Source organism: Lactuca serriola, chromosome 4 (genome assembly GCF_051521515.1).
Source record: "Lactuca serriola cultivar US96UC23 chromosome 4, Lser_US96UC23_V15, whole genome shotgun sequence".
NCBI lineage: Eukaryota > Viridiplantae > Streptophyta > Magnoliopsida > Asterales > Asteraceae > Lactuca > Lactuca serriola.
In genome coordinates this window covers 164,659,604-164,803,782 of record NC_136411.1, presented here as the reverse complement: position 1 = coordinate 164,803,782, position 144,179 = coordinate 164,659,604, and positions in this window count along the sequence as shown.

Here is a 144,179-nt window from a genome sequence, read left to right as displayed (position 1 = left end):
AGGAACAGTAAGAGAGATGTCAACTAGATATGTTCGTTTTATGAGTGTTGTTTCATCTTTCTTTTTAATGGTAAAAACTTTTATTTTATTAGGATTGGGTGCGTTCGGTTTGGACTCTGGTTTCGATTCATTGACCTTCTGTTTGCCCTTTTGTTCAGCTGACGAATGAGATTTTTGAGAACGAACAGAATTAGCTTTAGAGCAAGATGGAGATGAATTGGTGGAAGTAGAAGAATTAGAAGAACTAGAAGAAGTGGGTTTAGATTGAGAGGACTTCTTGGCTGGAGACTCTAGGTGACCCTTTTGCTTTTGATCATTGGAGAGACTGACCTTAGAGTTTTGATTTCTTTTGACTTCAGATGCGAACCTTGGCTTTCGGTTGTTGTGGCCCTCAGGCTTTCCGACAGGATTGTTTTCATACTTCAGATTCTTGTCTTGATGTGAGAAGTATGCATTCTGGGATTGCCAGAATTGCCTCCTTTCAGAGAGATTCTTCCTGTATCTTTGGTTCCTTTCACGTTTCTTGTTCCTCATCTGCTTTGGTTGATGATGAATATTTGCCTTCATTTTCGGTTTTTCCTTGGCTGGTTCCTTTTGAACTGAAGGAGTTTCACTTTGAGCTAAGGGAGTAGAGGGAACGTCTTCTTTTGCCGAACTTTCATCCTCCTTAGGAATGTCTTTCGTACCACTGGTGCTTGGCTCATCGAAATTATCTAGCTTATTCAAGGGTTCAGGAATGTATCTTCCTTTACTCATCCAGGAGGTTCTTTCAGATAAGCCAACCGTTTCGTTTGCATTATCTATTGGAGCTGACCAGAAGTACTCATCACAGCCATCAGCATTGTCTTCGTTTACAATAGTTGTGAGTTCAGCCGTCTGATGTTCGGTTACTCCAGTGACCTTGTATACTTTATTTGGAGTGGTCCTGACCTTTTGATACACAACTGCTTTCTCTGCTAAGATCGGGGACTTTTGTTGGGACAATCGAGCGAACTCCACTGAATTTTCAGAAATTAGATTCTTGTGGTTTTCAGGTTCGCTTTTTACAAATTCTGAGCAGTCAACCGTGTCCTCTACAGAAATTTCACTCATGTTGTCGTCCTCGTTAAGCTCATTTTCAACATCAATTTTGTTTTCTGAGCTTACGTTGGCGTTTAAAGAGTCAAATTTTTTTATGGTTTCGGTTCTCAGTTTAAGTCTATCATTTTCATCCAAAAGGTTTTTAAGCATGTCCTTGTGGTCCTTGGATTTAATGAAGGACTCAATTTTGTCCAGTCCATACATGTAGGTCGGATTGACATCATCAGACGATATCACACTTTCACAATTATAGGCTTCAGCATCGATTTCATCCTCCTTAAACTCAAGGAAGGGCAAAATCATGCGATGGATCTTTTGGCCTATTTCACAGTCCAAGTGAAGCTGAGTAATATTAGAATATAGATGTTTTGCAATTAAACAAAAAACATTCCGCTGTTTTAACAACTTTAAATTGTCTCTTTGTAAATAAATGTTTTCGTCTTTTATTTTAACTAATTCAGACTCCTTCAACTCGATCCACATCCGCCGCTCCTCAATCTTCAAAGACACCCTGCTTAATTGATCAGTTAGGTTAGAATTGGTGACTCGAGTTTGAGTTAAGCTACTATCTAGATGAGAAATTCTTGTATTAACATTTTTTAGTTCTTTCTCATATGAGGATTGTGGTACTTTAAATGAAATGAAAACCGATTGTACCTTCTTTATCAGTTCATCAAGTTCATTGAACTGCTGGCTGAGTGGTTTGGCCGTAAAGCACATGTCCTCCTGCCCCTTCGGTTCATCGCTTCCACCATCAGTGTTGTATCCTCTCATCTGAGATACATCAGACACCATGAAGCATCTTCCTCCACTGCTCTCCTCCTTTACCACATAAGCCTTTCCATGAGTAGGCTTCCTCACTTCATCGTCTTCTGAGTCGGTAGACCAAACTTCCGTGCTACCGAACTCGTCATCAGCAACCGAACCCTGCACAATAAGAGCATTAATAGAAGGGTTAGCGGTAGACTTCTTCTTTCTCAACTCTTCCAGCCTTTTCTGCAACACAGCTTCCTCATCCTTTTCATCACCCTTTTCAGCCATCTTCTTAAGGACACAATCTTTAGCATAGTGGTTTTTCCCACCACAGTAGTAACAGCTTACTCCGGAATCGCCATCCACCTTCGGTTCCTTCGTGGGCTCTTCAACCTTCGGTTCATTGTTAACTTTTTCTGAACTGTAACTCCCCTGCCAGTTTCGGTTTTTATTGCTGGGGAACCTCTTCTTTATGAACCTCTTGGGGTTAGACACCATCATAGCATAATCCTCAGACGTGAGGTCATACTCCTCCAAGTTAAGGTCTTCATCCTCCATCACAGCTTTACTCTTTGACAGGAGGGCCAACGAACCAAGGCTTGAAACAACGTTCTTCTCCTACAGTACAATCTTCTCCTGGGACTTGAGAATACCCACCAGTTTTGCCAAAGAATATGATTTAAACTGCTCATGGGCTTTGACTGTAGACACCACTGCTCTCCATTCAGACCTCAGACCATTTAAGAAAGTAACCTTCTGCTCGATAAGCTTCCTTTCAATGTCATGTTTGATCATCTTGCTGAGAAGATGATTGAAGCGATCGAACGTCTGGGTCACCGTTTCTTCGGCTCCTTGCCTGAATTCTCCAAACTCAGATAAGAGCAAGGTTTGGATAGAATGTTCAAGATCCTCGTCTGTAGAATACAGTTCGCAAAGTCTATCCCAAACTTCCTTTGCCGTCGTGCATGAGCTGACCAACCTAAAGGTGTCGGACTGAAGAGCGAATCTGATCAATCTTAATGCCTTGATATTGCACTGGAATTTGTCCTTTTCATCTTGTGCAATATCCTTAACATCCTTCAGCAGATCATTGTACTCCTTTTGTGTCTTAATAATCCTGGACGTTGCAGAATGAGAAAACGGTCCATTAATGATGGCTTCCCATATGAGGTACCCATTATCCTCAGATCCTATCACGTAGTCTTCGAAGTGATGCGCCCATACTTCATAGTCATGGGTGTATAGGATTGGAATCTTCGTGGTTGAACCGATGCTGTTGGAAATATTGATAGTATTTGATTGCGACTCGTCCATTATGATCGAAAAAAACCTGTTCAAAGATCAGACTTGTAATAAAGCAGATTAGGGCAAAATAATAAATATCAAGATACGTCAATAATGAGATGACGGCTCAATAAATATCGGTAGTTGCGGAAAAACCCTAATTGAAACCTTTTCACAGAAAAGATGTGTATCGATTACACAGCCTCCTGCTCTGATACCAATTGATGAGATTAAAACGTTAATCTTTGAAGATCGATTAGATCTTAAACAGGTAAATAATTATAAAAACAGCAAGAACACGAAAACAAGAACAAGGCAAAAGTGAATCAAACGTGTCGAATGATTAAAACAAAATCCTCAGAAGAGCTCGATTAAGAACATCAACTATAGAGGATTGGTAGGTTACAAGAACGATCAAAGAAATCTGTAAAACTATCGTTACACTCTAGATTAATCGTTAACCTAATATGCATGCAAGCATATACTAATATACTAAACATAATGGGCTCTCGGTTGGACAGGCCCAAACCGGAATATAAATAAAGTAAATAAATAACCGAGCCCAAAGACGCAACACTTAACCAAAACTTCAACCCAACAGGGTTGGAAGCTAGGACATGCCCTTGAATCTGGGGTGACAACCCCCAAATGTACCTTTCGACCTTCTTCGATTCTGGGTTGACCATGGTAGGGCACAAAGCAGCGAGATCGTTGAACCTAGCTGTGTAGGCGACTAGATCAGACTCAGCCATTTTCAAATTCCAGAGCTCCTGCTCAAGCTTTTGCACTTCACCCCTCGGGCAGTATTCTTCTAGTAGTAGTACCTTCAGTTCTTCCCAACTCATGGCGTTAGCGACAGTGAGCGTCACTGAGTTCACATGACTTTTCCACCAAGTGAGGGCTCGGTCTATGAAGGTGCAAGCAGCGAACTTAACCTTGCTTGTTTCTTGGCACGAGCAGATCTCGAAGACCGTTTCGGTCTTTTCGAACCATTGCATTAGTGCAATGACTCCTCCACTGCCATTAAAAGTCTTTGACTTCGAGTTGGAGAACTCCTTGTAAGTACACTCCCTTACATGGCCCTGGCCGGTGCCACGATTGGGATGATTCGTGCTGCTTCCTGTACCTCCATTTGCATTGGAGTTTATTTGAGAGAGGGCTGCTGCTACTGCTGCTGTGATAGCAGCTTGGAACATTGTCAGATCATAAGTTAGTGGTGGAGGTGGTGGTGGGGTTGCGTTGGTACGTGCTGATCTACGAGGAGGCATTGCGCTGCCAAAAGAAAAATGAGATATTATAAGTTTCGGTGGTTGCGAGTTGAATGATATTGAGTTAACTACCTTAAATAGATTAAGAATTTGGTTTGACCAAAACTGGGTTTTGAGCTTGATTCATTAATAACGTTTGAATGGATGCACTTATGAATTGAACGGACTACACATAATTAAAACAAGAAAGAGATATGCCCTATATATATTAGACATATAGTTGTGTTACATCCGAGTTTAGAAAAAACTTTTTGACCTTTCTAAAGGTCTCCGATTACAGAAAGTTTTAAAGAAAAGAGTATTCTTATCCGAAGTCCTAATTTATAACAAAATTTGAAATCCTGGCAGGCACTATTTACGACGTAAGTTGCGCTTGGAGCTTGACTCCGCATCTGATTGCTTCGATTCCATTAGGCGCCGATCAAAAGCGGCTTGTTGCTCCCTTAATTCGGCTAGGGCTGCAATCATCTATGCCTGAAATGCCTCAGACTGGAGTTGAGCATTAACTTGTATCTTGTCCAGCCTACGGATGTCAGAAGTGTGAACCTGCACTTCCACGTTGACATCCCGGAGTCGGCTTGCTTGAACTCCGGACTGATAGGACTGATTGGTTAACTTACCCACCATTACCGGGAGTGCTCAATCAGCCGAACCTCCACCACGGACATCATAGAAGTCCCGACACATGCCGTAGGGAGAGCGTATGCCTTGTTGTTGGCTCCAATGATGGAGGTGACTTCCCCAGACGGGAGTGGGTCCTTGGAAGTTCCTCACATGGACAGGAGGTTGAATGGGTGGTGGATCGATCACTTCCGGCTCTGAGTCAGTACCGGAGTCATCACCCAATTCTATGGGTTCCTCATCCTCTTCGGGATCATCTTCGATCCATCCTCCGTTGCCTTGGTTGGGAAAGTAGGGGTCATTGGGGTGGTGAAATCTAGCCATTTGACTGTACGAGAAATAGGGTTATAAGAATTGAATAAAGTCGAAACATGCAAAACATGTAAGTTAAATTAATTTAGATAGCAAATACTCCTATAGTATTTAAATTCTTGTGTTTGATTCTAGTAACGGTTTGGTAAGTTTTAAAATTTGTTGTCCACTGCAGACACCCCTCGGCACACGCTAGTCGGCTCTCGGACAAATATAGTTGATCAGGCTATATCCTTCCCAGTTCCGATTACGTGTCCCAAGGCGTACCTGTACTGCACAACTTATTTATAATACTTCTAAAATGGTACGATGTGAAACTGTTATTAGTACGAAATGAATGCATGCTTACTTCACAAAAACTAAATAAATTTAATTTCAAAAGTATGACTATTCTCAGAGTGTTTTTTCCCAGATGAGTTTATAATTGTATACCAAAAATGGTTTTGATATACTTAATTCACTATAAACGGTGCTCTGATACCAATCTGTCACACCCCAAACCAGAACGGCGGAAACGTTCGGGGGCGGAGGACGTCATATTCAATATCATAACAGTTTATAGAAAGGAAAGTACACACCACCATATATAAAGGTTTTAAAAATGTTTACATCGTTGTATTCATTACACGTTCAAAAGATAAATGCATAAACATCTTTCAAAAGAAGTAAATAATGCCAGCGCGGTATTCACCAAAAGTTGATTTCCAAACCTGCTTAACGATTCCCTGAGAATACAAGTTATTTCAAAGAAAAAGTGTCAACAATTAAGTTGGTGAGTTCATAAGTGATTTAGAAACATTGAATGCCATTCCAAAAGCGAGTGTATATTTTCCAAGAAAATCCCATATTTCCTTATAAAAGTGTGAAATGCATGAGAATATTGGTATTGAAAAACGTAGATAGTTGAAACAAGAAAATCCCTTATTTTCCTAATAGTTGTTTGTTTAATGTTCAAGGCTAACATTTTGAAGAAATCCACATGCTTTAGAAAAGTTTTAAACATAGATTTATATAATAAACCTATTAGAAGTTTTCAGCTTGTTAGATAATGAATAACCGTAGTAACTACTTATTCATTATTCAAAAGTACTATAGTAGTTGTATATCCAATGAGTTTTATAACCATACTGAACATAATATGCCTGTAGCGACGTTCTTCAGGCGTCGTAGCGTTATGACAAACTGTCACCCCCAGAAGACGGACTGTAGCTAACAGCCAGGGTGCGGGATCATGACTTCCCGTATAGATCTATACACATTTGACACGTTCTCCGAACGGGAGACTCTGGTTATACACAGGACTTGTAGCGATACCTTTTATCTAAAAGGCAGTGTTTGAAGATATACACGTCTCATGGATTCTCAACTAAATCTGTATTAAAGTGATAGTTTTGTATGCAAAGTTTATCCTTTTTCACAATGTTTGACCAACATAAATCACAAGTTTTTAGAATATATGAAGCGGTTTAACAACGAAAGATATTTTGGTATTACTAAATACTTTGTATAAATCTATTGCATGCAAAGTATAACAAGAGTTTTCGCATAATAGAACTAAATCACAAGTGATTCATTTGATAGAAACGAGTAAATGAGATTTTTACGAAATACACGATAATAACGGTATGTTTACTTGTATTCCTCCCCTAAAAGAGTATAAAAGTATTTAAAATGTATTTAAAGAGTGTTCGAAGGGGATATGAACTCACTTGATAGTTTGAAGATAGCGAGATGGAAAACCGGACAGAGTTTCGTCTCGGAAAACGGATTTTCCTCGGAATTCTCGGGAATCTTGGGAGTAAAATTGACCCTCGGGACTTGAGCAAAAAGACCAGAGCTTCGGGTTTGAATGGGCACGGAAAACGAGGCAAGATTGTGAGAGAGAGGAGAGAAATGAGCATTTTTCTCGGAAGCCCTCGCATTCTATTTATAGGAAGGCTGAACCGCCTCGGTACGCGGGGCGTACGCTCGTACGCAGCGCGTACGCGTACGTCATGCATGACCGAAGCCTCGACTGCCTCGGCTTCGGATGGGACGGGTCGGTGGGGAGGCGAGTCGGATGGGACGGCGGGTTGGATGGGACGGCGGGTCGGACGGGCGGGTCGGACGGGTCGGAAGCCTTGGATAGGGCGACGTGGATGTTCCGAGGCCAAGTCTCTCAGGTACGCAGGGCGTACAGGGGTACGCAGCGTGTACCTCGGATGAGGACGCTGACTCCTCTTCGGATAAGGTCCGAATTTTGATTTAAATAAATATATAACTTATTTAATAAACTTCAAAAATTCATATCTTCTTCATACGAACTCCGTTTTCGATGGTCTTTATATCCACGCGTAGGTGAGACTACGCTCTACAACTTTCGTTTAGACTCCGTCGGCAAATTCAAAAATTATTTTTTTATTATTTATACTAAACTCATCGTGTTTAAGGAATTTCTTTGAAAATTCATAACTTCTTTATTTGATGTCGGTTTTTGCCAGACTTTTTACCGCTGAAATACCATTGTCGAGACCTTCGATTCTCGTTTAGGTCATTCCGGCCAAAAGTCGCTCGATCTCCGATTCGAGTTTTTAGCTGTCTACTGCTACATTCGGATCTTGTAAAAATCATAACTTCCTCATACGAAGTCAGATTTGGACGTTCTTTTTGTGTACGCTCACGGTTTAATGTTATCTATAACTTTCATTTAGATACCTAAGGCTAAATGCTATCGTATTGAAACTTTGCGTTTTATGTTTAACCGGTGTTGTCGGTTTTGTCGGAAATCTTAGAATGGTCATAACTTCTTCGTCATAACTCGGATTTTAGTGTTCTTTATATATTTGGAAACCTTAAGACGATATCTACTACATAGTGTACTCCAATCAGAGCTTTTGAATAATTCATTTATCGATGATATTCCTATTACATTCCAAAGAGGTTACAAGACTTGATTTTTAATGCCCGGAAATAACGGGTTGTTACATAAAATTTGTCCACATAAATCATATGTGATTAAATAAATAAAATCACATGTGATTAAATATATTAGAACAATCATTGAATCGACATAAGAATAAATATTTTCCATACGAATCATATGTGATTAAATATATATAATCACATGTGATTAAATACACAAGAACAACTATTAAATCAACACGTGAAAAAAAAATACTGTCCATGTAAATCATGTGTGATTAAATACATATAATCAGATATGATTTAATACACGATGCCAATTATTAAATCGAAAACACGAAAATAAATACGGCCCACGTAAATAATATTTTATTAAATACATATAATCACATGTAGTTATATGTATCTAATCACATATGATTTACGTGGACAATATTCATTTTTGCTTTCTCGATTCACTAGTTTTTCACGTGTATTTAATCATATGTGATTATATGTATTTAATAACATATAAATCATATATGATTCAATACATATAACATCATGTGACTCGATACATATAATCATATGTGATTATATACAAGAGAAAACCTAATGAATCAAAAACACAATAACAAATCTTTGTAGGTGGGGGTGGGGGTGGTGGCAACGGGTGGTGGAGGCAAGGTGGTGGCGGTGTGTAGTGATGGGTGGTGGATGGGTGGGTGGTTGCATGTAGTGGTGATAGTGACGGGTGATGGTTTTGGTGGGTGGTGGGTGTGGGTGGTGGATGGTGGTGGCGAGTGGTGCTGGTTGGGTGGTGATGGTGGTGGCGGGTGGTGGTTGGTGATGATGATGGTTGTGGTGCGTGGGTGGTGGTGGTGGTGACGGGTGGTAGTGAGTGGTGGATAATGATGGGTGGTGGATGGTGGTTGGTGGTGGTGGGCAGTGATAGGTGGTGGTGTCAGTTGGTGGTAGTGGTGGTGGTTATGGTAGGGGGTGACGGGTAGTAGTGAGTGGTGGGTAGTGATGGGTGGTGGTGGTTAGGTGGTGATGGTGGTGGTAGTGGGTAGAAATGGGTGGTAGGTGGTAGTTGGTGATGGTGGTGGGTAGTGGTGGTGATGGGTGGTAGGTAGTGGTTGTGGGTAGTGGTGGCACGCGGAGGTGATGGGTGGTGGAGGTGGGTGGTGGTGGCAGGTGGTGGTGGTTGGGTGGTGATGGTGCTGGCAAGTCGTGGTTGGTGGTGGTGGTGGTGGGTGGTGGGTAGTGATGGGTGATGGTGGCGGGTGGTGGTGGGTGGTGGGTAGTGATGGGTGGTGGGTGGTGGTGGGTGGTGGTGGCGGGTGGTGATGGTGGTGGTTGTGGTTGGTGGGTGGTGGTGGTGGGTGGTGGGTAGTGATGGGTGGTGGGTAGTGTTTGGTGGTGGTGGGTAGTGGTGGATGGTCGGTAGTGGTGGTGTGTGGTGTTGATGGGTGATAGGTAGTTGTTGTTGGTGGTGGTGGTGGGCGGTAGTGATGGGTGGTGAGCGTAGGTGGTGGTGGTGGGTAGGTAGTGATAAGTGGTAAGCGGTGGTGGTTAGTGATGAGTGGTGGTGGCGTGTGGTGGTGGTGGGTGGTGGTGGCAGGTGGTGGTGATGGGTGGTAGGTAGTGGTGGTGACGGGCGGTGGTGATGGGTGGTGGAGGTCGGTGGTGGTGGTTGGGTGGTGATAGTGGTGACGGGTGGTGGCTGGTCGTGGTGGTGGTGGTAGTGGTGGGTGGTGGGTGGTGATGAGTGGTAGTTGGTGGTGGTGGCGCATAGTGGTGGTGGGTGGTGTTGGTTGAGTGGTGTTAGTGGTGATAGTGGGTTTTTTAATTGTTTGTAATTATTTTTTGATTTATATGAATATTATTTTATAATTTTAATTAAAAAAATTATGTTTTTAAAATTTGTTCGCAAATGTTCTCGTGATAGGAAATATCCTCGATTGAACGCTCATATATATATATATATATATATATATATATATATATATATATATATATATATATATATATATATATATATATATATATATATATATATATATATATATATATATATATATATATATATATATATTGGATTTTCCAAGAATTAAACGAAAATATGTTTGGTTTTTTAAAATTTGGTATTGTAATATTTTTTTATCTTTTATTTTTCCTCTAATGATGGTTGTTTTTTTATTCTTTCTATCTGCGATGGTTATTTTGTTGGATATTATACAAAATAACTTTTATTTCTTATATCTTACCACATAAATTACATATTATTTTTTCATTATCAGTTTTGATATAACTTTACACAAAATAAATAACATATCTTACAAGATATATTACGATGCCAAATTTTAGAAAACGAAGCATATTTTGGTTTAATTCTTGGAAAATCCAATATATTATTTTTGGTGAATTAAATATTTTTGATTTTTCTAAAAGTCTAATTTAAGGTTTTTCGACCCTAAAAAACTTGATATATTTTCATCTTATAATTGAAAGCTCACAATATTAACTTTTTAGTACGAAAGTCTTATATTTTATGAAATTTTTTAATTTTAGGGATTGTAACCAAGTAATCCTTAAGAGTGGCTATCTAGGGTTTATGTGTCAACCTTAAATTATACAATTTAAATAATATAATGATTTCAACTTACTATAAAAATAATATAATAATTTTTTTATGAATTAGATCAAAATATGTTCAATTTTTTTTTTTAAAGATTTGAGCTATTATCATCTTCTATTTTTAAACTGCCTTGTGTGAAAGCTTTGGGTCCATCACTAAACCATCACACACTGGATAAGTCTATGTGTGATACGGCTTTTTGTGGTAGTGATGTAGGTGATTAGACATATTTGTAACCAAAATAGATTTGATGGGTTACTGTTAAAAAAAAGGTAGCTGATAGTTCGATGGAATAAAATATTGTTATAATTTAAATTTGATTGTACCCTTGTATGCTAATAAAGAAATAACTCTTAATAGGTACTCAAATATCATGAAACCCAACAACCCTTGTTATTCATCTGATGTATCGTGTAATTTACAACTTTTGTTTTTGAATACATGCCATTCAAACACTGAAGTCTGTAGGATCAAAGACAAATTTACTTATTAGGGAAGTACGTCATTAATTTTTAAAATAATTTAAATAGAATTTTTTTTATAACTTACCTATTGCTATGTCGGAAATAGAATATATCAAAATTTTGAAACCCTAAATTTTATATCTTATAAAAATAACCCAACTTAAAATATAATCTGATAGGTCATGGGCCAATCCAACTTAAAATTTAAACAAATAATTAAGAAAAATGAGAAAAAGAAACCACACAAAAACTTCCTTGGGTGGTCGTTGAATCTCCAACAGCTACATGACCTCCGACAACCGGTTCCACACACGCTTCCTTGCCTTGCGTTGTATCTTAAATCGACCTCTTGTCTTTTGTGTTCCACGGTTCATTCATTTGTGATTTGTTTCATAAATCAGAATCATTGTTTGATTGCTTAATTGTTGATTTGTCATTTGTTTCAAACATCATAATCAAAATCATTGTTGATTTGTTATAGAATTTAGACTGTTATGTCGATATATTTCTTCTTGAGTATTCTTTGTCAATTGTTTGATATTTTGATTGTTGATTTGTCAATTGGCATTTGTTACAAACAACCGGTTAACAAAGAAAATTTCTCCAACTTCCCTAATTTATCAGGTAAAACGAATGTTGATCTCCTAGAATGCACAAAAAAATATGTTAAGAACCATATAAGATCAAATGTAATATTTTGTTGGGCAACAATGACATTCACCATATGTTTAAATATTTTAAAGTATATTATTCCACGAGATACAATTATTGTTGATTCTGTTACTTTTATCAGGTTCACTTAATTTTTCTTAATAAATGAAAGTTTTTTTTTTGTCACATGTCAATTTATTATGAGTTTTGATCCTTGTCATTTCATGATATTTTTGAAATAAATATTATCTACTCGTCAACTTTTGGTTTATTTCAATTTTTGGCATATATGAAATTCTTCCTATACTTATATACGTAAAGTATTAAGTATCATATATATATATATATATATATATATATATATATATATATATATATATATATATATATATATATATATATATATATATATATATATATATATATATATATGATATTAAATTGCAATAAATACATTTTTTCTTTTTTATTTTAAAGTTGTACATTAAAAATATTTTCTGTTTACACTTTAATGTTTAATATTTTTTTAAATCAACTTATGTGATGCACCTAGTTAGGGAATATATGGTTTTCTATTCTAGGTTCGTTCATTTGTAGAATAATTGTAGTTTAGAACTTGATATGGGTAACACATAAAAAGTAATTAAAAACCATATAATAGGAGCTCCATGAATCAAAATAGTACTTCCATATGTATGAACATAGTTCATTGTGTTTCATAACTAATTGATTGCGTAACGATTGTCAAACTATACATATGCATTGGCTACAACTCGTGAACACAAAGGACTCTTTGAAAATATTTTTTTGTAGGTAATTACTAATTTAAAAAGGCTTCTTTTCGTTCAAGTATTTTTGCTTAAGGAATCTTACATTACTTAAATGGCAGTGAAAAAGTCATGCCATATTGATACCACACAATTCTGCTTTAAGATTAATGTGCCATATTTGGCTAACTTTTTATAGGGTATTTTCTTGAATGAAAGCTAATAGGGCGTCTTTAAGTATAAGTCATGATCTGCTGACTAGATAATTACTTAGCCTTTTTTGCAAAAGTTTCAATTTTCTCTTTGTACATGTGAAAGAAAAGTATCTTTCACCCACTCATGACTCAGTTTTGGCAATATTCCAAAGATTCTGTTGAATTTTACGAGCTCTTTTGATATAGAAAAATAAAAAGGTGATGATTTGTACAAATATTTTTTAGTTATACATACACTACTAGAAAATAGAAAACATATACAGAAGGTCGTATTGTATTAAGGATGTATTAGATTATATATAATATAAAGTACGGTTAAATAACCGCACTCTATCTCACACATCTATTACTCTATCTAACACATCTAATATGGTTTGATCATGGTTTAATGGTTTAACCGTACTATATTCCTAGACATCCCCACAACAATTTGTACTCATAACCATTTATAATCTCATATGATTCAGTTTTATATTAAAATTAATAGTATTTTATCCCCAACAATACTCTATAAGAACATATTAACACCAACCATCAAATTTATCACAAAATGAAATACATAATTATACAAAAAGGAAAACAAACATTATACACCAAATAAAAGATAAGTACTTGTTCTAGTAAAAGAGGACTATTCTCTTAATCCTTCAACAAGACGATATTGGTATTCTCCCACTTGAGTTGCAACACTCCTTTGAGCATTAAGGGAAAACAAACTAGCTTGAAATAATTACATAACATCATGAAATATAATAATGATGATGATGATAGATAATAACATTACTTTTTCTAATTACCTTTGTTGACAAAATTGAAATTAAAAGGCTAGTCTTCGTTGTTAAAACATATCTTGCATGCCATCTCCCCTCAACTTTTAAACTATATCTGAATGAAACAAACAAAAAATTATTTCAAATGAGAACTACAAAGAAAAAATAGTTCCAAAATGACTCATTAGAAAAACAATAATCAAAACTCATATGATATAGATACAGTCAACATATGGGGGTAGCAGTGAATTTCCTCTAGAGTGAAATTTATTTAGTGAATTTCCTCTAGAATGGAATTTATCTTGTGTTGAGTTACTAGATAAGAAGAATAAAGAAAAGAAAATGATATTGTCATAAACATAGGTTCTTAATTACAAATACATAAATGAAGCAACATTGCACTATTTGCTGCACATTAACATGTTATTTCTTAGCCTTTTTATGTCCGCATTTGGCTTGAGAGTTTTTCAAATCTACCATTGTCAATGCATACGAAAACCCATGAAGAATTTCATTAAATAATGTGACCAAATCAGTCTAACCTTGAAAGATTTTCATTTTTTTCTTCTTCGGAAAATCCATAAGGTACAAGGGTGAGCTAGGATTAGCTAACAAGAACAAACATTAGGAAAATAGAGAAGAAAGTGATGCTCAAAAAGTTACCCTGGATGTCAAGAATTATTTAAATATAATATTTATTGAAACATGCCCTATTCATGCCCAAGCTTGATTCTTATATTTTAACCATCTACCCAAAAGGAAATTGAAAACTATGAAACTCCATTAAGGACAAGATCTTTAATTGGTTTATGTACAGAATGTTAATGTTAAGAACTTCGAAATACATTGTCAAACAAGTGGTCTTTAATTAATATTTGATGATAAATTAACTTTTTATGCAACACATCACTCATCATTTAATAATATTTGGTGAGACAGAAAAGTAGTATCTCAAATAAGTTCAACCCAATTCATCAAAAGATTCTTTCATCCCAATATTGTATTATAACATTGTAATAAAATGAATTATCAGAATGTACAAGGTTAGCATGATAGAGGTACTTGTTCATTATATTTAGAAAAATCAATAAATTAAATAAAAAAACTTATTTACGAAGTAAACTAATCAATAAACATCTCGTTGGAGAATTTCATCGAACACTTGATACTCATCTAAAAGAAAAGATAGTAGTGAGTGCACAACCTTTTAATCAAACAACCAAAGAAACCATAATTTCATCACTCATCTAAAAGAAAAGATAGTAGTGAGTGCACAACCTTTTAATCAAACAACCAAAGAAACCATAATTTCATCACAAAATCAATTAACAAACCTAGTTTACTTCAAGTACTTGACATCTCAATTCATTAAAAAATAGATAGATTAAAGAAAAATTGCAAATGATAATTTTTAGATTGATGAGATTGTAAAATGGAGAGCAAAAGACGTACAAATGTTGAAGGTTCAAGAAATAGATGAAATATTGTACACCTTGTGGAATATGGTGATGTTTATTTAAGCCAACAGTAAAATACGGTTCTTAATTTTATTTCACTATACTCTACTTCTTCATTTAACTGTATTATAATTTTTTCCTTTTCAAATACGGAGGATGATGGTAACCGTATTCTATCTGTTGTATCCTATTTATGTTTTTCAAGTAGTGTTATAACAATTTATGTTTTATACAGTTATATAGTACAATCACTAAAAACATAAATTTTTATGTACGGTTAAAAAATATTGTATACAAATCACTCATATCAAATGCATTCGTCTGAATTTACGTTGTCAATTGTTATTTTAAGTATCATATTATTTGTAATATGTTTTAATTATCACCATCCGGACGGGCCTCCGACGACGGTGAGCTCTCAATCCACGTCGAGGAATTAATTACAGACAATTGAACCCCCCAAAGCAACACGACATTTGACATACCTAAAACCTTGGAGACCTCGAAAGACACCACACCAATCTCGAATAACACATCAGATTTGGTCCCGGGTCGAACACAAATTTATCCCATGTCTAACCCAACCCAATCTCCTATCGATATCTAACTTACATATTTGCATCTATTAATAATAGTCTCCCTCCCGGGTGCTTTGGACAATTTGCGAACTCGCTACATACTCCAACCCAACCGGTCCACCCATCAAAATATACCGACTTCAACACAGGTGGTACAAGGAACAAGAGAAGGAAAGGGAACATATTTGGGAACCATATCTAATCTCCACCGGCCATGGTCGATTTGACACCTACCATAGTCTCCCCTTCCCCCATCGTTGTCGATACCCTCACCCATGTCATTGACCTTAATGATAATGCTAAAAGCATTGTATCTAATGGTGATGGTTCTGTTAATGAGACTGTGCCACTGTAGTGAACTATTGCAAACAGTTGAAATTGGGGATGAGGTTGGCTTCCAAATCGATGGGAACATCAACATATTTGCACAAGTCTTGGGTGATAATGGTGATACTAACTATGTTCCATGAATTTCTTATCTCTAGATGTTACAGGAATTGGTGAAGACGTTAAAGTGTAGTGGGTTCGACGATTGCTGGTGAAACATAAAACTAACTTAATTAACTAACTACACATGTGTTGATGTCAATGGTTGTTGGGTGTTTCTTGATAGGGATTTCGATGGGATTAACTCTTTTGGAAGATATGGGGGTCTTATTTCAATTTGGAACACGCAAGGGTTTCAGAAAACTGAAGTCATCAAATCCAACTCATTTCTTATTGTTATCGGTAACTGGAAGGATATTACGGGAAACACTATCTTTGCCAACATTTACGGGCCACAATCACTAGTAGAACAAACAAGAACTATGGAGATAACTATTATCAATAAAACAGGCAAAGCAAGGTAGATGGGTCTTCTTTGGGGACTTTAATGTACTTAGACATGTGGAGGAAATATTCAATTCAACTTTTTGCCCATCTAATGCCTTAGCGTTCAATAGATTCGTCCAAGATGTTGGCCTTTATGAGTACTCTATGGGAGGAGAGAAGTATACTTTCATGACGTTGGTCAGTGCCAAGGTCATAGGTTGGATAGAGTCTAAGCTTGCCCTAATTTTCGATTATCTTTCTCATCGGGTATTGTGACTGCACATCTAATAGAGTTATCAGATCATTGTCCCATCACCCTCATATCCACCACAATTAACTTTGGACCCCCCCTCCATTTCAAAATTTTCAACTCATGGCTGCTGAATGATGGGCTCGATCAGAATGCTAGTGATGCTTGGAGTTCTTTTATGGGTTATGGTAGGCCGGATGCCTACCTCGCCGCAAAACTTATCCACCTCAAATAGGAAATAAAAAATGGTGTAAGGATGAAACTATTATAAAAAACTAGGAAAGAAATTAAATAAAGGAAACATTTGCAAAACTTAAAAAGATGGCGGAAACACGGTCTCTCACTGAGTCTTAATTAAGCACTAGGAGTAACGGTATCCAAAAGAATCATGAATTAGAAAGACTAGCGGCCATGGATCTGAAACAGAAAATCAGAATTCATTAGACTATAGATGGCGATGAGAACACCAAGTTCTTTTACGGATTCATCAAGTGCAAGAACATGAGAAATAGGGTGAAAGGTCTATCTATTAACGATAGATAGACATCTAATGTCAAGGAGATCAAAGTTGATGTAACATCCCAAAATTTAAGACTAAAAATTTTGTTTTCATAATAATAAAACCATCAACCAAAATATGTTCACAAAACCATAAGAAAAATCAGAGAATGTCAATCAAATATCTCAAATACATCATAGTAAATTAAGGTGGAAATCATGGTGTGTGTGCCATGTGATCATCCCGAGCTCTTCCCTTTTGATCTAGAAGTACCTGAAACATAAACTAAAAAGCGTAAGCACAAAGCTTAGTGAGTTCGCCAAAATACCGCATACCATACATATCTGCCAGCTCAAGGTTTTGATGGGTCTATTTCACCCACAAGTTTATTTTAACTCATGAGTCGACCCAAGGTCGTACCAGGTCTATTTCATCACTGAGTCAATTTCAACTCATATGTCAGTACAAAACTGTACAGGGTCTATTTCACTCCACTTACATATATCAAACAGGCACACAATAATATAACACATATAGCATGAGTCACAAATACTACAAGCACATAACATAACCTAGTGTCCTATAGTATAGTGTCCAAACTCACCTTAGTCTACTTACCGTCAAATAAATGATTGAGTTGCTGAACCGGAAAATCCTTGTGCTAATCAATCAAATAAAGATCCTAATTAATAATTAGGCCATAAACCATAACTAGGAATCTAGTTCACTAGTCCAACACTCAGGGTAAAAGACAATTTTACCATTTCCTCACTTGGCCCAATAACCAAGGCTCAACCCAATGGCTCTAAAAGCCTACTATGGCCCAAATTCCTAACTGAAACCTAAAGCCCATTATGGGCCCAAATCCAAGAAGGCCTAAAGCCTAAAAATAGCCCAAAGTCAAAAAGAGTAGTGGCCCAACAACGCCAAAAACCTTAATAATCTAAATACGGCTCAAATCGCAAAAGTCAACAACCGCTGAGTACGCCCAACATACTCAGACTTACGCCCTGCGTACGCCATATTTAGCCAGTATGCGCTATGTACGAGTTGGGTACAACCAACGTACTCTACAGCAAAACCAACTTTCCATTAAGTGCTTAATTAGTTAAACTACTATGTCCAATTCTAACATCTGATCCTAAATGATGGCTTAACATGTAAAATTGGCAACTTTACACTCTTGCATGACTTAGTGGGACCCAATACTCAGTAAAACCCTTAATAAAAACCCTAACTCATGCATGGTCCAATATAAATTATTAAGATTGCATTTTTATGAACAAGAGACCACGAAAATGCTAAGATCTACAGTCCCTAACTTCCAGAGTAGCTCATACTCTCAAGCATGACTTAATGGACCATAAAAGCATAAAACAAGCCCTAACTAGATCTATCAAAAGGACCATCAAGTTATAAGCTTTATACCTCCAAAAGCTTTCCAAGTTGATGATGATTCTAGATCCACAAGCTCTAGCCAAACCAATGCAACTTCGAAGAGTTCCTCTTCCTTCAAAATCACCTAAAACACCTTTAAATTTCACTTCTAAGCTCAAAAAACTCAAATTGAAATTAAGGTTTCGTTCTTAGGGTTTTGAAAGGTGGAGGCTGGTCATAAGAAAGTTCATAGGTGTCTTAAGGTGTTTAAATAGGGCACAAACCCTAGGAATTAGGGTTTTCCCTGAATATTGTATGCCCTACATACCTCCACATATGCCCAACATACGTGCGTTACCTCCGCGATCAAGTTTTCTCCTAGTAAGCCCAACGTACTCCTAGCATACGTCCAAAGTACTCAGCTAGGGAACAAAATGCAAATATTTTCAAGTTAAGTGCAAGAAGGGAAAATACCTGAAATGCAAATGTTACAATTCTCCCCACTTGAATCAAAATCATCCTCAAAGTCCATCGTCGCGAACAATTCCGGATAATTCTCCCTCATCTCAACTTCGAGATCATATGTCCATTATGAACCCTTGCAGTGCTGCCATTGCACCTTTACAAGATCCACCGACTTATTCCACAAAGCCTTTGTCTTCCCGTCAAGGATGGCAATCCGTCTCTCGAGATAATTCAAGCGATCATCCACCTAAATATCCTCCAATAGGACCACCGCAGAATCATCAACCAAACATTTTTGTAGCTGAGAGACGTAAAACATGCTATGGATCTGAGTAAGCTCCCGGGTAGATCCAATCGATAAGCAACCCTGCCTACCCTGGCTAAAACCCTGAAAGGACTGATATACTTGGGGCCCAAGTTGCCCTTCTTCCTGAATCAGATGACACCTTTCCAAGGTGACACCTTCAAAAGAACTATATCTCCAACTTGGAATTCTGAATTTGATATTCTCTTGTCGGCATACCTCTTCTGCCGACTCTGAGTTGTCTAAAGTCTACCTTGAACCTGTTTAATTAACTCGTTAGTCTTGAGTACCACCTCAATACTCCCCATGACTCGCTAATCGACCTCACCCCAACATATCGGGGTCCTAAACTTCCTCCCATAGAGCATTTCAAAAGGAGGCTGATCAATGTTGACGTGATAAATGTTGTTATATGAAAACTCCATCAAACGGAGATATGTATCCCAAATCCCAACAAAATCCAACACACATGCCCAAAGCATATCCTCCAAGTTTTGGGTAGTCCGCTCACTCTGTCCATCAGTGTGTGGGTGGAAAGTCGTGCTGAAATGCAAATGACTACCCAACTCCTCTATAACGATCAAGGTTCAGGAAATTACTCTTTTTTCCCTGGAATGATTTTTTCTTTGCAAAAAAGGTCCCTATGTATGCTAGGCATACATAGGTGTACGCTTAGCGTACTAGGAGAAAGTTGGTCGTGGGGCGTATGTGGCTATGGACTAAAACCCTAACTTTTTGGCCATTTTTAGCGGGTTTTCAAAAAGGAGAAGGTGGTGATCAAGCCTTGGATGTTATTAAGCTTCTAGATCCTGCATCTAATCCATCTTAATGAAATTTTAGAGGTAAAAAGTGTAGACCTTTCCATCTCTTTTGCTAGTTTGAGTTACGCTTTGTTATGAAGTCCATTTTTGGTTCATGGGCCCCCCTCTTGCGAGTTTGAGCATCTCTATAGGCTAGAAATGTTGGATCTAAGCTCCTTAGGCATGTTTAATACATAAAAATGCCATCTTGAAGGTTGTATTGAGACCATGCATGAGTTTAAGGTCTTAAAAGTGGTCTTAATGGGAAAATGGAGTATTGGGATCCCATGTGGCATGCAAGGGCATAAAGTTGCCAACTTTATGCCCTAGGACTTCTTAATAGACTCAAATATGGATTTAGATGTCAAGATCTCAATTATTAAGCACTTAATGGACTTTTTGTCATGAACAGTTTGTACGTTGGACATAGTATGTTGTACGTTGCATGTACAACCCTTAGCCCAGTACGCTAAGCGTACAGAACAGGTACGCTGGGCTTAGACTCTCAGGAAGCTTTAGGCCTTGGCGGACTTTGGACCTTTGGGACCTAATGGTTTTGGGCTTGGACTTGTTGGTGTTTGGGCCTAAACTTATCTTTGGGCCAATTAGTCCTTGTAGCCCAATATAGAATTGGACTTTGATGCTATGCCCATTGGTTAAGCAATGACCTTTAGGCCATTATGGAGGGTCTTGGACTTAAAATTATGGGCTCTTTGATTAAGTTAAGTTATAATCCTAATTAGGGTATTTATATATTTGTTCCGTGTGAGACTTTGGTTGGTAGCTAAGCAGTGATTGTTTTTAGCAGACTGAGGTGAGTTTTCTCACTATACCAATGGGTCGAAGGTACCAATGTCGACCCATTACTTGCTATGAGATTTTAATTATTGAATATGCAATGGTTTTGTGATTTGATATATATTGACCTATGTGAAGACCATGGGGAGATCCCATGGCACTTGGTAAGACCATGAGGGAGAGCCCATGACCCTTGGATGTAAGACCATGGGGGTAGCCCATGGCATTCCAGATAAAGACCATAGAGGGAGTCCATGGAAAATGTATGTATATATGTTCATGACATTATATGGTTATGTGTTTTGTGTATTTTGGGAAACTCACTAAGCGTGTGCTTACAATTTTGTTGGGTGTTTCAGGTACTTCTAGTTCTAAGGGCAAGAGTCCGACTTGATGGCGCAACGTGCACTCTCAAGTATTTCCGCACTGGTTGTTTTGGATACTCTGATCTTTTGAGCAATATGTTTATGTAATGGAATTTTGGAAAAATAAGTAGGAATGAGAGTTCTAATTATTAAATGAAAAAATTTATCTAAATTTTTGGGTTTTACAAGTTGGTAAACCTTTTTCAAAAGAAACCAAAAGTTAAATTTTTTTTTCAAAATGGTTTTCATAAGTAAAATGAGGAGAGTGCAATGCGCGTAATCGGCCTAGCTCAAGTAATTGTTCCCAATGTATTAGCCATGCTATAGTTATATTTGGAAATTAATGTTGAATTGATTATTTGCTATGTCTATGCTTTCAAAGTTGTATATGTCTAGGATTGCATAGACCTAGAATTATGGATTATGCCTTATACATGTTCCTTGTTTGGTTATGGTTTAGGGTAGAAATTTATTTGACAGTCTATGTGATTCTATATGTGTATAACTTGCATGCATGGGGCAACCTGCTATGATTGACCTAAGTTTTTGGTTTGATGAGGATTGAGAAATCCTAGAATAATATAGGATATGAGTTTGTGATGTGTTTTGTGAGTTATGTTTTTGTGGTTGGGTGAATTAGAGGTATCAGTTATGGCCTTGGGGAAGGTACAGGTAGGTGTGGAAGGTAGTATTGGTCCCGTACTACTGAAAGCACATGACATGTACCCAAAACAATGTAAGAGCTGGAAGCTCTAAGGATTCCAGTGAGGAGGAACTCCTTCGATCTTCCTTATGAATTTATATTTATGTGGTATTTTTCAGTTGAGGATGGTGATGATTACACGAGGTTCGGGTTCAGGATCAGGATCAAGATTAGGTTCAGGCTCTGGTGCAAAGCTCACTGATGACAAGTTGTGGGATCTCATCGCAGCTGAGGTTACTCATGGCATCCTTGATGTTACCCTGATGTTCTTTGCACCTGTCAGGGAGGGGATCATGGAGATTATGGAGGAGCGACTCAGGTCCTTTTGAGCTGAGATTGTTATGGGTCAGATTTGGACTCAAACTCCCTCATTTCGGGAGATTAAGGTGTGCGGTGCGCCTGAGTTCTTTGGTGTTAGGGACCCCATCACTAGTCGACGTTGTGTGACAAACATGGAGAATGCACAATGCACGAGCTTTTGCCCCGAGGCAGAAAAGTTGGGGTTCGCGTCTTGTATGACGAGGGATCGGGCGTAAGATTAGTGGGAGGAGGTTACCTGCAAGGTGAGATCAGCAGGTGTGGCTGAGATGACTTGGGAGGAGTTTGTGCGGAGGTTTGATCAGGAGTTTGCACCAGCAATTGAGGTGCAACGAATGGTGAGGGAGTTTCAGGATTTTTACTAGACGATAGAGATTGTGGTAAAGATCACCGCCAAGTTCAGAGAGAGGGCGCTATTGGTTCCAAAATACGATGTAGATGAGGAGATGAAGAAGATGAGGTATAATTCCATGCTGAGGGATGATATACGTGATTTTGCGAGCTTTTCAGGGTGCAAGACCCTGAATGACATGGTGGAGAAGGCCCACGAATGGGAAATTGAGTTGGAGCTCTAGAAAAAGCGGAAGCCGAAGCAGGTTCAGGTAGCAGTGGGTCAGGCTAAGAAGCCTAAGACATTCGATCCTCCCAGTAGGGGCAATCAAGTCCGGGGCCGATGTGCCAAGTGCATCAAGCCACATAGTGGAGCTTGTCGAGTGATAGGTTGTCATGTTATGCTTGTAGCCAGTCGGGCCACATGAGAAGGGATTGCCCCAAGAAGGGCATGATTTTTTTTACTACAATCAGACCGGCCATAAAAAGGCCGATTGTCCGAGGTTGACTGGAGGAGCAGTGGCAGCATCTACACCCACCACAATAAAGATTATTGATGGCCGCCCAGTCAAGGCGGAGGCTCATGCGGTGAAGATCTACACATTTTAGCTTACCACAAAGAGTCTGGTATTACTGCGTAGACACAAACTCTCATATCCTTGTCTTAAGCATGCTTAGATATTACGACATCTGAAATGGCTCGGAATAAGCATACTCAAGGTAGAAAAGTGCCCTCTCATCGAACATCTTCGTAATTTCCATCATTGAATTCGTCCTCTGTTTTAGTGACAGATAGTCCTAGGCCAAACTCTCTCTCTCTCTCTCTCTCTCTCTCTCTCTCTCTCTCGACCAAAGGCATATACTCTACATGAAACATCTCAGTAATCTGACCCCAAGTCACTACAGCCTTCTTCGTAGGTGAGTAAGAACCGGTCACAATCTTCCACCAGTCCTTCGCCCCCAAGCATAGAAGGTTGAGGGCACACCTCACCTTCTGGTTCTCCAGACAAGAACACGTGAAGGAACAGGCCTCCATGTACGAAAACCATCTCATCGTCACAACTTGGTCCTTGACCCATAAAACTCTAGAGGCTTTGTGTTACTGAAGTTTCGATACTGGAAAGATCCTCCTACTGCAACGGCGCGACGACTGCAGTGGCTGCGATAGCTGCAACCTGCATAACAACAACATAACACTCGCTAAAGAGCTTAATCATAGTGGTCTTCACCGACCCAAAAATCTCCAGGATAGCACCTCATATAGCTGTAACTACCTCCGTAGTGATCAACTCACGAATCTCATCATCAGGCACAATTAACCTCACTAGCTCACCACCTCCTGAACCACCAACTCCGGGTCTCGAACCTCTAGTGAACACCATGCTGAAAAATAAACATAAGTTCATCAGATCTCCAAAAGACTAACAACCTACAACTTACATATCTCAAACCTCAGGGGTTCAGGTCTCGTTGACATGCATATGGGTCTGGTGCTTTCAGTAGTACTGGCCCATACTGCCTTCCACACCTATCCGTATTTGTCTCAATAGTTTCCACAAGGTCCTAGGGTCACTAGGCCCTCTATGCTTGATGTACACGTTGTTGGGTAAGGTGTCTAGGTCTGTAACTATATTTGGTATAACTTGACTCTACCCGACATGGTCCATTTGGGTTGCACTTCACCTAACAATTTATATGGATATATTTTTGAGAATAAGATGTTTATGATATATTAATATATTATGAATTATAATATATTAATATGAAATCACATTATTTAATTAGTTTTGATCAAGAATTTATTTTTGGAATTAGTTTAATGATCAAAAGAAGCTAATTAAATATGGACTCTTACATATATATGGATTCGGATAAGATTTATTTAGGATGGGCTAAGAGTAAATGGAAGTCCATGGAGCTTTTAACCCATGGATCCTAGGTAAATGAAGAGTTATGGGTATTAGGGTTTAACCATAATCCTCCATAGTATATAAAGAGGTCCTTAGTTCTAGAATTGGCACTAGTGTGTGTAAGAAACAAGGGTGGGCCGATTCTAGCAAGCATTAGATGTCTCTCAAGTATTTCCAAGTTGTTTTGGGTGATTTGTGACACCACTTGAGGCATCCACACCATTGGCTCTAGGCTCTAAAACTCCAAGCAACCAACTACAAAAGAAACGTATGTTATTCTACTTAAAGTTTTGTATTACAAGTACCCTATAACATGCTAGTTAGGTTGTAAACCTTGGAAATCAAATTTGCATGTAATTTAGAGAAAACATAGATCCAAGGTTTCTAGGGTTGCATGTACAGCATAGGAGTGGTAGTCTGCTCAAAACCCAACACACACACCCTAAACAATCTCTTAAGAGTGACCATAAGTCCCAGTTCCACTAGGACTCTACAAATCCTGCTCACAACCCATGAAACCTCCACTAACACTGCAGTCATCTCGCATATGCCAACCGTACATAACACCAGATCCGATTGACAGTCGAATAAGTGACTCTACCCTAAGCGCACAAACAAAAAAGGAACAGGAAGTAAGGATAAATCAAGAATTTTAAGGCTATAAGATCCTAACTATGTACAATTGTAGCATATATACTCAACTAATACCAGCAAAAATGTCGGTTCCAAATAAGCAATTCAAAGCAATCTCCTAGGTCATAAGGCATCATGTATCAGGAAATTCTATCATGCGATTGCCGAGGACCCTTAGCCTACATTCTAGCATGCAGTTATATCAAATAACATATCAACATATATACATAACATGTGTGGGTATTTTGTGGAACTTCCTTGAGTTTTGGCTGATTGTACACATCGCATCCCCTCTTGTGGTTATTTTGAAAATATCGTTTAAAAATATTTTTGCAGATCCTTAGTTTGAGTCTGGAATCAGACGGATGCTCATTCAGTTTACTCTAACTAGGGCTCTGATACCAACTTGTAACATCCCAAGCACTCAGGGTAATATTTTCATTTTTAAAACACAATTCCATAAATCCATAAGTTCCAAAACATTGTTTACAAATCATAATAAGTCAATGTATTGAACCAGAGTATCAATCAACATAAACTGCGAGATGATGTGTATAATCAAGGCTTCGATCTGTAAGCCAAATCCTAGTGAGCTTTCCAAAAACCCCACACCACAAATAGGTATAGATATAATACAAGCATGCACACATGGGTTGTTGGTCCTTGACCTCAAACTAATCAAACCAGGTTTGTTGGCATGTGGCCTCAACCTAACAATCCAGTTCTGTTGGCACGTGACCTAAACCTTACCATATTGGGTTTGTTAACCTCCAGTCTCAACCCAACCGTATCGGGTTTGTTGGCACGTGGCCTCAACCGAACCATCCTATGCCGACATATACACAAACAATCACACATAGAACTATCAAAGCAATCCTACATCCTAGGATACATAAACACAATAAATGGGTTGGCCTTGGTGCCTTAGACCCATTGTCATAGTAAGAGAACTCATCTCACAATCAAAAGGAAAACTGCATAGATCTCTACTACTCACACCAGCTCTACCACTTTCCTAAACAATAAATCGAGACCCAATTACATACTGATAATCCAAAATACTACAAAAGTCCTCAAAGTCAAACTTGGTCGGAAAGTCAACGGTCAAGCTGGTTAACCCAGACTAAGTACACTTAACGTACTCGACACGCACACTCGACGTACTCACAATCTAAAACGGGCCACATGCAACGTACACTCAACATACGTCTAGGTACGTCCATCATACGCAATGAAATAACAAACCAACTTTTAAGGACTTAATCCCTTAAGCCACTTTGTCTAAGTCTCAGATCTAGTCCTAAATGACACTCCAAACCATAAAATTTCCAACTTTATGGTTCTACATGCCTAAGTCAAACCCAACAACAAAACCCTAACTATTCTTAGCCACTAAAGCTCTTAATAACTTGAATGAGGGAAACCATGAGGTCAAGATCACATTTTTAAGATACTAGACATGGAAAAATGTCCAAAAGGATAGCCCATATGTTCTATAGCATGCCATGCAAAAGAAGGTCATAGTTTGGGGACAAAAGCTCATAATATCATTATACAATTATGATCTATCAAGTTAATCACCAAGGTATGAACTTTATACCTTCTGGAGATGAGAATAATGCAATACTTCCAGATCTAAGCTTGATTCTAGCTTCCATGCTTCACCACCACCTTCTATTTCATTTAGAGTACACAAAAACACACTCTTAGGCTTCAAAATGTAACCATGGGGCTAGGCTTTGCAAAAGGGGACGTTTCTAGTGATGGAGACTGGAAATAGGATGGGGGAATAGGGCTTAAGGTTTAATATATATGGTCCAAACCCTAAACATTAGGGTTTATGTCTAGATAGAGTACACCCAGTGTACTCAAAATATGCACAGCGAACTCCCCAAAACTCCATCGTTTCTCCTAATGCCCCTTATGCCCACCATAACTTCCAGGTATGCCCAACGTAAGGGCCAAAGTTGAAAAGATTATAAAAATAAGGGTAGAAAGGGAAACTTACCAGGATTCGAGCATAACACACCACGATACTCATTTGTGGGGTTGATCATTGACACTATGAGATTACGTCATAGTTTGAGTACAAGGTGGAGTTACTAAGGAAGATGTTAGACCACAACACTCTGTCTCAACCGCTCCCACCTGTTACATGGTGTAAAGATGTTCCTATAAAATTCATTGGTATTTTGAGGCGAGCGATTCAAGGGCGCATTCCCCAAGCTCTGGTTCTTGCCCACCATGGTATTATCCTGAATTCGACCCTATGTGGCTCCTGTGTTGGAATCGAGGATGACACATATCACTTGTTAATTTACTTCCTCTTTGCAACATGTATTTGTGACTCAATTTTTAGGTGGTGCGGAATACACATCCTTCAGTGTACTAGTTTTGGTGAGCTTATTAATTTTGCAAATAATTAGGGCATGTGCGAAAAAATGAGGATAAATTTTTTGGTTATTTGCTATGGTTTAACGTGGGGATGTGGAAATTCAGGAATGACTGAGTTTTTTAGAGCGTTTTCACCAATCCAAGAAGATGTGTCGATTGCATTAAGTCTATGACATATTTGTGGCTTAAATATAGGAGTAAATGTATATTTTGCAAATGGAATGAGTGAAATACCTCTCCTTTCTATTAATGGTTCTTCTTGATCTATAATTGTTGGTTTTTAACTTTGTATGGTTATTGTTCCTTTTTTGTCCCAACTCCTTGCTTTGCTGGGATATGTTTATAAACGGTCCGTTTCCAAAAAAATCAATGTATGATACTCCTGATCATTTAGAAATTAAGCAAAATAGTCCTAAGTTTTAATCAAATACGTTAAAACCTTGAGGTGACTGTCGTTGTTGAAATCATGATATGTTTTATATTTTGCAGGTTTTAGGAGCAAATATTCATCCATTTTGGTGGAGAGACTCATTACAACTAGGGGTGTGCGTGGTGTGGGTTGGTACGGTTCAGTGTCAAAACCGCACCGCATATGCGGTTTGAATTTTTTTGAAACCGCTAACTGCACCATAGATGTTCAAAACTTATTATGCAGTGTTGTTTGATGCGGACGGTTTATACAGGTTGGTTGTGGTTTTTGCGGTTTGATGAGTTGTTCAATGTTAAATCTATCAAAAAACCAAAAAATTGACTCGTTTAAAAAATTGATTTCTTTCGTTTTATAAAAGAAAATACAATTTTCATTTTAAATCATTTTTAATAAATTGTGATTCATGTTACTATAGTTTTGTAAGTATCATTGTGATTGCTTTATATTGACGTTATAGTTGCTATAATTCTGTAACCTATGGGATCTTGATCTAATAGTGATTTAATGTTACATTGTAGATATTTGGTTATCATATTTTTACTTCGTAAGAAATGTATTTATATATATCATTTCTAAATCGTGATATAAAGTTTATACACACACACACACACACCATGCGGTGCGATGCGGTTTGAACAACGGTTTTATAAATACAAACTGCAAACCGCACCGCATTGTATTGTATGATAAAATGATGAACCGCAAACCGCACCACGAAATTCTAAGCCTCATTATGCAGTGCGATTTGGTGTGGTGTGGGTGATTTATACGGTTTTTTTACACACCCCTAATTACAACGAATATGACTATTGAATTGTAAAATAAAATAAGTCGAATAATATATATGTTGTCATTACTTAAAAGATAAAAAATTTAAAACGAGTTGCCACTTTATGTTTAAAAAAGTGCGTTGCCTAGAAATGAGAGTTAAGATAAAGTATTAACTCTAGATGCAGAAAAAGGAAATGATGTCATAGTAACTAATTAAGTGTTGTATTTTAGACAAATGTGAGTGTTGGCTCCAATTATATAGAGTAACTGACCATATTTTTTTGATAAATGTTTGAAAATAATAACCATGTTGTTGTTGTTGTTTGTGTTGGTGTTCTGTTACATATCATAAAAATAGTAATTAAAAGGGCAAATGAACCAAACTTGCCACAGGTATAATCTTGAAGAAGTGAAAGGGTAAATGAGGAATATGTCTAAAATCTGTTTGAGAGAGAGAGAGAGAGAGTGAGAGTGAGAGAAAGAGAGAGAGAGAGAGAGAGAGAGTGTGTGTGTGTGTGATAAATAGGGAATATGATCTCATTTGTTAGTCGTCTAGACTTTTGATATTTTGGTACAATTTGTATCGGCTCTAAGCCATGTGACTGTGAGAGAGGGGTTACTCTTGGAACAATCAGTTCATTGTGTTTATCTTCTATGTATTGTATCATCTTCTTCCTTATCATTCTGGTGTGTTAAATTTCTTTCATTACAATCATAATTTATGTTCTTCATCATAGGTCTGACCTGCTACAACCTGCCTTTGTTTCACCATGTTTGATATCAATGAGTTTCACAAAATGATGGCTTGTGAACGGAAAGAAGAAAGAGCATTCTGAAAAGCGATGTTGACTTGGATGAAGCAACAGGATCTTGAGTTTTTCTCTGATATTATCATTTTTCCAAATTCTGTTGTGGAGTTACTTATTGGATTAGGTGTCTAAGTCCATAACTATAATTGGTACGTACTTAACCCCATAGTAGCATGGTCCTTTTGGATTGCATTCACCAGGGCAATTTGATAGGATGAATATTTGAGAAAGAAGTTATTTATGATTTATTAATATATTATATGTATAATATATTAATTGAGAAATGATATTATTTAATTAGGATTGATCAAGAATTAATTTGGAATTAATTTAGTGATCAAAAGAGACTAATTAAATTAACGGTGATTGATTAAGTAAATCAGCGATACTTATAGTTTAGGCTAATGGTCCATCTTGATTATATGGACTAAATCTTTGTGGAGTCCATGAAGATTTAGTCCAAATGGCTTATCATATGGATTATTGGATTAAAGGCCCAAGGAAGTGGATTAGGGTTTACATATTTAAACTCTAGGAATTCCACACTATAAGAGAAACCCCTTAGCTCCAAAATTGGCACTCAAGAGTTTCAAGTAGAACCCTAGCCGATTTTGGTGTGTTCATGACCTTTCTTTCAATATCATTCATTTGTTAATGGTGTCTTGTGATTACATTAGAGGCATCAAACATGGGGTGCTAAGCTATTGAAAGACCAAATTCTACAAGCTACACCTAAGAGGTATTCATCTAACTTGATTTTATGTTGCAAATATCAAATTGTATGCTAGTTGTAGGCTTCATGCTTTGGAGAATTTTTGTTGCATGTATAACTAGAGAAAACATAGATCCAAAGCATTAGGGTTGTATGTGCACTATAGGAGTGTTATATTTCATAAAACTCAACAGTGGTATCAAAGCCTAGGGTAGTTTTATATTATATTGATGCATTGGTATTATTTTCAAAGCTGGAAAATATGTCAATTTTGATTCTGCATGATCACCATGATGTGGCAATGCTTGCCACGACGTGGTGATGCATCTGATGGCAGATTTCGGATTTCATGGCTTAATTTGAATTTGAATAATTACTATAAGTTTTTTCGTTGATAAAAAATTCGATTTTTATGTGATGAAAATAATTATCCTCATCCTAATTAAAAGATAATTGTCAAAATTTTAAGATAATTGATAGTTTATATGAAAAACTAACTATTTGTAAAATTTGAAATTATCTTACTACACAAGTAATAGGTCAAATTGGTAAATGATAAATTATATGATAATTGCATTAGCTAAAATTTGATCTAAATGTTTCTTGAAGAGTTTCATAACTTGTCCTCAAGTTATGGAATTTGAAGAGTCTCATTCATGAAACAAATTTACTTTTTAAGTTATGAAATTCAAGAGTCTTGAAAGGTTACAAAAATTGTCATCATGTTTTGGAATCCAAAAGGTTTTGAAGAGTTACAAAACTTCCCATCAAGTTTTGGAATTGAAAATTTTGATTAAAAAAGTTTTAATTGTGAAATATTAAATACTAAACCTTTTGACTTCATAACTTATGTTTAGAATTAAAATTTTTTTAATTATGGTTTTGTTGATAATTAATTAAAAGAGTATTAATAAATAATTATATGACTTGAGTTTAATTAATTTAAAAGACTAATTTAATTAGTAGATTAAACCACATAGTATTTTCAATATTTAAAATACACCCTTATACTATATAAAAATTAAAAGTTTAATATATGATATATGTATAAGTAAAAAATTTAGTGTTACCATTAATAGGCCTCTTTCATGAAGCTAGTCTATAAGGGTGTTTAAGGAAGCGGTCTGTAAAATGACCGTCATTGGGTATCCATTCTTACCTACCGCACTCTTGACTAGTAGAGGGTCGTTAACCGAAGGGGTTTGATAGGACATTTAAATCCTCATTAAAAGTATGATGAAATATTAAGTAACTGAACCTTTTATAAATTCCCAATCTTAGTTATTTAGGAAAAATGTTAATTTGATGCTAACCTATAAAATTGCACATTTCAGCTTATTAGTCGTTAGTGGAACGTGTGTGGTTAACCGGCACACTAATATGGGACTACTGAAGGATGACAATGGGTAGCTCGTAGTCTGTCATAGATCAATGGAGTGTGTGTGGTTAACCGACACATTGATTAGGTGATAAATGACTTTGAGAGAACCAAACTAATTTGAATGGTTATTCACACCTTGTTTGTGATCCTCGGCATCCCAATCACAAACTTGAAGGGCATAATCGAGATTTAACATGCCAATGAAAAAGTTCAATGAATCTCAAAGAATCTAGGAATTTCAATTCATTTAAAACCTAATGCTCTTTTTCGTTTTTCATGGTGGAAATTGGTAAATCGTCATTTACCTACATGCAAATATTTTACAATTGGATTATGGCATAACTCTTCCGAATTGTAGAATATTGTGTTGGGTCCTAGCGTTAATATTTCATTTCGGGTGTTATATTAAGGACTTAAATCAACTAAATTGAATTTCTCCCCTTATAGATGTCTAGGTCAGACAACTATGGTCTGTCTTATCCTGTTGGAAAAAGCTTTCCACATGAAGATGATATTCCACAATATCATACTTCACTTCCTCCATCTCCTCTAATAATTCTCCCTAACCCACATGTTCGTCGACTTGAAAAGTTCAAGGTCACTCAAACTCTATTGGCAAGTAAACACCAAGATGGAAGGTCTGTGTGTGCACATGTCTTGGAGATGAAGTCATACATTGACAGAATGGGAATGTTAGGAGTCATTGTGTCGAGAAAGTTAACTGTTGACTTGGTTCTTCAATCACTTCTCGAGTCATATAGGCAGTTTGTTAAATACTACTATGTGATAGATGACGACGTGGCCCTTATCGATCTTACCTATTTGCTAATTGTTGCTGAATCAGCAATGATTTGGCGCACTGGAAAAGAAAATTCAAATAGAAGATCTACTTCCCAAACCTCCATGGACATTGATAATGGAAATATTGGAATTCTCGAAAAGTCTTCTCTTCCTAATGGAAAGGGATTGGCCAAGGTAAAACAATTTGACTAAATGGTAAATAGAAAGGCTAAGTCTTATATTGTCCCATGTGCCATTCCAAAAGAGTCTGTTTGTTTCTATCTCTAAGAGAAGGGGCATTGGATGCAAAACTGCTTTATCTACCTGAAGGACCATAAGGATGGTAAAGTTAAAATTTTTGACTTTGCTTCAGGTAAGTCCACTATCTAACTCTATTAAGTTCCTATTTGAAGATTCTTAAAACATGATGTGATAAGATTACATTTTGATGTTTTGAAGGATTGAAGAAGAGAAAGGAAGCTTAAACAAAGAGCAGGCTGAGTCTGATTGCGAAGAGATGGATTTCGATCGCATGATTCGATGATCAGAATTGTGAGCTGCTACTTAAGAGTTATTATAGATTGCTTAGAAATATGTAGCAACATAGTTTTCATATGTAATTGCATTGTAATAAAAGGTTTTCCGCATTTTATAAATAAAGAAAATTTTGAATTTATCTTATTTTATATTTCCTTGCAATGGCATTTGTGAAAATTGATGTTTGTATGTTTCTATTTTTAGAAATATGGATTTGATTCTTTTGTTTGTGGTAGTGTCTAAATTTACCAAAATAGGAAAGATTCCCATCACCAAAGTTTCAATTGGATTTCCAAGTCGGGACGCCGTCTGATGGAAAACGGATTTCACGTTTGGTTCAGAGAACACTTTTTTCATTGAGAATTCCTCATTCCCTCTCGATAGACCAGCCGAAAATTCAAAGCAGTACTGGTTGAAGGATTGCCAGAAATCTGTATGTGCTGAGAATTCTTTTTTATTATTTATTAAAATAAAAAGATTATGTTCCGTCTGATTATCCGCAGTCTTTTTTGGAAGATTATATGTATTTTGACTTGGAATCATACGACTTGTATTGTATGATGAATGAGTACCTTTATCTTTGGAAAATTAAGACTAATTCCTTGCTCACACACACACACACACACACATATATATATATATATATATATATATATATATATATATATATATGAGTCAAGTAAAGGACCAAGGGATCAAGTACACATTGTTGTGCACTGGTCGGGTCCACCTCAAAGAACATTAGGACTACTTGTCATGATTTACTAAGAGTTTAGTAAATATGGTTATGCTTACAATATTAAGTATAATTCTGAATCATTGAAAGGTTTCAATGTATAACAGAACTGTGACAACCCGATATTTCGAGGAAATATGATGGAACGCAAGTCAAATTTAGGTCAAAATTTAACTTTCCTAAAATCTTATTTGGGTTAAATAAAGTAGTAGGAATCGTATCAAGGTTTTCATACATATAAAGAACCCTAAAATCCGAGTTATAACGAAGAAGTTATGACCAACCGAAGATTCTCGGCAAAACCGACAATACTGATAGACGTAAAATGCGAAGTTTCAATACAATAGTTCTTAGCCTTAGGTATCTAAATAAAAGTTTTAGATATCATTAAACCGTAAATGTGCATAAAAAGAACATCCAAATCTGACTTCGTATGAGGAAGTTGTGATTATTCTAAGTTACAGATATAAGAGTAGACAGCTAAAAACTCGAAATAGAGATTGAGAGACTTTTAGCCAACACGATCTAAATGAGAATCGAAGGGCTCAACAATACTAGTGCAACGGTAAAAAGTCTGATGAAAACGGACGTCGGATGAAGAAGTTATGGAACTTTAACGGACTTTTCCTGTCCCGACCTATAATAATATAATATTAAAAATAAAATCAGATTTGCCGACGGAGTCTAAACGAAAGTTGTAGATCGTAGTCTCACCTTCGTGTCGATATAAAGAACGTCAAAAACAGAGTTCGTATGAGGAAGATATGAATTTTTGAGGTTTACTAAATAATTAAAATATAAATTTAATTAAAATTCGGTATTATCCGAAGAAGGAGTCATCGGACCAATCCATGTTACGCCCAGCGTATCCTCGTTCGCCCAGCGTACTCGAATGCTTGGCTCCGGTTCGTCCACGTCGCTCCGATGCTTCGACCGAGGATGTGGTCATCCATGACGTCTCGTACGCCCTGCGTACCCTCGTACGCCCAGCGTACGCAAGGCTTCCAGACCCTATAAAAGGGATGCGAGGGTGCCGGCCAATTTTGCTCATTTCCTTCCTTTCTCGCGCCGAAGCTTCGTGTTTCAACCCTTGGAGCCATCCCAAAGTCCCGTTTTTCATATCCAAGTATGGAATGAAGTTTTACGCTCCCGAGATTCCTGAGATTCGCGAGAATCTCGAGAGATCCGCTTTCTCGAGTAGAAGTTCTGCTCGGTTTTCGTCTCGCTTTCTTCAATCAATCAAGTGAGTTCATACCCCTATAATCCACACTTTTAAATGTTTTATAATTGTTTTTATATGCTTTTAAGGGGGGGGGGGAATATAAGTAAAATACACGATAATTATCGTATGTTATATAAAGTTTCATTATACACTTTTTATCAACGGAATCACATGTGATTTATAACTATTATAAGGAAACTTTCATATGCAAAATGTATCACAATAACATCATATCTTTTGAAATGAAAAGTGCTGTTATTATTGTATAAATCAAACACACTGCTTATACTGTATGTATATGTGTCCATCTTAGGCACTACAAAAATTTTATCTTTCATAACAAGTGGGCATTTCACTAGGGATTACTATACAAATGAGACACACTTTTAGAAATCTATAATAGGTATAGTTTTATGAGAACATCACGAACTTTTATATACTAGAAATACTATTGCAAGGAGATACATTCATATACAACAATAAACGAACATTTTCATAGATACTTCAAATAGTTTTCACAAACGTTTTTAAATGTTCAAACACTTTTAGAAACTGTCTTACAAACTGTAGGTTTCCTTTTTAAGTCTGTTATATTTGTGCTTCAAACAAAGGTTTTCTCACACTTAAACAGTATTGTCAAACGGTCTTTCTAACCGATTTATAAACTGACATCAAGTCATAAATTCTTATTTATTAAACTTTTCAAAAGTTTTACAAAACTTCTTTTATGATTTTATATTATAAATTGCATGCCTCTATATGTATAGTTATATAAGAAATGTTTAAAATACTTAGGAAGGCTATCCACCCTGTTTCCTTTTCCTCGATTTGGATGTGGTCTGGTGGGATATCGGGTACTCTTCCGAAGGTCGTTTAAATATTAGTTATATATCATGTGTACATATATGGTCATAAATGTTCCATCAGTTAATTCAGTGTCGATACTCTTGGGTAGCAAGGGTGTATAAACCTACTTGGACACTCATCAATTACATTCTAGTAAACTATTATAGGAATAGTTTAGGGTATACAAAACATTATCCCTATTACAAGAAATTACACCAGAGTCAGTTCATTCATGAGTCTAGACAACATGCTACATGAAGGGATACTCTTACAGAGATTCCGCTTATATGAATACATTTACATAGATACGCTTAGATGAGTACATTTACGTAGATAATATATGATGAGTTACTATTACATATGATATGTGTAGATACTGTTATATAGATCACCTTCTTATCTTTACCTTGTGATACAATCACATAATCGACGAGATGAATTGGAATTTATATCCTAGTACCAAAAGATACTTTGAGGGACTAACAATTCCTATAGCCACTGTTAGCTACAGAGGATAAATGACACATCTACGGATGTCTACGGTTGATACCATTACAGGTTGATACCATTACAGGTATACTTAAGGGACTAACTATTCCTAAACCAGCTGTTAGAAACAGAGGTAAATGCACATCTACGGATGTCTACGGTTGAGCTGTTTACGACGAGTTTCCATGTTGTGTGTTTCTTTACTTAAGGGACTAACTATTCCTAAATCCAATTGTTAGCAACAGAGGTAAATGCACATCTACGGATGTCTACGGTTGATCTGTTTACGACGAGTTTCCACGCCGTGTGTATCTTAGTACCAAAGGATACAACATAAGTTATTATATTATTACTTTTATAGTTTTATAATAATAGTTAAACAGGGAAAAACCGTCACATTTTCAAGTGATGCGTACTTTCAAAACATTCGGGTCTTGGTAGAAGACTACTTTTATACTAGTAGGAAATATGGGATTTTCTAGAGTTTTCATACTTATACTAAATGTTTCATCAATCATTCACCAGTCTTTCATATCAACTAATCAAAGCAAGGACATTAAATACTTATGAACTCACCAGCTTAAATGCTGACCTACACTTTCAAATAACTTGTATTCTCAGGTTACAAATAGACAGGTGCCGATGCAAGGTTTAGAGAAGACGGAGCAGTCAAGACTCATCTTTTATTTTGATCAGTTATCATGTTGTCTTGTACTATGAAAGAAAACACTTGTAACGATAATTATACTATTAATTCAATGGATGACATTGTTGCTTGTTTACTACTTTACATTTGTTGTGATGCATACAGGACCTCCTCCGCCCCAGAACGTTTCCGCCGTTCTCGGTTTTGGGGTGTGACAGATTGGTATCAGAGCATTGTTTATAGTGAATTGAGTATATCAACCCATAAAAGATATACTAACTATAAATACAATGGGATTAAAAATACTCTGATTTAGAGTTTATACTTTAAATAATAAAATATTTAAGTAAGTATACGTGCCTGCATTCATACTAAAATTAGTGTCACTAGGACAGTACAAAAGAATTATGATTGTTGGGCAACATAAGTGGGCTTAGAGACATATGGTCTAAACTGGGAAGATATAGCCTGATCACCTATATTATCCGAGGGTTGACTAGCATGTTCCTAAGTTTAATTGGGTGGTTGCAACAATGCTAAAATCTTACCAACCCTACCACAATGAGAGCAATAGAACATCACATTAAAATTAAAATACTATAGGAGTATTTGGTGTTACTATAAGTACTTTATACTTGAGAACTAAAATGGGATCTTCATCACTAAGTTGATAGTTTCTAAGTGGATACACTAAGGCTATATGTAATTAGGATGTTATAGACTGAGAATCTGTAAAAATTTTACTTCACCCCTATTCTGTGTGAATACGGAGTTAGGGTCACTTATTCGAAGCTCTATCCTGTTAAATTACACATAGCTGGTATGCACTTCACAAATAGCGATGTAACTAATGAAGGTTTTCTAAATAATTATCTAGATAGTTCGTCTAATAATTATTCTCTTACCCTTAAATTCTCGCATAGAAACCGTAGCTGGACTCCATCCCCACGACAACCAGTATCTTCTGTACAAAGTCATAGCTGGTTGGTTTGGAGAAGAACAAGAGAATGATCATCCTATCCCTTTGAATGATCACCGTGATGAAAACCTTTCAGATGCTACTAATTCCAAACCAGAGGTTGAGAACCTACCCCGAGCAACTCCCTTTCCAATTCCTAACCCTCGTCCGGCTTTTCATGGCCCGACGCCTGAGTGGGTGGAATGCTTGGAAACATGGAGCCAAGGACAAGATCAGCCCATGCCATTTATTGGCAACCGAAACTCTTACGACCTGAGCAATGTGGGCTCAGCATGCAGAATCTTGCCAATCTTGGTCCGCAGAGTGGCCCGAAATGAGATTCAAGGCAGGACAGCCCTACATCAGATTGCCGAAGTTGTCGCCGATGCGAGAATGCATACCCTCTGCACCATTCTTCTAGTAGATTCTCACGAGAGATCAGAGAGAAACCATGAGACCCTGCTGCAAGCACTAGCTGAAAACCCGAGCCAAAGTCATAGAGCTCCAAGTACGCCAGAGAGTGTATGAGAGATACCTGCTTGATATGGAACATCAACTAACCGAACTAAGGGTTCACCATAGGGGTGACTGTCGCCAGTAAGAGATACCTTACTTCCTTGTTTGTTTTAAAGAACCGTGTTCCTGTCTATGTTCTGTGTAGTACTTTCTATGTGACTACCTTGTACTGTAAGTACTTTTGGTTTGGTCTTTATGATGTCAAGAACTATCTCCTATGGATATGATGTAAGGCCTTTTACAAGGTCATTTTCCCAAACTTTTACGTCATAAATATCAAAGGTATTGACAGTCGGCTAACTTTTGTGTCATTCTTTATTTAAGTACTCTTATCATACTTTCATTGGAATCTATCTGAATCATGCTTTAGTCAAGTCATTTGACCATAGTAATTTAACTCCGGAAACATTTCCAAGTCTCTTTTAGTGGTTGGATCATGTTATTCACCAACCAACGATACCTCGGCTTGAATGACAAGCATCTTGAGACCATTCTATGAACTTACTTCCACTCATTCTAGGACTACATCCTAGAGATGTAGGTCAACCCTTCATAAACACACTTCTACTCAGTACTAGGACTGCATCATAGGGATGTAGGTCAAACTTCCGCAAACATACTTCCAATCTGTACTAGGACTGCATCGTACGGATGTAGGTCAAACTTTCGAGAATATAATTTTACTCTTTACTTGAACAATCGAAGTACACCTAGGGTCAACCAGAATCGCTCACAAATTTATTTTCTCTCCGTGAAACAGAATCATGTCGTCATCCAGAAACGATCAGCCGAGCACCGAAACCCCTATCCTCCATATCGACGCCTCTACATTACTAGCTGCAGTAGCAGCTGCTGTGACAACTTTCCTTACACACATCAACTCAGGCAACACAATCAAGGCTGAAAAAGGAACCGTGAGTTCCGATGGTAGTACCAAACCGGGAAACCAACATATGGCAACAATCATGGAATTGCGAAGCCTAAAGACCGAAAAGAAGAGATGCTATCGTAAAGCCCTAAGGGAGCGCAAGTGAGCCCAAAGACTTGCCATGCCACAACCACCAGTGGAAACTCCGGCAGGACGCTTTAGGAAGCAATTTCCAAGCTGGAGTAATGAGGAAGGCACTTGTGTCCACATAACACTGGCTAAGCACCACAATCCCGTCACCAATGCAAGTACTAGCCAGTCATGCCACCAATCCGGTGAAATAGGGTACTTCAAGAAGGATTTCCCTATAGGAAAGAACTCTGGCGCAGATGGGAAGATTCTCAGGATCACAGCTTCAGGAGAGCCTACTCCGGAACCCTCGTTAATGTAACTTAGGCGTGTTGTTATAACAGACTTATAAACCATCCAAATCTAGTGCAACTAGAGTCTTATCTTTTGCAGGATCCCGTCGGTATAGGGATGCTCGTGCTGCGTATACTTGCCTTTCGAAGCATACCTTATTCGCAACAATAGTCTTATAGAAGTCTAAAGTACCGTAACTTTGTTGATGGTTGCATGGTTGTGTTTTGTCAGTAAACATCTTATGTTCAAATCTAATGTCTTTAAGTTTCCTTATGATTCCGACATTATCATACTACTTGATTCAATTTTATCCTCACAAAAACAGCTCCATACGTACATCTCTTCCTCCGAAATCGTCTTTCTAGCAAAACTGTCATTCTAGAACAACAAAGTACTCGTACATATAGCACCTCATGTTTTTCATCCTTTCTGAAGAAAAACTCAGCAAACCACCCCGAAGTACCACTCGTACAGTACGTCAAGTCAATCCAAAGACCCACAGTTTCAAGCTTATTTATATAGGACTCGTATACCCGAGACTGTGATTGATGAACCTGGTATGGGTTCTACTATGAACTTCAGGACGGAGACTGCCCAAGACTACGAGTGATCATGCTGCCATGCGAATAAATTTAGAAGCCCAACACGTGCCCTTTCTGTCGATTGGGACAAGAAAGTCAGATAGAACAAAAGTACCTATCCTTTTTCCTTAATTCATGAGTAATCATACTTTATTTTAGATCTTCACGACATCTAATCAACCACAAGGTTCTGACTTCATAATCAGTATTAATTGTTTTTGTTCTTATAGAAGAGGAAAGGTCACTGCCTATGCCTCAAGACAGCTTAAGACGCAGGAAGTTAAGTATACAACACATGATCTTGAGTCAGGGGCAGCGGTAATTGCTTGGAAGATTTGGAGACACTACTTGTAGGATACAATATGTACTATTCTCACAGTCCACAAAAACATTCAACATACGTTCGACCAAGAAGAGTTGTCATGCTAGTGAAGTCAAAAGAAAGAAGCAAAGTCGTGTCCCGATAGTGAAAGGTTCGCTGGAATGCCAAGCGAGGGACCGAATTCACTTAAGAACACGAGAAGCAAATAAAACTTCTATCCATAGCATGTTTACCAGTTCGGTTTAAACTCTAATTTCGGGACGAAATTCCCTCTAACGGGGGGATGATGTGACAACCCGATATTTCGAGGCAATATGATGGAACGCAAGTCAAATTTAGGTCAAAATTTAACTTTCCTAAAATCTTATTTGGGTTAAATAAAGTAGTAGGAATTGTATCAAGGTTTTCATACATATAAAGAACCGACAATACTGATAGACGTAAAATGCAAAGTTTCAATAAATAGTTCTTAGCCTTAGGTATCTAAATAAAAGTTTTAGATATCATTAAACCGTAAATGTGCATAAAAAGAACATCCAAATCTGACTTCGTATGTGGAAGTTGTGATTATTCTAAGTTACAGATATAAGAGTAGACAGCTAAAAACTCGAAATAGAGATTGAGAGACTTTTAGCCGACACGATCTAAATGAGAATCGAAGGGCTCAACAATACTAGCGCAACGGTAAAAAGTCTGACGAAAACGGACGTCGGATGAAGAAGTTATGGAACTTTAACAAACTTTTCCTGTCCCGACCTATTATAATATAATATTAAAAATAAAATCAAGATTTGCCGACGGAGTCTAAATGAAAGTTGTAGATCGTAGTCTCACCTTCGTGTGGATATAAAGAACGTCGAAAACGGAGTTCGTATGAGGAAGATATGAATTTTTGAAGTTTACTAAATAATTAAAATATAAATTTAATTAAAATCTGGTATTATCCGAAGAAGGAGTCATCGGACCAATCCATGTTACGCCCAGCGTATCCTCGTACGCCCAACGTACTCGGATGCTTGGCTCCGGTTCGTCCACGTCGCTCCGATGCTTCGACCGAGGATGTGGTCATCCATGACGTCTCGTACGCCCCGCGTACCCTCGTACGCCCAGCGTACGCGAGGCTTCCAGACCCTATAAAAGGGATGCGAGGGTGCCGGCCAATTTTGCTCATTTCCTTCCTTTCTCGCGCCGAAGCTCCGCGTTTCAACCCTCGAAGCCATCCCAAAGTCCCGGTTTTCATATCCAAGTATGGAATGAAGTTTTACGCTCCCGAGATTCCCGAGATTCCCAAGAATCTCGAGAGATCCGCTTTCTCGAGTAGAAGTTCTGCTCGGTTTTCGTCTCGCTTTCTTCAATCAATCAAGTGAGTTCATACCTCTATAATCCACTCTTTTAAATGTTTTATAAATGTTTTTATATGCTTTTAAGGGGGGGGGGGGATACAAGTAAATTACACGATAATTATCGTATGTTATATAAAGTTTCATTATACACTTTTTATCAACGGAATCACATGTGATTTATAACTATTATAAGGAAACTTTCATATGCAAAATGTATCACGATAACATCATATCTTTTGAAATGAAAAGTGTTGTTATTATTGTATAAATCAAACACACTGCTTATACCGTATGTATATGTGTCCATCTTAGGCACTACAATTTTTATATCTTTCATAACAAGTGGGCATTTCACTAGGGATTACTATACAAACGTGACACACTTTTAGAAAGCTATAATAGGTATAGTTTTATGAGAACATCACGAACTTTTATATACTAGAAATACTATTGCAAGGAGATACATTCATATACAAGAATAAATGAACATTTTCATAGATACTTCAAATAGTTTTCACAAACGTTTTTACATGTTGAAACACTTTTAGAAACTGTCTTACAAACTGTAGGTTTCCTTTTTAAGTCTGTTATATTTGTGCTTCAAACAAAGGTTTTCTCACACTTAAACAGTATTGTCAAACGGTCTTTCTAACCGATTTATAAACTGACATCAAGTCATAAATTCTTATTTATTAAACTTTTCAAAAGTTTTGCAAAACTTCTTTTATGATTTTATTTTATAAATTGCATGCCTCTATATGTATAGTTATATAAGAAATGTTTAAAATACTTAGGAAGGCTATCCACCCTGTTTCCTTTTCCTCGATTTGGAGGTGGTCTAGTGGGATATCGGGTACTCTTCCGAAGGTCGTTTAAATATTAGTTATATATCATGTGTACATATATGGTCATAAATGTTCCATCAGTTAATTCAGTGTCGATACTCTTGGGTAGCATGGGTGTATAAACCTACTTGGACACTCATCAATTACATTCTAGTAAACTATTATAGGAATAGTTTAGGGTATACAAAACATTATCCCTATTACAAGAAATTACACCAGAGTCAGTTCATTCATGAGTCTAGACAACATGCTATATGAAGGGATACTCTTACGTAGATTCCGCTTATATGAATACATTTACATAGATACGCTTAGATGAGTACATTTACGTAGATAATATATGATGAGTTACTATTACATATGATATGTGTAGATACTGTTATATAGATCACCTTCTTATCTTTACCTTGTGATACAATCACATAATCGACGAGATGAATTGGAATTTATATCCTAGTACCAAAAGATACTTTGAGGGACTAACAATTCCTATAGCCACTGTTAGCTACAGAGGATAAATGACACATCTACGGATGTCTACGGTTGATACCATTACAGGTTGATACCATTACAGGTATACTTAAGGGACTAACTATTCCTAAACCAACTGTTAGAAACAGAGGTAAATACACATCTACGGATGTCTACGGTTGAGCTGTTTACGACGAGTTTCCATGTTGTGTGTTTCTTTACTTAAGGGACTAACTATTCCTAAATCCAATTGTTAGCAACAGAGGTAAATGCACATCTACGGATGTCTACGGTTGATCTGTTTACGACGAGTTTCCACGCCGTGTGTATCTTAGTACCAAAGGATACAACATAAGTTATTATATTATTACTTTTATAGTTTTATAATAATAGTTAAACAGGGAAAAACCGTCACATTTTCAAGTGATGCGTACTTTCAAAACATTCGGGTCATGGTAGAAGACTACTTTTATACTAGTAGGAAATATGGGATTTTCTAGAGTTTTCATACTTATACTAAATGTTTCATCAATCATTCACCAGTCTTTCATATCAACTAATCAAAGCAATGCCATTAAATACTTATGAACTCACCAGCTTAAATGCTGACCTACACTTTCAAATAACTTGTATTCTCAGGTTACAAATAGACAGGTGCCGATGCAAGGTTTAGAGAAGACGGAGCAGTCAAGACTCGTCTTTTATTTTGATCAGTTATCATGTTGTCTTGTACTATGAAAGAAAACACTTGTACCTAAAATTATACTGTTAATGCAATGGATGATGTTGTTGCTTGTTTACTAGTTTACATTTGTTGTGAGGCATACATGACGTCCTCCGCCCCAGAACGTTTCCGACGTTCTCGGTTTTGGGGTGTGACAATAACGAATAAGAAGAATCAATTACGCAGAAAGATAAAAGTTTCTCCAATCTGAAAGGAAAGGAGTGTAATTTAGTATTTATTTTATGATCCTCTTAATGATTATAGAACTATATCACAATTGCTCCTTTAAGAACACCTTAGTGCACTTGTATGGCTAAGAAGAGGAATCGTGAATTGTTGAAATGGTTAAATCAAGAAGATAAATCATACTTCGTTCCAAAATCAAGTCTTAGATCATACTCCAAGATTGTGTCTTGAGTGACATGTCCTAAGAAGGTTTGTAACACATCATGAAATATGGAGTAGAAAAGTTTTCTTGCTCTTGCACATTTGGAATTGGTAGGTGTGCTGTTTTAGATAAAACATAGACCAACTAAGACCAAATTAAGTGAAGTGTTTTTTTTATAAGAGCCACTAACTCTTGAATATTTGTTTGTCAAGGAATGGTTCCTGACAAGAGAAATTTATATGTCAAGAGGTCAGTGGGAATCTTAAAAGACCTTGAAAATTTTCAAAAACAAATCTAGAATAAACCTATTGTTTATCACTAGCACACGACTTTAGGTTTGTAACCTATCTTGTTGACATATTCTTGTTTCTGTGCCCATTTCAGTTAAGTTTGACTATGCATGTGAGTTCTATGAATTCTCAATTGTTTGCATAAGGCAAAGCACCTTGATCAGTGAAATTTCATTAATCAGTAAGGGTGAGCTGCTTAACAACTTGGAAGACATGGTAGGCCACTATGCTGCAAAGTGGCAAGAAATTAAGATTGAACAAGTTCAATCCATATGAGTTTGAATTTTTTATAGACCTTGCCTTATGATAATGGTTGGGAATGACAGATTCACATGGATATCAACACATACACCATAAAATCTAAGTGTCATAAGGTTTCTCTATAATTCAGGAAAATGATTTTAAGGAAACACTTTCAATAAGTAGCTTTTGAGGAGATAGCAGTTGTGTTAATCACATTCTCAAGTTCGATTATGATTATGACGTCCCTCTTCATAGTTCGAATTATGAGAAATGACAAACAATCTGAACATACGGGACTTAGTACTGTAAGTTCTGAAATAGTTTAGACGCGTATATGAGCTATCTAAGGTAAGGTGTATGATTTTGAGAAGCCTAGATAAAGTCTTATCGAAGCATCTTGTATCAGAAATATGAACTTTGGTAAGAAAGTCTATAAGTATTGATTTCTAGAAGTCCAACTGATTTCTGGATACATGTCAAAGCTAGTGGGAGCATAAGTGTGATGCTAGTAAGAATATAATTATCATGATTGTGGGAGCATGATTATTATGTGAAGTGTTGCAAGTTAGCAATATTGGTTATAGGAAACAAAGGTTAAGAATTTGCAAAGTTGAAAAAATTTGAAAAGTTGTTACGCTATAGTAAGGGAGAGGATACTTATACTTTATTTCGAATCTAAAAGTTTAGATTGAAGTATTAATCAAACTTAGTCATGGATATATAAATACCATGTTGAAATATTTCAACATTGGAAATTATATATATGGCAATATTATAGCAAAAGACTGGTCAGGTATCATGTCTTTATGTAAGACATTATGAATCGTGTTCTGTATGCTTCCAATATAGGATCGATTACGTATGCTATAATACTCACCTATTCTAATTTTCCAAATGCCTAGGAGATTGAGAGGGAAAAGGGACCAGGACTAGTTATGAGTGAAAGTTATTGAACAAATGTTAAAGACAATCCAAGGTTCGCTAAGGATTGGTCACTTGTGGGCAGTTGGAAGTATAGTAATGGATGGACCACGTTCACATTATTATGAATAGACATGATTCTATTTATAATGAATTGTCATATAGCATATATGGAAATGTTTCCATAATGGGAGTTGGATAACAAGAATCTATGAGTAAGTTAGAACTTTTATGCTAGAAGGATATTTAAATGATTGTGCTTTGAATATGAGACTTCGTATCTATGGAATTGTCTTGTAACAATTTGCAATGGAAAGTTTTGTAATTGGCAAAATCTCTGTGACTTGTGTACATAGTCGTTACAAAAGGATCACTACATATAAGCTTAGAATCTAACATATTAAAATAAGTGGCAAGGACTTGATAGTCTTACACTTGCGATAAGGATTTGGAAATATGAAATGAGTGTCATTGGAAATGTTTACAATTGATCTATTTCACAAAGTAAGGACCATAGGTAAACATAGTGTTCATGCTTGGAGCACAAGATGACTATTGTTTTAACTCAAGTATTAAGTTGATTAATCGAAACATTATACAATGAATAATGTATAATCAATATGGTGATTAAATAAAAGGTGTTTTATTTATTTTCAAAAGTTTTGAGACCATATTGGATTCGATTACTCTTGTGTTTCACTTGGTATGTTTTGACTTCCCAAATAATAAGATTATTCAAACCATCCACAATCGATCATACTTTAGAAGTAGGTATTGAGGCAAGACTATTATGAATCTAACTATAGATTGTCTGAAGTGTTTAGACATAGCACAAGTTTGCTATAGTGTTCATGAGTACTCCTGTAATAAGATTTGAGTATTGGATTAAATGTTGGGTTTTAAGCACTATAACACTTACTAAGTGTACATACAACCCTAAATGCTTTGTATCTATGTTTTTTCTAATTATACATGCATTTTCCTTTTCCAACGCATTCACCCTATCTAGCATACATTTGAAGCCATATATGAATAAAATATAGTTAGGATGCATACCTCTTGACTAGGGTAGAGTTCTTGACCTTTGGAATCTTGAGCACCTCAAGTGTGATGCCTCTAATGGTTCATAAACACCAATAAGGAAAGGAGGTTCTAAGAGAATAAGGTACTTGTCTCTCTTGAACGTGCAACCGATTTTTTTGCATGGAGGGGGCTATTTATAGTTATCGCAAGTGCTAGAGTTACACTTTGCAAACCCTAATGATCCATGACTTTTCAAATTCATATGCTCCATGGGTTTAACCTCTATAGACAATCCATGGGTTATATTATTGGTTTTGCCCACTTACATAATCATGGATCACTTAGCCCAAACTATAAGTATCATTGATTTACATAATCAATCCCTCCATATTTAATTAGTCTCTTTTGACCACAAAATTAACTCCAAATTAATTCTTGGAAAATACTAAGTAAATAACCATATTAATATATTATACTTATAATATATTAATAAATCGTAAATAACCTTATTCTTAAAAAACCATCCTATCAAACTGCACTGGTGAAGGCAACCCAAAAGGACCATGCTACTATCGGGTCAAGTACATAACCATTATAGTTATGGGCTTAGACTTCAAATCTAACAGTCTCCTACTTGGATAAGTCTAGTAACTATAGCTACCTATGTGACTTCAAGATCCGACTTAGCAATCGTAAGCTTCCAAAAGCCGATGTCAACTTTGACCCAGTCAGTGACATATCCTTTAGATAAGGGATCATAAACTCCTCTGTTCTCAAGATATCAGCTGGACAAATACATGGAACAATGTCATACTTATTGTCCAAAATATTGTTTCTCGATTTTTGATTCGTTTCACATAGAACATAACTGAACACATCAGTTTAGTTCTGACCGGTCCCGACACATAAGTCAAAACATAATCATCGAGGGGCCCAAGATATCGTTCTTAATCCTCTTAGGATAAAAGGAACATATAAAATTCGACATTATATGCTTGTACTAACTATTCATTAAATCATGCACATCGACACGTTTTATAACATCATGGTACTGATGCATTTTCATGCCATCAATGCATGACTAACTCATAGTCAATAACTCATATATCTAGGTTTGAAGACATATATATGATATTATCGTCTCACGATCACTCGTGATAAATTACATGAATTGATTCAAGTGAGCGCGGGTTGATCCAATACTCAAATCTTATTTCAGAAGTACTCATGAATGGTGTAGCAATCATGTTGCAATGCCTAACTCCTTAGACAATCCTACAAGCTAACACATGATATTCTTCTTTCATACCTACTTCCAAAGTATGAACGACTATGGATAGTTTGAATAAATCTTATTTATTCTGGAAGTCAAAACATGCAATGTGGAACGATAATAAGTAATTGACACAAGACAATAACTTTACTTATAAATAAAACTTCTTTTATTCATTATCAACTGTCAATTACAATTTAGCTATTACAAGTTTCGGTTTATCTAATCACTAAAACTAATATTGTCCTTTAGCCCAATGTCCCTCGCATGATGCAAGTGCTTAACCCTAGTCAGTCCCTTTGTAATGGGATCTACTGGGTTGTCCTCTGACGATATCCTCTTCACCACGAGGTTCCCTTCTTCTACTTGATGTTTTATGAAGTAGTACTATCTGTTAATATGTTTGGATCTTCCATGATCTCTCGGTTCCTTGGTTAAGGCAACCGCCCCTCCATTATCACCGAAAATTTCCACAGGATCCTTTATGGATGGAATAACTCCAAGGTCTCCGATGAAGTTTTTCAACCTTATCGCCTCCTTCTCTACTTCGCTTGCTGATATGTACTCTGATTCACACGTTGAATCAGCTACAGTCTCCTGCTTGGAACTTCTCCATGTCACTGCTCCTCCATTCAGGGTAAACACCCAGCCCGAATAAGAGCAGAAATTATCTTTGTTGGTCTGAAAGCTCGCATCGCTATACCCTGTTACTCTCAAGTCATCACTCCCACCGAGGGTAAGGACCCAATCCTTATTCCTCCACAGGTACTTAAGAATATTCTTAAACGCAGTCCAATAGGCTTTACCAGGGCTCCTTTAATATCTGTGGAACATGCTCAGAGCAAAGGCCACATTAGGGCAAGTACAAGTTATAACATACATGATCGAATCAACTGCGGAAGCATATGGTGTATGACTCATTTCTGCTATCTCAGCCTCTGTACTCGGACTCTAAGTCTTACTCAGTTTGGTATTGCCTTGGATAGGTAAGTCTTACTCATTTCTGCTATCTTAGCCTCCCATTAGTCTTTTACTTCTTTTTCTCAATATCCTTATCCCTAGGATATAGGCAACTTCTCCGAGGTCCTTCACGGCTAAACACTTCCCAAGTAAGGACTTGACCTCCTGCAAGGTTGGGATGTCATTTTCTATGAGTAGTATGTCATCCACATACAACACCAGAAAGCTAATTAAACTCCCACTAGCTTTGACATATACATAGGACTCATCTTCACTCCTCGAAAATCTGAACTCTTTGACTTTCTCATCAAAACAAAGATTACATCTGTGAAATGATTGTTTTAATCCATATATGGATTTCTCCTGCTTACACACTCTATTAAGATACTTTGCATTGACAAAACCGTCTTGTTGACTCATGTAAACATCCTCAACCAACTTTCCATTAACGAAAGCGGTTTTAACATCCATTTGCCATATTTCATAGTCATGAAATGCAGCTATGGCTAGCATAATCCTTATATATTTAATCTTCACTACTGGTGAGAAGGTCTCATCATAGTCAACTCCCAGAGTTTGACTAAAGCCCTTTGCCACCGGTCGCGCCTTATATGTGTGCATATTCCCATCCATGTCGGTATTCTTCTTGAAGATCCATTTGCACCCGATTGTCTTACAGCCCAGTAAATTATCAACCAAGTTCCAAACTTGATTTTTATACATGGAATGAATCTTTCTGTCCATAGCCTCTTTCCATTTCGCAGACTCTAGGCCGGCCATGGCTTCCTTGTAGTTATTAGGTTCATCCAAAATTTTCAGTGTGCTATTACTGATAAATGTATCACCTTCATCTGTTATATGAAAACCATATAACACAGGTGGAACACTAACTCTACCGGAACGCCTCGGAGCTACAGAGTTGTCAATTGGTTCAACCGGAGTTTCCTCCTCGGGTTGGGTGCTAGTGTTTGAGGTTCGTTCATCACTCAACTCTTGAAGCTCTTCAAGGTCAATTTGCCTCCCACTGTCTACTTGGCCTATGAGTTCTCTCTCTCGAAAGACTCCTCTCCTCGCAATGAAGACAACATTGTCACTCGGTCTATAGAAGAGATATCTAAAGGAATTCTGTGGGTAGCCAATGAAAATACATCGCTCACTCCGAGGTTCGAGCTTGTCATGAGTTTCACAAAAGCTTCGCAACCCCAAACTTTGATGTGGTCTAATGTAGGAACCTCCCCTATCCACATCTTGTGAAGTGTTTTGGAAACCTTTTTGGTAGGGATTATATTAAGGATATGAGCGGCAGTCTCTAAGGCATACCCCCAACATGAGATTGGTAATGAAGATCGACTCATCATGGAACGAAACCATGTCTAGCAAGGTCCTATTATGCCTCTCAGCCACACCATTAAGCTGTGGTGTCCTAGGTGGCGTTAATTGTGAAACAATTCCACATTCCTTAAGATAGTCAAGGAACTCGATACTAAGATACTCTCCTCCACGATCGGATCGTAGCATCTTTATCTTCCTGCCCAATTGATTCTACACTTCTTGCTTAAAATCTTTGAACCTTTCAAAGGTTTCTGTCTTATGCTTGATTAAGTAGATATAGGCATACCTACTACAATCATTAGTAAAAGTCACATAGAAGTGGTTAGCATCCCTTATGGCGGTTCTGAATGGTCCACACACATCGGTGTGTATGAGGTCCAACAAACCTTCACCCCTTTCATAAATACTAGTGAAGGGTGACTTGGTCATCTTTCAAAGTAAACAAGAGTCGCAAGTGTCATCCGACTTTAGGTCGAATGACTCCAAAACTCCATTCTTTTGGAGTTGGGCTATGCGCTTCTCGTTGACATGTCGAAGACGATAATGCCACAAGCATGCCTTGTCCAAAACATTGGACGAATCAATATTCAACACATTATTTCTTAAGTTATCTACAACATTCATAGTTTCATATACACCATTGCAAGGTAATGCTTCATAATAAAACATTTCTAAGCAATTAAGAATAAGATCCAATCTTGGTCACAGGCGACATTTTCCTTTTCTCGCCATGTCGGCTGAGTAACAACAATTATTCAAATCTAAATTTAAAACATTTCTAAGCAATTAAGAATAAGCTCCAATCTTGGTCACATACGACATTTTCCTTTTCCCCATGATTAAGTTTATCTTCCCGTGCTTCACATCCCTACTTCTTTTTAGTTCCTACAAATCAGAACAAATGTGAAATCCACAACCTGTATCAAGGACCCAAGAATTAGCATGTGATGAGTTATAAGATTGAATAGTGTAAATACCTGCAAAGGAGGGTTTGATCTTCCCATCCTTTATGTCCTACAAGTACTTGGGGCAGCTCCATTTCCAGTGCCCTTTTTCGTGACAATGGAAGTAGTCAGTATCATTCAGATTGGAAGAAGGATTAACAGAACCAACTTTGGTCCCACTAGAAGAGGATCCATCAAGGGACTTTCCCTTGTGGTTCTTGGAGGGATCCTTCCTCTTCTTTTCCTTTCCATGTCCTATTACCAGAACAAAGGTAGAAGTAGTAGTAGGAGTAGACACAACTGAGTTGCTTTTAAGGTTGCTTTCTACAATCCTTAAAAGGCCTTGAATCTTGCTAAGAGTGACCTCCTCCTTTTTCATATGATAAGTCATGCGAAACTGATCATAATAAGAGGGTAAAAAGTGTAGAATTATATATATATATATATATATATATATATATATATATATATATATATATATATATGTATGTATGTATATGGCCAACTCTTCATCAAAATTGACATTTAATTTCAGCAAGCGGTCTACATATCTCTGCATCTTCTGCAAGTGGACCGTGATGGGTTCATGGAAGCAATGATCTCTTACCTTTCTTGCTGAGCACTTTGATGGTATCTTTCCATCAAATCATGATACATTTCATTGGGATAGTAGTCCTCATAGGACTTTTGGATCTCAGCAGTCATGGTTGCAATCATAAGACACGACACTTTTGTCGCATCCCTTTTATGAGTAGTGTGTTCAACGATGTGTTCAAGAGTACCAGTGGTGACATCAATATCCTTTAGCTCTTTATCAAGGACATATTCTTTGTCCTCATAACGAATAGCCATTCTGATTTTTTGAATCTAGTCATTGAAATTCGAGCTATCAAAAATGACCCTCCCACATAGGTTCATTAGGGAGAAAGAGCCTAAAGGAATTGGTGTAGAAGCATTGTTTGGAATAGACATCTGAAAAAGAAGAAGAACAAAGTTTAGATTAGATGAGAATCCTTGATATTACACCCAATATGAAATATTAAGGCTAGGATCCAAAAAATATTCTACAATTGCGAAAAGGGACGTCGTAATCCACTTGCCGAATATTTGAAGGTAGGTAAATGACAATTTACCAATTTCCACCATGAAAAATGAAATAAATTTTTAGGTTTTAATTGGTTTGAAGTTCCTAGATCTTTAAGATTCATTAAACTTTTCAAAGGCATGTTTAAATCTCGATTGTGTCCTTCATGTTTGTGACTGAGATGCCTAGGATCACAAACAAGGTGTGAATAACCATGCAAATTAACATGGTACACCCATGTTGGATAAGGTGTCTATGTTAGTAAATATATTTGGTATGAACTTGACCCGACCCGACATAGTCCATTTGGGTTGCACTTCACCTAAAAATTTGTATAGATATACTTTTAAGAATAAGATGTTTATGATCTATTAACTTATTATAAGTTATAATATATTAATATGAAATCATATTATTTAATTAGTGTTGAATAAGAATTGATTTTGGAATTAATTTAGTGATCAAAAGAGGCTAATTGACTCTTAGATATATATGGATTGGGTTAATTTGGTTAGGATGGGCTAAGAGTATATGGAAGTCCATGGAGCTTTTAACCCATGGATCCTAGGTAAATGAAGAGTCATGGGTATTAGGGTTTAACCCTAATCCTCCATACTATATACAGAGGTCCTTGGTTCTAAAATTGGCACTAGTGTGTGTGAGAAACAAGAGTGGGCCGATTTTAGTGCCATAATATTTTCTCAATTATTTCCAAATTCTTGTGGGTGATTTATGACATCACTTGAGGCATCCACACTATTGGTGTTAGGCTCAAAAACTCCATGCAATCAACTACAAAAGAAAGGTATGTTAGTCTACATAAAGTTTTGTATTACAAGTGCCTCATCACATGCTAGTTAGGTCGTATACCTTGGAAAACAAATTTTCATGTATTTTAAGAAAACATAGATCGAAGGTTTCTAGGGTTGTGTGTACACCGTAGGAGTGTTAGAATGCTCAAACCCCAATAGTGGTATCAGAGCCTAGGCTTGTTTACTTAATACTTGATGCAAATAGTTGGAAAAATCTTGTTTTATGCATTCTCCTAAGTGGACTCACCGAGTCCATGGGGGACTCGACGAGTCCATTCCTATCTTCAACCAACTCGCCGAGTTAGTTTGTGCACTCGACAAGTTGGCATGTTAGAGTGCAGTTTTTTGAGTTTTGCTGCTAGAAATGGACAAGAAATATTACCATAAACTGTTTTGGTGTTTTAAAACTTGTCTTGGATGAGTTATTGGTTATGCTAATCCATTTAAAATGGCTAATATCAATATTCCATGTTTTATATGTGTTAATATGATTCTTGAATTTTCGATATGAGTTTTCATGTTCTTATGAGTTATTGTTAGATCATAGGAATTATTTGCTGAATTGTTTAATGATTAATTCTAGATCAATTATGTGTTTTAATGGAATCTATAATTTTTCCTCAAGTTATGGATTACCAAAGGTCACTCTTTTAAAGTCCATTTATAAACACATAGGTTACATAAAATGAAAAGTCTCTCATTTTAATAAACCATTAACTCATAAGTTATGAAGTTGAAAAGTCTTGAATAGTTTCAAAACTTGCCCTCAAGTTTTGGAATTTGTAAAGTCTCACACACTAATACTTTAATTCTAAATTGAACCTTAGAATTTTAGAAGTTTAAAATTCAACCCTTATACTTCTATAATATTAAAAGTTTAATTATTATTATTATTATTATTATTATTATTATTATTATTATTAATATTATATATATATATATATATATATATATATATATATATATATATATATATATATATATATATATATATAAGAATAAGTCAGTCTTACCGTAAGTAGGCTTCATTCACGAAGTCGATCTATAAGAGGGGTATAAGGTTGTTGCCTATAAAATGACAGTTTAATGAGTGTCCACTCTCACCCACCGCTTCCTTGATTGGTGGAGGGTCGTTAGCCGAATGGGTAGGATAGGACCTTAATCCTCATTAAAAGTATAATGGAATTATAAAGTAACTAAACCTTTATTTATTCCCAATGTTAGTTACTTTAGCAAAATGTGAAATAGGTGCTAACCCATGAAATTACACTTTGTACCTTACCAAGTCGTTATTGGAGCGTGTGTGGTTAACCGGTACACTAATAAGGACTAATAAGAGTGGCAAAGGGTGAATTAAGTTTTATCATAGATCGGTAGAGCGTGTGTGGTTAACCAGCACATCGATTGGGTGATAAAATTAAGGGTACCAAACCAATTTGCATGGTCATTCACAACTTGTTTGTGATCCTCAACATCCCAGTCACAAAATTAAGAGGGCAGAATCGAGATTTAAACATGCCATTGAAAGTTCAATGAATTTCAAAAGATCTATGAGTTTCAAATGTAATTAAAACTTAATAATTTATTTTGTTTATAATGGTGGAAATTGGTAAATCGTCAATTACCTACCTTCAAATATTTTATAGCTTGGATTACCGCATCCCTCTTCCAAGTTATGAAATTGTTTGTAGGGTCCTAGCCTTAATATTTCATTTGGGTGACTTATTAAGGACTCTTTATCTAATTAAAACATTTCTTTCTTTTGTTTCAGATGTCTTCTAACACTGTTGCTGGCTCAAACCCTACAGGCTCCTTTTCCCTCATGAACTTGTGTGGGAATGTCACTTTTGATGGGTCAAATTTCAATGAATGGATTAGGAACATCAGAATGATTACCCGCTATGAGGACAAGGAATATGTCCTTGACAAGGAGCTTAAGGTTATTAATGAGTCCATTGCTACTCCTAAGGAGATTGTGGAGTATGTTGCATATAAGAGGGATGCTACTAAAGTTTGTTGCATTATGTTGGCTACTATGACTCCCAAACTCCAGAAATGATATGAAGATTTCTACCCCTATGAGATGCACTAGAATCTGATGGAAAGGCAGCGTCAGAGTGCATGGAAAGAGAGGTATGAAATCATCTCCTTCATGATAACAACTAGAATGAAGAATGGTGAACCCATCACCGGTCACTTGTAGAAAATGCAAAGGTTCGTGGACCGGTTGCTAAAGCTTAATGTGGACTTCCCTGAGGACATGGCGATTGATATCATTCTCCATTCCTTACCTCCAAGATATGATCAATTTCGTATGACTTATCATATGAACAGGGAGGAAGTCACACTTAGCAAACTTCAAGGACTTTTAAGGACCGTCGAGGATGGCCTTAAAGATAAATCGGTTGTTGCATCTGTTGGGTTTTGAGCATTCTAACACTCCTATGGTGTACATGCAACCCTATAAACCTTGGATCTATGTTTTCTCTATTATACATGCAAATAAGAAATTTCCAAGGTTGTAATCCTAACTAGCACACTATGAGGCAACTATACTACAAAGACTAGTTAGATGACATACCTTTTGGTGTAGCATGATGTCTTGAAGCTTTAAGAGCTTAGCCCCAATAGTGTGGAAGCCTCAAGTGGAATCACAAATCACCAAAACACCTTGGAAGACTTTGAGAATAAGAATACTTTGGTTCTCTCTAGTGAAATCGGCTAGCCCTCTTAGTGTACCCACACTAGTGCCTATTTCACCAACCAAGGACATCTTTATATAGTATAGAGACTAGGGTTAAACCCATGACCTTTCATTTCATAGGATCCATGGGTTAACCACTCCATGGACTATCCATGAAATCTTAGCCCAACCTAAATGAACTTGGCCCATTCCATATATATAAGAGTCCATATATAATTAGTTCATTTTGATCACTTAATTAATTCGAAATTAATTCTTGATCAATACTAATTAAATAATAGGATTCCATATTAATATATTAGAACTTATAATATATTAATATAATCATAAATATACTATTCTCAAAAGATTATCCATATAAATTGTGTCGGTGAAGTGCAACCTAAATGGACCATGTCGGGTCGGGTCAAGTACATACCAAATATAGTTATGGACTTAGACATTAACCCAACAGTCTCCCACTTGGATAAGTCTAAAACTATTATTGAGTATGACTTGAAAACCTACCTGGCAATCATAGCTCTTAAAGCCGCTGTCGAACTCTGATCTTGTCAATGAACTCTAACCTTTGTCATTGACTTGTCCATTAGATAAGGGATCATATACTCCTCCATTCTAGATATCATATAGACTGAGACATGGATTATAAATCATTCTCTCTGTCCATTTGTTGTTTCCCGGTTTCCGATTCATGACGATTGACTGATTGAACAAATTAAATCAGTCCTGGCTTGGCCAAGCACTCACATGTACCATCATTAAATCATCGAGGGGCCCACAGACATCGCTTTTATCCAGAAGGTAAAAGGAATGGATAAAATTCGACTCATATGGCTTGTTCTACTACTTGTTGAATCATACACAAAGGCACGTTTTATAACATCGAGTTATCAATGCGTTTTCATGCAATCGATGTACTATCAACTCATAGTAACAACTCATATCTCTAGGTTTGAAGAATATAAGATATTATCGTCTCATGATCACTCGTGATAAAATCCATGAAGTGATTCAAATGAGCACGTGTTGAATGCAATACCCAGAACTTATGAGCACTCATGAGTGTTGTAGCACAACTTTTTCCACCAACTTGGAGCTCTACAAGCCAACCCATGACAGTCTTGATTCATATCTACTTCCAACATATGACCGATTGTAGATGGTTTGAATAACTTAGTCATTCCGGAAGAATAACCTAGATATTATGGAAGTTAAAACATGCAAAGTGAAACACAAGAATAAATGAATCTAATATGGTATCAAAACCTATGAATATAAATAAAACACTTTCTATTTATCACCATACTGATTACTCATTATTCATTGTTTTGGTTTTATCAACTTTATGATTGAATTAAAAATCACTAGGTGTCCCATGCTCCAAGCATGTACACTATGTTTTCTGAACAATAGCTTTGCCATACACCAAGTATGAATTCTATGTTTGTCTATGATCCTTTTCTTTGTGAATTAGATCAATTGAACATAATTTCAACGATTCTCTTTTCACACTCCCAATTCCTTGTCTTAAATGTAAGAATTCAAAATTCCTATCATTTATCGAAATATGTTTAGATTTTGAACTTATATGCACTGTTCCTCTTGTAATGATTATGCACAAAGCCACAAAGGCTTGGCAACAATCATTACAGAGTATCCCAATGGAGAGCAATTCCATGGAAACGATGTCTCAAATTCAAAGCACATTGCTTTGAACATGCTTCTTGCATTAAGTTTCTTTAACCTTACACAGATTGCTTCCATCTATGAAGACAACTCTATATTCCCATTTTAACTACCACTTCTGAACAAGAGTTGCTCTTTTCAAACTATGTCAATATGGTCCTTCCAATATTAACAGTATACTTCCAACTGTCCTTGAGCAACCAATCTTTGGTAAATCTTAGATTGTCCTCGACAATTGCTGAATCACTTTAGTCATATCCAATTCTAGACATTTTCCTCCTTAATGCCCCAAGGCATTTGGAAAATTCAGAAAGGATAAATATTATAGCACACGTAATCGATCTTGTACCCAAAGTAAATGGGACACGATTCATGATGTTTCACATAAAGACATGGTTCTAGACCAGTCTTTTGCCATAATAATTTTTGTTTGCTATATTCTTAAAATTTGACTATGAAAAGGGATGTCGTAATCATAATTGAATTTTGACAACGCAATATGTAGAATTTCCTTCAGTTGAACCAATCCAACATGAAATTCATATATATATATTCTTGACTAAAGATGATTAAAATCTCAATCTAAGCTTAAAATCTCACTCTAAGCCTTTTAGAATTGACATGAAGTATAATTTCCTCTCCTTCAATTATAGCAGAACACCTTTTTTCCAATTGAAACCTTTTGTTTTCTATAATTAACATTGCTAACTTGCAACCTTTATCATAATTATCATGTTCCCACTAACATGATGATTATTAGCATAACACTTATGCTCCCACTAGATTTGACATGTATCCAGAAAACAGCTGGACCGTTAGAAGTCAATACTTTATTAACATTCTTATCAAAGTTCAGATTTCTGATACTAGATTGCTTTGATAAGACTTTATCAGAATCATACACCTTATTTTAGATAGATCACATGTGTGTCTAAACAATTTCAGAACTATGAAAAGGGTTTCCGTAATCATAGTCTCAATTGTTTAGACTTTTTCCATTTCTCATAAGTCAATGTTAGTATGCCGGTTAACCATGCACGCTCCACTAACGACTTTGAGAATTGCAAATATCAGACTTGCTATCTACTTAAAATCTACTTAGTGAAAGAATTTCCTCACCATCATTTTCATGAATCGGAGAGAAACCTTATGACACTTAGATTTTATGGTGTATGTGTTCTTATCCATGAGAATTTGTCAAACCGTAATCAAAAGACTAGGTTAGTGACAAATCCTAACTTATATGGATTGAACTTATGCAATCTTAACTTCTTGCCACCTAACAGCTCAAGGGCCTGCCATTGCTTCCAAGTAGCTATGCAAGCAATTGAGAGCATGTAGAACTCAAAGGTATAGCCAACTTAGCTGGAATGGGCACAAAAATGTCAACACGATAGGTTATAAACCTCAAGTCGTGTGCTAGTGAAGAACTTCAGGTTTCATTCTTGATTAGTTCTTGACACTTTCAAGACCTTTAAGACTCCCACTATCCTCTTGACATATAAGACCTTCTTTTCAGATATTCAAGAGATAGTGTGGATTCTAATCAAGACAAACACTTCACATAATTGGCCTTAGTTGGTATTTGTTTTATCCAAAACATCACAACTTAACAATTTCAAATGTACAAGAGTGGAAAACTTTTACTCTTACATTTGAAAAGTGTTTTTAAACCTTCTTTAAGACATGTCACTCAATTTACAATCTTAGAGTATAACTCTATGAACGAAGTATGAATCATCTTCTTGATTTAACCACATCAACAATTCATAACTCCTCTTCTTAACTATCATAATGCACTTAGAGGATGAATTGTGACAAGGTCTCAAAATCATTAATATGATCTTAAAACATGATACTAAAGTACTCTCCCATCTTTTCAGATTTGAGAAACTTTTATCCTTCTTCCTAATTTGATTCTTCTTATTCGTTCTGTCATACATTGAAATTTTTCAATGTTTCAGAATTATACTTAAGCTTGTAAGTATAATCGTATTTACTAAACCTTAGTAAATTATGACGAATAGTCTTATCCATATTTTGTGGTGGACTTTGACAAGTGCACAAGAAAGTGTACTTGATCCCTTAGTCCTTCTCTTGAGTCACATATACATGTGAACACGGAACTAGTCTTAATTTTCCAAAGTTGAAAATTCTCACACATCACACTCAACACCTTGTATGATTCCAAGTTTCGGTCCATTTGAATCTTGGGTGATGAGAATATTTTCTTATTTGGTAAATTTAGATACTACCACAAATGAAAGAATCAAATTCATATTTCCAATATTGCTATAAACATACAAACATCAAGTTTTCATTAATTCCATTGTAAGGAGATAAAATAAAGTAAAACAAACTTTTATTTATTTTAAAATGCGGAAAAACTTATTCCTTACAATGTAACTTGAAATGAAAACTATGCTATTACATGTTTCCTAGCAATCTATCCTAACTCCTAAGAGTAGCTCAAGAATTCAATCTTCAACCAAGCGAAAGAAATCCATCTTAGCGATCAAATTCAGCATACTCTTTCTTTAAGTTTCCTTCCCTTTGCTTGATCCTGCTAAATATAAAAATGCAACCGAGTAACATTTTGTATTAAGAATCATCAACTGGGAAGTTAACAGAGTTAGATAGAGGACTTTACCTGAAGTAGAGTCAAACTTATTGACTTTAACATCCTTAGGTAAATTTGGCAGCTTCGCAAACAGTGCCCCTTTGGCAATTTTAACAAATGGACCTTTTGGTAATGGTACATGTGACTATCACAGACTTAGTTTTTCTCTTTACCATTTGGTCAACCAAGCTGACTATGGCCGATCCCTTTCCATTGGGAAGAGAATGCTTTTTCCAAATTTCCAGTGTCACCATTTTTAATGTCCATAAGGTTTTACGAAGTCGATATTCTAATCAAATTTGCTTTACTAGCCTTCGAAATCATTGCTGATTCAGTGGTACCAAGCAAATTGATAAGATCATTAAGGGTCTTGTCATAGTCTGTTTCATAGGAATCCCAAAGGAACTCACTATGTGACTTAGAAAGTGATTGAACCACTAACTTTCTCAACACTTTGACACCCAACTCTCCCGGCTTGTCAACATGTGACTTCATCTCCAAGATGTGGCCACACATAGACCTTGCTTGCCAATAGGGCTTGAGTGACCTTGAACTTGTGGGTAAAGGAGAATAATTGGAGGAGCTGGAGGAGGTGAAGTTCCAAGAGATTTGGGAAGATCATAGATGTCTGAACTAGACATCTTTTGGGAGATATTCAAGATAGTTGATTTAAAGTCCTTAACATAACACCCAATATGAAATATTAAGGCTAGGACCCAACAAACTATTTTATAGCTTGGAAGAGGGATGATGTAATCCAAGCTATAAAATATTTGAAGGTTGGTGAATGACGATTCACCAATTTCCACCATGAAAACAAAATAATTTAATTAGGTTTTTTATTAGATTTGAAACTCCTAGATTTTTTGAGATTCATTGAACTATTCAATGGCATGTTTCAATCTCGAGTGTGCCCTTCAGGCTTTGTGACTGGGATGCCGAGGATCACAAAACAAGGTCTGAAGTAACCATGCAAATTACTTGGTACCCTTAAGTGTTTACCCCTCAATTGATGTGCCGGTTAACCACACACGCTTCATCGATACTATGATAAAGATTAAGTTACCCTTTGCCTACCTTGTTAAGTACGAGTTAGTATGCCGGTTAACCACACACCCTCCACTAACCGACTTAAACAAAGTGCAAAGTGTAATTTCATGGATTAGCACATTATTCACATTTTCCCAAGTAACTAAGATTGGGTATTCATAAAAGGTTTAGTTACTTAGTATTTATCATTAATACTTTTAATGAAGGGAAAATTTATAGTCTTTGTCCTATCCATTCGGCTAACGACCCTCCAGCAGTCAAGGAAGCGGTGGGTGAGAGTGGACACCCATTAAACTGCCATTTTATAGGTAGTAACCTTATACCCCCCCCCCCCTATAGACCGGCTTCGTGAAAGAGGCCTACTAACGGTAAGACTGACTTTACTCTTATACATGCATATATATATATATATATATATATATATATATATATATATATATATATATATATATATATATATATATATGTTATTAACTTATAATATTATAAAGTATAAGGGTTGAATTTTTAACTTTTAAAATTCTAAGGGCTAACTTGGAATTAAAGTATTCATAAGTGAAAACTTTTCAAATTCCAATACTTGAGGGAAAGTTTTGAATCTATTCAAAACTAATTAATTCGATAACTTATGTGTTTAAAGTAGTTTTAATTAAAAACTCTTTAGGTTCCATAATTTGAGTACAAGTTATGGAAGATATTAAACTAATAAAAGAATGTAACTTTTCTTTATTTTGTAACTTATGGATTTAATTAAGGTTATGCATTTTATTACTTAATGAAGTGACTCTTGAACCTCCATAACTTGAGGCTAAGTTATGGAGTCATAAAACCATTTAATGAGAACAAGACTCTTCATTTTGTAACCTTTGCCATCTTTTATGAGTTTTAAGAAACTTAAATGTGACCTTTCATGTAAGTTGAGGACAAGTTACACAAACACATTTTAGAATCATCTCTTAGATTAAAATGGATTGAAAACACATAATCAATTAACTTATCTATTAATCTAAGAAACTCATATGAACAAAGATAATTCACATCAAACTTTTTTCATGTAATTAGCTTAACTTTAAAGGTAATACAAAACATGAATCTATTGACAATTATCTTTGAAATTGGATTAGCATGAACATTACCACATCAAAAACAAGTTTATAAGTTCAAAAACAGCTTATGGTAATGTTCCTAGTCCAATTTCAACCAAAAACCACAGAGATATTCTGTCTGGAGGCCAAACTCGTCGAGTTCATGCTCTAATACATGAACTCGTCGAGTTTTCTACCAGAACTCGTCGAGTTTTAGGCTCTGACAGATTCTTGTCTTCGAAAAAACTATTTGCATCAAGTATAAGAGAAAGCAAGCCTAGGCTCTGATACTACTGTTGGGTTTTGAGCATTCTAACACGCCTATGGTATACATGCAACCTTATAAACCTTGGATCTATGTTTTATCTATTATACATGCAAATAAGAACTTTCCAAGGCTTTAATCCTAACTAGCATACTATGAGGCAACTATACTACAAGGACTAGTTAGATGACATACCTTTTAGTGTAGCTTCATGTCTTCATGCTTTAAGAGCTTAGCCCCAATAGCGTGGAAGCGTCAAGTGGAATCACAAATCACCAAAACACATTGGAAGACTTTGAGAATAAGAATACTTTGGTTCTCTCTAGTGAAAGCCAGCCCTCTTAGTGTACCCACACTAGTGCCAATTTCACCAACCAAGGACATCTTTATATAGTATGGAGACTAGGGTTAAACCCATGACCTTTCATTTCATATGATCCATGGATTAACCACTCCATGGACTATCCATGAAAGCTTATCCCAACCTAAATGAACTTGGCCCATTCCATATATATAAGAGTCCATATTTAATTAGATCATTTTCATCACTTAATTAATTCTAAATTAATTCTTGATCAATACTAATTAAATAATATGATTCCATATTAATATATTAAAACTTATAATACATTAATATAATCATAAATTTACAATTCTCAAAAGATTATCCATATAAATTGTGCTGGTGAAGTGCAATCCAAATGGAGCATGTCGGGTCGGCTCAAGTACATACCAAATATAGTTATGGACTTAGACATTAATCCAACAGCTTGTACACCTACTCCTACAACAGCCCCTATTTTGGCAATTGGGCAGGGAAAGGGGAAGAAGAGGAATACCCATTCGAAGGGTACCAAGGGAAAGTCTCTTGATGGCTCCTCTTCACGTGGGACCAAGAAAGGTCCCATTCCTCCTTCTTCAAACCTAAAGGAAGCACAACGCTTCTACTGCCACGAAAAGGGGCACTGGAAGCGAAGCTACCTTAAGTACTTACAAGATGTGAAGGATGGGAAAGTTAAACCCACCCATGCAAGTATTTATACCATATTGTCTAATAACTCATTCCATACTAACTCTTGGGTGCTTAATATAGGTTGTGGTATTCACATTTGTACTGAATTATAGGGCCTAAGAAGTAGTGAAGAAGTGGAGCACGGGAAGATAAACTTAATCATGGGCAATAGGAAAGCATCACGTGTGACCAATATTGGAGTTTATTCTTTATTGCTTAATAATGGGTTAACTTTAGATTTGAATAAATGTTGTTACTCGTCAGAAATGGCGAGAAGTATTATTTCCCTTCGTAGTTTGTACAAGCAAGGATTCATATTTTCATTTGATAATAAAATTGGTCATATTGATGCTTTTTACAATGATGTGTTTTATTTTAAGCCATTACCTTGTGATGGTGTATACGAAACTGTGTCGATCGTAGACAACTTAGGAAATAATGTATTTCATATTGATTCTTCGATTACCTTGGATAAAGCATCCTTGTGGCGTTGTCGTCTTAGGCATGTCAACAAAAAGTGCATAGGCCAACACCAAAAGGCTGGAGTTTTCGAATCATTTGACCTAAAATCATATGATAGTTATGAGTCTTTTTTGCATGGAAAAATGAAAAAGTCACCCTTCATTGGTACTTGTGAGAGTGGTGAAGGTTTGTTGGACCTCATACACACATATGTGTGTGGACCCTTCAAAACCGCCACAAGGGATGCTAATCGCTATTATGTGACTTTTACAAATGATTACAGTAGATATGGATATATCTACTTAATCAAGCATAAGTTAGAAACCTTTGAAAAGTTCAAAGAGTTTAAGCAGGAAATGGAGAATCAACTGGGCAGGAACATCAAGATGCTCCGATCCGATTGAGGACGAGAGTATCTTAGTATCGAGTTCCTTAACTATCTTAAGTAATGTGGGATCGTCTCGCAATTGACACCTCCTAGGACACCATAGCTGAATGGTGTGGCTGAGAGGCGTAATCGAACCTTGTTGGACATGGTTCGTTCCATGATGAGTTGAGCTTCGTTACCAATCTCATTCTAGGTGTACGCATTGGAGACTTCCACCCATATCCTTAATCTAATCCTTACCAAAAAGGTTGCCAAAACACCTCACGAGATGTGGACTGGGAAATTTCCAAATCTAGACCACATCAAGATATGGGGTTGCGAGGCTTTCGTGAGGCGCGGGTCACACAACAAGCTCGATCCTCGAAGAAAGAGGTGTATTTTCATCGGCTACCCATAAAAATCCTTTGGTTACCTCTTCTACAGACCCAGTGAGAATGTGGTCTTTGTGCAAGGAGAGGAGTCTTTCATGAGAGACAATTTATAAGCCAAGGAGACAGTGGGAGGCAAATTGACCTTGAAGAACTTCAAGAGTCAAGAAGTGAAGGAACCTCAAACACTAGCGACCAACCTGAGGAGGCAACTCCTGTTGAGCCGATTGATGAGTTCGTACCTCTGAGCCGTTCCACTAGAGTTAGGAACACACCTGATTTTTATTATGGTTATCACATCACTACTGAAGGTGATACATTTATCAGTGACAGTATAATGATAGATTTGGATTAACCTAATACTTACAGGGAAGCCATGGTAGGCCCCGAGTCTGCTAAATGGAAGGAGGCTAGGGACAGCGAGATTCAGTCTATGTATGACAATCAAGTTTGGAACTTGGTTGACAATGTACCAGGTTGTAAGACAGTTTGGTGCAAATGGATCTTCAAGAAGAAGACCGACATGGATGGGAAGGTGCACACTTACAAAGCACGACTGGTGGCGAAGGACTTTACTCAAAATCCAGGAGTTGACTATAAGAAGATCAAGTCTATTAGATTTTTGCTAGCCATAGTTGCATTTCATGATTATGAAATATGGCAAATGGATGTCAAAACCGCTTCCCTTAATGGAAAGTTGGTTGGGGGTGTTTACATGAATCAGCCATACGGTTTTGTCGATGCAAAGTACCCTAATAGAGTGTGTAAGCTTGAGAAATACACTTATGGATTGAAACAAGGATCTCGCAGATGGAATCTTTGCTTCAATGAGAAAGTCAAAGAGTTTGGTTTTTCGAGGAGCGAGGATGAGTCTTGTGTATATGTTAGGGCTAGTGGGAGTATAGTTAGTATTTTGGTACTTTTATGTGGATGACATACTACTCATAGGAAATGACATCCTAACCTTGCAGGAGGTGAAATCGTAGCTTGGGATGTGTTTCGCGATGATGGACCTTGGGGAAGCTACCTATATCCTAGGGATAAGGATATTAAGAGACAAGAGTAAGAGACTAATTGGACTTAGTCAAAGTACCTACTTGGACAAAGTGTCGAAGAGGTTCAACATGTATAATTCCAAGAAAGGTGACTTACTGATCCAGAGCAATGCCAAACCGATTAAGGCTCAGAGTCCGAGTATAGAGGTTGAGATAGTTGAGATGAGTCGATTACCATATGCTTCTACTGTTGGCTCGATCATGTATGCTATGACTTGTACTCGCCCTGATGTGGCCTTTGCTTTGAGCTTGGTCAGTAGATATCTGGGAAACCTTGGCAAGACTCATTGGACTGCGGTAAAGAATATTCTCAAATACCTACAAAGGACTAACAGCTGGGTTCTTACTCTCGGCGGGAGTGATGACTTGAGACTAGTAGGGTATAGCAATGCTAGTTTTTAGACTAATAGGGATAATTTTCTCTCTCAGTCAGGTTGGGTCTTTACCCTAAATGTATGAGCAATTACTAGGAAAAGTTCCAAGCAGGAGACAGTAGCTGATTCCACTTGTGAATCAGAGTACATAGCAGCAAGTGAAGCGGAAAAAGAGGCGATATGGATGAATAACTTCATTGGAGACCTTGGAGTTTTACTAGCTATATAGGAGCCTATGGAGATTTTCTGTGACAACAATAGTGTGGTTGCCTTAGCCAGGGAACCAAGAGATCATGGTAGATTAAAACACATTGATAGAAAATATAACTTCATAAGACACATGATAGAAGAAGGACTCCTCGTGGCAAAGAGGGTGTCGTCAGAAGAGAACCCTACAGATCCCCTCACGAAGGGACTGACTAGGGTTAGGCATTTGCAGCATGCGAGGAGCATCGGGCTGAGAGACGATATTAGTTTTAATAATTAGATAACTATTTCTGAAACTTGTAAAATGTAATTGACATTTGATGACTAAATAAAAGTTGTTGTGTAATTATAAGTGAAGTGTTACTATCTTATGTTAATCATTTACTATTGTTTCAACTTTGCATGTTTTGACTTCCAAAATAATTATTTTATTCAAAACACTCCACAGTCGGTCATACGTTGGAAATAAGTATTGAATTAAGACTGTCATGAATTTGGTTTGTAAGATTTGTCTAAGGTGCATTAGACATTGCAATGGTTGCTGCAACATTCATGAGTGCTCATAAGGTCTGAGTATTGGATTAAACCCATGCTCACTTGTATCATTTCATGGAATTTATCTCGAGTGATCGTGAGACGGTAATATCATATATATCTTCAAACCAAGAGACGTGAGTTGTTGACTATGAGTTGCTTATCCATTGATTGTACGAAAACGCATCAGTAACTTGATGTCATAAAATGTGCTTTTGTGCATAACTAAACAAGTAGTTAGTACAAGCATATGAGTCAAAATTTATTTGTTCCTTCTAGCAATGGAAGCAATATCCGAGCCCCTCGATGATTTGGTTTTGAATTATGTGTCGGGCCCAGTCAGATGCTAATTGATTTGTTCAATTTAGTTCTATGTCAAACAAATCTGATATCGAGAAACAACTGCAGGACAATAAGTACGACAGTGTTCCATGTATTTGTCCAACTGATATCTTGAGAACATAAAATATATATAATCATTTATCTAAAATGGCGTTTCATAGTTCAATAGAGTTTTAAAGAGCTACGATTGATGTCAGTTCCTGAAGTTATACTTGCAACTATAGTTATCAGACTAATCCAAGTGGGAGACTATTGGATAAGGCGTCTAAGTTCGTAACTATATTTGGTATGAACTTGACCCGACCTGGCATGGTCCATTTGAGTTGCACTTCACCTAACAATTTGTATGGATATACTTTTGAGAAGAAAATGTTTATGATCTATTAATATATTATAATTTATAATATATTAATATGAAATCATATTATTTAATTAGTGTTTATCAAGAATTGATTTTGGAATTAATTTAGTGATCAAAAGAGGCTAATTAAATATGGACTCTTAAATATATATGAATTGGGCTAAGATTTATTTAGGATGGGCTAAGAGTATATGGAAGTCCGTGGATAGTCCATGGAGCTTCTAACCCAAGGATCCTAGGTAAATGAAGAGTCATGGGTATTAGGGTTTAACTAGAAAACTCCAATTTTAGTTTTGTTATTCTAGAATTGTTTTGGGTGTGTGAGAAAGAAGAGTGGGCCGATTTTAGTGAGCATCATATTCTCTCAAGTATTTTTAAATTGTTTTGGCTGATTTGTGACACAACTTAAGGCATCCACACTATTGTTGCTAGGCTAAAAAACTCCAAGCAATAAACTACAAAAGAAAGCTATGTTATTCTACTTAAAGTTTTGTATTAAAAGTACCCCATAACATGCTAGTTAGGTTGTAAACCTTGGAAAAGAAATTTCCATGTATTTTAGAGAAAACATAGATCGAAGGTTTCTAGGGTTGTATGTACACCATAGGAGTGTTAGAATGCTCAAAACCCAACAAGCCAATGTTACAAATCACCTAATCAATGTGCCGGTTAACCACATGCGCTCCATTGATCTATGATTCACACCAAGCTACCCTTTGCCACACATTGTCAGTCCCAGATTATGTTCCGGTTAACCACACACGCTCCACTAACGACTTAACAAGGTGCAAAGTGTAAATTCATGGATTAGCACCATTTTCACATTTTCCCTAAAGTTACTAAGACTGGGAATTAAATAAAAGTTTAGTTACTTTATATTTATCATTATACTTTTAATGAGGGAGAATTAGTGTCTTATCCTACCCGTTCGGCTAACGACCCTCCACCAGTTAAGGAAGTGTTAGGTAAGAGTGGACACCCATCAAACCACCATTTTATTGGCAGTGACTTTATACCCCCCTTATAGACCGGCTTCGTGAATGAGGCCTACTAACGGTAAGACTGACTTGCTCTTATATATATATATATATATATATATATATATATATATATATATATATATATATATATATATATATATATATATATCCTCAACATGTAATATGCATTAATTACTTTCTTAAAATAACTAAAATGATTGGTCCAGAATCAGTCATACATGCACACAATAGATAGTGAAAACAAAATAACCTAACCCTATATACAATTATATATATATATATATATATATATATATATATATATATATATATATATATATATTACTAAACTATAATACTATAAAGTATAAGGGTTGGATTTTAACTTTTAAAACTCTAGGGTTTGGAGTTAAAGTTTCATTTAATGAGACTTTGAATATTCCAAAACCCCCATGAGTTTATGTTTACATACAATTAGTAAATATAATACTATTGAAACACGTATACGTATCCTAAAATGCGGAAAACACTTTGATCAAGTGCTAGGAGTGTTCCGAGTAGCATCTAAGGGTGTGTATGGCCTAGATAGGGAGTTTACTCTTCAAGAGTAAACTCTTTATAGAGTTTACGGCCCTAAGACCTTATCCCCATGAGTTTGTGGCTGTAAACTCAAGGGTGGTGTGTTCTTTGGTGCATTAAGGTCTTATAACACTTGTGGAACTAGGCTACATTCAATTCAAAGGCTTATGAAGGGTTTAAGGCTTCAAAATGGATCATTTAAGGAGTTTACGACCCATGACTACTCCTTGAGGAGTTTACGACCGTAAACACATGAGTTTATGGTAGTAAACTCATGTTGGTCCATTTCTTTTGTTGTTTGGTGGTTCTAACTCATGCATGTAAGGTTCTAGTTACTTTTAGGAGCTTAAGAAGGTGTTTAGGGGACTTAAACACCTTGGAAAGGTGTTTACGGTCTAAGAAGATGTTCTTGGGGAGTTTACTACCTTAAACACATGAGTTTATGGTGGTAAACTCATTTTGTCCATGAATCCTATATTTTGGTGCATCAAACGAAGGATTACAAGGCTCTAGGCACTCGTGGAAGCTTTTGGAGGTGTTTGAGGGGTAGTTTAACACCTTAAAAGGTGTTTATGGTCCATGCATATGGGTTTGCGGTCTAAGGATGTTCTTAGACCGTAAACTCATGTTTACTCCCCAAAATGCAAGTTTTCGGTGTTCTAAGTCCTTTTGTGCAAGCTCTTAAGTCATTTTTAAGCACTAGAAGTGGTTTGGAAGGGTTTTTGAGCATTAAAACCCTCTTCAAAGGGGTTTACGGTTTTGGGAGGCTCCCAAGACCGTAAACTCATGTTCTTGGGGGGGTTTTGGATGATTAAGCCATGAATTTGCAAGCTAGATAAGATAAACAACGAGCTAGGAAGGTTAACTTACCGATTTGAAGCTCAAAGGGGCGATTTTTGACCAAAACCCGTTTGTAGAGAGAGAAAGTAGTGAGAGAGAGAGAGAGAGAGAGAGAGAGAGAGTCTAAGGTGGGTAAAAGGTGGGAATGAAACCCACTCCACCCTTATATAGGGGCGAGTTCATGGCTTGGCTGGGGTTCACCTGACACCAACCGCGAACGGGGTTTTTCACAACTATTATTAATCACGGCAAATTTTAAAATTATACCGCCCTAATTTTGGTTCGCTTGACGAATATTATTTAAAATATTCCAACGGGTTTAAATGCGGTCAAAAATATTTTTGGGATAAATTTGGCTAATTTTTGACGTAATTAATTTCGACGTTAAAGCTAACGGAAATTTTTGGGTTGTCACACATATCTTCAAAAACATATTTTTATGATTCAAAACAGTTTGGGGTAATGATCACGATGTGTGTAAACTCAACTAGTTTTAATTCTACTAACTAAGACACAAAATAAACACACGAAAGGCAGTGTTCCTATCGATTAGTAATATAGTTCAAGCAAGTAGGGTATAGAACACAGGGAACGGTAAACAATTAAAATAAATGCTAATATTATCTAAATAAAACAAGTAATAGAAAGGGGGTTTTTCTATATTTGCAAGACTAGAAACTTAACAATGAAATAAAACTCAAACTAAGAAACTAACAGCTAAAGCAAACAAACAATCACTAAATTCAATAATGGAGAAGACTTCTGTTTAGGTTCGACTCAATTACTCCTATGGTTGATTTTATCGTAAGTGCAATGGATTATTCGTTATTGGCTACCGATTAGTGTGATTAGGTTCACGTTCGCTATTACTAATCCTTAGAAAACAAATTAATTCAAACATTGGCCAATTGGTTAAACCAACGAGTTTCCTAGACTATTGATTCAGGTTAAGTAAGACTTGTAATTAGCTAATCAAATTACTAATTCAATTAACCTCTTGTTGGTGGTTCGTCACACAAGGCTCACACATTAATTTACCTATTTTCTAGTTAACCCTAGTTTCACATTCATTATTCCTAGGCACATAAGAATGTGTTCACATAAATCACATGAGATAAGCAGTTAAGAGATGTTCATACAGCTTAATTACTTAGCTAATTAACAGAAAATAGTTGTTGTTAACACATGAGGATCTTTAACATGCTTAACAAAACAAATTCATCAACTTCAATTAATCCAACCACAAAAGTCAACACATAGTCATAAATTCATCTACCCTAAACAGAAGATATGAGTTTTACCTCATGATTACAACATAAAGTTTATCAAAAATGAAATCTAATAGTTTACACATAGTTCAAACAAAAGATTAAGTAAAGAGTAAACCTAAATTGCCTTTTATCTTCTCAAAATTGCAAGCTAGGGTTGTTCCACGAGTTCCAAGGCCTCTAGTTGCACCTCCAGTCGCAAATTAACCCCCAAGGGTTCCCCCATTCATTAGGGTTCGAATGAGAAGCGTTTCTATATATATTTTCTGAAAACAGGGGCTACTCGGCGAGTCTAGTGACCTACTTGACGAGTCCATTTGGAATCAACATTTTCTCAAAACATGAAAGTCGTCCGAAATTGTGTCTAGTTTTTATAACATTTTGAATCTCATCAATCGGAGTTACGGTTCATGAGATATGGCCAAAATACTGACGATGGGTCAAGCTGTCTTGCAACATCCTTCTTTCTTCAAAATCCAATATCCAAGCTTCCAATCGCTAATTCCGCTTCATTTTCCTTTTGAGCATGTCTTTGTTGCTGAAAATGAAATATTTAAGCTAATTAAGCACCTTTTGTTCATTAAATAAGACAAAAACAAAATAAAGTATTAAGATAATGCATCAATTTTATAACTAAATATGCCCATATCAGATCATATCCAATTTTGGCCAAAAACACGAATTTTTGCACTCTGATCAGCCAACTCGGCAAGTCCATGAACTGGACTCGTCGAGTAGCTTCATTTCTGCATGGACTCGTCGAGTTCCCCAATGGGCTCGGCGAGTTCATCAGTCAGAATGCAGAAAACTCGATTTTTTCAACTTTGAAAAGAAGCAAGCATCAAATATAATAGAAAACAATCCTAGTCTATGATATCACTGTTGGGTTTTGAGCGCTATAACACTTCCTAAGTGCACACGCAACCCTAAATGCTTTGGATATATGTTTTCTCGAATTATACATGCATTTTCTTTTTCCAAAGTGTTCACCCTTACTAGCATACAACTGAAGCTATATTTAATTAAAACATAGTTTGGATGCATACCTCTTGATTAAGGTAGAGTTCTTGACCTTTGGAAACTTGAGCACCTCAAGTGTGATGCCTCTAATGGTTCACAAACACCAATATGCAAAGGAGGTTCTAAGAGAATAAGTTACTTGTCTCTCTTGAAGGTGCAACCAATTTTGGTGCATGAAGGGGGATATTTATAGTTGTGGCAAGTGCTAGGGTTACACTTTGCAAACCCGAATGATCCATGAGTTTCCACATTCCTATGATCCATGGGTTTAACCTCTATGGACTATCCATGGGTTATATTATTGGTTTAGCCCACTTGCATAATCATAGATCACTTAGCCCAAACTACAAGTATCATTGATTTACATAATCAATCCCTCCATATTTACTTAGTCTCTTTTGACCACAAAATTAACTCCAAGTTAATTATAGGACAATATTAATGAAATAATCATATTAATATATTATACTTATGATATATTAATAAATCATAAATAAATTTATTCTCAACAAACCATCCTATCAAATTGCACTGGTGAAGGCAACCCAAAAAGACCATGCTACTATCGGTTCATGTACATACCAGTTATAGTTATCGGCCTAGACACCAAATCCAACATTAAACCCACGCTCATCTGAATCACTTCATGTATTTTATCACGAGTGATTGTTAGATGATAATATTTTATATTCTTGAAACAGAGGCATATAAGCTGTAGTTTGCAAGTCGGTTGCACATTGATGATGGGTAAAAGCACCCGTAACTTGGTGCTACACAACGTATTATTGTGTGTGATTTGATGAATAAATAGAGCAAGCATATGAGTCAAAGTTTATCTGTTCCTTTTACCCTAAGAGGGATAAAAGCGATATCTGTGGGCCCCTCGATGATTTAGTGATGACAACACTAAGTGCTTGGCCAAGCATGGACTGATTTGATTTGTTCAATTAGTCAGTCACATGGACAAAGATAATGATTATAATCCATGTCTCATGGCCATACGATATCTGAATGGAGGAATATATGATCCTTTATCTAAAGGACGCGTTACTGAGAAGATCAGAGTTCAGTAACGACTTTTGAGAGCTACGATTGCTAATCGGATTTTGGAGTCGTACTTGCGATAATAGTTATTAGACTTATCCAAGTGGGAGACTGTTGGATGAGTTGTCTAAGCCCATAACTATAATTGGTATGTACTTGACCTGATAGTAGCATGGTCCTTTTGGGTTGCATTCACCAGGGCAATTTGATAGGATGGATATTTTAGAAAGAATTTATTCGTGATTTATTAATATATTATAAGTATAATATATTAATTGAGAAATCATATTATTTAATAAGTATTGATCAAGAATTAATTTGGAATTAATTTACTAATCAAAAGAGACTAATTAAATTAACGGGGATTGATGAAGTAAATCAACGATACTTATAGTTTGGGCTAATGATCCATGTTGATTATGTGGACTACATATTTGTGGAGTCCATGAAGATTTAGTCCAAAGGACTTATCATATGGATTATTGGATTAAAGGCCCAAGGAAGTGGATTACGGTTTACATATTTAAACTCTAGGAATTCCACACTATAAGAGAAACCCCTTAGCTCCAAAATTGGCACTTAAGAGTTCCAAGTAGAACCATAGCCGATTTTGGTGTGTTCATGACCTCTCTTTCATTATCATTCATTTGTTAATGGTGTCTTGTGATTCCATTAGAGGCATCACACTTTAGGTGGTAAGCTCTTGAAAGGCCAAATTTTACAAGCTACAACTAGGATGTATCCATCTAACTTGATTTTATGTTGCAAATATCAAATTGTAGGCTAGTTGTAGGTGTCATGCTTTGGATAAATTTTGTTGAATGTATAACTAGAGAAAACTTAGATCCAAAGCATTAGCGTTGTATGTGCACCATAAGAGTGTTATATTTCATAAAACCCTACATTACTAGCACTGGTGGTTGGTGAGGCTCCTAAGATACGTCTTATGGAATTCCAAATTCCTTGTGTGCTTCTCCGGTCACCCATGTTCCTATGAGTGAGGGTTTTGTGTGTTTCTCCGGTGGCAATTCCACTCCGAATAAATCAGAAGAGGTGGAAAGGTTTCCTTAGGCAGTGAAGAAAAAGAAATTAGTAGAGTTAAATGGCTCTAATACTTTTTTAGTCACTCCTGTATCGGTGATCGAGTGTTCCGAATGTTTCTCGGATGACAATTCCAACCCGAAATCATCAGAGGTGGTGGATAGTTTTCCAGGAGTAGTGAAGAAGATTGATTACCAAGAGAAGATCCAGAACACGAATATCCAATTCGAGATTAATGGTACTTCTCCTAACTCTCTTCTTTGTCTCTTCCAATTAAGCATAATAGGGTTTAGGCAACATAGGTGGAATGCGACATCTCCATTAGATTTGGTGACGACGGTCATGACTGTCGCGAAACAAAATCGAAATGGTATTCCGAAACACCACCACTATTTCTGACAGAATGACACTACCATTACCACCGCCATCTCCACCTCCATGGTTCGAGAATAGTGTCAAGGGTCAAGGTTTGAAATGGGAAAAACCAAACAAGTTTTTGAGCTTAATCCTCCATGACGGGGAGAATTCCAGGTGGGAAGTTCTGGGAGCAGAAAAATCAATGATAGAAGAGAAGTGTGCAATGGATTTCCATGTCGAGAGGCTGACAGAGCATCAACGGATCACATGGGAGAAAGCGGCTCCGTTTAACAACCGTTTAGAATGGGGTTATCTAGGTTACCCTTCCAATGGGCTTAAAAATGAAAATTGGGCTATAATTGATTCATGGGGCTCACAATTACTGAATCGAAAGATGAACTTGGTTTTAATGAGAAAATGAAATATAAGCCTATTAGTTAATAAGGCCACTGATCAACGCATTGCTGATTGGAATGCAAATAACCACGTTTATCCTAATCAACTAGCATCACCATCCCCAACGTCGACAATGTGTTTCAACGGGATCGGAGAGTTAGATCGTTGAGTTGCACGGAATGGAAGGTACAAAAGAAGAAGGACCTAAGTTTAAATGGTGGTTATTGTTGGATTAATGTCTAAGTCTATAACTATATTTGGTATGTACTTGACCCGACCCGGCATGGTCCATTTGGGTTGCACTTCACCGACACAATTTATATGGATAGTCTTTTGAGAATAGTATATTTATGATTTATATTAATATATTATAAGTTCTAACATATTAATATTTAATCATATTATTTAATTAGTATTGATCAAGAATTAATTTATAATTAATTAAGTGATCAAAATGAACTAATTAAATATGACTCTTATATATATGGAATGGGCCAAGTTCATTTAGGTTGGGCTAAGCTTTCATGGATAGTCCATGGAGTCTTTAACCCATGGATCATATGAAATGAAAGGTCATAGGTTTAACCCTAGTCTCCATACTATATAAAGATGTCCTTGGGTCTAAGAGGGCTAGCCAATTTCACTAGAGAGAACCAAGTATCCATATTTTCTAAAGTCTTCCAAGGTGTTTTGGTGATTTGTGATTCCATTTGAGGCTTCCTTACTATTGGGGCTAAGCTCTTAAAGCTTGAAGACATCAAGCTACACCAAATGGTATGTCATCTAACTAGTCTTTGTAGTATAGTTACCTCATAGTATGCTAGTTAGGATTAAAGCCTTGTAAAGTTCTTATTTGCATGTATAATAGAGAAAACATAGATCCAAGGTTTATAGGGTTGCATGTACACCATAGGAGTGTTAGAATGCTCAAAACCCAACAGTGGTATCAGAGCCATGGGTTGTTTTCTGTTGTATTAATGCAAATGTTTTATTTTCAAAGTTGAAAAAAAGGAAAAAAAAAACATGACGTTTGTCAAATTTTAAGATAATTACTTGTTTTTGTGAAAAACTAATTATTTGTAAAATTTGAATCATTTTCTATATGAGTTGGATTAGGTCAAATTTAGTAAAAGATAAAATTATATGATTATTTTATTAGTTTTAAAAGTTTGATCTAAAGAGTTTTTTGAAACCTCCATAAGTTATGGATATGAAAAGGTTTTTAAAAAAAAATTGATTCAAAGTTTTTTATAGAGTTACAAAACTTGGTCTTAATGTTTTAAAGAATTCCATAACTTGTTTTTAAGTTATTGAACATGAAAAGTTTCATCATAAAAGAAACATTAAACTCCATAAGTTATGGAATCCAAAAGTTTTTTTTGTGTTACCTTGTTTTATGAGTTATTTTTTAGATTAATGAAAAATATGTGTTAATAGTTTTCAATCCAAATTAATCTAAAAGTTGTTCATAAAATGTGTTTTTGTAACTTGTCCTCAAGTTATATGAAAAGTCACATTTATGAATCTTAAAAACTCATAAAAAATGCCTTTCGTTACAACAAAAAAAAATGAAGTCTTTCCTTATTAAATGGTTTTATGACTCCATAATTTGTCCTCAAGTTATGCAGAACCAAGAGTCTCTTCATTAAATAATAAAAAAAAGTGTAACCTTAATTAATTCCATAAGTTATAAAATAAAGAAAAGTTAATTCTTTTATTAGTTTAAAGTCTTCCATAGCTTGTCCTCAAGTTATGGAATTTGAAGAGTTTTTTTAATTAAAACTACTTTAAACACATAAGTTATGGAATAACAAAGTTTTGAAAGTTACAAAACTTGCCCTCACGTTTCGGAATTTGAAAAGTTTTCACTTATGAATACTTTAAATCCAAGTTAGCCCTTAGAATTTTAAAAGCTAAAATTCAACCCTTATACTTTATAATATTATAAGTTAATAATATATATATATATATATATATATATATATATATATATATATATATATATATATATATATATATATATATATATATATATATATATATATATGTATAAGAGTAAAGTCAGTCTTACCGCTAGTACGCCTCATTAACGAAGCCGGTCTATAAGGTGGGTATATAAGGTTGTTGCCTATAAAATGGCAACTTAATGGGTGTCCACTCTCACCCACCGCTTGCTTGACTGGTGGAGGGTCGTTAGCCGAACAGGTTTGACAGGACTATAATTCTCCCTTCATTAAAAGTATTAATGATAAATACTAAGTAACTAAACTCTTAATAATACCCAATCTTAGTTACTTAGGAAAATGTGAATAAGGTGCTAATCAATGAAATTACACTTTGCACTTTGTTTAAGTCGGTTAGTGGAGTGTGTGTGGTTAACCGGCACACTAACTCGTATTTAACAAGGTAGGAAAAGGGTAACTTAATGTTTATCATAGTATCGATGGAGCGTGTGTGGTTAACCGGCACATCGATTGAGGGGTAAACACTTAAGGGTACCAAGTAATTTGCATGGTTACTTCACACCTTGTTTTGTGATCCTCGGCATCCCAGTCACAAAACCTGAAGGGCACACTCAAGATTGAAACATGCCATTGAATAGTTCAATGAATATGAAAAGATCTAGGAGTTTCAAATCCAGTTAAAACCTAATTATACATTTCGTTTATCTTGGTGGAAGTTGGTGAATCGTCATTCACCTACCTTCAAATATTTTATGGCTTGGATTACGGCATCCCTCTTCTAAGTTATAAAATAGTTTGTTGGGTCCTAGCCTTAATATTTCATATTGGGTGTTATATTAAGGACTTTAAATCAACTATCTTGAATATCACCCAAAAGATGTCAAGTTCAAACATCAATGATCTTCCCAAATATCTTGGATCTTCACTTCCTCCACCTCCTACAATTATTCTCCTTAACCCACAAGTTCAAGGTCACTCAAGCCCTATTGGCAAGACAAGGTCTATGTGTGATCACATCTTTGAGATGAAGTCACATGCTGACAAGCCAGGAGAGTTGGGTGTCAGAATTTTGATCGCATGGTTCGGTGATCAGAATTTTGAGCACGTGCTTAAGAGTTATGATAGATTGCTTAGAAATAGATGACAACAGGTTTTCATATACATCTGCATTGTAAGGATTAGTTTTTCCGCAAAGTTTTAAAATAAAAGAAAAGTTTTTTAATTTATTTATTTTTAAAAAAAATATCCTTACAATGGCATTTGGGAGAAAAGATGTTGACTATATGATTTCATTGATAGCAATATTGGAAATATGAATTTAAGTCTTTCATTTGTGGTAGTGTCTAAATTTACCAAATAAGGAAAGATTTTCATCACCCAAGTTTCAGTTGGAGAGAAACTTGGAATCATGCAAGTTGTATAGTATGATGAATGAGAACTTTCGAGCATTGGAAAATTAAGACTAACTGCTTGTTCACATGGATGTGTGAGTCAAGAGAAGGACTAAGGGATCAAGTACACTTTCTTGTGCACTTGTCAAAGTCCACCACAAAATATGGATAAGACTATTCATCATGATTTACTAAGGTGTAGTAAATATGATTATACTTACAAGCTTAAGTATAATTCTGAAGCATTGAAAAAATTTTCAATGTATGACAGAACGAATAAGAAGAATCAAATTAGGCAGAAGGATAAAAGTTTCTCAAATCTGAAAAGATGGGAGAGTCCTTTAGTATCATGTTTTAAGATCATCTTAATGATTTTGAGACCTTATCACAATTCATCCTCTAAGTACATTTTGAGAGTTAAGAAGAGGAGTTATGAATTGTTGAAGTGGTTAAATCAAGAAGATGATTCATACTTCATTCTAAAACAGTTCATAGAGTTATACTCTAAGATTGTAACTTGAGTGACATGTCTTAAAGAAGGTTTAAAACACTTGTCAAATGTAAGAGTAAAAGTTTTCTACTCTTGTACATTTGAAATTGGTAAGCTGTGATGTTTTGGATAAAACAAAGATTAACTAAGGCTAATTGTGTTAAGTGTCTGTATTGATTAGAATCCACACACTATCTCTTGAATATTTGGCAAGAAAGTCTTATAGGTCATGGAGACAGTGGGAGTCTAAAAGATCCTGAAACGGTTTCAAGAAGTAATCAAGAACAAAAACATGTATTTCATCACTAGCACACAACTAGAGGTTTATAACCTATCGTGTTGACATTTCTGTGCCCATTCCAGTTAAATTGGCTATACATTTGAGTTCTACATGTTCTTAATTGTTTGGATAACTACTTGGAAGCAATGTTAGGCCCTTGAGCTGCCAGGTGGCAAGAAGTTAAGATTGCACAAGTTCAATCCATATGAGTTAGGATTTGTCACTAACCTAATCATGTGGTTATGGTTTTGACAAATTCACATGGATACGAGCGCTTACACCATAAAATCTAAGTGTCATAAGGTTTCTCTTCGATTCTTGAAAATGATGGTAAGGAAACTCTTTCACTAAGTAGATTTCAAGTAGATAGCAATTGTGATATTTGCAGTTCTCAAAGTCGTTAGTGGAGCGTGCGTGGTTAACCGACACACTAACATTGACTTATGAGAAATGGCAAAAGGTCTAAACAATTTAGACTATAATTATGGCATCCTTTTTCATAGTTCTGACATTGTTTAGACACACATGTGAACTATCTAAGAGAGGTGTATGATATTGATAAATTCTTATCAAGGCAATCTAGTATCAGAAATCTGAACTTTGGTAAGAAAGTCAATAAAGTATTAATTTCTAGAAGTCCAGTTGATTTCTGGGTACATGTCAAAGCTAGTGGGAGCATAACTGTTATGCTATTAATCATCATGTTAGTGGGAGCATGATAATTATGATAAAGGTTGCAAGTTAGCAATGTTAATTATAGAAAACAAAAAGGTCTCAATTGGGAAAGAGTTGTTTTGCTATAATTAAGGGAGAGGAAATTATACTTCATCTCAAATCTAAAAACTTAGATTGAGGTCTCAATCGTATTTAGTCAAGAATATATATGAATTTCATGTTGGAATGGATCAACATAAGGAAATTCTATATATGGCTTCATTATTTGCGTTCTAAAATTCGATTATGATTATGGCATCCCTTTTCATAATCTGAATTATGAGAACTTGGCAAATAAAAATGGAAATATTATAGCAAAAGACTGGTTTAGTCTTTATGTGAGACATCATGGATCGTGTCCCATATGCTTCGAATATAGGATCGATTACATGTGCTATATTTATCCTTTCCAAAATTTTCCAAATGCCCGGGGCATTAAGAAGGGAAAAGGTCTAGAATTGGCTATGACTAAAATGATTAAGCAATTGTTGAGGAAAATCTTAGGTTTACCAAGGATTGGTTGCTCAAGGACAGTTGGAAGTATAGTGTTGACTTTGGAAGGACCATATTGACATAGTCTGAAAAGTGGCAACTCTTGTTCGGAAGTGATAGTCAAAATGGAATATGGAAATGGTTCAAAGTTAGAAAGTATTCAATCTGTAAGATTAGGAAACTTAATGCAAGAAGGATGTTTTCAAGGACTTGATCTCCATTGGAATACTCTGTAATGATTGTTGCCAAGTCTTTCTGAATTTGTGCATAATCATTACAAGAAAATCAATGCATATAAGTTTAGAATCTAACAGATTTCAGTAAATGACATGAATTTGGAATTCTTGCATTTGCAGTAAGGAATTGGGACTATGAAATGAGAATCATTGAAGTTATGTTCAACTGGTCTATTTCGCAAAGTAAAGATCATAGAAAAACATAGTATGCATACTTGGTGTGTGGCATGACTAGTGTTTAGAAAACATAGTGTATGTGCTTGGAGCATGGTACAACTATTGTTTTAAATTCAAGAATAAAGTTGGTAGCTGAAACAGTATACAATGAATAATGTGTAATAATATGGTGATAAATAAAAGGTGTTTTATTTATATTCATAAGTTCTGAGACCATATTGGATTCAACTATTCTTGTGTTTCATTTTGCATGTTTTGACTTCGAGAATAAACTAGGTTATTCTTCTGGAATGACTAAGTTATTCAAACCATCCATAGTCGATCATATGTTGGAAGTAGATATGAATTAAGACTGTCATGGGTTGGCTTGTAGAGGTCTAAGATGTTGGACAAAGGGCTACAACACTCATGAGTGCTCATAAGTTCTGAGTATTGGATTCAACCTGCGCTCATTGGAATCACTTCATGGATTTTATCACGAGTGATCATGAGACGATAATATCTTATATTCTTCAAACCTACAAATATGAGTTATTACTATGAGTTGGTTGTACATTGATTGCATGAAAACGCATTCGGTAACTCGGTGTTATAAAACGTGCCTTTGTGTATGATTCAACAAGTAGTAGAACAAGCCATATGAGTCGAAGTTTATCCATTCCTTTTACCTCCTGGATAAAAGCGATATCTGTGGGCCCCTCGATGATTTAATGATGATACATGTGAGTGCTTGGCCAAGCCAGGACTGATTTGATTTGTTCAATCAGTCAGTCATCATGAATCAAAAATCGGGAAACAACAAATGGATAGAGAGAATGATTATAATCCATGTCTCAGTCCATATGATATCTAGAATGGAGGAATATATGATCCCTTATCTTATGGACAAGTTCGTTGACAAGATCAGAGTTCGACAACGGCTTTAAGAGCTATGATTGCCAGTTAGATTTTGAAGTCATACTCAATAATTGTTTTAGACTTATCCAAGTGGGAGACTGTTGCATTAATGTCTAAGTCCATAACTATATTTGGTATGTACTTGACCCGACCCGGCATGGTCCATTTGGGTTGCACTTCACCGACACAATTTATATGGATAGTCTTTTGAGAATAGTATATTTATGATTTATATTAATATATTATAAGTTCTAATATATTAATATTTAATCATATTATTTAATTAGTATTGATCAAGAATTAATTTATAATTAATTAAGTGATCAAAATGAACTAATTATATATGGACTCTTATATATATGGAATGGGCCAAGTTCATTTAGGTTGGGCTAAGATTTCATGGATAGTCCATGGATCATATGAAATTAAAGGTCATGGGTTTAACCCTAGTCTCCATACTATATAAAGATGTCCTTGGTTGGTGAAATTGGCACTAGTGTGGGTACACTAAGAGGGCTAGCCAATTTCACTAGAGAGAACCAAGTATCCATATTCTCTAAAGTCTTCCAAGGTGTTTTGGTGATTTGTGATTCCATTTGAGGCTTCCAAACTATTGGGGCTAAGCTCTTAAAGCTTAAAGACATCAAGCTACACGAAAAGGTATGTCATCTAACTAGACATTAAAGCCTTGGAAAGTTCTTATTTGCATGTATAATAGAGAAAACATAGATCCAAGGTTTATAGGGTTGCATGTACACCATAGGAGTGTTAGAATGCTCAAAACCCAACAGTTCTCAAGTCAGCTTGTCTCATAACTGTCATAAATGCAAAGCAGACTGAAATCATTATGCGTAGAATGCTAATCAGGTACCAATTAATCAATTGTGAAAGAAGGTATATGTGGGATCATGTCAAATTTTGGAGTTCTTTGGAGTTGTTGATAATTCTCAATCAGGAGTGAGTGATAATCACTTAGTGTTTGTAATTGAGTTATGTGTGAAGTTAATCATTCAAGTAGGATGTTGTTCAATTGACGTGAAGTCATTAGTTTCTAAGTATGGTTACACTGACTTGATTTTGGGAATGGAATGACTCACATTTTCTTGAAAAGTGATCCACAATTTGGATAAGTCTTGGATACAATATGTGATAGGTGGGGTGAGGGTCGAAGAGGTAATGAAAGAAGGGAAAAAATGGGGTGATTTCAAGAAAAGGTCCAATGTGCATTATGGCTTAAATTTTTTACCTCATGATTTGAAAACTAAGGCTACTTATTGGGTTATTTTTGTAGTTTCCTTGGTTACTTGTATGATTGAGAATCGATTGGACCAAGTAAACAAGTGGTTTATCCAGTGGAAGGGTCAACCGGATGGAGAAGCTACTAGAGAGGTGGCATTGAATTTGAATATTATGAGTCAATTTCCAGAAGATGATTTCATTTGTTAGTTGCTTAGACTTTTGATATTTTGATACAGTTTATATCGGCTCCAAGCCTTATGGTTGTGAGAGAGGGGTTACCCCTGGAACAATCAATTGATTATGTTTATCTTCTAAGTATTATATCATCTTCTTCCTTATCATTCTTTTATGTTCAGTTACTTTCATTACATTTATAATTTATGTTCTTCATCAGTGTTGTTCGAGGTGTTGCTGCTATCATTGTTATTACTTTTGCCAATGATCATCTTTTAAAAAAATGGATTTTCTAACCATTTTTGTCTTTGACATTTTTTTCTTTTGTGTAATGATCGAAGTTGAGGTAATTAATTTTTCCCCTTGAATGAATTTTTCATTGCTAAAATGTCCTGCATACGATGGGCGTACATAGGCGTATGCTTAGCGTACTAGGGGAAGGCTGGTTGCGGGCATGCACCATGTATGCGGGGCATACCAAGCAGGCGGCGGGGCATACGTGGCTCAGGACTAAAACCCTAATTTTAAGGAAAGACCCTATTTAAACACTTTTATGTTGCTTGGACCTTACCCTAGTTAGCCTCCATAGTGTATTATCATCCAAAAATCCCCGGATTCTCTTGAGAGTAGCCCTTGAGCTAAAATGTGTTTTAGTGGCCATTTTTAGTGGGTTTCAAGAAGAAGAAGGTGGTGATCAAGCCTTGGATGTTATGGAGCTGCTAGATCCTGCATCTAGTTCATCTTCAAGAACTTCTAGAGGTAAAAAGTCTTAACCTTGCCATCTCTTTTGATAGTTTGATTAAGGGTTTTTTTATGAAGTCCATTTTTGGTTCATGGACTTTCTTGTGAGTTGAGCAACTCCAGAGACTAGGAATGTTAGATGTAAGCTCCTTGAGCATGATTGATGCATAAAGTTGCTATCTTGAAGGTTGTACTGAGACCATGCATGAGTTTAATATTGGATAAGGTGTCTAACTCCATAACTATTTTTGGTATGTACTTGACCTGAGAGTAGCATGGTCCATTTGGGTTGCATTTCACCAGAACAATTTGTAAAGATGGACTTTTGAGAAGAGGTTATTTATGATTCATTAATATATTATAAGCTCTAATATAGTAATATGAATCATATTATTTAATTAGTATTGATCAACAATTAATTTGGAATTAATTTTGTGATCAAAAGAGACTAATTAAATAAATGGGGTTTTATTGTGTAAATCATTCATTCTTATAAAGTGGGATTATGATCCATAATTCTTTATCTTGGGCTAAACCCATGTAGTGACCCATGGATACTCCATGGAGGTTAAACCCCATGGAGCCTAAGGAATGTGGAAAGTCATGCGCATTAGGGTTTGCATGGTGTAACCCAAATCATGACACACTATATAAGGACCCCTCTAGATAGCAAAATCGGCCACTAAGTGTACACACAAGATTGCTAGCCAAAATTTGATTGCAAGTAACCTCTCTCTAGTTCTTCCATTTTTTGGTGGTGATTTGTGGTTCCATTTGATGCATTCACATTATTGGTGCTAGGTTCTTAAAGCTTCAAGGTGTCCAGCCACACTAAAAGGTATGTCATCCAACTAGAATTTTGTATTATAGATACTCCATTATATGCTAGTTAGGAAGATGCTTTGGAATTTTGAAAGTTTGCATGTATATTAGAGAAAACATAGATCCAAGGCATCTAGGGTTGCATGTACACCATAGGAGTGTGAGAATGCTTAAAACCCATCAGTGGTATCAAAGCCTAGGCTTGCTTTCCACTATACTTGATGCTACTTGTTTTTCCAAAGTTGAAAATCTGCCAATTTCGTTTCTACATGCCCACCACGACGTTGCAGCTTTTACCCAGACGTGGTGATGCATCTGTGAGCAGAATTTCGAGTTTTTGCTAGCAATTGGATTATTATCATTACCCTAAACTGTTTTTGGAAATATGAAACCTATTTTTTGATATGGTTATGATCATGCTTGTCCAATTAAAAGACAATTGTCCAAGTTTCATGTTTTGTAATAGTTTATATGATTAGGCTAATTACATGAAATTTGTTTGATTTGAATTGTCTTGTTCATATCAGTTTATTAGTATGTTCTGTGAATCATTTGATTATTATATTAGTTAAATAATGTTCTAAATGTTTTTAATGGACTCCATAACTTGTCCTCATGTTATGGATGTTATGGAACATGAAAGGTTTTTCTATTAAAGATGTCATTAAACTCATATGTTATGGACTTGAAGAGTTTTGACAAGTTTTAAAACATGCCCTCAAGTTTTGGAATTTCTAAAGTCTCACTAAATGAAACTTTAATTCCAAACGTTAGAATTTTAAAAGTTAAAACTCAACCCTTATACTATTATAATATTATAGGTTTAATATTTATATATATGTATAAGACAAGTCAGTTTTACCGTTAGTAGGCCTCATTCACGAAGCCGATCTATAAGGGGGTATAAAGTTAATGCCTATAAAATGACGGTTTAATGGATGTCCACTCTCGCCCACCACTTCCTTGAATGATGGAGGGTCGTTAGTTGAATGGGTGGGATAAAGACTATAATTCTCATTAAAAGTATAATGATAATAATAAAGTAACTAAACCTTTTATAAATTCCAATCTTAGTTACTTTAGGAAAATGTGAAATTGATGTTAATCCATGAAATTACACTTTGCACCTTACCAAGTCGTTGATGGAGCATGTGTGGTTAACCGACACATTAACTTGGACTAGTAAGGGTGGCAAAGGGTAGCTTAATGTTTATCATAAGGCCAATGGTGCATGTGTGGTTAACCGGAACATTGATTAAGGTGATAATTGACATTGAGAGTACCAAGTACATTTGCATGGTTATTCACACCTTGTTTGTGATCCTCGGTATCCCAGTCACAAACCTGAAGGGCATAATCGAGATTTAAACATGTCATTTAATTGTTCAAGGAATCTCAAAGGACTAGGAGTTTCACATCCAATTAAAATTTAATTAACAAATTTCATTTTCATGGTGTAAATTGGTAAATCGTCATTTACCTACCTTCAAATATTTTGCGAGTTGGATTACGACATCCCTCTTCCAAATTGTAAAATATTATGTTGGGTCCTAGCCTTAATATTTCATTTTGGGTGTTATATTAAGGACTCTTTATCTAATCTAAATTGTCTTTCTTTCTTTTCAGATGTCTTCTAATACTACTTTGGGCTCAAACCCTACCTGCTCCTTCTTTCTCATGAACCTTTATGGGAGAGTCATCTTTGATGGGACTAATTTCAATGATTGGATTTGGAACATCAAGATGGTTACTCGCTAAGAGGAAAAGGAATATGACCTCGACAAGGAGCTTCAGGAAATCGATGAGTCTGCTTATACTCCTCAGTAGATTGCTGATTTCATGGCACATGAGAAAGATGACACCAAGGTAGCTTGTATCATGCTTGCCACAATGTCTCCTGAACTCCAAAAGTCCTATAAGGACTTCTACCCATTTGAGATGCACCAGGATTCGATGGAAAGATACCATCAGAGTGCTTGTCAAGAGCGGTTTGAAATCATCTGATCCATGATTACAACAAAGATGAAGGATGGAGAACCCATCACAGGCCACTTGCAGAAAATGCAAAGGTTTGTGGACTGTCTGCTCAAATTGAATGTGAACTTTGATGAGGAGCTGGCTATAGATATTATCATACACTCCTTACCTCAATGTTATGATCAGTTCCGCATTACTTATCATATGAACAAGGAGAAAGTCACTATGAGAAGGCTTCAGGGCCTTTTGAGGACTACTGAAAGTGGTATCAAAGGTAAAAATGTTGTAACCACTCCTACTGTTAATGCCCCTGTTCTGGAAATTGGGCAATGTAAGGGGAAGAAGAGGAAGGCTCCTTCCAAGAGCAACAAGGGAAAGTCTCTTGATGGATCCTCTTCAAGTGGAACCAAAGGAGGTTTTCCTTCTCCCTCGAGCATCCCAAAGGAAGCAGAGTGTTTCTATTACCATGAAAAGGGGAACTGGAAGCGAAGCCGCCCCAAGTACTTGCAGGATGTTAAGGATGGGAAGGTCAAACCCACCATGCAGGTATTTACACTATTCTATCTAAAAACTCATCACATACAAGCTCTAGGGTGCTTGACACAGGTTATGGATTTCACATTTGTTTTAATGTGTAGGGCATAAAAAGAAGTAAGGATGTGGAGCATGGGAAGATAAACTTGATCATGGGGAATAGGAAGGTTTCACCTATCACCAAGACTGGAGTTTACTCTTTATTTCTTAGTAGTGGGTTAGATATAGATTTGAATAATTGTTCCTACTCATCTGATATGGCGAGAAATATTATTTCCTTTCATGGTTTGTACAAACAAGGTTTCACATTTTCGTTTGATAATGAAATTGGTGCAATAAATGCTTATTATAATGGTGTTTTTTTTTATTTTAGAGCATTACCTTCTAATGGTGTATATGAAACTGTGATGGTTGTAGACAACTTAGGAAATAATGTGTTGCACATCAATTCTTCTAATGATTTGGATAAGGCATCCTTCTGCCATTGTCGTCTTGGACATGTCAACAAGAAGCACATAGGCTAACTCCAGAAGGCTGGAGTTTTGGAGTCATCCGACTTAAGGTCGGATGACACTTGCGAGTCTTGTTTGCTTGGAAAAATAACTATGTCACCCTTTACTGGTTCTTGTGAAAGGGGTGAGGGTTTGTTTGATCTCATACACACCGATGTGTGTTGGCCCTTCAGAACCGTCGCAAGGGATGCTAACTGCTTCTATGTGACTTTTACTAATGATTACGGCAGATATGGCTATATTTAGTTAATCAAGCATAAGTTAGAAATCTTTGAGAATTTCAAAGAGTTTAAGCAAGAAGAGGAGAATCAGCAAGGCAGGAAGATAAAGATGCCCCGATCTGATCGGGGTGGTGAGTATCTTAGTATCGAATTCCTGGACTATCTTAAGGAGTGTGGAATTGTTTCACAGTTGATGCCACCTCGGACACACAGCTTAATGGTGTGGTTGAGAGGCGCAACGGAACCTTGCTAGACATGGTTCGTTCCATGATGAGTCGAGCTTCGTTACCAATCTCATTCTAGGGGTATGCCTTGGGAACTGCCACCCATATCCTTAATCGAGTCCCAACTAAAAAGGTTGCCAAAACACCTCACGAGATATGGACAGGGAAGGCTCCCTCGTTAGCACACATCAAGGTTTGGGGTTGCAAGGCTTACATGAGGCGCGATACTCGCGACAATCTCGAACCTCGGAGTGAGCGGTGTATTCTCATTGGCTACCCGCAAAAGTCCTTTGGTTATCTCTTCTACAGACTGAGTGACAATGTTGTCTTCGTTGCGAGGAAAGAGGTTTTCTGAGAGATGACACTTATATTCCAAGGGGACAGTGGGAGGCAAGTTGACCTTGAAGAAACTCAGTGTTAACCGATGAAGGAACCTTAAACACAAGCGGTCAACTTGAGGAGGAAACTCCTGTTGAGCCGATTGACGAGTCTGTACCTCTGAGGCGTTCCGGTAGAGTTAGAGTTCCACCTGAGTTTTATGGTTTCCATATTACTACAAAAGGTGATACATTTATCAGTGATAGCACACTGGTAAATCTGGATGAACCTAACAACTTCAAGGAAGCCATGGCAAGCCCCGAGTCTGCTAATTGGAAAGAGGCTATGGACAGCGAGATTCAGTCCATGTATGACAATCAAGTTTTGCTTGTTTGACAATGTACCAGGTCGAAAGACAGTCGGGTGCAAATGGATCTTCAAGAAGAAGACTGGCATGGATGAGAAGATACACACTTCTAAGGCACAACTGGTTACGAAGGGATTTACTCAAACTCCGGGAGTTGACTATGATGAGACCTTATTGCCAGTAGCAAAGATTAAGTCTATTAAGATTATGCTAGCCATAGTTGCATTTCATGACTATGAAATATGGCAAGTGGATGTCAAAACCGATTTCCTTAATAGGAAGTTGGCTGAGGATGTTTACATGAATAAGTCAGAGGGTTTTGTTGATGCTAAGTACCCTAATAGAGTGTGTAAGCTTGAAAAATACATTTACGGATTGAAACAAGCATCTCGCAGATGGAATCTTTGTTTCAATGAGAAAGTCAAAGAGTTTGGCTTTTCAAGAAGTGAGGATGAGTCCTGTGTATATGTCAGAGCTAGTGGGAGTATAGTTAGCTTTTTGGTACTGTATGTGGATGACATACTACTCATAGGAATTTGCATCCCAACCTTGCAAGAGGTGAAATCCTGGCTTGGGAAGTGTTTCACTATGAAGGACCTTGGGGAAGCTGCGCCTATATCCTACGGATAAGGATATTGAGAGACAGGAGTAAGACACTAATTGTACATAGTCAAAGTACCTACTTGGACTAAGTGTTGAAGAGGTTCAACATGCATAATTCCAATAAAAAGGTGACTTACTGATCTAGAGCAATGCCAAACTGAGTAAGGCTCAGAGTTCGAGTACAGAGGCTGAGATAGTTGAGATGAGTCGATTACCATATGCTTCCGTTGTTGGCTCAATCATCTATGCTATGACTTGTACTCGTCCTGATGTGGCCTTTGCTTTGAGCATGGGCAGCAAATAATAAGGGAATCCTGGCAAGGCTCATTGGAGTGCGGTGAAAAACAGTATCGAGTACCTACAGAAGACAAAGGACTGGGTCCTTACACTTGGTGGGAATGATGACTTGAGAGTGGTTGGATATAGTGATGCCATCTTTCAGACCGATAGGGATAATTTCCGCTCTCAATTGGCCTGGGTCTTTACCGTGAATGGAGGAGAAATAGCTTGGAAAGTTCCAAGCAGGATATTGTAGTTGATTCAACATGCGAATCAGAGTACATAGCAGCAAGCGAAGCAACGAAGGAGGTGATATGGCTGAAGAACATTGATAAGTTAAAAACTAACTTGAAGATCGATTAGATCTATAAAACAGGTAAAGTAATAAACGAGTAAACAGCAAGAACACAAGAATGGATCAAAGATGTCGAATGATTAATCAACAATCCTCAGCAGAGCTCGATAAAGAACTTCTACTGTAGAGGATTTAGGGTTTACAAGAACAATGAAGAAATAACTCTGTGATCTATCGTAATAGCTATCAATCGTTTACCTAATATGCATGCAAGCAGATTAACTTATACTAAACCCTATCAGCTCATGGTTGGACAGGCCCAAACCGGAGTAACAAAACTTGGACTATTAACCGAGCCCAATGATGCAATACATCATAACGCTACGCTACCCAACAATCTCCCCCTTTGCGTCAAATTGGAGCGAGATCACTTTGTCTTCTTACTTGGGCCAGCAGCAGCAGGAACCTTCTTCTTTATAGTCTCAAATAGACGAGAGATAAGCGCGAGAATCGTCTATCTGAATCGAATGTACCATTGTATCATATCATCAAAATACTTGATATCATCCGCTGTATTCTCCTTGCACTTGTGGATGATCCCCAACACATGCTCAAGACAAGCAGTGGTATAAAGATGTTTATCAGCTAAGGCAAAGAGACATTTATGTCCTTCACTCCTAGTGAACATGACGGAGTTTTGCCTCGGGTCAATTTTTCCCATCTTCATTTGGTTTAGATCACTGGCCGAGCCAACAAGAGATATCTTCAGTTTCTTCTTGAAGACATTTGCAATCTCCTGATCCATCAGGGCGACCTCCATGATATAGCACACCAACATCCTCTTGAGATGGTCAATGATCGGACCATATTCAGCTTCATTAGTCAGTAGGATGTTGTGCAGGACGATCCAATCATGAGGATTGAGGTTCGGTAGATCTGCTAAAGAGATGGCATGTTTGGTTTTTGCAGATCCTCTTAGCACCTTGAACCGAACGTTGATAAATCTCCCTTCAGTGTATGGCTTCAGGACCCGAACGTTGATGATCTTCTGAGCGCTCCAGGTTTGGTACTGGGGTTGAGCAGCCCTCAGATAGAATTCAATCAATTCCCGATCAACCTCCGGATGAGGATGAGGGAACTCAGCAACGTTGGCGAAGGCGTGAAAGATGAACGCCTTTCGGGTTAAGGGCATGTCGAACTGAGAGTCGACGGAGTTGTAGCAGTCAAAAGAGATTACCGGTTCAAGCCATAAGATGCTCGGAGTATCGATTGCCTCTTTTATCATCCTCTCGAGAGTCCAAGCAGGAAAAAGAGTCTTCCTACTCTTGAGAAGGTCGTGGGCTTCTTTCTTTTTGCGTTCTGCTTCTTCAGCTTCTCTTGCCACACGAACATTATCATCTTCAACATTGCGACGACTTTTGCGTTTCAGCAAGTTGGCAATGGTTTTTTGATCATCTTCCTCTTCATCCTCATCAAGTTTCTTGCCTTTATCCTTCACACCCGAACCAGAGGCTTGGCCTGCAGGAGGAGGTTCGGTTGTGTGAGTTGTCTTTGAGGAATGAGGTGGTTGAGATCTAGACTCCTTTTCTCCCCCTTGTTTCGGATTGGACACGAAATCGGGTAGCCCTTCAATTTTACTAAGCAGATCCAGGGCAGGAGCGAGCTTCTCTGCAAGGGTACGCCTTACAGAATGGTTTAAGATCGGATCGTGCCCTTCAAGGATGTTAGAGATGGCTGAGTGGACATCCGAAACACACGTCTTGATGACCTCCCGTTCGGACCAAAGAGCATCAATTTGTTGTTGAGAATTGGATAGTTGAGCACTCTTGACCTTTAGGGAAGTGGTCTTCCTTGCCAGAACATCCATCAATGAGTTCTCAGCAGCCAGATCCTCTTGGAGTTTGGAGAGGCGCTTGTTAATTGAGGCACGGAAGGCAGAGTTGTCGTCTGTCAGAGATTGACGAAGTGTGGCAAAGGACGTCAACTCTGTGGAGACAAACGTGGCCAACTGTTGAACAATTGGTTCCAACGTTGTCTTGGTAGCAGTAGCACTCTCCTGTAAAGATTGTAACAGGGTAGAGGCATCAGTGAATAGTTTATCGACTTTTGCGGTCGCAGCCTCACAGGCTTTCGTCGAGGCATCAATGGCGGCGGTGGCAGAAGCGACCGAATCTTGCTGAGCCCTTGAGAAGGCATCAACAATCTTCTGAAGAGTAGCTTCAGAGAGAGATGATTGAGAGTTGGAGGAAGAAGCAATGAGCAAGTCAACATTGTCATGTAGCTCCTTAAGATGTTTCTTTGTTACCGGAGCATCCTCATCATCATCGCTTTGCACTTGAAACGGACAGTAATAGACCGAATCAAATGTCATGTTTTCCCCGCCAAGGAAAGGGTTATCTCCGTCAGAGGCATGACCGGGAGATGGTGGTGGTGGTGAAGCTGGGGGTGTAGTGGTATGAGTAGGTTCAGGTTGAGTAGTTTTGGGTGTAGGTGTAGGTTCGGTTTGTTTTTGAGTAGGGGTAGGTTCGGGTGCTTTTTGGGTTTCGGTTGTGTGTATGGGTTCGGTTGCTGGTGGAGGTTCGGTTGAATCGGTATGAACCCCCGTATCAGATACGTTGGTTGTAACCTTTGCAGTGGATGTTGTTGTTGCATCGGTGAAGATGGGTGGTGGCATTGGGAATGAGGTTTTTGGAATATGGGTAAAGGGGTTTATGGTGGGAATGGAAGTAGGAATAGTTTGAGTAGGAGAGGGAATTGGAGAAGTATGGATTTGCATTTCAGGGGTAGGTGATATGGGTGGGGTGTTGCCTCTTGGAGAGTCGTCAGAACCCGAGCTCTCACCCTCCGACTCACTAGAAGAGGAAGCGATTATCAGCTTTCTCTTTGATTGAGTCTTTCGCCTCTTCTGCTACGGTGATTGAGCAGCTTTGGTAGATTTCCTCTTCTTAGGAGAAGGGCCTTTAGCCCCTTTCGCCACCTGTTTGCCTTTGTCTGCCTTTTTGCCTCTCGGAGCAGGCTTATCGGCATCGTGAATTGATTTGAGCATCTCCGGCGTGAGATCCCTCGGACCAGACTTCTTGAACTCTTTGTAGGTCCGGATGATCCTGCTGTCAGCTGGAACATCAGCGTACATGGTTTCCGGAATGGAACCATTGAATGGAAATTTTGATGCATCGGAAACGATGATCTTCGTGGTGTGGAATGTACCAATCGAAGACATCGGTGCACCGACGACAGTAGGAATGCTGTACTTGTCCATGACCCACTTCGTTATCAAGGACCAAAATCGTGCATACGACACCTCTGAATGTCGTGAAGAAGAAGATAAACTTTGGATGAGTTGTTGCCAGAGAACAAACCCATAATCGACATTAATGTTGTTGTAGACACCGTACAAAATGGACAGGAATAGTCGACTGGAGCCATCTGAACCAGAGCTCCTTTCTGAAAAACCCTTGAATAGCACAGTGAACATTCCGTTCCACTGTGGCAGCAAACACGATTTCTTGAACTTAGCGACGGAAGTTAGCGCCTCCGTATACCCCATATTGTAGAACATATTGAAGAGGTGCCCCATCGGAATTGTCTCTGGATTAACCCTTGAAGGGTCAGCTTCAAACCCTAGCAGTAAGCTAAATCGTTGCTTGGAAATAGAGGCTTTGTGATGAGAAACTTCGAAGAAGATCCTGTCAACGACTTTGCCGTAATGAGCCGTCGCGTAGATCTGCGAGAGAAACTCCATTGGCACTGATTCCACCCTAGAAAGTGCAGGAGCAATCGGCGAATACTTTAAGCACTCGATGATGGGGAACATGAAGGAGTCATATGCGTGAGGGGTTAAGTCAATGATGAGAAACTGTTGAGGGCGAATGGGAAGGATGTGAGAAGTAGCATGAATAGAGGATGAATCGGCCATTGTTGAAGAGAGGGAAGAAGATGATGAACAGTTAGGGTTCAGGGAATTCTTGCTCTCTTGGGAATTTTGATTGCAGTAAAGAGGTAAATGGTAGAGGATGTCGCCTTTTATAGTGGGTTTAAGGACAGAGAAAGATCTGCCCAAATCTTCTATCGACATACCAAGAGTTTTCCGGAGGTGACTGATGCGTGACAGTTGGGGAACCGATGATCACGCATGAGAGAGAATGTTAGATTCCGAAGAACACGCCTCCCATCAAGCGCCGTTTCTGATAAACCGTTTCAAATTCACATGCGCCTTTCTTTGCCAGAGATGAACCGTTTCAAATTCGCACACGCGTCTGCGACGTCAGTTAGAGATTAGACGCTTCAAATTCGCACGCTTTCCCTGTTCCGCCATTTGAAATCAAATCAATTAAACTCCCGCCTGTGTCAGCAACTCTTCATCTTATTCCTTTAAAGTGTAACGGCATGTTTTGAATAATACGCCCACGTGGATTAACATTGACCACAGCTTATAATCAACCACCAATCTAATGAAATAGCCTGAAATTATTAGAACCAGAATTTTGGAAAATCAAAGATTTCCGTGCTAAGGGTGTAAAAAGAAAAGAAATAAAGCAAATCTTTTTAGGAATAATTGTGATGTCAATAATGACACGAAACAAATGATCCCGGGCACGAATCTCTTCCTTCAAAGTCAAGAGAGACCTTAAAGTGTTAGTGTGGTTTCCCGTTGAATGACGATCAAACACTTATTAAGAAGTGTTGAAAGGCTTCTTTTAATTAGGCTTCTTAGGGTGGCTTTTGCTTTGAATCAACAGTCCTAATCTTGAAATAAGATAGAAAGTCAACAAAGTACTTGTGAGACCGGTGTAGTCTGTTGAACAAGTAGGTAGGAAATAATTTTTAAAGTGGCTTGGAAAATATGAAATCTCAACAAAAAATTAAAACTGGATCCCAAGGGAAGAAATGTTATGGTGTTTAACAATTTCATAGGAATCACACAAAATAAAAATTTGAGATTTCATGAAGATACGTCCGTCAATTCGTTAGTGAAAACTTGAGCAAATTGATTGTTCACCGTCAATTCAGATTTGGTATTGAATTTTGGGTTTCACTCAGCTCGTAGTGGCACGAAACTAAGATCATAAACGTAGTTTTTGAGTAACCATAAACCTCAGTGGTAATTTCTGAGAGTCTCAAGGGTTACGTTGGTGAAACGAATTTAATGGAGAAATGTAATAGAGATGGTGTAAGAAATCAAAGTACCTCTGCTGTGAAAAGTAGGACCAAGCAGAAAACTCTTATCTCATGTGAGAAGAGAGTTAGGTAGCTCACGATTAGAATAAGTGTGGTAGCCTAATTGGGAAGACAAGGTTTGTGTATACCAAGTCATTAAGGCTATTATTCAGAATCTGATGAGGCTTTGGGCACATACAGCAGCATGCTTCTAGGGACACTTAACTAATTCAACAATTTCCCCATAAACGAACGAACACACAAATAAAAGTAATAACAAAAAGTAAATAAAGAACAAAATATTTTTGGAGTTTTTGATATATATATATATATATATATATATATATATATATATATATATACATATATATATATATACATATATATATATATATATATATATATATATATATATATATATATATATATATATACATATATATATATAAAATTAAAAACAAAATTAAAAAAATAAGACTGAGAAAGAAAATAAAAAGATAAAAAAGAACTTAAAAAAAACTTTGGAAAAAACTATGGAATCGAACCCGAGCGTTCGGTTGATTTCGGTTGAGAAAAATTTTGAAGAACCGAACCCGAGCGTTCGGTTGATTTCGGTTTTGAAAAATTTTGAAAAACCGAACCCGAACCTTCGGTTGCTTTTGGTTTTGAAAAATTTTGGAAAACCGAACCCGAGCGTTCGATTGGTTTCGGTTTTGAAAAATTTTGGAAAACCGAACCCGAGCGTTCGGTTGGTTTCGGTTTTGAAAAATTTTGAAAAACCGAACCCGAACGTTCGGTCTATTTCGGTTACCGAAGAAATTAGATTTTCAAATAGGAAATACTTTTGACAAAAAGGAATGAAATAGAAACACTTATACATGAAATTTACAACAAAGAAAACCACCTTTGATTGATGAGCGAAGTGCAGATTATCTAACCAAACCCGAGCGTTCGGTTCATTTCGGTACATGAGTACAAAAACCGAACCCAAACGTTCGGTCTATTTCGCTTCTTACTTGTGAGTTTGAGAGGTAGTTTGTGGTACTGACTCTGATTCCATCATACCTAGCCCTTGTAGAATTTTGTTGAATGACGCTTCAGGAAGAGCTTTGGTAAAGACATCAGCCAGTTGATCAGTGGTTCTAACAAAGTGAATTTCAACGTTTCCATCTTCCACATGATCTTTGACGAAGTGATACCTCAGTGCTATGTGCTTAGTCTTACAGTGTTGCATTGGGTTATGACAGATCCTAATTGCACTTTCAGAGTCACAATATAATGGGATCTTTTTCATATTGAGTCCATAGTCTCGAAGTTGACTTTGGATCCAAATCACTTGGGAGGTATAGGATGCAGCTGCTATGTATTCTGCTTCAGCTGTAGACAAAGACACACACGTTTGTTTCTTCGATTGCCAGCTAACCAACTTCCCATCAAGAAATTGGCAGCCCCCAGTGGTGCTTTTTCTGTCCAGTCCACAACCTCCAAGGTCTGCATCTGAGAAGGCTTGAACGAAGAAGCCTGAGTTCGAAGGATACCATAGACCTAAAGAGGGAGTTCACTTGAGATATCGTAGAATGTTCTTTACTGCAAGCATGTGAGGTTCGCGTGGGTTGGCCTGAAATCTAGCACAGTAACAAACAGAGAACATTTGTCAGGCCTGCTAGCAGTGAGATACATCAGAGAACCGATCATCTGGCGATAAAGCGTGATATCAACAGCCGGTTTATCCAAGGATGGAGTGAGCTTGGTGCCGAACGCCATTGGAACTTTGACTTTTGAATCTCCCATCATGCCAAATTTCGCAAGGAGAGTCTTCGTGTAAGCCTCCTGATTAATAAAGATGCCTTCGGGTCCCTGTCTAATATTTAAACCAAGGAAAAAGTTAATAGGACCCATTGAGCTCATTTCAAATTTAGTCTCCATCAACTTTCTGAATTCAACTGTTAGGCTAGGATTCGTTGAGCAAAAGATGATATCATCGACGTAAATTTGAACAATCATAAGGTGGTTACCTTCCTTCTTACGAAAGAAGGTTGGGTCAACCGAACCTTGTTTGAATTTGGACATCTTTAAAAATTTAGTCAGCGTTTCATACCAGGCTCTCGGAGCTTGTTTCAGTCCATACACGGCTTTATCCAAAATGTAACAATGATTAGGATACCTTTCATTTACGAATCCAGGAGGTTGCTCCACGTACACAGTTTCTTCGAGTTCTCCATTGAGAAATGCACACTTGACGTCCATTTGGTAGACCTCAAAGTTTTTGTGTGCAGCATAGGCGAGAAATATTCTAACTGATTCCAGCCTAGCTACAGGAGCGAATGTCTCTTCATAGTCAATTCCTTCCTCCTGACAGTATCCTTTCACTACTAGATGTGCTTTGTTTCGAATCACGTTCCCTTCCTTGTCCAATTTGTTCCTGAAGACCCACTTGAGACCAACAACCGAGGCATCTGGAGGAGTTGGAATGAGGCGCCAAACTTTGTTCCTTTCGAATTCATTCAGTTCGTCTTGCATAGCTTGAACCCAATCGGAGTGATCAAGAGCAGTGTTAACTGTCTTTGGTTCAACTTTTGATACGAAGGAGTTAAACATGCAGAATTCTACTTTTGAAAACAAGGAAGTCTGTTTTGCCTTGAGTTGTGATCGAGTCAGAACCTTTTCAGATACATCACCAACAACTTGCAAGACAGGATGATCTCTGGTCCATTTGGTGAGAGGAGGGTAGTTTGGATCAAAGGTTGGATCCAATTCAGCGTTTATCATCTCTTCTGGTTCAGATTGACTTTCATAGTCATAAGACATATCAGCATGCTCCCCATCGACAGATAAGCTTTCAGGAATGTCTTGAGTATCTCGAGCTACATATGTTTCTTGTGGTGCTGAGCTTTCGGGCGTTGATGCACCTTTGGGTGGTGAGGCACTTTCTGTTGGAGAAGTGCTTTCGGGAGCAGTTTGAGACCTTAGCTCCCCCTCAACTTGTGAGTTCGGCTGGGATGACGATGGCGGATCCTCCCCCTCGACTGAAGCATTGTGTTGTGGAGGTTCGTCAGAACTTGTTCCTCCTTCATTCATTCTTTTTGCAGCATCGTCGACAATTTGCTTCATATGATCTACCTTGTTTTCTGCTGCGCTGGCTTCTGAGAGAATGGCTTTCTCTGGTTCATCAAATAGCTCCATGAACTTTTCGAATAGATTAGCGATCGAGGCTGTGACTTGGCCAGTTTGAGGAAAGATTTCTCCAGCTGTGTCTTCGTTGGCCTTTAGGTTTTTGACATAGCTATCATCAAAGGTCACGTAATAAGTTTCTTCTATTTTCCTTGAACGCTTGTTTAATACCCTGTATGCTTTAGAAGTGAGAGAATAGCCCAGACATATCCCTTCGTCTGCTTTGACATCGAACTTGTTGCGGTGTTCTTTAGAATTAAAGATGAAACACCGTGAACCGAACACATGGAAAAACTTGACATTCGGCTTCCTGTTGTTGATGATCTCATAAGGAGTGAGAGTGAAGCGCTTATTGAGATATGACCTGTTCTGTGTAAAACAAGCAGCAGAAATAGCATCAGCCCAAAAATATAAAGGTAAGGAAGCGAAACTTAGCATGGTTCGGGCTGCTTCACACAAAGATCGGTTTTGTCTTTCGACAATACCGTTCTGTTGAGGTGTGTTGGGAGCTGAGAAGTTGTGACTAATTCCCTTTTCTGCCAGGAATTCTTCGAATTCTCTATTTTTGAACTCCAATCCATTGTTGCGAACGACCTTCTTCAGCTGTACTTCAATCTGCTTGATGAACACTTTTAGCTTGTGAGTCGCTTCAGATTTAAGCTTCAGAAAGAACACCCATGTAAAACGCGAAAAGTCATCAACAATAACAAGAATGTACTTGCTACCACCGATGCTTTCGATAGATGATGGACCACACAAATCAATATGAAGTAATTCTAGTGGTTCAACAACTTTGGTGTTTATTATAGATGGATGACTTTGACGACTCTGCTTCCCCATTTCACATGCAGCACACAAATGATCTCTATCGTACTTGAGCAATGGAAGACCTCGAACATGACCTCCAGTGACAAGTTTGTTGATATCCTTAAAGTTAAGATGAGAGAGCCTTCGGTGCCACAACCAGCTTTCATCAGATTGTGCTTTGGATAACAGGCAGATAGTTGGGTTTCCTTTGATGGGTTTGAGGTTTAGGGGAAACATTTCACCTTTACGCTCCGATTTGAGAATAACTCTTTTCGTCTTCTTCTCAATTATTTCAGAACCCTCATCATCGAATGAGACTTTAAGACCGGTACCTCCAACAAGCTGAGATACACTGATGAGGTTGTGCTGTAGTCCTTCCACGTATGCAACCTTCCTTATCGTGAAATCACCGTTTGTAATCATTCCATAGCCTTTTATGGTGCCGAAGGAGTTGTTCCCGAACTTGACGTTTCCACCATTTGAAAGAGACCTGTATTCCCTTAGCTCTTCCTTCCTTCCTATCATGTGACGAGAGCAGCCACTGTCAATGTACCATTCTTCGTCAAACTGCTCGTCACTGATAACCTGCAAAAATTAAGCAGATTTAGGAACCCAAAGTTTCTTGGGTCCACGTGAGCCTTTCACCGGAACAGGAATAGTAAGAGAGATGTCAACAAGATATGATCTTTTTATTAGTGTTGTTTCATCTTTCTTTTTGATGGTAAAAACTTTAATTTTATTGGGATTCGATGCTCTCGGTTTAGACTCTGGTTTAACTGATGAAACCTTCTGTTTTCCTTTTTGTTCAGCTGATGATTGAGATTTTTGAGAATGAACCGAATGGAATTTAGAATGGGGTTTAGAAGAATCAGAAGAATTAGAAGAGCTAGAGTGAGAGAGCTTAGATTGAGATGACTTCTTGGCTGGAGATTCTAGGTGACCCTTTTGCTTTTGTTCAATAGTGGGACCAACCCTAGAATTTTGATTTCTTTTGTTCTCAGAACCGAACCTTTGCTTTCGGTTGATGTAGTTCTCTGAACCAAACTTCTGCTTTCGGTTGGAGTCATTCTCTTAACCGAACCTTTGCTTTCGGTTGATGTTTTTCTCTGAACTGAACCTCTGCTTTCGGTTGTTATTGCTCACTTGCGATTCAACAGGACTTTTCACTGACTTTAAGTTCCTGTCTTGATGTGAGAAATAGGCATTCTGAGATTGCCAAAACTGTTTTCTTTTAGAGAGATTCTTCCTGTATCTCTGATTCCTTTGCTGTTTTTGATTTCTCATCTGCTTCGGTTGATGATGGATATTAGCTTTCAGTTTCTGTTTTTCTTTAGTTGGTTCACTCTGAACTGATGAAGTTTCACTTGGAGGTGTGACTTCTTTTGTAGGAATTCCTTTTTCCTAAGGAACATCTTTCGTACCGCTAGTACTTGGCACATCGAAGTTATCAGGTTTATTCAAAGGTTCTGGCACATATCTGCCTTTGCTTTTCCATGAAGTCCTTTCAGACAAACCTACCGTTTCATCAGCGTTGTCGATAGGGCCGGAGCAGAAGAACTCGTCACAGCCATCAGCATTGTCTTCGTTTACAATTGCTGTGAGTTCGGCAGTCTGATGTTCGGTAATGCCTGTGACCTTATACACCTGATTTGGAGTAGTTATTACTTTTTGGTATACTACTGCCTTCTCTGCAAGAATCGGGGACTTTTGTTGGGACATACGAGCGAACTCCACTAAATTTTCTGAAATGAGATTCTTGTGGTTTTCGGGTTCCCTCTTGACAAATTCTGAACAGTCAACTGTGTCCTCTACAGAAATTTCACTCATATTGTCGTCCTCATTAAGCTCAGATGCATTTTCAACATCAATTTTATTTTCTGAGCTCAAGTTGACGTTCAATGAGTCAAATTTTTGTATGGTTTCGATTCTCGGTTTCAGTTTATCATTTTCATCCAAAAGGTTTTTAAGCATGTCCTTATGGTGCTTGGACTTAATGAAAGATTCGATTTTGTCCAGTCCATACATATACGTCGGATTAACATCCTCAGATGAAATAACACTTTCACAATTATACGCTTCAGCATCAATTTTATCTTCCTTAAACTCAAGGAAGGGTAAAATCATGCGATGAATCTTTTGTCCTATTTCACAATCCAAATGAAGCTGAGTAATATTAGTGTAAAGACGTTTGGCAATCAAACAAAAAACATTTCGATGTTTCAAAAGCTTTAAATTGTCTCTTTGCAAATAAATGTTTTCATCTTTTGTTTTGATTAATTCCGACTCCTTCAGTTCGATCCACATCCGCCGTTCCTCACTCTTCGAAGACACCCTGCTTAATTGGTCAGTTAGGTTAGAATTGGTGACTCGAGTTTGAGTTAAACTACTATCTAGATGAGAGATTCTTGAATTAACACTTTTTAATTCTTTTTCGTATGAGCATTGTGGGACTTTAAATGAAACAAAAACGGATTGTACCTTCTTGATTAGTTCATCAAGCTCGTTGAACTGCACGCTGAGCGGTTTGGCTGTAAAGCACAAATTCTGTTGCTCCTTCGTGTCTTCATTCCCACCATCAGTGTTGTATCCCCTCATCTGAGATACGTCGGACACCATCAAGAACCTTCCTCCACTGCTCTCTTCTTTCGCCACATAAGCCTTTCCATGAGAAGGCTTCCTTACTTCATCATCTTCAGAGTTGGTTGACCAGACTTCCATGCCACCGAACTCATCATCAGCTACCGAACCCTGCACAATTAACGCATTCATAGAAGGGTTAGCAGTAGATTTCTTCTTCCTGATTTCATCCAGCTTTTTCTGCAACAAAGCTTCTTCATCCTTTTCATCATCCTTTTCTACCATTTTATTGAGGACGCAGTCTTTTGCATAGTGGTTCTTTCTTCCACAGTAATAGCAGCTAACTCCCGAATCTCCTTCAGCCTTCGGTTCCTTCTTTGATTCTTCTGCCTTCGGTTCATCTTTGACCTTTTCAGAACTATAACTCCCCTGCCAATTTCGGTTCTTGTTGGTGGGGAATCTCTTCTTAATGAACCTCTTGGGGTTTGACACCATCATAGCGTAGTCCTCAGAAGTGAGGTCATAGTCCTCCATGTTGAGGTCTTCTTCTTCCATCACTGCTTTACTTTTGGACAGGAGGGCCAACGAATCCAGGCTTGAGACCACATTTTTCTCCTGTAACACGATCTTTTCTTGAGATTTTAGGATGCCCTCCAGTTTCGCCAAAGAGTAGGATTTAAATTGCTCGTGTGCTTTAACTGTGGACACAACTGCTCTCTACTCAGATCTGAGACCGTTCAAAAACGTAACCTTCTGCTCAATAAGCTTCCTTTCGATGTCGTGTTTGATCATCTTGCTAAGAAGATGATTGAAGCGATCGAACGTTTGAGTCACTGTTTCTTCGGCTCTTTGCTTGAATTCACCAAACTCGGACAAGAGTAAGGTTTGAATGGATTGTTCAAGATCTTCGTCTATAGAGTACAATTCTCGTAGCCTGTCCCATATTTATTTTGCAGTCGTGCATGAACTCACCAGCCTGAAAGTATCTGATTGAAGAGCGAATCTGATTAATCTTAACGCTTTGATATTGCACTGAAATTTGTCTTTTTCGTCTTGAGCAATGTCTTTAACGTCTTTCAAAAGATCATTATACTCCTTTTGAGTTTTAATAATCCTTGAAGTTGCTGAATGAGAAAAGGGTCCAGAAACGATCGCTTCCCAGATGAGGTATCCATTATCCTCAGATCCTATAACATAATCTTCAAAGTGATGCGCCCAGACTTCATAATCATGGGTGTACAGGATGGGAATCTTCGTTGTTGATCCAATGTTGTTCGAAATATTAATAGGATTGGATTGCGACTCGTCCATACTTGATCGAATAACCTGTTCAAATATCAGACTTGTAATATATCAAATTAGGGCAAAACAATAAATATCGAGTTACGTCAATTATGAGATGACGGCTCAATAAATATCAATAAATGCGGAATAACCCTAATCGAAACCTTTTTCACAGAAAAGAAGTGTATCGATTACACAGCCTCCTGCTCTGATACCAATTGATAAGTTAAAAACTAACTTGAAGATCGATTAGATCTATAAAACAGGTAAAGTAATAAACAAGTAAACAGCAAGAACACAAGAATGGATCAAAGATTTCGAATGATTAATCAACAATCCTCAGTAGAGCTCGATAAAGAACTTCTACTGTAGAGGATTTAGGGTTTACAAGAACGATGAAGAAATCACTCTGTGATCTATCGTAATAGCTATCAATCGTTTACCTAATATGCATGCAAGCACATTAATTTATACTAAACCCTATCAGCTCACGGTTGGACAGGCCCAAACCGGAGTAACAAAACTTGGACTATTAACCGAGCCCAATGACGCAATACATAATAACGCTACGCTACCCAACAAACTTCATCGGAGACCTTAGAGTTGTTCCAGCTATAAAGGAGCATGTGGAGATTTACTGTGACAACGATAGTGCGGTTGCCTTTGATGGGTTATGAGCATAATATCATTCATATGGTGTTCATGCAACCCTAATTGCTTTCATTAGGTTTTTCTAATATTAACACAACAATACTGAATACCAAAGCAATGATCTTATGAAATAGCATATAACAATCAAATTGACATATAAAATAGGTTTTAGATCTTACCTTTCTTGTTATGTAGTAATAACAAGTTCTCCTTGAATGTCCTAGACCTTTAAAAGCTTAGTACCTCAAGTGTTGCACCTCTAATGGAGTCACAACCACTACTAGCAACAAGATGACTTAGGAGAGGTAGGAGGAGGCACAAAATTCGTCCAAGGGTTCTCTTAGAAGATTATGGATGAATTTGGTGGCCTAGAGGGTTCCTGTTATAGTTAGGATTCTAGGGTTATTAACTAGGAAACCCTAATCCAGTTGCTTAGTCCTTAAGCAGCCCAAAGATCCTTCCAGAAGGCTCCTTGGATGATTTCTATATGGACTCTCATATAGAACTCATCCATTGCTTCCTTATGGATCTTAAGCCCAACTCTGTAACTATCTTATAATTATAGTATCAATCCCCTTAATTTAATTAATCTCTTTTAACCACAAAATTAATTCTAAATTAATTATTGATCAATATTAATTAAACAATATGATTTCTCTTTTAATATATTATTCTTAAAATATATTAATAAATCATAATTCATCCTCTTTCTCCATAATTCATCCTATCATTTGCTAAGGTGAACGCAACCCAAAAGGACCATGCCCATAATCGGGTCAAATACATACCAAAATAGTTATGGGCTTAGATACCTAATCCAACAGCCTTAGCCAAGGAATCAAGGGATAATGGCAGGTCCAGACACATCGACATGAAATATCACTTCATAAGACACAAGATAGAAGAAGGACTCCTCGTGGAAAAGAATGTATCATCAGATGAGAACCCGACAGATCCCCTCACGAAGGGACTAAGTAGGGTTAAGCATTTACAGAATGCGATGCGCATTGGGCTGAAGGATGATATTAGTTTTAATGATTAGATAGTTGATTCGAAACTTGTAATAGATAAACTATAATTGACATTTGATGCTTAATCAAAAGGTGTTTTTTTATTTACTAGTATGATACTATCTCATGTCAATTGTTTTACTATTGTTTCATTTTTGCATGTTTTGACTTCCAGAATAATTGGAATTTTCAAACAATCCACAATCAATCGTAGTTTGGAAGTAGTTATTAAAGCATGAATGTCATGAATTTGGCTTGTAGATTGTTAGAAATGGTTAGACATTGCTATGACATTAATGAGCGCTCATAAGGTCTGAGTATTTGATTTAACCCACACTCACTTGGATTACTTCATGGAATTTATCTCGGGTGATCGTGAGACGATAATATGATATAATCTTCAAACCTAGATGTTTGAGTTGTTGACTATGAGTTAGTCGTACATTCATAGTACGAAAACGCATCGGTAACTCGGTGTTATGAAACGTGTTATTGTGTATGGTTTAGTGAATAGTTAGTACAAGCATATACTGTCAAAGTTTATCTGTTCCTTTTAGTCATTGGAGGATTAAAAGCGATATCTTGGGCCCCTCAATGATTTTGTTTTGATTTATGTGTCGGGCCCGATCAGAATTAAATTGATGTGTTTCATTAAGTTCTATGTCAAACGAATTAGAAATCTGGAAACAAACTGTTGGACAATAAGATTGACTGTGTTCCATGTGTTTGTCTGGCTGATATCTTGAGAACAGAGGATTCTATGATCACTTATCTAAAATGGTATGTCTAAGTTCAACAAAGGCATTTAAGAGCCACGATTGTTAGTTGGATCCTGAAGTTATACTTACAACTATAGTTATTAGACTTATCCAAGTGGGAGACTGCTGGATAAGGTGTCAAAGTCCATAACTATATTTGGTATGTAATTGACCCAAGATTAGCATGGTCCATTTGGGTTGCATTTTACCGGAACAATTTGTAAGAATGGACTTTTGAGAAGAGGTTATTTATGATTTATTAATATATTATAAGCTCTAATATATTAATATGAAATCAAATTATTTAATTAGTATTGATAAAGAATTAATTTGGAATTAATTTTGTGATCAAAAGAGACTAATTAAATAAATGGGGATTGATTGTGTAAATCATTCATTCTTATAAAGTGGGCTTATGATCCATAGTTCTTTATATTGGGCTAAACCCATGTGGTAACCCATGGATACTACATGGAGGTTAAAACCCATGGAGCCTAAGGAATGTGGAAAGTCATGCACATTAGGGTTTGCATGGTGTAACCCTAATCATGACACACTATATAAGGACCCCTCTAGATAGCAAAATCGGCCACTAAGTGTACACACAAGAGTGCTAGCCAAAATTTAATTGCAAGTAACCTCTCTCTAGTTCTTCCATTTGTTGTTGGTTATTTGTGGTTCCATTTGAGGCATTCACATTATTGGTGCTAGGTTCTTAAAGCATCAAGGTGTCCAACCAAACTAAAAGTTATGTCATCTAACTAGAATTTTGTAGTATAGATACTCCATTGTATGCTAGTTAGGATGATGCTTTGGAATTTTGAAAGTTTGCATGCATATTAGAGAAAACATAGATCCAAGGCATCTAGGGTTGAATTTACACCATAGGAGTGTTAGAATGCTCAAAACCCATCGTTTAAGGACTTAAAAAATTGGTCTTAACTGGAAAAATGAAGTATTAGGGACCCATGTGGCATGCAAGGGCATCAAGTTGCCAGCTTTATACCCTATAACATCTTAATAGACTCAGATCTGAAGTCAGACATTGAGATCTCAAGCATTAAGCACTTAATGGAATTTTGTGCATTGACTACTCGTACAACAGTCGTAAGGTTGCATACGTAGCGCGTACGGCCAAAGGGTTGAGTACGCTAAGCGTACTTATGTGGTACGATGGGCATACGTACCACATATGAGTTGGGCTTCATTGGGCTTATAAGCTTATTGAGCCCTGTCCAGCTATGGGCCTGGTCCCATTCGGATTTATTAGAATTTTTTTTCTAGTTTAGGGCATTGATGTCATGATTGGGCCTTGTTAGGCCATGTGGCCCGTTGTAGTTTGGAGTTTGATCTTAGGCCTATTAATGTAGGATAGACATTTGGGTCTTAATGGAGGGTCTTAGACTTAGATGTTGGGCCTTTGCATAATTTATGGCCTAATTCTAATTAGGGTTGTTTGTCTATTTGTTCAGTGTGAGATTTTGGGCTAATAGTCGAGCAACTTTTGTGTTCATCCGACTGAGGTGAGCCTTCTCACCATACCAATGGGTCAAAGGCACCAACGCCGGCCCATTACTTGATATGAGATTTCTATAGTTGAATAAGATATGGTTTGTTATTTGGTATGTATTGATTTATGTGAAGACCATGGGGGGAGCCCATGGCACTTGGTAAGACCATGAGGGGTAGCGTACGACCCTTGGGTATAAGACCATGGGGTTGCCCGATGCATCCCGGTCGAAGACCATAGAGGGAGTCCATGTCAGACTTAAGTGTATATGTGCATGGAATTATATGGTTATGTGTTTTGTGTATTTTGGGAAACTCATTAAGCATGAGCTTTTTTGTTGGGTGTTTTAGGTACTTCTGGTTCTAAGGGCAAGGGCCCTGCTTGATGTTGCAGCGTGCAGCCTCCAATATTAATGCATTAGTTGCCTTGGATACTCTGATCTTTGAATAATGTGTTTATGTAATGGAATTTTGGGAAACAAATATGAATGAAATTTCTAATTATTAAATGAAAATTTTGACCTGAATTTTTGGGCTATTACAAGTTGGTATCGAAGCCTTGGTTTGAGGTATTCAGACATACTGTCGGGTGTGTCAGAACTCAAATCGAGGAAATGCTAAACCCTTTTTTGAAAGAAACTAAAAGATGAAGTTTTTTTGAAAACTGTTTCATAAGTAAAAAAGGGAGAGTGAAATGCACGTAATCGGCCGAGCTCAAGTAAGTGTTCCCAATGTATTAGGCATGTCATACTTATATATGGAAATTGATGTTGAATTGATTATTTTCTAAGTGTATGCTTTCAAAGTTTTATACGCCTAGGATTGCATGGCCCTAAAATGATGAATTATGCCTTATTCATGTTCCTTGTTTGGTTCTGGTTTAGGGTAGAAGCTTTACTTTGACAGTGTATATGATTCTATTTGTGTATAACTTGCATGCATAGGGCAACCTGCTGTGATTGACTGAAGTTTCTGGTTCGGTGAGGATTGAGAAATCATAGAATAGTCTAGGATTTGAGTTTATGTTGTATTAGGTGGGTCACGTTTTGTGTTTGGGTGAATTAGAGGTATCGGTTATGGCCTTTGGGAAGGTATAGGTAGGTTTAGAAGGTAGTATTGGGCATGTACTACTGGAAGCACAACACATGTACCCGAAGTAAGGACATACCAGGAAGATCTAAGGAGTCCGGTGAGGAGGAATCCCCACGGACCTCCTTATAAATTTATATTATGTGTTGTTTTTTTTGTTGAGGATGATGATGATCATGCGAGCTTCAGGTTTAGGATCAGGATCAGGATTAGGTTCGGGCACTGCTGGTGCAGAGACCATTGATGAGAGGCTACACGATCTCATCGCGGTTGAGGTTACTTGTGGCATCCTTGATGCTACCCCGATTATATTTTGTACCGTGAAGGAGGGGATCATGGAGATCATGGAGCATCGGCTCAGGCCTTTTCGAGTCGAGATTGTTGCGGGTCAGATTAGGGATTGAGCTCCCTCATTCCGGGAGTTCAAGGCATGCAATGCGCATGAGTTCTTTGGGGTTTGGGACCCCATTACTAGTCGATATTGGATGGCAGACATGGAGAATGCCCAACGCACAAGCTTTTTCCCCGAGGCAGAAAAGGGAGGACTCGCATGTTGTATGCTGAGTGATCGAGTGCCAGAATGGTGGGAGGAGGTTATCCGTGAGGTGCAATCAGCAGGTGTGTCTGAGATGAGTTGGGAGGAGTTTGTGAGGAGGTTTGATTAGGAGTTTGCACCGGCCATTGAGGTGTAACGTTTGGTGAGGGAATTTCAGGATTTACAGCTGACTTCAGAGACTGTGGCGGAGATCACCACCAAGTTTCAGGAGAGGGCATTATTGGTTCTATAGTACGTTGCGGATGAGAAAATGCAGAAGACAAGGTATCATTCCATGCTGAGGGATGATATCCATGAGTTTGTGATCTTTTTAGGGTGCAAGACCATGAATGACGTGGTGGAGAAAGCATGGGAACGGGAAGTTGAGTTGGAGCTTCGGACAAAGCGCAAGCCAGAGCAAGTTCAGACAACATTAGGCCAGGCTAAGAAGCCTAAGATCTTCGATCCTCCCAGCAGAGGCCAGCATGGTCGTGGCCGATGTGTGAAATGCGACAAGCCGAACAGTCGAGCTTGTCGGGTGGCAGGCTCGGCATGTTATGCTTGAGGCCAGCCGGGCCACATGAGCAGAGATTTCCCCAAGAAGGGCATGATTTGTTTTCACTGCAACCAGACTAACCATAAAAAGGCCGATTTTCCATGTTTGACAGGAGGAGCGGTGGCGGCGCATGCTCCCGCCACAAGGAGGATTATTGATGGCCGCTCGATCAAGGCGAAGGCTCTTGCGGTGAAGAGTTGCGCATTTTAGCCGACCACAGAGGAGACCCGAGCAGCACTAGACGTCATGACTGGTATGTGATCTATTTAAGTCTTATTTATTTTATTGTTATGCTCATGTTGTTATGATCTTGTATAGGGACCTTTTTGCTTAATGGATTGTCGGCAAATGTTCTTTTTGATTCAGGGGCTACCCGATCATTTGTATCTCTTGCACTCAACAAGAAGTTTCGAGATGCTCCAGGGACCTTGGATTCCCCACTCGAGGTGGAGATTTTAGATGATCACACTGCGAGCGCTGCAAGGATATTTCGAGGGAATGTTCTGAATTTGTTCGACAAGAGGTTTCCTACTGATTTGGTTCTGATTCCTTTGAGAGGATTGAAAGTAATCATCAAGATGGACTGGTTGCAGCCTAACAGTGCCATGATAGATTGCGAGCATCAGCTGGTGAGAGTCTGAATCCCAAGTGGGGGAGAACTGGTTATTCATGGAGAGAGAGCCTCACACGGGTTAACCTTCTGTTCTGCTGTGAGGGCTAAAAGACTCCTTCATCAGGTTTGTTCTGGGTTTTTTGCTTAAGTATCGGATTCGAGGGTGGAGGTCACATCAGAGATGAGCAGGTTACCTATTGTGCAAGATTTTCCTGATGTATTTCCAAAGGAGTTGCATCGGGTGCCTCCCGAGAGGCAAGTGGAGTTTCGTATTAACTTAATGCATGGTGCGGCCCCGATAGCCAAGGCGTCGTATCATCTAGCTCCGCCTGAGATGCAGGAAATGTTTATACATCTTTAGGAACTACTAGACGGGGGATTTATTCGTCTGAGCAGTTCCCCGTGGGAGCACCAATCTTGTTCATGAAAAAAGAAGGAAGAATCACATAGGATGTGTATTGATTATGGGGAGCTGAACAAGCTAACGGTGAAGAACCGTTATCCACTTCCAAGGATTGATTATTTATTTGATTAGCTTTAGGATGAATCTTGGTTTTCCAAGATTGATCTTCAGTTAGGTTATCATCAGATGAGGACCAAGGATGAGGATATACCGAAGATGACCTTCAGAACTCGTTATGGTCATTCTGAGTTTGTGGTGATGCCATTTGGGCTCACCAATGCTACAACATCGTTCATCGATCTCAAGAACCGAGTTTACAGGCCGATGCTGGATTGGTTAGTGATCGTTTTCATTGATGATATATTGGTCTATTCTATGAACAAGGAGCAGCACAAGCAGCATCTAACGAAGGTATTGGAGACCTTGAGGATGGAGAGGCTATATGCCAAATTCTCCAAATGTGAGTTTTGGTTGCGTGAGGTGCATTTTTTGGGGGACATCATCTACCAAGAGTGTATCTTGGTAGATCCTGCGTTGGGAGTTTCCAAAGAACGCATCTGAGATTCGGAGTTTCTTGGGTTTAGCGTGGTACTATCGGAGATTTATCCAGGATTTCTCCAAGTTTGTTGTACATTTGACCCATTTGACCAAGAAGAGTGTGACCTTTTGGTGGGGTCCAGATTAGCAATTGGCATGCGAGACCTTGAGACATAAATTATGTGAGGCCCCGATTCTGGTGCTACCTGAGGGATTGAATGATTTTGTAGTGTATTGTGACGCTTCTATTCGGGTTTGGGAGTTGTTCTAATGTAGAGGGGGCATGTGAGTGCTTATGCCTCAAGGCAGCTAAAGCCTCATGAGGCGAATTACCCCACTCATTACATGGAATTGGGGGCAGTGTTGTTTGCCCTAAAGATTTGGAGACATTATTTATATGGAGTTCGATGCACCATCTTCACTGATCACAAGAGTTTGAAGTATTTAATGGATCGACAGAACCCGAAAATGCGACAGAGAAGATGGTTAGATGTGGTGAACGATTATGACTGCGAGATTTTGTGTCATCCCGGGAATGCCAATGTGGTGGCCGATGCTTTGAGCCGTAAAATGGCAGGTGCTCCGATCCAAGATGTTTGTTTGAGGATGACGGTCACCTCATCGTTGACGGATAAGATCAAGTAAGCATAGGTGAAGGGATTGAAAAAGAAGAATTAGAAGACTGAGCGAATTCGGGGGCAGATTCCATTGTTTGTTCGAGACAGTCGAGGATTATTAACTTAGTGTGGTAGGATATGGGTTCTGGCATTTGGGGGAGTGAGGCAAAAGATCTTGGAGGAGGTGCATAAGTCAAAGTTTTCTATCCATCCGGGGGCCACGAAGATGTACTGAGACCTGAGATCAAGCTAGTGGTGGCCCTGCATGAAGCGGGAAGTTGCTTGGTTTGTTGAGCAGTGTTTGACCTGCAGGAATGTTAAAGTTGATCATTAGAGGCCTCACGAAAAGGTTTAGCTGTTACCCATCCCCATGTGGAAATGGGAGGAGATCACCATGGACTTTATCAAGAAGTTACCTAGGACAGATTCACCAAGAGTACTCATTTTATTTCGATTTCCAAGAGTATCTCTGCCAATAAATTAGCAGATATTTATGTGTAGGAGGTGGTGGTCAATAACGGAGTGCCAATATTTATGGTCTCGGACCGTAATGTTCAATTCAACTCCAGGTTCCAGAGGAAGTTTCATGAGGATTTGGGTACTCAGTTGCAATTCAACATTGCTTACCACCCCTAGACTGATGGTTAGAGCGAGCGGACGATCCTGGCGCTCGATGATATGCTTCAGACATGCGTGTTAGAATTTGGAGGGAGTTGGGATACTTACCTTCCACTATCAGAGTTCTCATACAACAATAGTTATCATGTTAGTATTGACCGACCCCCGTTTAAGATGTTGTATGGTCGAAGGTGTGGGACTCCAGTTTGTTGGGGAGAGGTTGGATATCGAGTCATGGGAAGCACCGAAGTCGCGCTTAAGACCACTGAATTGATTCAGCAGGTGCGTGATAGATTGCGGATTGTGCAGAGCCTTCATAAAATCTATGCCGACCGGAGCTGATCAGATCTTGACTTTTAGATGAGAGATATTGTGTTGCTGAAGGTGTCACATTGGAAAGGTTTCATTCGGGTTTGGAAGAGGGGCAAGCGGGGCCCTGATTCATTGGTCCATTCAGGATTTCTTCCCTAGTTGGCAGGGTTGCTTATCGGTTGGATCTTCCGGATGAGCTCAGTCAGATCCATAACACTTTCCATGTGTCTCAAATGCAAAAGTGTGTATTCGATGAGGCTACGGTTATTTGATTGGATGATATTCAAGTGGATGAGACCCTGAACTATGTTGAGAAACCCATTGCAGTTTTAGATAGAAGAGCTAAATCTCTACAGAACAAAGTGGTGAAGCTAGTAAAGGTGCAATGGCAGCACCGGAGGGGCTCTGAATGGACTTTGGAGTCGGAGGACAAGATGAGAGCTCACTATCGAGATCTATTCGCATCAGCAGACTTTGAGGACGAACTCTAATCCAAGTGGGGGAGATTTGTAACAATAGAATTTGAGGTAATTACTTTTTCCCCTTGAATGAATTTTTGTTGCTAAAAGGCCCTACGTACGCTAGGCGTATATAGACATATGCTTAGCATACTGAGGGAAGTGTAGTCGCGGGCATACACCACGTACGCATGGCATACATGGCTCAGGACTAAAAACCTAAATTTTGGGCAAGACCCCTATTTAAACACTTTTATGTTGCTTAAACCTTACCCTAATCAGCCTCTATAGTCTATTATCGTCTCAAAATCCCCAGATTCTTCTAAGAGTGTAGTCCTTGAGCTTAAAAGGGATTTAGTGGCCATTTTTAGTGGGTTTCAAGAAGAAGAATGTGATGATCAAGCCTTGGATGTTATAAAGCTTCTAGATCTTGCATCTAGTTCATCTTGAAGAACTTCTAGAAGTAAAAAGTCTTAACCTTGCCATCTCTTTTGCTAGTTTTGGTTAGGGTTTTGTTATGAAGTCCATTTTTGGTTCATGGTCTCTCTCTTATGAGTTGAGCAACTCTAGAGACTAGGAATGTTGGATGTAAGCTCCCTGAGCATGCTTGATGCATAAAGTTGCCGTTTTCAAGGTTGTATTGAGACCATGCATGAGTTTAAGGTCTCAAAAGTGGTCTTAATGGGAAATATGAAGTATTGGGGACCCATGTGGTATTCAATGCATAGATTTGCCAACTTTATACCCTAGGACATCTTAATAGACTCGAATCTGAAATTAGTCGTTGAGATCTCGAGCATTAAGCACTTAATGGACTTTTATGCATGGACTACTTGTACACCGGGAGTAAGGTTGCGTATGCAGTTTAAGGTCTCAAAAGTGGTCTTAATGGGAAATATAAAGTATTGGGGACCCATGTGGCATTCAATGCATAGATTTGCCAACTTTATACCCTAGGACATCTTAATAGACTCGGATATGAAATTAGTCGTTGAGATCTCGAGCATTAAGCACTTAATGGACTTTTGTGCATGGACTACTTGTACACCGGGAGTAAGGTTGCGTACGCAGCGCGTATGGCCACATCGTTGAGTACACTAAGTGTACTGATGTATTACGTTGGGAGTACGCACCACATATGAGTTGGGCTTCGTTGGGTTTGTAAGCTTATTAGGCCTTATTCAGCCTTGGGTAGTGTCCCATTCAGAGTTAATAGACTTTTTTCTAGTTTGGGGCGTTGATGTCATGATTGGGCCTGATTGGGCCATGTGGGTCATTGTACTTTGAACATTGATCTTAGGCCCATTAATGTATGATAGACATTTGGGCCTTAATTGAGGGCCTTAGACTTTGATGCTGGGCCTTTGCCTAAGTTGTGGCTTAATTCTAATTAGGGTTGTTTTCATATTTGTTCAGTGTGACATTTTGGGCTAGTAGTCGAGCAACTTTTGTGTTCTACAGACTGAGGTGAGTCTTTTCACTATATCAATGGATCGAAGGCACCAACGCCGACCCATTACTTGATATGAGATTTCTATAGTTGAATATGCTATGGTTTGTTATTTGGTATGTTTTGATTTATGTGAAGACCATGGGGAGAGCCCATGACATTTAGTAAGACCATGAGGGGGAGCCCATGGCCTTTAGTTCATGGAGGTAGCCCATAGCATCCCGGTTGAAGACCATGGAGGGAGTCCATTGTTGATTTATGTGTATATGTGCATGACATTATATGGTTATGTGTTTTGTGTATTTTGGGAAACTCAATAAACGTGTGGTTACAGTTTTGTTGGCTGTTTCAGGTACTTCTGGTTTTAAGGGCAAGGGTCCGACTTGATGGCGCGGCGTGCACTCTCTAGTATTTTCGTATTAGTTGCCTTGGATACTTTGATCTTTGAACAATGTGTTTATATAATGAAATTTTGGGAAACAATTATGAATGAAATTCCTAATTATTAAATAAAAAATTTTCCCTGGATTTTTAGGCTTTTTTAGGCTGTTACATTTTCCCTCCCTCTGTCTTTTTCCAAAATCTTTATTTTTAACGAAAAGATTGATTTTGCTTCTCTTATTTCCTCAAATTTTATCAATTCTATGTATATCTAGCAAAAATAATCAATTTGAAATTATTAACAAGTCAGGAAATAATAAACAAGTTTGAAAGTTGACCCATACGATGAACGGTGGCGATTTCAGGATATTTTTTTGTTGTGCTCATTATTGAAAATTTTCCAAAAACATAGCCGAATTTCAAGTAAATTTTGGAATATGTAAAGTTTTCATGTGTAAATTTTTTTTTAGCCATTAGGGAATTTCAAGTTAATTTTGGAATATATAAAGTTTGTTGTGCTCATTATTTAAATACCACTGTATACGAAGAAGATGCAAGTTTGAAAACCATGAACAAATTCTTAATTTTCGAACTACATACCAAAAACATATCAAAGTTACAAGCTACTTTTCAGTAAAAATATTTCCGAACTAGTTTTTTATCAAAAAAAAAAAAAAAAAAAAAAAAAAAAAAAAAAAAATTCCAAAGGGTTTCTAGCCCAATGGTATCCAGTATTGTCATCATCCTTAAAGATGATGGTTCAAATCTCGTAATGGATATATGTGAAATTAGGAATAATTTAGGATTAGTACAAATTTGCCGTTCCAAAAAAAAAAAAAGTAGTGGAAGTTTTTTATGTGGTCTTTGAGGTCAGTAATATAGCTCTACTAAACAAGAAACTCGGTGATGAATCTAAACTTGATCTAGTTTGCGTAAGTTTGTGTTGCAATCTAATACTTATAAGTTTGAATAGGGCTGTAAACGAACCGAATGAACACGAACGAGAGCTTGTTTATGTGCGTTCGTTTAAGTTAGCCGAACAAATAAACGAACACGAACGGATAAACGAACGAATTTTCATGTTCATGCCCGTTCGTTTAATAACTTACATTGTTCATGTTCGTTCGTTTATGTTCGTGAACATGCTAAACGAACATAAATGAACAAAGATAAACAAACATAATTGAACATATATTAACATAAATAAACATATAATATAGTAATGTAATCAAACACAATCAAGCATGTATGCACATACAATGAACTTACATAAACAAACAACATAAACAAACGAGAATTTATAATCGAACGAACGATACCATTGTTCATATTTGTTCGTTTAACTAAACGAATGAAAAATTGTGTTTATATTCGTTCATTTATTAAATAAACGAACTTTCTGCCGAACGGTTCACGAACAATTCGTTTACAGCCCTAAGTTTGAGTGTCTTTTTTTTTTTTTTTTTTTTTTTTTCTAACTTGTATTGGATGGTATAAAGTTAAAAATAAATTTGTTAAAAACATTACTATTAAGTTCTCTTTAATAAGCTGCCAAAATTAAAAAAAAAAAAAAAAAAAAAAAAAAAAAAAAAAAAAAGAAAAAATCTTTAATGGACAAAATGATAAGCTGAAAAATAAAAATCACATGTTTCTTAACCTAATATCATTTAAACGTGTTGAATTGTATCACATGGAGCTCAAACAATCTAGCCAATTGATTCAGTTCATTTCAAGGTCGACAAGGTTTTTATCGAGACAACATTACGAGCGGGCTGCTCACCTTGGTCTAGTGATCTTGGTTGGATGACGTTTGGCTAGAATTTAAAGTGATATGTAATCAATAATTGAAATATGTTGTCTTTTTCGATGTAGACTAGGTTAAGTTAAATAAAGATCCCCAAGCATCCTTCCCACTAAAGCATTTAATATTCCATTATTTAAAGTGGCCCATAAATTTGTTGATACATCAACTTCATTTTTCAAAAAATTGAACAAACACCACAAGATTTATACATTTTAATCTCTCCCATCTTTGTCAAATTTAGTAAATCATGCTTGAGTGGTTGGCTCTAACAAACTTTTAATGTCAAAACACAATAATCCACCTGTCATGCATATACTAATTTTTGGATGTAGTCACAAACATTTCAATCACGAATAAAAGTTAAGACATTTGGTACGCATAGTTTTTATTTTAAACGGCATAAGAGTGTTAATAAATCACCTCCAAAGGGACAATGGAATAGGAACGACAATGTTGGGAATGGAAATGAGTGTTCTGATTGCATTGATGGTTATTGCTGTGAATGGAAACGTTATATGCACAACTCGACTAGGAACATGAAAACTGGTTATATAAAGATTTGACAAAACGAGTATCTCGATTGTTAGCAAAATGTAACACGAAAAATCTTTATCGAGACTTTCTGATATGGATGATTTATGTGGTTTTTATTTTGTCTTTTTCTTTGTTTATTATAATACTATTTAGTATTTACTGACCTATTATTCTATTATTATGTTAATATTAAGAAACAAAAATCAAATTATTAAAAAAGAAAACAAAATCATATTAGATAAAAACAACGCTTGCCACCCCTTTCCTTGAATCATCTTCTCGAGCAAACATTTTGAAAGAAAACCTACAAAATCAAATTTTGTACAACTTCCTTGTCTACATGCAAATATTTCAGAGTTGATCTCCCATAACAGAAAACATGAAGGCAAGGAATGATCGGGGAGGGTCAACAAAGTTGAATAGAAACCGGGAGATTTTGATTTTGGATGAAGGATTGAACTCGTTGAGCGGGGCGAAAAGATGGGATTCATAACCGCCCTAATCTTCGATAAAGATCAAAGATTTGAAATCCAACCTTAAACCCATAACCCATTGTGTGTGTGCATGTGAACATGAGATTTAGAGACGTTGGCCTTGAATTACAGGACCTTGATTTTCCTAAGCGTTGGCAGAACGATTACATACAAAAGTAAAAAAGGATGTGTGCATCAAGATCCTGAGACATTCCCAAGATCCTAATATATATATATATATATATATATATATATATATATATATATATATATATATATATATATATATATATATATATATATATATATATATATATATATATATATATATATATATATATATATATATATATATATATATATATATATGCATCTTGAATATTGTCATTATTATTTCCTAACCAAATAATCAAATATATTTCTTTTCTATTATTCACATGTACAGAAATGGTCAACAGAAAAACTTATTGTCAAACCCCGAAATCAGAACGACGGAAACATCTAGGGTGGATGACTTTCATGTACAGTATCATAATAAATGAATAGTAGTGATCAAAGCATTACAACAATCATATTGATAAATAATAAGCTTACATTGTATCCAAAAAATTGTTTACTTGATTCCATATCATATGACCAAAAATAAATAACGTGATGCGATGACGCCCCTGTTGGATTAATGTCTAAGTCCATAACTATAATTGGTAAGACTTGACCCGACCCGGCATGGTCCATTTGGGTTGCATACCATCATGCACTTGGATAGACTATAATGAGAGAAATAAGACACTTATGGTTATTAATATATTATAAGTTCTAGTATATTAATAATAAGAATAATAAGATTATTTAATTAGTATTGATCAAGAATTAATCTAGGATTAATTAAGTGATCAAAAGAAGACTAATTAAATATATGGGTTGATTGTGTAAATCATCCATACTTGTATAGTGGGCTAATGCTCCATGGATAATAAAGTTGGGCTAAAACCCATAAGATGGTCCATGGATGCTCCATGGTGTATTTGTACCCATGGATCATGGAAATGAAAGGCCATGTCAATTAGGGCTTACATGGTGTAACCCTAACTATATAAGCATCTTATTCTTGACCAAATCGGCCACTAGAGTGAGAGGAAGAAAGGGCTAGCCGATTTCATGAGTTGTAGAATTCTCTCAAGTTATTCCAAGTGTTTTGGTGATTGTGATTCCATTTGAGGCTTCCACACTATTGGGGCTAGGCACTCAAGCTTCATGAAGACTTTCTACATCAAAGAGGTATGTATTCTATCTTGTTACATTCATTGTTTTGTATGCTAGATTAGGATAATACCTTGGAAGTTCTTATTTGCATGTATAACAGAGAAAACATAGATCCAAGGTATTTAGGGTTGCATGTACACTTAGGAGTGTTAGAATGCTCAAAACCCAACAGTGGTATCAGAGCCTAGGCTTGCTTTCTCTTATACTTGATGCAAATTGCTGAAAAACTCGATTTTCTGGCTTTCTGGGCACTGGACTCGCCGAGTCCACTGATGAACTCGCCGAGTCCATGAGTAAAATCATCCTACTCGCCGAGTAGGTTCATGCACTCGCCGAGTAGGAGCCCCAGACAACATATATTCGAGGTTTTTGGCTAGAAATGGACTAGGAACATTACCTTAAGTTGTTTTTGAACTTATAAACTTGTTTTTGATGTGGTAATGTTCATGCTAATCCAATTTCAAAGATAATTGTCAATAGATTCATGTTTTGAATTAGTTTAGTGATTAGGCTAATTACATGAAAAGTTTGATTTGAATTATCTTGTTCTTATGAGTTGCTTAGATTAATAGAAAAGTTAATTGATTATGTGTTTTCAATCCAAATTAATCTAAGAGTTGATTCTAAAATGTGTTTTTGTAACTTGTCCTCAAGTTATATGAAAAGTCACATTTAAGTTTCATAAAACTCATAAAAGTTGGCAATGGTTACAAAAGATGAAGAGTCTTGTCCTTAAGTTATGGAGGTTCAAGAGTCACTTCATTAAGTAATAAAATATGTAACCATAATTAATTTCATAAGTTATAAAATAAAGAAAAGTTAATTCTTTTATTAGTTTAAAGTCTTCCATAACTTGTCTCAAGTTATGGAACTTGAAGAGTTTTTGGATTAAAACTACTTTAAACACATAAGTTATGGAATTAATTAGTTTTGAATAGTTTCAAAACTTGCTCTCAAGTTTTGGAATTTGTAAAGTTTTCACTTATGAATACTTTAATTCCAAGTTAGCCCTTAGAATTTTAAAAGTTAAAATTCAACCCTTATACTTTATAATATTATAAGTTAATAATATATATATGTATAAGAGTAAAGTCAGTCTTACCGCTAGTACGCCTCATTCACGAAGCCGGTCTATAAGGTGGGTATAAGGTTGTTGCCTATAAAATGGAAACTTAATGGGTGTCCACTCTCACCCACCGCTTGCTTGACTGGTGGAGGGTCGTTAGCCGAACGGGTAAGACAAGGACTTATAAATTCTCCCTTCATTAAAAGTATTAATGGTAAATACTAAGTAACTAAACTCTTAATAATACCCAATCTTAGTTACTTAGGAAAAATGTGAATAAGGTGCTAATCCATGAAATTACACTTTGCACTTTGTTTAAGTCGGTTAGTGGAGCGTGTGTGGTTAACCGACACACTAACGCGTATTTAACAAGGTAGGCAAAGGGTAACTTAATGTTTATCATAGTATCGATGGAGCGTGTGTGGTTAACCGGCACATCGATTAAGGGGTAAACACTTAAGGGTACCAAGTAATTTGCATGGTTACTTCACACCTTGTTTTGTGATCCTCGGCATCCCAGTCACAAAACCTGAAGGGCACACTCGAGATTGAAACATGTCTTTGAAAAGTTCAATGAATCTCAAAGATCTAGGAGTTTCAAAACCAATTAAAACCTAATAATACATTTCGTTTATCTTGGTGGAAATTGGTGAATCGTCATTCACCTACCTTCAAATATTTTATAGCTTGGATTACGGCATACCTCTTCTAAGTTATAAAATAGTTTGTTGGGTCCTAGCCTTAATATTTCATATTGGGTGTCGTATTAAGGACTTTAGATCAACTATCTTGAATATCTCCTAAAAGATGTCTGGTTTAGACACCTATGATCTTCCCAAATCTCATGAAACAAGGTTTCCTAATGAAGATGATGTCCCATGGATATCATACTTCTTTCTCCTCCTCCAACTAATCTCCCTAACCCACAAGTTCTTGAAAAGTTTAAGGTCACTCAAGCCCTATTGGCAAGGCAAGGTCTAGGTGTGAACACATCTTGGAGATGTAGTCACATATTGACAAGCCGGGAGAGTTGGGTGTCAAAGTCTTGAGAAAGTTGGTGGTTCAATCACTTTCTAAGTCACATAGTGAGTTCCTTTGGGACACCTATGAAACAGACTATGACAAGACCCTTAATGATCTTATCTATTTGCTAAGATCAACTTCCTAAACTTCATGGACATTGATAATGATATCTAGTAAAGCTCTCTCTTCCCAGTGGAAAGGGATCGGCCATAGTCAACTCGGTTGACCAAATGGTAAAGAGAAAAGCTAAGTCTATGATAGTCTCGTGTACTATTATCAAAGGGTCCATATGTTTATATTGCCAAAGGAATGGGGCATTGGTTGCGAAGCTGCCAAATTTACCTAAGGATGTTAAAGTCAATAAGTTTGATTCTACTTCAGGTAAAGTCCACTATCTAACTCTGTTAAGTTTCTATTCTGAGATTCTTGATACATGATGTGACTGGGTCACATGGTGATGTTTTAAGAATCAAAGAAAAGTGAAGAAACTTAAAGAAAGAATATGCTGAATCTGATCGCGTAGATGGATTTCTATCGCATAGTTTGAAAAATCGGATTCTTGAGCTACTTCTTAGGAGTAATGAGATATTGCTTAGGAATAGATAACAACAAGTTTTCATATGGATTGTAAGGATAGTTTTCCGCAAAGTTTTAAAATAAAAGAAAATTTTTTATTTCATTTATTTTAAAATATCCTTACAATGGCATTAGAGGAAAAATTGTTGCTTATATGATTCCATTAAGAGCAAGAGTGGAAATATGAAGTTGATTCTTTCATTTGTGGTAATGTCTATATTTACCAAATAAGGAAAGATTCTCATCACCCAAGTTTCATTTGGACCGGGACTTGGAATCATGAAAGTTGTATAGCATGATGAATGAGAACTTTCAAGTATTGGAAAATTAAGACTAATTACTTGTTCACATGGATGTGTGAGTCAAGTCAAGGACTAAGGGATCGAGTACACATTCATGTGCACTGATTAAGTCCACCACATAAGATCGATAAGACTATTCGTCATAGTTTACTAAAGCTCAGTAAATATGATTATACTTACAGCTTAAGTGTAACTCTGAGACATTGGAAAATGGTTCCAATGTAAGGCAGAGCGAATAAGAAGAATCAAATTAGGCAGAAGGATAAAAGTTTCTCAAATCTGAAAAGATGGGAGAGTACTTTAGTATCAATTTTGTGATCATCTTAATGATTAAGAAACCATATCAAAATTAGTTCTCTAAGGAAATCTTAGTGCATTCTTATGACTAAGAAGAGGGATCTTGAATTGTTGAATTGGTTAAATCAAGAAGATGAGTCATACTTCATTCCAATACAAGTCTTAGAGTCATACTCCAAGATTGTAACTTGAGTGACATGTCTCAAAGAAGGTTTAAAACACTTGTCAAATGTAAGAGTAAAAGTTTTCTACTCTTGTACATTTGAAATTGGTAAGTTGTGATGTTTTGGATAAAACAATGACCAACTTAGGCCAATTGTGTGAACTGTTTGTCTTGATAAGAATCCACACTATCTCTTGGATGTTTGACAAGGGTGTCTTATAGGTCAAGAGGACAGTGGGAGTCTTAAAAGTCTTGAAAGTCTCAAGAACTAATCAAGAATAAAACCTAAAGTTCTTCACTAGCACACAACTTGAGGTTCATAACCTATCGTGTTGACATATTCTGTGCCCATCCCAGTTAAAGTTGGCTTTGCATATGAGTTCTAAGAGTTCTCAATTTGTTGCACAACAACTTGGAAGCAATGGCAGGCCCTTGAGATGCCAGGTGGCAAGAAATTAAGATTGAGTTCAGTCCATATGAGTTTGGATTTGTCATTACCCTTGTCCTGTGACTAAGGTTTTGACAATTCACATGGATAAGAACACATACACCATTAAAAATCTAAGTGTCATAAGGTTTCTCTCCGATTCATGAAAATGATGGTGAGGAAGCACTTTCACTAAGTAGATTTTAGCTAGATAGCAATTGTGATATTTGCATTCTCAAAGTCGTTAGTGGAGCGTGTGTGGTTTACCGGCACACTAACCTGGACTTGTGAGAAGTGGCAAAAAGGTCTAACCATTATGATTACGGCATACCTCTTCATAATTGTTTAGACACACAAGTGTGCTATCTAAGGGAAGGTGTATGATTTTGATAAAGTTTTATCAAAGCAATCTAGTATCAGAAATCTGAACTTTGGTAAGAAAGTCAGCTGATTTCTGAGTACATGTCAAAGCTAGTGGGAGCATAAGTGTTATGCTAATAATCATCATGTTAGTGGGAGCATGATAATTATGATAAGTATTGCAAGTTAGCAATGTTAATTATAGAAAACAAAAAGTTTCAATTTGTGAGGTTGCAGGGGTTGAAAAAGTTGTTTTGCTATAATTAAGGGAGAGGAAATTATACTTCATCTCAAATCTATAAGCTTAGATCGTGAGGTTTTAATCATTTAGTCAAGGATATATATATATATATATATATATATATATATATATATATATATATATATATATATATATATATATATATATATATATATATATATGAATTTCATGTTGGAATGGCTCAACATAAGGAAATTCTGTATATGGGTCCATTATTTGCATTCTAAAATTCGATTATGATTACGGCATCCCTTTTCATAATCTGAATTATGAGAACTTGGCAAATTGAAATGGAAATATTATAGCAAAAGACTGGTTTAGTCTTTATGTAAGACATCATGAATCGTGTCCCATATGCTTCGGATATAGGATCGATTACATGTGCTATATTCATCCGTTCTAAAATTTTCCAAATGCCTGGGGGATTAAGAAGGGAAAAGGTTTAGAACTGGATATGACTAAAAGGATTAAACAATTGTCGAGGAAAATCTAAGGTTTACCAAAGATTGGTTACTCAAGGACAATTGGAAGTATAGTGATAATTCTGGAAGGACCATATTGACATAATCTGTAAGGAGGCAACTCTTGTTCAGAAGTGATAGTCAAAATGGAATCTGGAAATGTTTCAAAGTTAGAATTTTCAATCTGTGTAAGATTAAGGAAACTTAATGCAAGAAGAATATTTCCAAGGAGTTGATCTCCTTTGGATTACTCTGTAATGATTGTTGCCAAGTCTTTGTGAGTTTGTGCATAATCGTTACAAGAGTATCAATGCATATAAGTTTAGAATCTAACAGATTTCAGTAAATGGCATGAATTTGGAATTCTTGCATTTGCAGTAAGGATTTGGGAGTGTGAAAAGAGAATCATTGAAGTTATGTTCAATTGATCTAGTTCACAAAGTAAAGATCATAGAGAAACATAGTATGCATACTTGGTGTGTGGCATGACTAGTGTTTAAGAAAACATAGTGTACATGCTTGGAGCATGGGACAACTATTGTTTTAAATTCAAGAATAAAGTTGATAGCTGAAACAGTATACAATGAATAATGTGTAATCATATGGTGATAAAATAAAAGGTGTTTTATTTATGTTCAAAGGGTTGATACCATATTGGATTCAATTATTATTATGTTTCATTTTGCATGCTTTGACTTCCCGAATAAACTGGGTTATTCTTCCGGAATGACTAAGTTATTCAAACCATCCACAGTCGGTCATATGTTGGAAGTAGATATGAATTAAGACTGTCATGGGTTGGCTTGTAGAGGTCTAAGGTGTTGGACAAAGGGCTACAACACTCATGAGTGCTCATAAGTTCTGAGTATTGGATTCAACCCGCGCTCATTGGAATCACTTCATGGATTTTATCACGAGTGATCATGAGACGATAATATCTTATATTCTTCAAACCTAGAGATATGAGTTGTTACTATGAGTTGATAGTACATTGATTGCACGAAAACGCATTTGGTAACTCGGTGCTATAAAACGTGTCTTTGTGTATGATTCAACAAGTAGTAGAACAAGCCATATGAGTCGAAGTTTATCCATTCCTTTTACCTTCAGGATAAAAACGATATATGTGGGCCCCTCGATGATTTGATGATGACAAACGGAAGTGCTCGGTCGGGCCAGGACTGATTTGATTTGTTCAATTAGTCAGTCGTCATAAATCGAAAATCAGGAAACAACAAATGGACAGAGAGAATGATTATAATCCATGTCTCAGTCCATATGATATCTAGAATGGAGGAATATATGATCCCTTATCTAATGGACAAGTCATTGACAAAGGTCAGAGTTCATCTGCAAGGTCAGAGTTCGACAGAAGCTTTTGAGAGCTACGATTGCCAGTTGGTTCTTGAAGTCGTACGCAATAATAGTTTTAGACTTATCCAAGTGGGAGGCTGTTGGATTAATGTCTAAGTCCATAACTATAATTGGTAAGACTTGACCCGACCCGGCATGGTCCATTTGGGTTGCATACCATCATGCACTTAGATAGACTATAATGAGAGAAATAAGACACTTATGGTTATTAATATATTATAAGTTCTAGTATATTAATAATAAGAATAATAAGATTATTTAATTAGTATTGATCAAGAATTAATCTAGGATTAATTAAGTGATCAAAAGAAGACTAATTAAATATATGGGTTGATTGTGTAAATCATCCATACTTGTATAGTGGGCTAATGCTCCATGGATAATCAAGTTGGGCTAAAACCCATAGGATGGTCCATGGATGCTTCATGGTGTATTTGTACCCATGGATCATGGAAATGAAAGGCCATGTCAATTAGGGCTTACATGGTGTAACCCTAACTATATAAGCATCTTATTCTTGACCAAATCGGCCACTAGAGTGAGAGGAAGAAAGGGCTAGCCGATTTCATGAGTTGTAGAATTCTCTTAAGTTATTCCAAGTGTTTTGGTGATTGTGATTCCATTTGAGGCTTCCACACTATTGGGGCTAGGCACTCAAGCTTCATGAAGACTTTCTACATCAAAGAGGTATGTATTCTATCTTGTTACATTCATTGTTTTGTATGCTAGATTAGGATAATACCTTGGAAGTTCTTATTTGCATGTATAATAGAGAAAACATAGATCCAAGGTATTTAGGGTTGCATGTACACTTAGGAGTGTTAGAATGCTCAAAACCCAACAGCCCCATCCTCCAAAAACTCTTTGGTTGCCTGTTTACTGATTTCCTAAGAATACAAATGATTTTGAAAAATATCAACATTTAAGTTGCTGAGTTCATAAGCGTTTTGTATTAGAAGGATTTGTAACTGTTTCGTGTAAAATGATAGTGTATACTTCCAGAAAATCCAATATTTTCTTTAAAAGCGAGCAATAAGTCTTAAACCCAAAGACTAAAAATGTAAGTAATGTTGTACTGGAAAATAGTGTTATGAAGTTTTATCTGTATATAATACTACTTGAATGTATGTTAACCACATAAACCAAATGTTTTGTTAATACACCATGTGAGTTATCATAACCATGCTAGAGACTAGTGGCCTGCTACGACGTTTTTCAGGCATCAGAATGTTAGACATTTGTCACCCCAGAGCTGTCGGTGTAACTGTAGCTAACAGTTTTGGTGCGGGGATGTCAATCCCGTATAGATCTATACACAAGTATCACGCTTTCTCTACAAGAGACCCCGTTTATAATGCAGGACTTAGTGTACTCTGGTAGGTACGGTGAAGCCAAATGTCTCACAAAATTGTATCAACCGGTTTACGTGAACTGAAAACCCCTTTTTCTTGTAAATGAAATAATTATACCTTTAAACAATTATACGTTTCTTCGATAATAATGGTGTAGTGTTTGTGACTCCCAAACTATACCAAGTCTAGTTTATCATGTTTGGTTGTCAAGACTATTTATATAATCATTTATATAAATACATAGTAGTTATCTTGTCTAGTTTCAAAATGTATGGTCAACACATCATATTTTTGGGTTGTAACCCACAAAATGGTGAAATAAGTAGAATGAAACCCTTTTTGTTAGAAAACTATGTTTTGGGTAAAAAGCTTCAAAAACCACATAGTTTTGCAACCATAAGTCTTCTTATGAGTTTATATCGTAGATAATGTTTTGTTTTTTTGTAGTTTTGCATTTCAAAACTAATATATCACAAATATTTGTATAAAAGCTAGTGATAACCATATCTTATGCAAATGTTTTATGTTTAACATAGAGATGAAACATGCAACCATTTGTGGGATAAACCAAAATTTTACTTGTATCCCCCGACCCCCTTGTAAAACATGGAAAAGTCGACAATGTGGGGGGTATGAACTCACCTTGAGTGTGGTTGTGGGTTGTTTGAAGAGATGATGTGAAGATCTCCATGTGAAAACAGTTGAATGGGGTTTGATGAACTTCCTTGGAAATGATATTATCCTAAGAGTTTTAACACATCAAAATGTGTGTAAATGGGATGAAATTACCGTGAAAGTGTGTAGGAACACTAGATTATGAAGAAAATGCTTACCAAATTGTCAAGGACCACTTGAAAAAATTTATCTAGAAAGAGATTGAACTTGTTCTTTGAGAGAATATGAAGTAAACTTAGAGAAAATGGAAATGGTGGGGGTTTGTGGGTGTTTTCTGCCATAGTTTAAGAGGGAAGGAATGAAGTGATGTTTGCCTTGGTATTTGTTGGATAAATGCTTGGATAACTGTTGGGCAATATTTTCTATTGGAAAAGGGTGAAACATCAAGTCAGAAAGTCAACCTTCCGTATCTTCTTTTCAATCCGAAATCTCCATGGACACCACCAAAATCACATGTGATTTTGGCCTAGCAGCAACCGAGATCACCTTGATTTCGGTCCAAGAGAAACCAAGAACACTAAGGCCTTCAGTCTAGATGGATCCCAGTCTAGTGGGTTGTCGATCAAGACATGATCTCGGTCTTAATATGAGTTTGGCCATGGCATGGGATTTCAGTCCACCACAACTGAAATCCCATGATTTTTGATTCCCAAAACCAAAAACTCTAAAGCATGGCATAAATTCATTCTTTATGACTTATTTCTTTGACTTTTGTTGACCCAAATTTGGCAATTGTCACATCATCCCCCCCCCCCCCCAACTTAGAAGGAATTTCGTCCTGAAATTTGCAACTTGGACGGGTTCTTGCAAACTAGAGGAAAGGTTGTGGGTATTTCAGTTTCATTTGGTCCTTCAAGTCCTCGCTTGGTGTTCCAGCATACCTTCACTATGGGTATGCAGCTTTGTTTCATCCTTTTGACATCCATGTCCATGATTTCCATAGGTTCCTCTACGAAGTTTAGACTCTTGTTTCCCTCGATTTCATTTAGTTGGACTACAAGAGTCTCATCGGACAGACACTTCTTCAGGTTGGACACATGGAAGGTGGGGTGTACGTTACTGTGTTCTTGTAGTAGTTGAAGTTTGTAAGCTACCAGGCCGATTCTGGAAAGGATCTCGAATGACCCGATATACCTTGGATTTAGTTTCCCACGTTTCCCAAAATGAATCATTCCCTTCCAGAGTGAGACCTCCAACAGAACGCGGTCACCAACCTGGAAATCCAAGGGTTTTCGTCGCTTACCAGCATAGCTTTTTTGCCGATCCCGAGATGCCTTTAATCATGCACGGATTTGAACGACCTTCTCTGTGGTTTCCCGTATGATCTATGGGAAGGTAAGAGTGTTATTAGGCACTTGTCCACTTGCTAGCTGTGTGTCACCCACTTCAGCCCAACACAGAGGTGATCTGCACTTGTATACATATAGAGCTTTAAATAGCGCGGATTTAATGCTAGTGTGATAGCTGTTATTGTAGGAGAATTTGATGAGTGGAAAATGGGTATCCCAGGCTTTACCAAAGTCTATCACACACGCTCTCAACATTTCTTCTAATGTTTGTATGGTTCTCTCACTTTGCCTTTCAGTTTCAGGGTGATAGACTGTACTCGTGTCGAGTTTGGTCCCCAAAGACTTCATAGGGACTACCAAAACTGCAATGTTAATCTACTATCTTTTTCGAAGATGATGGATATTGGCACCCCATGTAGTCGTACGATTTCTTTAATGTACGTCCTTGTTAGCTTCCCCATTTTTTTGGTCTCTTTTATTGGTAGGAAGTGTGCGGATTTGGCTAACATGTCAACGATCACCCAGATGGTGTGAAGTCCACCCGTTTTCTTGGGTAATTTGGTAATGAAGTCCATGGTTATCCGCTTCCACATCCACTCAGGTATATCCAGTTTCTGAAGCAAACCTGAGGGCATTTGGTATTCTACTTTGACCTTGGCACAAGTCAGGCACTTGCCCACATAGGTAACAATATCTTCTTTCATGTTTGGCCACCAATAAAGTTTCTTGAGGTCCAGATACATCTTGTCTGAATCGGGATGAATGGAGTATTTGGTCTTGTGAGCCTTATTCATGACTATGTCTCTATACCCGCCGAGTCTCGGTGTCCAAATTCGATTCGTGAGGTAACGAGCTCCATCATCCTTGACTTCAAGGTTTTCATCCATTCCTCACAAGGCTTCGCCTGCGATGTTCTCTGTTTTCAGAGCTTCAAGCTGTACCTCCTTGATCTGTGTGATCGTGTATGAATGGATGGTCATGGTCAAGATTTTACTTGATGGCCTGAGTATTCTTTTTGACTTAGGGCATCTGCTATTACATTGACTTTGCCCGGATGATAAAGAATTTCACATTCGTAATCATTTAGCAGTTCTACCCAACGTCGTTGTCTCATGTTGAGCTCCTTTTGATTGACAATGTGTTGAAGGCTCTTATGATCTGTGAAGATGGGGCATTTGGTGTCATAAAGGTAGTGTCTCCGGATCTTCATGGAAAACACCACTGCTCCTAATTCAAGGCCGTGTGTGGTGTAGTTGACCTCATGAGTCTTGAGTTGTCTTTAGGCATAGGCAATGACCTTTCCCCGTTGCATGAGCACACATCCTAGGCCCTGTTTGGATGCATCACAATAGACAACAAAGTCTTCGGTCCCGTCTGGGAGAGACAAGATTGCAGCATTGTACAGGGCTTGTTTAAGCGTTTGGAAGGCAGTTTCTTGTTTATCTTCCCAGCTGAAAGTAACTCCCTTCCGAGTCAAGGTAGTGAGCGGGTTTACGATCCTAAGAAAGTTTTGTATGAATCTTCTATTGTAACGCCCGTAGATTAGGGCTAGTCAATTTAGAGACGATCAGCATCAAAAATGACTTTTTGATGGAAGATTATTTAGAAGGATTAATCTTAACCAAGTTGTAGTATATGTCACAAGGTTTCCGTGCATATAAAGAAAGCCGAAATCCGAGTTATAACGAAGAAGTTATGACCTGTCGAAGTTTCGCGACAGAACCGACACGACCTAGCGCGACCCAACGCGACGTAAATAGTGAATTTAAGGTAGATAGATATCTATCCTTAGTGATCTAAACGAGAGTCAAAGATTTTTTCGATAGTAGTCCAACAATAAAAAGACAGACGAAAACGGAGTTCAGATGAAGGAGTTATGAATTTCGAACGAAGTTTTCCTGTCCCGGCCTACTAAAAATACTATATAAGTAATATACTTATAATATATTAAAAATAAATTCAAAATTAGCCAATGGAGTCTAAACGAGAGTTGTAGAGCATAATCTCACCTTCGCGGCGATATAAAGAACGTCGAAAACGGAGTTCGTATGCGAAAGTTATGAATTTCTGAAGTTCGGGGCGCGAAACCCCAAAACTGTCAAAGCCCACGACGTGGAACAAGGTTGCCACGACGTGGCAAGTGTCCTGACACCTCCGGGAGGCCCCCAGATGCAACTTGGGATGACGCATGCAGTGACGACCAAGCCCATGACGTGGAACAAGGTTGCCACGACATGGAAAGGGCCAAATTTGCCCTATAAATAGATTTGAAGGGCCAGCCGTTTAGGGTTGCTATTTTCTCTCTTCTCTCTCCCATTTTGCCTAGATTTGCATGCCAGAAGTACCCCGAAGCCCCGGTATCAACCCCGAGACCCGAAGCGAGTCTCGAAGCCCTGAAGATCCCGAGAAGAAAAGAGTTTCCGAGCCGAAGCTCTGCCCGCGAGAAACCCGGTGTGTGAATATATCCCGGTTTCACCGAAGAATACTACTCTTAGAGCTGTAGTGTTGTCTGATCATCTTCTGATCAAGTGAGTGTGTGGTTACTTTCTTCTAACGCATAAATACGAAGTATTTTATACGAAATAAGTGTTATGTGTATATTTTGTTGTTATATGTATGAATGTATATTCACTTTCTTCTACCGCATAGATATGAAGTATTTGCTATGAAGTATGTGCTAGGTGTTTATACATTGTTTGTTTACTTGAGATAAATGTTGAAATAATGTGTTATACATGTTTTAAAAGATTTAAACTTTATATGTGTTTGCATCTACAAATATGTTGGGTAGAACATGGGTAGATGAAATAGTTGATGTGAGACGAAATAATAGGTGTTTTGAACTTAATGTGTTCATTAGGTATTTTGAACTATATGTGTTCACTTGGTGTCCTTGAACTCAATGTGTTCATTAGGTATTTTGAACTATATGTGTTCATTAAGTATTTTAGAACTCAGTGTGTTCATTAGGTATTTTTGAACTCTACGTGTTCACTTGGTGTTTGAACTCAATGTGTTCATTAGTTATTTCCGAACTCTATGTGTTCACTTGGTATTTTTGGACTCAATGTGTTCATTAAGTATTTTTGAACTAGATGCGTCCACTTGGTGTTGTTGAACTGAGTGTGTTCACTAAGTGTTTTAGAACTAAGTATTCACCAGATGTTTTGAATTAATGGTTCACTAGGAGTGTTAGAACTAGGTGTTTGTTAAGTATGTTGAACTAAGTGTTTACCAATCGTAATTTGTGGACCTTGGCAGTGGTGAACTTTGTGTCAATTCCTTACTTCAATCCTTAGGAATAAATGGATAAAGGATAGTTGATTCTTAGGGTAAATCCTTAAGAAATAAAAGAGATAATGGGAATGAGTATTTGGGTTGATTGTTTGATAATTCAATATAATAAATGTATTATTGTGGGTTGAAAACCCTACATGCTCACCAGGCTCCCAAGCCTGACCCACTCAGTTTTGTTTGCATTACAGGTAATGGCACAAGAGTATAAATTGGTGGACTTGATGAGAGATTTTGGATTATAGATCAGTAGTTACAAATAACTGTTGTAAGGTCTATTTTATATTGTTTATGCTTTTGGTCTGTATCAGAACATGACATCCCGAGGTTTTATTATTTAATGAAAATACATTCTCTTTGAGAAACGTTTTGATAAATTTTATCATATTTTGTTTTAGGAACAAATTCCGTAACCGTTTTCTTTACACGATTACTCTGATTTTAAAATAAAGCATAAACAAACCGGTCTTTTCTGGCCGAGAAATTGGGGATGTCACATCTATAGTAGCCAGCAAGGCCCAAAAACTAGCGTATCTTCGTCGATGTTCTTCGCGTTGCCCAACTCTCGATCGCCTTGACTTTAGAAGGGTCCACGTGTATGCCTTCCTTGCTGACTACGTGTCCCAATAAGTCTACCCTTCGAATCCAGAATTCGCATCTCGAGAACTTTGCGTATAGCTTTTCTGTCCTTAACGTCTCCAAGACCTATCCTAGATGCTGACTATGCTCTTCCTTACTTCATGAATAGATTAGTATGTCATCGATGAATGCTATCACAAATTTATCCAGGTAAGGTCGACACATACGGTTCATTAGGTCCATGAACACTGCAGGCGCATTAGTCAAACCAAAGGGCATCACCACAAACTCGTAGTGACCGTAGCGAGTTCTGAATGTCGTCTTAGGAAAATCTTCCTCCAGAATTCGCAATTGATGGTACCTCGACCTTAGATCAATATTGGATAAGTAGCTCAATCCTTGCAATTGATCAAATAAGTCGTCAATTCGAGGTAGGGGATAACGGATCTTGATAGCGAGTTTGTTTATTTCTCGATAGTCTATGTGCACGCAGAAAGATCTGTCCTTCTTTTTCACGAACAAGATCAGTGCTCCCCAAGGTGAGAAGCTCGATTTGATAAATGCTTTGCTTAGCAGGTCGTTAAGTTGACTAGACAGTTCTTGCATTTCAGTTGGTGCTAAGCGATATGGGGATTTGACTATGGGGGTGGCTCCAGGAATCAATTCGATTCTGAACTCGACTTGGCATACGGGAGGTATTCCCGGAAGGTCTCCTGGAAATAGATTGTGAAAGTTACAGACCTCGGGAATATCTTTGATGTCTTTTACTCCTTGTTTTTCATCCACAATGTGGGCTAGGTAGGCATGGTATTCCTTGTGTAGATACTTTCGAGCCTTGATGCAAGAGATGATTTGTAGATTCACGCCAGGTTTGTCACCATAAATGACGAGGGTTTCGATATTTGGTAGGTTAAGGCGAACGACCTTTTCGTAACACATGATATCAGCATGGTGAGAACTTAACCAATCTATGCCAATGATAACGTCAAAGCTATTTATTGTGATTGACATTTGGTCGATTTGGAAGGAGTGGTTATTTAGAGTTAGAGTGCATCCCATGTATATATCTTTAGTGCTTTATGTTTTCCCATTGGCCATTTCTACGGTCAATGTTTCATTTAACGATTGGGGTTTCAATTTGAGTAAGTGTTTAAACGGGTGGCTCATGAGACTTTTATCCACACTACTATCGAAAAATATGCATGCGTATGAGTTATTTAGGAGAAACGTACAATTAATCATGGTGGGATCCATCGTGGCCTCCTCATTCCCCATTGCTAGAACATTTCTCACGCCTCCGCTATTTCTGTTATGCACCTTTGGGAAATCTTTCTTGAAATACCCTATTTCACCACATCCGAGCATGCTCAACTCACCCAACATTAGCGGCTTGGGTGGTTTGTTGTGACGGCGCCTTGCAGAAGCGGGCGGTATGCCCCTTCTTGTAGAAATTGTTACATTACATTTCTCGATAGGATCCATGGTGATGGTAGATGCACTTGTCGCATTTCGAAAGAGTCACAACATATTGTTTGGCTGGCCTAGGGGCAGTAGGGGCGGTGATGGCATGGACGGCCACAGTTTGTTGTTTCTTGGCCGGGTCTTGAGCGGGTTGGCCCCTATTTTTGTTCGAAAACTTCCTCTTGTTGTCACCCCCTTTTGGTTGTTCGGGCATGAGTGTTATAATGCCTTGACGAACTCCCTGGTTGACTAGAGTTTGTGCCAAACGCTTGGCACTGTCGAAGGTGCTCGGGTTGGCGGATATGACCATTCCATGGATCTGAGGGGATAGTCCCAAATGTAACGCTCCACTTTCTTGGCCACTGGGGTGACCATCCTAGGGCACATAATTGCCAGTTCGTTAAATAGAGTAGTGTAGGTGGAAATATCGGAGCCCTTCATGGCGTGTTCCCACAATTCTTGCTCCAATTTCTGTATCTCGCTCCTTAGACAATACTCCTTGAGCATCATAGCTTTTAGGTCCTCCCAACTCATAGCATTAGCTACAGCTAGAGTCAAAGTTTTAACATGGCCATTCCACCACGATAAGGTCGAGTCCACAAATGTACATGCGGCATATTTGACTTTGAACTCGTCTGGGCATCCACATATTCGAATATTGACTCTGTCTTTTCAAACCATCTTGTCAAAGTAACGACCTTGTCGTCGCCATGATAGGTTATGGGCTTGCAGTTCATGAATTCTTTGTAGGATCACATTCGATGGTGCCCTTGGTTTTCACCATGATTGGAACTATTAGTCCTATTTCCGCTTCCGTTGATGTTACTGCTGATTTGGGCCACGGCGACATCCATAGTGGTTGTTACAGCAACCTGGTACACAACAAAGTCCATATGCAGAGGTGGTGGCGGTGGTGGGGCTATTGGTGTGTTGTTCTTGCGCTTGTTTGACTTCCTTAGTGGCATACTTCTGCCATAAAGTTTAAAGGTATAATGACGATAAGTCTTTGCTAAGAGTTACGAATTAGGCATTATTGTAATGGAATGCCTTGTTTATATATGTATCAAGTCTCGTTGTTATTGAAATTTGCAAGCGATTCACAAATGAAATTTACTATAATAAGTAAACAATTGCATAACAAATAGCAACATCCAATGAAATAAAATGCATACACATGTCATTGATAATATGGTTCTAGGACATAGTTTTTGAGAATTTACATTTAAGAAGGTCTACAAGAAAGAGTAGCACTAACGCTTACTCGTAAATATAATCGATCGCAAAACGCGGGTAGTATAAGCCCTATCCTGGTACTCCCTTGTTTCCGCTCGAGCGGTGGTGAGGTCCTTATGCAAGCGGTCAATGAGATGACATGTCTAGGGGCTAGTGCCTCTCCCGTCATTGAGCTCGTGCGTTAGTGGCCTCAACAGTGGCCCCCAACTCCATGATCCAATTTACTATCGCCCTGGTCTGATCTCCAATATGTGTGATCCGCTAAACCATGATAGGGAGGGCCCTGTCTGCGGGACCACCATGATTGAGGTTCTAGAAACCTCGTTGCATGTCGTATGGTGAACGCTGGTGTTGTTTCCTACTCCAACTTTCCAGGTCTTCTGCCCTACGTGGCGTGGGTCCTTGGTAGCCTAGACGATGTGCAAGAACTCGGGCGATGGTAGGTGGATTAATGACTTCGGACTCTACGTCCGAGTCCTCCTCTTCGTCTTCCTCATCTTTTTTTCCTAATCCTCCAGATTCTCTTTGGGATCCTCTTTAGGCTCTTCCTCTATTACCTCCTTAGGATCCACTTCGGGGTCCTCTTCGATCCATCCGCCATTTCCCTATTTAGGGAAATAGGGGTCTCCGGGCATATGGAATCCTACCATGACTTCTGTGCAAGAAAAGGGATATGAGAAATACATAACAGGTTAAGTGTATGACTGTGTAGTATTCTAAAATACTCATATAGTATCTTATACTTGATGTTTGATTATAGGGTTTCTTGGCATATAGGGTTGGTAAGTTTTAGATTCGTTGCCCACTGCGACCATTCCTACACACATGTTGGTCATACCTCGTATAAATATAGTTGATCAGGCTATATTTATCCCAGATATGATTACATAACTGTCTAGGCTTAATCGTAGTGTTTAACTCGTCTAAATACTTTTTATATAGTTCTTATTATGACACTGTTTCTAGTATGAGTGCATGTATGTATACTTTTTGTAAAAATACTATTATATTATACTTCCTAGTCAGAGTGTTTATCCCCATTGTATTTATCTTTGTATATCTTACATGGTTTGATATACTTAGTTCACTATAAACAATGCTCTAATACCAATCTGTCACACCCCCAAACTAGAACGGCAGAAACGTATGGGGGTGGATGACTTTCATGTATAGTATCATAACAAATGAATAGTAGTAATCAAAGAATTACAACCACCATCTTGATAAATAATTAGTTTACATTGTATCCAAAACATTGTTTACTTGATAGCATATACATATGACCAAAAATAAATAGCGTGATGCGACGACGCCCCATCCTCCAAAAACTATTTGGTTACCTGTTTATTGATTTCCTGAGAATATAAGTGATTTTGAAAAGTGTCGAGAGTTCAAGTGGTGAGTTCATAAGGGTTTTGTATGAGAAGGATTTGTAACTGTTTCGAGTAAAATGATAGTGTATACTTTTAGAAAATCCAATATTTTATTTCAAAGCGAGCTGTAAGTCTTAAACCCAAAGACTAAAAATGTAAGTAATGTTGTACTGTAATGAAGTTTTATCTTTATATAAAACTACTTGAATGGATGTTAACCCCGTAACCAAATGTTTTATTAATACCCCATGTGAGTTATCATAACCTTGCTAGAGACTAGTGGCCTGCTACGATGTTTTTCAGGCGTCAGAATGTTAGACATTTGTCACCCCAGACCTACCGGTGTAACTATAGCTAACAGTTTTGGTGCGGGGATGTCAATCCCGTATAGATCTATACACAAGTGTCACGATCTCCCTAGAAGATACTCTGGTTATAATGAGGACTTATTGTGTACTCTTGTAGGTACAGTGAAGCCAAATGTCTCACAAAATTGTATCAGCCGGTTCACGTGAACCGAAAACCCCTTTTCTTGTAAAAGAAATACTTATACCTTTAAATAATTATATGTTTCTTCCGTAATAATAGTGTAGTGTTTATGACTCTTAAACTATACCAATTATAGTTTATCATGTTTGTTTGTCAACACTATTTATATAATCATTTATATAAATACATAGTAGTTATCTTTTTTAGTTTCAAAACGTATGGTAAAAACATCATATTTTTGGGTTGTAACCCACAAAATGGTGAAATAACTAGAATGTACATCTTTTTGTTAGAAGACTATGTTTTGGGTAAAATGCTTCAAAAACCATGTAGTTTTGCAACCATAATTCTTCTTATGATTTTATAACATATATAGATCATGTTTTGTTTTTGTTAGTTTTGCATTTCAAAACTAATATATTACAAATATTTGTATAAAAGCTACTGATAACCATATCTCATGAAAATGTCTTATATTTAACATAGAGATAAAACATGTAACCATTTGTGGGATAAACCAAAATTTTACTTGTATCCCACCCCCCCCCCCCAAAAAAAACATGGAATACTCGAAAATGTGGGGGTATGAACTCACCTTGAATGTGATTGTGGGTTGATTGAAGAGATGATGTAAAGATCTCCAAGCCTAAACACTTGAATGGGGTTTTATGAATTTCCTTGGAAATGATATTATCCTAAGAGCTTTGTGTGTAAATGGGATGAAATTACCATGAAAGTGTGTAGGAACATGTGACAACCCGTTATTTCCTATCTTGTAAAAGTCAATAAAAGTCAAACATATCAAATTAAAGTCAAACATATTGTTTTGTTAATTTAATAAAGATAAAATAAAACAATTTGATATGTATAAACATTGTGTTAAAGTGTTGTAAAGTTTGGAAGTTAAACACTCAAGAAACCAAGGATTCTCGCCTCAACCGAAAAACCTCGCATATTCCCTTCTATCTTCGAACTGTAAACCGAAGGCAGCAAACTGTTAGCAGCCGAGAACCTCAGACCGCAATCGTGCAAGGCCGAGAACTACCTTCATTAGAAAACTACCCCGAAGGGTTTCCTCTTCGGACTGAGAAGGCGAAGCCGACAAAAGGTTTACAGCCGCAAACCTTGCATGCTTATCTTCTCGGTTTGAGTTCCCAACCGAGAACCCTTCCTCGGTTTGTGTTTTCGGCCGAAAACTCTCTTGTATATATAAGATGGCCAAAATCTTCCCTCATTCTTACACATTTCAGCCCAAAAAACACTTCTCTCTCAAGTATCATCAACCGAAGCCTCCCCTATCCTCTCAAGAACATGCAAAACCTCTTATTTCTTTGATTTCCATGCGAAAAACCCTTGATTATTCTTGAAGATCTTGCAAGTATCATCCATTGATCTTGTTTTCATTTAAAAAATACTTTCCAATCTTCAAGTATTGTGCCGAAAACTCATAAAATCACTAGCTTTCTTCAAGAACACGAAGAACACGAAAAACACCTACACACTATTCTAAGGCTTTTTGATTCGGTTTTTATCGTGGGTTCTAACTTGTGGAATTAATGCGACTACACCGTCAACCGGAAACTTGCAAAAGGTGAGTTCATACCCTTGCATTTTTACTAATTTTCACTGTTTTAGGGGGGGGGGGGGGGAATACAAGTCTAACACAAGAATATTGTGTTTACAAATAAATGACTTTTTAAATATTTGTAAACAACTTTAAATGTTTTATAAACTCTTTTTAACTTATATTTTTTCAATATATATATATATATATATATATATATATATATATATATATATATATATATATATAAGATTTAAAGGGCTTAGGACTAATAATTCGCTTTATTTCCTTTTCCTTGTTTGGATGTGGGCTTAGGTCCAAATGTCGTTTTAATTTTAATTTTAATTTATCTATATATATATATATATATATATATATATATATATATATATATATATATATATACACACACACACACACACACACACACACACAAGTTATTTTAATCAAATTTATTACCCTTTGTAACATGTCGAGCAAAGGGGGTGTTTTCATGAATATTACATATCGAGCAGAACACACATATAAATTATAATAGGTATAAATTGTGGAACTCTCAAACTATTTTCATTAATCAGTTATGTAAAGTTAACAGTAAACTCTCATACAAATACTTTACATTCAAGTATACTAGAAATGGAATCATACTATCAGTTCATTTATTTCAAAATGACTTTTCATCATTTGTTATATACGTAATCGTCAATATGGTTTTTGTGAGACAATGTTCATTTGCTTATTCATTTAGGGAATACTATTAAAGTCCTAATGTTATAACCAGAATCTTCCAACAGAGAGCGAGACAAATGTGAATAGATTTATACGAGACTGACAATCCCACACTCAGACTGTTCGCTATAGTTGGGCTGGTATGCCTATGAGTGACAAATGTCGTTACAGTTCTAACGCCTACAAAGCGTCATATCAGTCCATCTAGTCATAACATGGTTATAATAATTCACAAAAAAAAAAGATATGAACAAATAGGATTAGTGTATAATTAATTAAACCAAAGAGTACGAATACAAAGTACTGGTTTTACAATAATACAATTTATAGTATTACATCACAATTTACAATTACAGTTGGTGGAGCCAGGCACACTCACTTTTACACGGTTTTCAAAGAGTACAATTACAGAACTTGCAAAACATAAACAATACATAAAACATTATTTTTATAGTGTTATTGAATTAAAACTATGTTACACTACTCTATAGTACAACAACACTTATACATAATGGTTTTTTGGTATTAAAACTACTTTTCAGTTATATTAGAAAATATTGGATTTTCTGGAAACAATAAACATGATTATTACTACTCCAAGAAACAAACAACAAACTTCTAAACATAGATACTTATGCACTCACCTTAAATGTTGATACTCTCTTTTTCAAAACACTAGTATTCTCAGGGAACTAGTAATCAGGTACATCCCCAAGATTTTAAGAAGACGAAGCAGTATAGAGTCATGTCTTCTGTCTTTTGTTATATAACTTTTGATGTCATATATACAATGACTTGAATACATATGTAAAACTTATACTTTATTAATGCAGTGGTTGTTTTACTTTGATTACTATGATGCATGTGTTGTGATACTTAACTTGAAGTCATCCACCCCCGGACGTTTCCAGCGCTCCGGTTTAGGGGCGTGACAGATTGGTATCAGAGCATTGTTTATAGTGAACTCAATATATCAATTAATAAAAGATATACAACTATAAATACATTGGGGCTAAAGAGCTCTGATTACAAGTATACTTTTAAAATATAGGTATTTTATAAGAAGTATACTAACACTCACACATATAAGAACAACATCATAGTAATAACAACATAAATGTATTTGGATGTTGGACACTGCAGTTAAACCTTGACATTTATGTAATCATATATGGGATAAATGTAGCCCGATCAACTATATTTATTTGAGATATGACCAACATGTGTTTGGGAGTGATGGTAGTGTTGCGACAAGTCTAAAACTTACCAATTCCACTTATACAAGAGAACTCTAGAACAGAACATGAAATTTAAAGATACTATAGGAGTATTTTAGGCACTATAATACTAAGAACCAACTATGTGGAAGCAAATGACTCTTGCTGGTAAACCTATGAGTACTAAGTCTATATATTACAGTTATATATAATTAAGGTTTTATAGAGTTAGAATGTGTGGTTTAGCTTTACATCATTTTCCTTGTTTGGATGTGGATGTAGTGTAGGATCATTTATTCGAAGTCTATTTGACCCAAGTTATATATAATTGGTATACACTTTGTGGTTATAGAGGGACCCAGTATGGGTCATACTATACAAAATACATTAACTGTTAACTGTAAGTTCTTATATGGAAACTTGAAATTAATTACTATATCTATTAGATGCCTCTCACACCCCTATTATTACATAGATAAACACGATTGGATTTCATCTATCGGGAGACCCGTACTTTCGCAACCAAGGAAATGGTAGTTGGATTGAACCAGAGGATGGCGCTATGGTTCCAGTAAAAGAAGACTTCGAAGAAGATTTTCCAAAAGAATCTGACTCAGAATCAGAAGTCTATTATCCACCACAAAATGCCCAAAATCTTAATCTCCTTCAGAACTTCCAAGTCCCAACGCCTCAGTGGGTAGTGAACTTAGATACGTGGAGTCATGAGTAGGGTCAGGATCGTCCTTACAATGGAGACCAAAGCATCTACAACCTTGATGAGGGAGACTTAGCAGACAGAGCCCTCCCTGTAATAGTACGTCGAGTGGATCGTAACGACGAACAAGCAAGGGCATCCATCCATCGAGTTGTAGAGGTCGATGAGACCTCAGTAACTAGCACAATTAACCTCTGCCATTTGAACGACGACCAAGAGTTAACCAGAAATCACACTGATTCCCTGCAAAGGGAACTGACTATAACTCGAGCTGAGGTCAAAGAACTTTAGGAACACCAAGTATCATTGGAAAGCCACACGTTTGAAACAGAACGCCAGTTGGCTAAATCCAAGGCTAAAACTAGAAGGAAACCAAACGACACTCCTCGCGAGTAGAGCATACTCTACTCACTCTTTTGGATATATAGATTGAGTCTATGTATATACACTAGTAATGTTTTCATGTTCATAGTACGACCTCGAGATTTCATTTGTTGATAGGTCGGTATGCTATCAAGTTTTCCGTTAAATTGGTATATTGTACACCTATTACAAGGTCAAGTTTTCCGAACTCTATGTATCTAATATGCCAATGAAATTGACAGGCATCTCATTTCCTTTGAAAAGTCAGTATTCTATTTCATATAATCGCTTTGCAAGTCATTTCTTGTGGTAGACTTCTATTGTAACTTCCTACCATATACTTGTTGAACTAGTGAATTTAGTTCAAAGATATCTGATTCATAATCACTATTGATGTCTTACCACATTTTCATCTTTTAAAACTTAAAGCAAAAGATGCCTCCAAGGAGAAACCCAAGGCGTATCAATGTCAATGCAGCACCAACACCACCTCCACCTCTGCCACCACCTCCACATTTTGACGATGCCATGTTTCAAGCAGCGGTCACTATAGCTATGGCAGCCACCATGTCACACATCAATACACCCGGTGCCAGTGGATATGGAAATGGTGCTCATCCCTCCAATCATGGTGAAAGTCATGGACACCCACGGGAGTGTACTTATAAGGACTTTACAAATGGAAAACCTAGAACCTTTAATGGGACTGGGGGAGTCATTGCTCTAACCCAATGGATAGAGAAAACTGAAGGGATCAAGGTGAAATGTGTTGCCTGCACCTTTTTTGACCGAGCTCTCACATGGTGGAACGGCCATGTTAAGTCAATGACTCTTATAGTGGCTAACTCAATGAGCTGGGAACATCTTAAATCGTTGATGATGCAAGAGTACTGCCTGAGTGGTGAAGTACAAAAGCTCGAGCAAGAGATTTGGGGTCTTACCATGACAGGTATAGACAGTAACTTACACCAATAGATTCAGTGATCTAGCAATCCTATGTCCTAGAATGGTTCCTCTAGAGAGCAAGAAAATTGAAAGGTGTATCTGGGGGCTATCACCTCAGATCCAAGGGAGTGTGCTAGCTTCAAAGCCTGTTACCTTCGATAGTGCCAAACAATTGGCACATTCTCTAGTAGATCATGGAGTCCATCAAGGCTTCATGACTGCTGCTCCAGAACAACCCAAAACAAACAACAACAACAACAACAACATCAAGAAAAAGCGTTGGTACAAAGGGAAGAGTCAATCTTCCCAAGAGCCTTCCAAGAAACAACAGATAATGGCAGTCTATGCTACTACCGCTCCTGTTACCATTCCTGCTACTCATACACCAGCAAAGCAGTATGCTGGTAAATTACCAAAGTGCAACAAGTGTAATTTTCATCACATTGGAAATTATCGTGAGATGCAAAGTAGGAACTGTAACAGAAAAGGGCACACTGTCTAATTCTGTAGGTCACTTCTGCAACCAATCACTCAAGTTCGTGGCGTTAGAGTAAGTCGGACATGTTATGAATGCGGTGACACTGGACACTTCAAAAGGGAATGTCCAAAGGCAAGGAATGTCGATGGAGTAGGAAGAATACTAGCTATTGGTCAAGAGGAAGCTGTGGCAGACCCTACGGTGGTCATGGGTACGTTTCTCAACAATACATATGCATGCATTCTATTTGATAGTGGTGCAGAGAAAAGCTTCGTGAGCCATAAATTTGAACACCTACTTAAACAAAATTCTCAACCACTAAAAGATACCTTTACCGTAGAAATGGCTAACTGGAAAACTGAGAACACTAACGACATATACATAGGATTTACCCTTACTCTAAATAACTTTTCCTTCCCAATCAACCTAATACCGGTATCCATAAAAAGTTTCGACGTCATCATTGGTATCAATTAGTTAAGTCCTAATCGTGCCAACATCCTATGTTACGAGAAAGCCATTCGCCCTAACCTACCCAGTAGCGAAACTCTTATCATTTATAACGACAAATCTGGCGTGAACCTATGCATCATTTCTTGTATCAAGGCATAAAAGTATCTTCGCAAGGAGTGCTATGCTTTTCTAGTTCTCGTGGTAGACAAGAAACAAGAAGTGAAGGACTTCGAGAGCATTCTCGATGTGTGTAATTTCCCTGACATTTTCCCCGATGATCTTCCAGGAGTCCCACTTAAAGGACAAGTCGAATTCAGAATCGACTTAATCCCTGGAGCTACCCTCGTAGCCAAATCACCTTACCGTCTTGCACCGACAAAAATGCAAGAACTATCCAGCCAGCTAAACAAACTTCTTAGCAAAGGATTCATTAGACCAAGCTTCGATCTCACCCTGGTGAGCACCGGTCTTGTTCATAAAGAAGAAGGATGGATCTTTCTGTATGTGCATAGACTATCACGAGCTAAACAAACTGATCATCAAGAACCGATACGCTCTACCTCGTATTGACGATTTATTCAACCAACTACAAAGAGAAAGCTAATTTTCAAAGATTGAATTAAGATCTGGGTATCACCAGTTACGAGTTAATTTTAGAGGAAGATGTTCCCAAAATAGCCTTTCGAACTCGTTATGGTCACTACAATCTTGTAGTGATTCCTTTCGG